Source organism: Staurois parvus, unplaced genomic scaffold (assembly GCF_062004578.1).
Source record: "Staurois parvus isolate SC_StPar_1 unplaced genomic scaffold, SC_StPar_1.0 ptg000005l, whole genome shotgun sequence".
In the NCBI taxonomy this organism is placed as follows: Eukaryota; Metazoa; Chordata; class Amphibia; order Anura; family Ranidae; genus Staurois; species Staurois parvus.
Genome location: NW_028317801.1, coordinates 7,963,962 through 8,094,173, shown reverse-complemented (window position 1 = coordinate 8,094,173; position 130,212 = coordinate 7,963,962). Strand labels below are relative to the sequence as shown.

General features: G+C 41.5%; 1 protein-coding gene and 1 long non-coding RNA gene across 2 annotated transcripts; one reads left to right on the top strand and one right to left on the bottom strand.

Annotated features, from left to right (window-relative positions):
* Positions 1-8,756: 8,756 nt before the first annotated feature.
* On the bottom strand, positions 8,757-121,549 carry DYNC2I1 (dynein 2 intermediate chain 1). Its single transcript, XM_089651807.1, has 22 exons — positions 121,430-121,549; positions 105,504-105,557; positions 100,070-100,526; positions 95,604-95,680; positions 82,874-83,188; positions 78,097-78,168; positions 77,791-77,986; positions 73,004-73,100; positions 63,272-63,401; positions 59,738-59,849; positions 55,989-56,077; positions 48,635-48,764; positions 43,634-43,806; positions 41,591-41,753; positions 38,035-38,145; positions 31,836-31,897; positions 30,637-30,688; positions 29,467-29,527; positions 25,614-25,713; positions 24,036-24,167; positions 22,551-22,774; positions 8,757-17,577 (listed from the first exon to the last, which is right to left on the bottom strand). Exons 1-22 carry the CDS (start codon positions 121,442-121,444, stop codon positions 17,406-17,408), a joined length of 2,994 nt encoding a protein of 997 aa, XP_089507933.1. The 5' UTR covers positions 121,445-121,549; the 3' UTR covers positions 8,757-17,405.
* On the top strand, positions 101,478-105,637 carry LOC149474422 (uncharacterized). Its single transcript, XR_016305806.1, has 3 exons — positions 101,478-101,520; positions 102,033-102,170; positions 105,338-105,637. It is a non-coding gene; the product is annotated as an uncharacterized LOC149474422 (long non-coding RNA).
* Positions 121,550-130,212: the final 8,663 nt, after the last annotated feature.

Here is a 130,212-nt window from a genome sequence, read left to right as displayed (position 1 = left end):
CTCAAGAGTTGGTTCTGGCCAGCTCAGTGGATTGCTTCAAAAAAGGCCTGGATTCTTTCTTAGATACACAGAATATAACTGGATACTAATATTTATAGGTAAAGTTGATCCAGGGAATATCCAATTGCTTCTCAGGGGATCAGGAAGGAAAACTGGATCGTGCTTTGCTGGAGGTTTTTTCCTTCCTCTGGATCAACTGTGGGTATAGGATTATAACATTTTTTTTTTCTATGGTTGAACTGGATGGACTTTTGTCTTTATTCAGCCATACTAAGTATGTAACTATGTAACATCTAGTAACCCCTGCTGTCATTAGCTGCAGGACAAGTTTGTCAGCGGGTCCTGGCCAATGATTTTGCCTGGGACCCTGCTGATTGCCTGCAACCAATGACAGATCATCCCTGTGGTTTGTTTTGTTTGGGGAGAAAGGACGGGCGCTCATCAAGACTTAGGTTCCCAGAAGATCTATGGGAATTCTGTGAAAAACTGGAATTACAAATATCAAATATACCAGGATGTACAGGTATTCTGAAAGAGGACATACCCAAGGAAGAGGGTTATTGGCAAAAGGTTTACAGAAAGAATCAAGTCCCTAGAAGAAACCAAGATGAAGCAAACAAAGGGCATCAGTGATAGGAAGAAAACAAAAAGAGAATGGGAAATGGAGTAGGAATATCCTGGTAGGAAGGAAAGTAAGGGTGAATTTACTATTGTGTTATATAGGTGAACTGAGAGTAATGGACGCTGCATTTGCGTAATAGATACATTGGTAGTATAACCTAAATGGGAAGAAAGTTTTATCACAGAGAAAAAAGAAGTGGGATAGGAAGGTCTTGGTGATATTTGGATAGGTGGGAGGGGTAAAGATAAGAATAGTATATAAGAACCAGATTCAACGGATAATAATAATGAAGTGTTCTGTATTACAGCATGGGGAAGTTTATGAGCTGGTCAGATATCCTTGACCCTCCTTGACTCAATCCCCAAGATAGGTGGGGGGTGGGTTGGGCAGGCGTATGTGGGCAGAGTCACACCCTTTATTAGGAAGAATTGATTTGGGGTAGAGTGCTGGAGACAACAACACCTCATTTGATTCAAAGGCCAGAGGTTGACCTAGGGTTGCAAAAAAAGCAAAAGGCAAGAATTATGGAGGGGGGGTTGTCCCCATAGATTTCTCTCCTTTCCTTTTCTTTGGTGGTTCCCTTTCCCATATGGATATAGAGATAGAAGTAGGAGTTAAACCGTTAGCACCTTTCAAATGACAACATGACAAATATTCTTACTTATAATGTGAGCAGATTAAATACCCGGAAAAAAAAGATATAACCTTCTTAAAGAGATACACCAGTATTTGGAAAGTGTGGTATTTTTACAGGAGATGCATATTTCACAGGACACAAGAATTAAATTGTATTAAAAATATCACCCGACATGGTATTATGGAGATTCGACGACGAAACAAGCAAAAGGGGTGGCCATAGGGATGGCAAAAGATATAAGGTTTAATGTGAAAGAACAGAGGGCTGACCCAGGGGGCTGCTTTTTCCTCTTGAATGAGACATTAAATGAGATAGAATTAACTCAAATATATATTGCTCTAATAAGAATCCACCGATTTTCTTAGAAAATGGCTGGGAGAATTTATGGATTTTAAAATGGGTAAATTAATAGTAGCAGGTGACATCAACCTTTATATGGATACACAAATGGATACTTCATCCCAGGCACAGAGGTCTGCTTCTCATTCGCTAAGGTCAAAAACACCTTACATCAGTGTCAATTGATAGACACGTGGAGAATTCAACATCCTAAAGAAAAGGATTATACATTCTACTCCTCTGTGCACAGGACATATTCAAGAATAGATTACTTGCTGATAGAACACAGATTATTGGATTCTTTAGTTAAAACACCTATCGAGGCTATAACATTATCAGATTATGCCCCAGTGAAAATGAAGATAAATATTACAGGAAAAAAGGAAGGGACAAGTACATGGAGACTTCTTTTTAAGAATGTTCCAAACAGTTGTTTTGGCCACGTCCAATGTTTTTTCTATCTCTCTGATGGGTTTGTTTTATCAGCCTAATGATGGCTTGCTTCACTGATAGTGACAGCTCTTTGGATCTCATCTTGAGAGTTGACAGCAACAGATTCCAAATGCAAATAGCACACTTGAAATGAACTCTGGACCTTTTATCTGCTCATTGTAAATGGGATAATGAGGGAATAACACACACCTGGCCATGGAACAGCTGAGAAGCCAATTGTCCCATTACTTTTGGTCCCTTAAAAGTGTGAGGCACATATGCAAACTGTTGTAATTCCTACACCGTTCACCTGATTTGGATGTAAATACCCTCAAATTAAAGCTTACAGTCTGCAGTTAAAGCACATCTTGTTTGTTTCATTTCAAATCCACTTTGGTGGTGTATAGAGCCAAAAATGTTAGAATTGTGTCGATGTCCCAATATTTATGGACCTGACTGTATATAATCCCCAATCAGTGAGACATAAAATATGTGTAATCAGTGTACAATCATGTGAAAAAAAACAGTGCCACAACACTAAAAATAGGATCGACCTCCAATGTCTGATCTGGGCTCATAAAGTCCAGTATAATGTGGATAATAACACTTTATCCAATTAACGATGACACTCGTGCTGATAATGTGTGATAGCGGGTAACTGCTTGACAGAAGACAATCCGACCACCGGCTAGATAAGCTTCTCACCTTAAAGCTTCGACCCGTACGGGTCAAAGCATTTTGTGGGATCCCTCTCTCGGATCCTTCAAGTTTGCAGCCACTCCACTGATCTGCTCCCACCGCACACAAATCTCCCTCAACAGGTCAGCACTCAGATAATAGCTCCTCTCCAGATAGGGTAAGATACAGCGCCAATATCTCATTTAAAACATAAAACACATCCTTCCATAGTGTAATATGTTTAATAAAATGAATAGGACAATAAACATACAAAAGTGAAGTTGGAGCGGAGACGAGGATCAGAGTGCTGTTTCATCTCGGGATCTGGTTGAGGTTTACCCCTAGAGTGCTGTTGGCTTTTCATTTATTTGAAAGCCAAATCATTCCAGTAAGCATCCTAACTCACTTTCACCTTTACTGGATCTCTGAGGTGTTTCCCTTCAGCCCTATTAGATTAGTGGGTGATTTCTGGAAGCACTTTTTTGCACATTCTGTGGATTTTTGTTTTTTAATACTTGAGCACGATTAATTTGCATATGCTGGACTTTTATTTTTGATGATCACTTTTATTTTATGTATTGTATTAATTTTTTGGTTTAGAATGCGTTGCACTTTGTGAATTTCAAAATGTATAACTATTAAAGAAAATTGAGTGGGACTTTAAAGTGCTACTAAACCCACAAGCCTGCATTCACTATATCTGCTCTCCCACAGTACACAGAACATGGAAATGCAATTGTTATAGTAAATATAAACTGCTAAATACCTTTTCTCATCAGCAGCATATAGCAGTCTTGTGACTTTCATCAGTGTCCAGCTGAACACTAGTTAAAGCTTGTATGAGGAGTATTCTTTCTCCTCTGACTGTCCTAGGAGGCTGCATGACCCCTGTCTCTGGAAAGTGTTAATTGGCCCTGTGCGTATCACATGCACCCTCCTAAAGATAAAAAAAACTATCTAGCCCTACACATTAAACTGAGCATGTGCAAAGTGACTGGGGACAGTAGAAGGGGAGGATCAGAGAAGACAGGATCAAACAGCCTTTTTACACAATGTGGAGGATTAACTCCTTAAGTTCCACAGTGAGTATATCAAGCATGCTCTACTGCATATACAGACTCATTTTACTGTTGAGTGTTCAGTAACACTTTATCCACTTGACTTTTTTCTTACACTTTTGTTTACAAAAACGAAATGTAAAAATCAATATTTAACATATACAATATATTGCACACAAAACCGGAGTGTTAGCAGAATCAAGCCTGATCTCTGCTAGCACTTGCAGGTAAATTTTTTTGTAGTGGTTCAAGCAGTCCCTGGCAGCCAGGTGCTCTTTTTCCTATGAGTCGCACTAGGTACCTATACATTTAGTGGCCAAAATGTCCAACGAAAGGTACTCTAGTGAAGAGGCCTACAGGATTCTGAGCATGTCAGACGAGAACAAAGGGGAAGCCTCACTGATGGAATCTGCCTCAGAATACAAACCTGTAGACAGCAGCGGCACCCTGACAGATAGCTCAGATGATAGAGAAGTCCCTGTTAAGGTCAGGCATACCCGACCCCATTCCCAGGTTGCAGAGATGTTACAATTGTATGATGATTCTTATATGCAACAGAGTGCCAGTATTAGTGCCGCTCTACCTTTTGGTGAACTGGCAAGCACCAGCAGGCTAGTACATCCTGGTCTCTTACATACCAGCACTGCAGTGTCATTTGGTGACATGGCGAGTCCCATAAGTGCAGTACAAGCTGGTGCAGTGGCTAGCACAAGTAGTGTCCCGCAGCCATTAAGAATTTGCACATAGTCCTGTAGAGCCCCTAGTGTCCTTCCTGATGTGCTTGCAAATCCTGATTGGCAGCCCACAAATTCTGCAGCACCTGTACTTCCCCCATTCACTGCCCAACCCGGATTTGAGGTGGAAACAGCAAATTAAACTACTCCCCTTGAATTTTGGAGCTTTTTTTCAAAGAAGATCTGTATGCATTGATTGTGGATCAAAGCAATTTATGTTCACAACAGTATATCGCCGCCAACCCAAATTCAAACCTTGCCAGACTATTAGCATGGAAACCCATTACTGTTTCTGAATTTAAAGTTTTTTTGGGCCTACCCCTTAACATGGGCATTACTAAAAAATATGAATTGCGGTTGTATTGGTCCACAGACCCAATTCATCATATACCCGTGTTCTCTGCTGCCATGGCCAGCCATAGATATGAGAATATAATGCGATTTATGCATTTCAACGACAATACACTCTGTCGTACTTGGGGTGACCCTGAATTTGACCAGGTCCACAAAATTTGGCCACTTGTAAATCATCTTAACCAAAAATTTGCAGATGTCTATACTCCCCAGCAAAACATCTGTGTTGATGAATCCCTCAGTATTTCTGGCCGCCTTGCATTCATACAATTTCTCCCCAGCAAGCGTACCAGATATGGGGTCAAGATGTATAAGACCTGTGAGAGGGCAACAGGCTATACATGTAAGTTTTGGATTTACGAGGGAAAAGATAGTCACGTGTAGCCCCCTGGATGCTCAGTCTACATGGGGAGCAGTGGTAAGATAGTTTGGGACTTGGTGTCATCCTTTTTCCATGTGGGGTACCACTTATACGTGGACAATTTTTATTCAAGCATGCCACTATTTAGACATTTCTACAATCTTGGATTTGGCGCATGTGGCACCGTGCAACCTAATCGCTGGGGCTTCCCCCAATAGCTTGTAAATACCCATCTTAGAAAGGGGCAGAAAGCCTGCTTGAGAAATGATGAATTGTTCCCAATGAAGTGGAAGGACAAATGGGATGTTTTCGTCCTGTCATCCATTCACGCAGACACGACCATCCAAATTGCCACAGCAGCTGGTGTTGAGAAGCCCCTCTATGTCCATGACTAAACCTTAACATGGGAGGGGTGGACTTCAACGACCAGATGATGAAGCCGTACTTCGTTTCCCAAAAAGCCAGATGCTGGTACAAAAAAGTGTCTGTTTATTTCAATTGGCTCTATATAATGCTTTTGTGCAGATATTGTGTCTGTAGCAGACTTGGAATTAGGCGTGACACTCGCTTTTTTTGTTCCTTCTGTCCTGACCAACTTGGTCTCTGCCTCAAGGACTGCTTCCGTCGCTACCATACATTAGTGGACTATTATAGGGTATTATAGTAAAGGGTACAGCACGGCACAGTTCAGGGCACATATTTGCACAGGGTCTCGATAGATGTTAGGTAGTCAGGAAACTGGCTATAGCATTTTGAGAGACCCTGCAATATGGTTAAAGTAAAAGAAAACAAAAAATAAAAAGTTAAAGTTTAAAAATGTTTTTTAAAATTTTACAACTACAACCAAAAATAGTTGTAGTTTTTTTTTGTTGTCGAGTTACTGTTATACTGTTACAGTTTTACTGTTAACCATTGCGGTTTTCTTTGCAGGAATGCAATTCAGCTGCAGCACTGATCTGTTTATTCTGACAGCAACAAGGTCTTGCTCTCAGAATATTTATAAGTGTGTGCAGCGCTGTTGGATGACATCCGCTGTTAAAATAAGAGCATATATGCCCAAGCATGGGGGCCTGGGGTGGACAGTGGGTGGATAGCCCCTATGCTTCGGCATGTATAGTTAGTATTTTCCAATCTGACAGAGCTTGAGCTATTTTGCAAAGAAGAATGGACAAAAATTTCACTCTCTAGATGTGCAAAGCTGGTAGAGACATCCCCAAAAAGACTTGCAGCTGTAATTGCAGCGAAAGGTGGTTCTACAAAGTATTGACTCAGGGGGGCTGAAAACAAATGCACACCACACTTTTAAGATATTTATTTGTACAAAATTTCCAAAGCCATTTATCATTTTCATTCCACTTCAGAATTATGTGCCACTTTGCGTTGGTCTATCACATAAATCCCAATAAAATACATTTACATTTTTGGTTGTAACATGACAAAATGTGGAAAATTTCAAGGGGTATGAATACTTTTTCAAGGCACAGTACATGGCTGAAGGTGTGAAATCATGTCAAAATGCCAAGGTAGACATGGTAAAATAACATTATATGTGGAAGACCACCATCCCTGTTCGATGATGTTTGTTCTAGTTTGTTGTAGATGACATTGCAAACCAGTTGTCCTCTGTGTCCTCGGAAGAATGTTCCTTTTTCTTCAGGTATATGAAGACTGCTGGGTCTTGACCTGTAGAATTTGCCATCCTATGTTGAGTCATTTGCTTAAGAGGTTGTCCCTCTCCCTAATGTAAAGGTGTTTGCATTCCACACTACACATGCCAAGTAACTTTGCTTGTGTTTGGGTGTTGGTTCTTTTAGATTTAGAAATGTCTCTCAGAGATGCAATGTTTATTAATCTTTAACAAATCTTTATGTTCCTGAAGCTCGTTAAAGCTAAAGAAGTGACTTGCATAAGCTGCAAAACATATTCAGCATTACAGAAAAATAAGACCCTTCACAGACATGAAGAAAGTGAGTAATTGGATGGGCAATTCATGATCCTGACCCAATGCACATTTAAAATAAAAATATGTTTTACTACAAAAAGATTTGTGATTTTGGCTGGTTGCTACGATATACACTTCTTTGCTTGTTTAGGATTACAGCCTGCTGGCTCAGTTTTATTACTTATTGGGACAGAACCCTGCTCAACGGACAGATGTGATAATGTAGATTGTCTAATAAGCAAGCTGAAGGACAAGGAAGCTGCATTGCCAAACCAGGCAATTAGTGTCAAAGGCCTGGTTGTGCAGTGTGGTATATGTATCATCAGAATTACATTTCAGAGCTAAAATGGTATCTGTATAAGTATTTGCTTATTATATTCTCTACAGTCCTTTTAAAAGTTCATATATTAAAACAGACTTCCAAATGTGGGTTACAATATTCTTATCAGAAATAAAGCCTTTCCATAAAAGCACACGTGTCTTCTCTTGACTGGCAATACCAATGTGGTCCCAATGTGTTTCTCTCCCATCATGTAAAAAAACATAAATTGCATATAGTGTAGTATGTTCAAAATTTGTAAACCATAAACGTAATAAATTAGCGTGCTCACATGAAAATAATGCAAAACGTTAAACCTCCACCACCTGAAAGACTCTTGCCATCCACCTCATTCAATATCTACCCTTACCCTCTATTAGAGGAATTCTTGCATCAAGACATATAATGGTTATCTGAAATCCTTCATGAGATGACTTCCTCATTTGGTGAAGTCCTCCAAAAAGAAAACCACTAACAGTGTAGTATATCTTTAAATTGTGAACATCATGCAATAGAATAAAACTCACATTCAATAAATATCCAAATGACCAAAAAGTGTATTCCATCCACCATATGTGCACCCCGCCTTGCCCTTTAGATCATGCACCTTACAAAACTTGAGCATAAACATGCATGTATGCATTCTATGTTCCACTCTGTTTTTATATAACAGACATCCTCCCACACTCAGGATGTCACCATATGCTCATGAACCATGTAAGGTAAAAGCAGAAGGACCATAGTGTAGCAGTATATTATATAAAACACTTTATTTGCCTTAGTAATCCATTTATATTTATCACTACCTAAAGGAAGTGACATCAGATGTAAACCAGAAGTGCCACAGTGGCCATTTTGGAAAAGGTTTTTTTATTTACACTTGTTTTCATGTAGCTTGGAATTCCACTTAGGTGACAATGTATTTCTTCATACGGTGCCTGAATTTGTCAATTCTATTTGCTTTGTTCAGCCATATTCATTTTAAATTTTCAGGTCTGAACATCTGCAGCAGCAATTTTGAGAGGGCTCCAGATGGTCCTAGGAAAATTGCTAGTTAAGTCACTGAGAGATCAGTCCACCTATAAATCACATTACTTTTGGCAATCTAACCCTTTAATAAGTAGTAGTGAGTTACTGTCCACTCGTCCAAAAACTGCTGCTACTCGGCTGACTAGGATCAACTCCACAGGACCACTTAACCAGGACCACAGGACAGATAGCCAGCTTTTACATTTAAAAAACGGGGTTAAATTAAAAAAAAAAAAAAAAGAAACATTGCCTAATTTTTTAATCTGTGTTTATTTACACAATCATTTGTGCCAAAAAATACATATACAAATGTACAAAACAACATAAAATATAAAAAAAACCCCAGTACAGTACTGTACAGTAAAACAAAGTACAGTTATTGTGAAAAGTTCAAGAAGCTAAATGATGCTTTCCAGTTGTTACAGAACAACACATGGCCCAGTAGAGATGGGGTGCATTCAAATTTAAAGTGAACCTGTGTTAAAAAAAGCCCTTCATTATAGATAAATAAAACCAGTGTTCTGTAAACATAAATCAACTATAGATATACAAAAATGTGTAGTCCTAGATTCACACGTGTACCTAGTATTTGGTGCAACTACTCGGTGTAGGGGGGAGTGTTATTGCTATCATCAAAGCTATTGCGGTCATCAAATTTTGATAATATGTGTAATAGAACTAGAATGTTATTTTATGCAAGGGGTGACCCAGTCCTAAATATTGGCTGCTCAGGTACAGTTATTGGGGGTGTGGAGTCTATTTTTGCAGTTTTAGGTGGGATGTATGGGCGGAAGTGTGGGCCTTCTCTAAACGGCAGAACGGGTATTTAACTGAGCTCCCAGGAGCTAGGATCATCTCATGAGAAACTGCTTTGTGACAAAACACTTTGAGCTGAAGTGGCGCCAGACACTGGGAACACCTGGTACCGGGATTTTGTACCTGCAGGAACAGGACAGACATTTTATCTTTTGTGGAGCATTTTTTTTTTGTGAGTATAATTTTTAATTAAGCTCTTTATGTCATACAATATTATACAATGAAGTTGTTTTTTGTAATAATGCCTGGTGGTGAGCGGTGGAGTGAGGTGCGCAATACTGGTGTGTCTTTATACTTACATTATGAACATTGAAAAAGTAAGGTGCGCAGTAGAGGACCTAATGGAGGTGGAGAGAAGGCAGAGATATTAGAGGTTCCTACATTTACCTGCATAAAAGTGTTTCATGAGCTACTTAGGAATAAGGGATCATGAAAATATGGTGAGCCTTATATACTTTGGGTACTGGGCACAGCAGTGGAAGATTTATTTGGATTGTGACATTGGCTAAACTTTAATACATAATTTTTTTTATAGCCAATTTATATTTACATAGTGCTGGTTTTATTTATCTATATCTTATATAATCCAGGGGGGTGGTAGAATTTACCAGCCACTGGGGCACAAGGGTTGGTATAGTTTCAGCAATGGTCTGCACATCTTAAAATCCCTTCATGGTATAGCAAGCACCCTACTATGCCTTTAATAACCTTTCATTCTCCCACCACCCTGATCTCAGCTGATATGATTTAGAAAATCCAATGTGGGGAAAAAAGCAATTTTAAGGTGACCCTGTCCGAGAAGCAAAAATCCTGCAAAAAGATGTTCAACAAGAGAAGAGCTATAAGGGCTCAGAGCATAAATGCCGCTGTTACAGGCGTTGAGAATTGTTTTCAGCCTGTAAAAGCACCTCTGTGTAAGCCTATATATCCATGCACACATTATCATTTACAGGCAGAGGAAAAACACACTAAAGGCATTTTTTGGAGAGCAGAAGAAATGCAGAATGTACCACACCGCAAGATGCGTCTAGCATTTGAGTGTTAATGCATTCCAGTGGCCAGAATAAATTAATATACTGAATAGAATGCATTAACGCTCAAACACTAGACACGCTTAAACACACCTAAAAGCGTGTGCAATACGTGGTTTTTACTGTGCTTTTTAAGCAACTATCCAGCCACGAGTTCTAGCGTTAAGAAGAGTGTAACCACTTGCCCTCTAGAGGATTTACTCGTACAACGCTGTACATAAATTAAATTTATGTCCTTTTTTTCCCCACAAATAGAGCTTTCTTTTGGTGGTATTTGATCACCTGTGCGGTTTTTATTTTTTGCGCTATAAACAAAAAAATACAGAAAATTTTGAAGAAAAATAACTTTTTGCTATAAAACATATCCAGTAAAAAATGTTTTAAAAAAAATCAAAATTTCGTCATAAATTTAGGCCAAAATGTATTCTGCAACATGTCTTTGCTAAGAAAAATCCCAATACGTGTAAATTGATTGGTTTACGTGAAAGTTATAGCGTCTACAAATGGAGGTATATATACTGGAATTTTATTTATTTATTTTAATACTAGTAATGGCGACGATCAGGAACTTATAGCGGGACTGCGGCGGGCATTCTGACACTGGGTGGAAACTGACTAACTGCCAATGACATCCCAATGACACTAATACAGGGTGTAACTGTGTGTGGTTTTACATAATGTGCTGTGTGTGTTTTACTAGGGAAACATGCTGCTGTGTATATCTCTGCTGTGCAGAGAAATACACAGCAGCATGTTCTTGCTGGCAGGAGACACCTGTGTTGTTTACACACTGGTCTCTCCCGTCAGTGTTACTGGGCGATCACTGCGTGCTGGTGGGAAATCTCCAGCCGGGACCCAGTGACTGACAGCATCCAATGGTGGCGCGGGTAGGGCGGCGTGCGCGCCCCCTACCCGGAAATACAAATCACACACACACATATATATATATATATATATACACACACACACACGTGATTTTGCGCAGCTCTGTAGCAGTAGTTTTACTATAGGGTGGCGGACAAGCAGTTAAACAGACCCTTTGCATGAATAAGGCCTTATGCTCACCTTTCCAACAGCCTGCGTGTCCTCCCCTCCATCCCAGCACTGCAGACTTTGTCACTTCTCAGCCACTCTACACTTCTGGGAGTGCTGAATTCCTGTGTCCCCACCACGCTTCCATCTTCTAGCCCCTATGTCATATAGCAGTAACGGAGGGGGTTGGAGGAGGGAACTACAGTGCATAGTGAGGAACAGAGGCATGATTGACTGCTAAAAGTAAAACAAAGGAGCACTCCTCTTGAAGGAATGTTTTGCTACCCTGGACTTCTTTTAAAGGGTAACGACATTTTCAAAGTTTCCTTGCCCTTTTGCCACCACATCCTGTGCTGATATAGCACATCCTCTCCCCACAAAGCTATGTACATTCTGAGATCCCTATGCTTTGTTACATGTCTCATGCCAGCTTATTTACCCAATGATCACACATCTGTTGTCTGGCCCAAGAAAGGTAGGGACAGGGAGACAGGTCTGCTCTGATCAGTCTACCTATTCCTAACTAAAGAGGATGAAACCTTTATTGCATGCTGCTCAGTATTTGTCGACTTTGGTATTCCTAAAGGGTATATAATATAATAAATAGTTGCCAAGTAGCCCCTTGTTTGTATCATTTTATCTCAAGCACACCTTCAGTTGCCACAACTTCAAAATGCTTTTCACAGCATTCCAAGCAATTCTATTTGTTCTGTAGGCTATGAAATTATTACTCTTAAACATATACGGTGGGACTGTCACAAAAAAATAAAGCTTTCTGATTAACATTTATCAATGAATATACACAGTACTAGGTAGGGGCATATGCAAAAATCCATATGAGGCTCTCCCTTATATTTAAATGTTGAAGCTATCACAAAATTCCAAATTAAACTGCTCACTTATCTTTACAGGAGCTAAGCAGACACCGACTAAAGTACAGTGGTCTGAATAATCAACCATAGCCCAAGTCAAAAACAAAGTGACTGGGTATCTAACTAACAAAAAAATGATGGCCATACTGAGGGACACTGTTAAAAGCTTCCAAAAAGTTTGGGACCCACTGATAACCAACTATATCCTGACAAGATTTTGACTGCCTTCTACTGACTTGTTTAACAACCACTTGTTAAAATATTTCCTGGATGTTCCAGGGATATAGGGGGGTTTACCCAGCCCCAAGGTCCTCATATCTCCTTCCCTCTTCCTACCCTTTTACCTGCCATTACTCTACTTCCTCTCCTTTACTTCCTTTCTGATCCCAAAGCTCATACTCCTCTGTACCCTTTGGTACTATTCAAGATAACAATGACTTTGCGGTTGGGTTGCTCCAATAATATATTAATGTATCTTATATCTGACCAATGTGGCCATATTTTGACTTTAGGTAGTAAAGTTCCCGGCCTCTAAGGGTGCCTTTGGCCAACACCAGGTCTCTTGCCTTCTTTGTATTCAGCTATTGTTTTGTAACAATAATCATTTTGATAATATTGAAATAAATTAACTATTACTTTTTCACACTGAATCGAACTTGGTAGGCAGGTGTATACACTGCACTTTACAGAAGTATCTTATGTTGAAAAACTGATAAGATTAACTTCAGGCATAAATAAGAGGGTCTTTATTTGAACCTGTAATGTATTTATTAAATAGGATCCCCTGCAAAGTAGGATTAGGGCTGGAGAGAGGGGCAGATCTGTGAGCTAGTGACATGCTACCGCATTGCACAGGATTGTCAATCTAACATAGGAAGCTCACTGACAGTAGGAATGAGCAGACGGGGGGAGGTGACCTTATCCATGTGCACCTTCACTGGCAGAGTGGCAACATAGCCATATTGCATAACTGTAATAAGGAAATTAAGTCAATGATCTGACTAGGCTTTATGGCAAGGGTGTCTGCATCACAAGATGGACTAAGGCAAGCCAAAGATGGTGCAAATTTCTTTCCCACAACCACAGATTGAGTGCACCACTAGCAATGTCACACACATTTGGGACTGGCCAGCCTTAAATCAGAGTTCCACCCAAAAGTGGAAGCTCTTCTTGTTTTCCTCCTCCCCTCCTCCACTGCCATGTTTGGCACTTTTTGGGGGCGTGGGGGATATCTGGTTTTGACAGGTACCCACTCTCACTTCCGGCTCAGTTTGTAGCTGCATAGTGAGCCGGAAGTTCGGCCCCCCTCCTTCCTCCTGCAGTCTTCTGGGACACTTCACAGGTCCCAGAAGACTGGCGGACCAATAGGAATGCGCAGCGCGACTCACGCATGCACAGTGGGCACCCGGCTGTGAATCCGCAAGCTGTCACAGCCTGGTGCCCACAGTTCAGATGTCGAGGAGAGGAGAGGAAGAAAAGGGAAGTCGCAGGTGAGCACAAATCGCTGGACCTTGGGACAGGTGAGTGTGTGTTTAGTAAAAGTCAGCAACTACAGTTTTTGTAGCTGTTGACTTTAATAAACACAAAATGACTGAACTCTGCTTTAAGTAATAGCAGACTGCCATCATTCTAACTACCAGTGATGTGTTGCAGTCAGTTATGGAGGCAGAAATATTCTCCAGATTAAACATCACACAAGATAAACACAAGCAATATACAGAAGCTATCTGCCTTGGTCATATGTGAAGTGATCAACATCTACAATGCCAACATCCCTATGAACTGTATACATATAACCAGAACTAAAAATTTTATGTTTTTTTAGGCATGCTGACACTGCATATAATTAAAAGTGCATAAGTACTAATTTTTATTGTGTATATCTCATACTTAAAAACATCAAATAAAATCTCTGATTGGAAGAGTATTGTTTCCTGTCACAATACATCCCTATTAACCCTTATACATAGAAAAGAGAAATCACAACAATGACTTCTGTACTCTTATGTAGAGAAGGTCTGACAGGCTTCAAAATCAAGCTAGACAAAGGGTCTATATGTGGAGCAAACATATACAATAAGACATCCAGTATGCAGAGTAACATGTCACTCAATATATTTTTTAACTCTCCACATTTATTTAGAGATCTCTATTAACAAGATGCTTTTAAATTTTCTTCTTTTTGGCTGATATGCATTATACATTTTGTAAGTAGAGATCTCTAAATAAATGTGGAGAGTTCAAAGCTATGTTGGTGACATATTATGTTGCATACTGAATGTCCTATTGTATTGTTTTCTCTGCAAGCAGACCCTCTGTCCATCTCTTGATGAAAAAATGATTTTGCAGCGCATTGGGCATTCCCTGCATACAAGTCATTGTTGTGATTCCTCTTTTCTATGTATATGGGAATATGGGTTAATAGAGATGTATTATTACATGAATGGATATCAGCCAGTTTTTTTAATGTGATAATGCTTTTAAGTATAAGATGTAAACAATAAAAATTATTACGGATTTACTTTTAATTATATATGGTTAATTTTAGATCAGCATGTCTACAAAAAATTCCTAACTTTTGGTTCTGAATATACTGTATGTATACAAACAATACATTTGGTATACAATAACATACATACAGATTGTGCCGCTCAAGACCCCTGCTTCTTGCCTGCAGATGGCCCTGTGCACAATAGATTTAACTGTATAAAATGATGGAAAATCATAGGCATGGGCAATATGAACATTTAACCCAGGTGCCTGATACCCATAGAGTGTGAAGACAGTAGAAATAGTCATATCAGAGCTTCATGCAAGCTCTGTATAGGCGTGCAACTACCATACTGACAATTCCATTTCTGAAAAGATAGTCAGGCTGCAAAGTTGACAGCAGCCTACAAAAAGAAGTAGTTTAATAGCAAAAGTAATCTAAATGACCTAAGTGATCTAATAATGACCTTTTATGGTCAGTATTCAGCCCATGTATGGGCATCTTTAGTCTGAAAAGGTTTAACTCAATAACCAATATTGAATTTGCATAAGGCCCTTATAGCCATACTAGTGCACTTATAACAACACAGGTGAGTACTGAATGTCATTTGTTTTAACAGTCGAGTTTGCAGGACAAGCTTTTCTGAAATCCACTCCCCTCTTTTGGTCCAAGCTATAGTGCATAAGCAGGAGAAAGAGAACTGATCTCCCATCAGCTTGTCCTGAAATATCTACCACTGGCACAAATAAAGTGTCATATATAGTACTAAAGTGTAGGTATTTGGCAAGCCAGAACAAAATTTACACCATAGATAGAAATAACGGGATATTCCAGAGGATGCAGGGAGATTGCACAATCTTAATTTATTTGCACAACTTACCAGTCTCTACCGCTGGCTCATTGCAGCCTGAACAGACAGCTGCTGCATAGTAAAATCACTGCAGTTTACAGTGTGACAGCTGTCTCTTTATATGTGAACAAGTCCTTCCACAAGAAGCCTGGTGCACTGAAAATTACAAGCTTAGCTTAGCTCTTCTAAGCTTGTACATCTTTTCTTTTGTTTTACTGAGCCTATAGAGGGCTGTCCTCACTACAGCCCCCAGCACCCTCTGCGGGACATACTATATCCCTTGTCAGGGGAGGGATTTGGTTCTTCTTACTGTAGTGACAGTTGAAAGGATTGTGTCTTCCCTGCTGTGTGCCCCCCACAGACGGGTTTTTGGGAGCACCCACAAAATAGCTACGACTTAGAGCTAGCCAGAAGAAACCAATTTGTTCTGGCCAGAGAGAACACCATATCATGAGTGACCAACAAGTTGTGCCCTAAGACCAAGCTAGGGGAGCAGAGGGACAGCAATCTGGGGGACAACTATCTGCATGTGAAATTCTTAAGGTTGAAGAACATAAGTCTAGTTATTTCCAATAAATGACCTAGGTGAAGTCTCTGGCATTGTGATGCCTTCTGGGATATGTAAGTTGTCGATTTTAACGGCTACAGACAACAACGGCAAATGCAAAGATCAGCAGGATCTACCACTACTACACAAAACCCAGGTTTGGATTGTGGTCATTACAGGTGCTCACAGGTATCAGTAACCACATCTCACATAAATATAAAAACATAAATGGCCGTACGCTGGTGCAACCTACTAAAAGCTAGGTTTCGGTAAAACCCCATGCATAAAAATGTTTACTAGCTTCTGTGTCCTCAAACATAAACTTCCCAGAACTTCCTCATGGCCAGAAAGCTTCAGGTGCCATGCACAGCAGCCAATGCAAGTCCTTTTCATATTTGGGGAAAATATGCCATACACGCATGTGCAGATAAAGACTCATGCAGAAGCGATCAGTGTTTACACAAATAGGGGCATGTACAGACATTCACTTGTAGTAGCAGCTGTACACGGCACCTGAGGCTCCCCGGGTGCAAGAACGCATCAGAGATTTACACCCGTGGACACAGAAGCTATTAAATATTTACATGCATAAGGCCTAAAACTGATTTGGAACTATTCATGGGCTTGGGCTTCTTATAACTCTGGAACTCCTGTAGCAAGACTTACCCACCATTCTTCCAAGCTCTACTCCCCAACAGAGGTATTGTGATGCCAAGCCCAGAAATTCCATGCAGAACAATGAAAACAGTTATGGTAGGTGGCAAGTAATTGAAAACAATAAAAAGTGTGGGAAATTTACCAAAACTTCTATATTTACCTATGTGACCACAGTTGCTTTATCCTTCACTGTGCCCTCAACAAAGAATGCAAGTAGCACTGACTTTGCTTATTTATAATGTACAATGAAGTAAAAAAACAGCAGTGAGAGTGAGATTCATTCTAATGATATTATTAATTGTACAGAGCTGGAAAGTCGGGTGCTGAGATCTCGCTGCTGGAGTCCCCAAGACACCTAAGGAGATAGTGAATGATTGCAATCTTAAATAAGAAGCAGAAATACAGGGCAGAGTGGATGAAAAAAAACTTTGTATCCTAAATCTGTCAAAAGCAGGAGTTACTTCAACAAATCAATGGCCAAGTGCACAAAACTACTACATTAACTGAGTGCCCGTACAAAAAATATCATTCAGTATAAAAATAGATCAACAATTTACATTAAGCAATCTATTACAATGACTATCAATACCGCTATTTTACACATTTACAGAATCTCCTGCAAAATTAACTGAAGTTTCTCTATCTCCTTTGGCTGTGGCTTGGCCCACTTCTTCTTTATATATTGGATTTCCACTGTTCCAGATGCTTTGGCTAAAGCCAGACCCATCAGATTATTGTTTTTTTCTGGTTCACCGAAAACTGACATGCTCAGTACCCTGGGCAGAACAAAAAAGATTTTCCATTAAATGTGGAAGAGATATTGTTGTCACATATCAGATATCAACAGGTTATCATTTACTAAAAAGTTGGAAGTAAAATATAACTAAAGTTTCTATTCATTTTGGATAGAGCAGGAAATGGTGAAAACCATGGTTAGGGTTTTCAATCTGTCCCCTCTTGGAAAATTTTCCTTTCACTTCCTTATCTATAGATGCAACAGGAAGCAAGAGAAACTTCCTCAAAAATTTCTTAGACTTGACTGATGATAGTTGTCACCAGGACAAGCGTTCCGATTGGAAGATTTCTGATCTATTCTTGTTCTGTTGGCAACTTGAGCATTTTGGTTTCTCCTTTACTTTCAGTCCCAGTGGTCACAGTACAAATCGAGAGAGTATATTTCCCTAACAAGGATACACAGCAAGAAATGCATGACAGGGGTTTTAACTACTCAATATAAATAAACCACTAAATTAAAAGTACTAGCTTCAGATACAATTTATCAATCTCAATACAAAAATGGTGGACATATTATTCTTATGTACTATTCTTATGTAAACATATGAGCGGCTTTGTCCGCAAATGGCCATAGGCAATTACTTTTTTCTTCAGAACATAACAGGGAATTGGGGAACTGGTGCTATCTTTTTATTTTCCACAGACTGACTATACATCATTTCCACCGGAGGTATTTGAGCCTAATGATGACTATTTCTGCTATCATGGTTGAACATCTTCATTTTTTTGCCCCCCTGTCTTCCATGACTTATTTTTTACCCCTTTTGAGATAGACCTGCAATACATATATTTAGGGTCCTTTTTCTGTATTGAAGCATAGTGTGTGTTCCGATTTATGCCCTTTACACCTGCTTGTGGGAGATATCTGTTCTCTGCGTTTCTGGATGATCTCCTGGGCTCTCTCCATCCTATCTGATGTTACCATATATGAGAATACTGGATCACTGACATCTTCACACAGATTGTTAAGCAGCTTTAATCCTCCTTAGGAAGAAGGTATAATTTCCTGTGAAACATGTTGAGGAGTTGCTGAGGAAATGTTATCTACTTTTGAGTTGAATTCGTTTAGAATGAAAGCTCCAGGATTATTGTAATGCAGGATCAGACTATTGTATGCTAGCAAGTGCTGCTCTTGTTATGAGCTTTTTATATCTATTTGTACTGTTTTTAATAATAACTTGTGTGTAAATAAAGAATGTCGGGGGAGGGGGTAGTTATTTTCCCGTTATATTTTTATAAGAAGTGTCTTGGCTGTTACACTTTGGGGCACCTTAAAAGTCCAGATGTAGAGTTTTTCTCTTTTATACATATCATTATATTCATGGATGTGGGCCCCTTTTATTTTCCCAGGGCCAGAACCATCAACGGCTTTTTCTAGTCTATGAATTGTCAATGTAAATGTAAACCCAGTCACTGAACTTGTATATACACTTTAACACATTATAGTTGACTTGAACTCAGAAAGTGAAGATTTGCTATGTAATAGGTAACATCTAAAAATACTGCACTTCCTGGTTCTTAAAGCGATACTAAAGCATTCCTTGCATTGAGGAAAAAGTTTTATATTTGTCTGTGAGCCCCCTTCCCTGTGTGAAGGGGAAGAGAGGGGTGAATAGATCCAGTGCTGTGCATGGCTAAGTCCCGCTGTGTAAGTCTATGGATCGCAGCACTCAAGTAATAATCTATTGAAACCCTTTTCAGTCAGAATTCCATGGAACCCTAGGGTCTCTGCAGAGATTGCTAGGAGTTCCTTGAGTATTTGTGCCCCTCAGATAAGTTACCACTGACACCAAAGTTATATATTCTACAACTCAATAGAAAAAATGGATGAGAAATCTCCCCTGGGTGTTGTGGCATTGAGGCTGTTGTTTAAAGAAATAGTTTGACATCTGTGCCAAAGATGAGGTAGCCATCTCTTCCTATTATATTGACCTATAGAGAGGATTAACACACAAAGCTTCCAGAATCTATCTACACTGGAATATCCATCTTTCCTGCCTAAAGTATTGCATTTAGAATCCATATGTATCGGAGTATCCATCTTTATCTGGCCACATTACTTTATATAAGATGGCCACATAAACAAACCTCTTATGAGAATGAATCTGTTGAATACGGATTATGGATTGATGTTTGTAATTCTTTTGTCACCTGCATTTGCTAATTCCATCTTTTGTTGGACAAATTGTCTCATCATCTGTTGTCCAGCTGGTCTCTCTTCTTGCTCCGGTGCCCGCCCCATGGGAACCCCTATGCTATCTAAATACGCCTAAATAAGTGATTGCTGCTGTCTCATTGACTCACGATTCTGTCTTATAACTGCATACTCTGTGAATTATCAAAATTTAGTTGTATTCATACCAATTAGGTGGACAGTGAGTCAGCAGCCAAAATTCGCTAGAGAATTATGTGTATATTGTTTTTAACAAATATTATTGACTTGATCAATAAGCTGTTTTAATATGATTGTAACTAAACATTAGATTTTATGAATTGTGGTTAAGTTTCCTTTCATTGCCAGTGAAGTCCAGTATGTTTCCATTTTTATTTCTGCATACACTGACACCAATGACCATTTCAGCTATATTTAAGGGGGCATTTTTGTGAACACTATTGTAAGGAAGTTCTTTTCTCACTGACCACCAAACTACAGTGCACCTAGAAAGTATTCACAGCGCTTAACTTTTACCACATTTTGTTATGTTACAGCCTTACTCTAAAATGGGTTAAATTAATTTTTTTCCTCAACATTCTACAAACAATACCCCGTAATGACAACATGAAAGAAGTTGGTTTTGAAATCTTTGCAATTTATTAAAAATAAAAAACAAACACATGTACATAAGTATTCACAGCCTTTGCCATGACTTGTGGGAAATTCAGTTGATTGGACATGATTAGGAAAGGCATACACCCATCTATATAAGGTCCCACAGTTAACAGTGCATGTCAGAGCACAAACCAAGCCATGAAGTCCAAGGAATTGTCCGTAGACCTCCGAGACAGGATTGTATCAAGGCACAGATCTGGGGAAGGGTACAGAAAAATTTCTGCAGCATTGAAGGTCCCAATGAGCACAGTGGCCTCCATCATCCGTAACTGGAAGAAGTTTGGAACCACCCTAGAGCAGGCTGCCCAGCCAAAATGAGTGATTGAGGGAGAAGGGCCTCAGCCAGGGAGGTAACCCAGCACACAATGGTCACTCTGAAAGAGCTCCAGCATTTCTCTGTGGAACCTTCCAGAAGAACAACCGTCTCTGCAGCACTCCACCAATCAGGCCTGTATGGTAGAGTGACCAGATGGAAGCCACTCCTCAGTAAAAGGCAAATGGCAGCCCACCTGGAGTTTGCCAAAAGGCACCTGAGGGACTCTCAGACCATGAGAAACAAAACTCTCTGGTCTGATGAAACAAAGATTGAACTCTTTGGCCTGAATGCCAAGCATCATGTCTGGAGGAAACCAGGCAACACTCACCACCTGGCCAATACCATCCCTACAGTGAAGCACAGTGGTGGCAGCATCATGCTGTGGGGATGTTTTTCAGCAGCAGGAATTGGGAGACTAGTCAGGATCAAAGGAAAGATGAATGCAGCAATGTACAGAGCCATCCTAGAGGAAAACCTGTTCCAGAGTGCTGACCGGGAGACCGGGACTTAGACTCCACGCTCCGGGTGATTCCGCCTAGTGGGCTGCCAGAGGTACCACCTGGCGGATCCGTAACATCTGGAGAGATCTGAAAATGGCTGTGCACCGACGCTCCAAGTCCAACCTGGTGGAGCTTGAGAGGTACTGCAATGAACAATGAGAGAAATTGCCCAAAAATAGGTGTGCCAAGCTTGTAGCATCATACTCAAAATTACTTGAGGCTGTAATTGGTGCTAAAGGTGCTTCAACAAACAACAATTGAGCAAAGGCTGTGAATACTTATGTACATGGGGTTTTTTTGTTTTTTATTTTTATTAAATTGCAAAGATTTCAAAACCAACTTATTTCACGTTGTCATTATGGGGTATTGTTTGTAGAATGTTGAAGAAAAAAAGTGAATTTAATCCATTATGGAATAAGGCTGTAACATAACAAAATGTTGCAAAAGTTAAGAGCTGTGAATACTTTCTGGATGCACTGTAAGTTGCCCGTCTCCAAGAACCACCATTCTAATGGACATGTAACTCATCAATGTTATTAGGCACTTCACTGACCACCAATGTAAAAGGGCACTTTTCCACTGACCATCAATATAACATGGCAAATAGACTAAGTATGCTGCTTTTTCTTTTTTCTTTTTTTTTTTATATATAGATTTCTTTATCCATAGCTGCATGTTCACAATACTGTCCTGTGAGCTGAACATATAATTATTAGTAGTGGTTCCCTACGATCTGAAAGTTATTTCAAGGATTCCTCACTTTTAAAAAGTTGAGAAAGTCTGCCCTATTGTATTCCCCTTCAGTCCTCCCTGGGCAGCTACATAATAATGTATGTAAAAAGATGAGGGGTGGGAGCTGGGTCAGCACAGAGATCAATTAGATACTTCCAGAATAGGATAGGTTTGTGATATGCAAGGATGGAGGGTTCTGTGCTCCTTACACATCATTGCCCTCTCCTCTTCTGAGAGTGCCTTATTACCCTCTGTACTGGACCAGCATCCCACTCACCCCCTTCTTTTTTATGAAGCTGCTGGAGGAGGAGCAAAGGGAGTGTCCCCCAAGCAACGGAGCTTTCACAGGTAAATAACATACATAAAATATGTAACATGCAAATATAATCTTATAAAAAGATTTGTGTTGAAATGAACAATCTCACAGCAGGATTTCTGAATTTTGTGGGAAAAATAGGGGGGAAATGAAAATGGAAAATACAAAAAATGTAGAGAGAGAGAGAGAAAGTGAGAGAAAGGGAGAAGAGGAAAAAGGAAAGAGTTTAATGTATAACCAACCATTTAATGTACACTTACTGGTCAGATGTTATGGATTCTTTGGCGATTGGCTGTAAGTCATTTTGTAACAAGTCCCATATGTGGATAGAAGATGCTGCATCCAGGACAAAAAACAAGGTTGGTCTGGTCAATGACCATTGTAGTGCAATAATGGGCTGGCCACCAGTAGTGTCATTCCACTGCATTACTGGATACTCTGCACTCATCGTGTGTAACCGTATACAGCCATCTGTACATCCTGCCTTTAAACAGCACAGCAAAGAAAGATAAATAAACATTTCTGCAGTGGATGAACTGTAACTAAATTTCACAAAAAGCAAATATAAACTGTATAAAAAGATGAAAATTATCGCCTACCCCCCCCCCCCCCCCCCCCATGTACTTTTACTTCACTAACGCTAGCCATACATGGGCAAGTCAAGAAATAACAATATCTTCACAGCTTGCAAGATCTTCTTACTGTTCATGTTAGTTCCCTTTTCATGACCCAATTATTAAAGCAGGACTTCACCAAAAAGGGGAAGATCTGCTGGTCTGCATCCCCCCCCCCACTGCCACATTTGGCACTTTATGGGGGGAGTGGTTTTGACAGGTACACACTCCTACTTCCAGTTAGATGTGGAAATCTGAGCAGGAAGTTCGTGTCCCCCCCCCCCCCTCCTACCATTACAGCCTTCTGGGAAACTTCACAATGTGCAATGCACTTTGCGCATGCATAGTGGGAAACCGGCTGTGAAGCCGCAAGGCTTCTCTGCCAGTTTCTCTTACTTAAGATGCTGGCCCCTGAACCCAAAGCTGATTGAAGAATCAGCTAAGGTGAGAACATCGCTGATCCCTAGACAGGTAAGTGTCCTTACAATTAAAGTCAACTGCTACAGGATTTATATCTGCTGACTTTTAATTTTTTTTTGAGGGAGCCTGGAACGTCGCTTTAACTTTATTCTGCTCATGATCTGTTTATTAACATTCCCTAGCATGATGCTCTGTGCAGACGTTGCATGACTAATTGGCTTCCCCTTTGAGAGCAAAAAGCCAACACTTTGTATGGCTGTTCACTCCCATTGGTCACTGATAGTCTGGATCCCTACTGATGATTGGGAACCAGTAAGAATGGCTCCCAATCATGTGACTGCTTTGTCAGACTATAATAAAAACAGAGTTGTATGGAAATTAGTCAGAGTTAACTGAGACATGCTGCCAGTGCTGAACTTGGTCTGGGCATCTAGGCATCAATGACCTTTGGACACTAAATAGTTAAATCCATTATCGAGACAGGAAGTAAAGAAATATCTCCCTAATGGGTCACAAAGAAAACAAAACAAGAAAAAACAACTTGTTTTCATTATTGGCATTTCTACCTAAAGCTAATTTAAAAACGTTTGGCTTTGGATATACTTTATTATTATAATGTATTTTTTATAATTTAAAAAAATATAAGATTATGCCGGCTGTATATCACTGCTCTACTAACTAGATTTTAGTGCAACAACTATAATTACTTACCAAAAATGCTGGCACTGCAAATGGTGAGAAATCAATTGCAGTGACTTTTGATGGCCTCAGCTTGCTGTGCAGAGATGTGTATTGCACTGGTGGTTCTATCAATCCATACCTTGTTCCGTGGGTTAATATTCCCTGTTGGTAAATAAAATTTTAAATGTATAAGCTCACTTTTGCAGCTGAAAAATACAAAAAAAACACATATGTGCACACCGATGCATGATGCATGACTTTATATGTATAAATGTGCCTACTTTTCTATATGTCTCATTCTTCTATACACTGTACTTTAAATGGCATATACTTTGGCATTCATTTATTTAATGTCAACACATGTGTAGACAGGCTTAAAGAGACCCTGTTCTTCTTACCATTCAGATCAAAATGACAATGTCTGTGTAAAGGTGACCCTGGACCACTTTATATGCAACTCTCCAGCACTCCACCGCAACTCCTTCAGTTTCTGCTGTTGAAAAGTACCTAGTGCATACAGATATGGAAGAGCATGTGGCTTCCTCCCATGAAGCAGTGATTGATAAGGCCCAAACATAGTCATATGATGAAGGGGGTGTCAACTCATCCTGTAAGCTTCTACACTAGCCAGCAACCAGTATTTTGGAGTGGATACCAACTAGGCAGAATTTCCAAAGAAAGAATGTAAAGACAAGTACTTCTGAATCAGTGGGTGGGCTTTAAAGGATGTCCCAACTTTCGCAGCCAGACTGAGATAATACCTACTTTATATTTGTTACATTTTCACATTCCCATTGCCGTATACAAGGGCTGAATGTTGGTCGGTTTCTGTTGAACTGGCTGATACTGCCCGATATTTGGCCTGTGTGCACGGGGCTTTAACAAAAGGTTAAACGATTATGAGGTGGGCATCTCCAATGTATGCTAATGAGAATTGGACTAATGGGCAGATCATGCTGACCTGAGAAGCACCCGTACTCAGTTATGACACCTTCTCTTCAGAAACATCAAAAAGGTGTATTTTAAAAAAAAAACTGTGTGAATAGGAACACATAATAAACATATAGTGGAGATTTTTCATATTTGGCTAAAAAAGCAGAAATACACTTTAAACAAGGACAAGGTGACAGGGACTCTTTCAGGTAAACAAGATGAAAGAAAATCTCCTGCATACCTGAGCTTTAGATAACAATCACTGTGGTAGACTAAGAAAAGTAACCATTGTGCCAAGTTGATGTGCATCTGGCAGCCATTCTGTCAATATATAAGCTCTGTATGTTGAAAGATTTACTATGGTAACCAACAAAATTTCTAAAAGGGTCTGGACCTGACCAGAAAGGCAAAGTTATCAGAAAAAATGTGGGTAAAAGGAAAGGCAGCTAGATATAAAAATACAGAAGACAATAAAAAAGTGAGAGAACACAATACAAAAATATTATGTTATAAATAAAAAGTGAAATATTTAACCTGAAATAAAAAATAAAATGGAAATCCTTCTGTACTCATCTCTATCATATAAATTCAGGTGATCATCATTAGAGGGTTTATTACAACGTAAGGTGAAATGCACGTTTCTGTACCGCAACATAAAAGACATGGTTAACTTACAATGTCTGTTCCAATGACAAAATGGTTGGAGTCTTGCGGAAAGAACTTAATATTCATAGTTTCAGGTAGTCCCAGAGTCAGGACATCTTTTCTAAAAAATCTAGAAAATAAAAACAATCACTGGCAAGAACAGAAAACAGCTAACAGTAAATGAAAAAAGTTTATATGCCTTTTTGTCAATTTTATTTTGGAATTTATTTTTACAGGTTGCAAGTACAGTGGGGATCGAAAGTTTGGGCACCCCAGCTAAAAATTTGTATTAATGTGCATAAAGAAGCCAAGGAAAGATGGAAAAATCTCCAAAAGGCATCAAATTACAGATTAGACATTCTTATAATATGTCAACAAAAGTTAGATTTTATTTCCATCATTTACACTTTCAAAATAACAGAAAACAAAAAAATGGCGTCTGCAAAAGTTTGGGCACCCTGCAGACTTTATAGCATGCACTGCCCCCTTTGCAAAGCTGAGACCTGCCAGTGTCATGGATTGTTCTCAATCATCGTCTGGGAAGACCAGGTGATGTCAATCTCAAAGGTTTTAAATGCCCAGACTCATCTGACCTTGCCCCAACAATCAGCACCATGGGTTCTTCTAAGCAGTTGTCTAGAAAACTGAAAATAGTTGACGCTCACAAAGCTGGAGAAGGCTATAAGAAGATAGCAAAGCGTTTTCAGATGTCAATATCCTCTGTTCGGAATGTAATTAAGAAATGGCAGTTATCAGGAACAGTGGAAGTTAAAGCAAGATCTGGAAGACCAAGAAAAATATCAGACAGAACAGCTCGCAGGATTTTGAGAAAAACAATTCAAAACCCACGTTTGACTGCACGATCCCTCCAGAAAGATCTGGCAGACACTGGAGTTGTGGTACACTATTCCACTATAAAGAGATACTTGTACAAATATGGTCTTCATGGAAGAGTCATCAGAAGAAAACCTCTTCTACGTGCTCACCACAAAAATCATCGTTTGAACTTTGCAAATGAACATATAGACAAGCCTGATGCATTTTGGAAACAAGTTCTGTGGACCGATGAGGTTAAAATTGAACTTTTTGGCCGGAATGAGCAAAGGTACGTTTGGAGAAGAAGGGGCACAGAATTTAATGAAAAGAACCTCTGTCCAACTGTTAAGCATGGGGTTGGATCAATCATGCTTTGGGGTTGTGTTGCAGCCAGTGGCACAGGGAACATCTCATGAGTAGAAGGAAAAATGGATTCAATAAAATTCCAGCAAATTGTGGATGGTAACTTGATGCCATCTGTGAAAAAGCTGAAGTTAAAGAGAGGATGGCTTCTACAAATGGATAATGATCCTAAACACACCTCGAAATCCACGGGGGATTACATCAAGAGGCTTAAACTGAAGGTTTTGCCATGGCCTTCACAATCTCCTGACCTCAACATAATTGAAAATCTATGGATAGACCTTAAAAGAGCAGTGCGTGACAGACAGCCCAGAAATCTCAAAGAACTGGAAGACTTTTGAAAGGAAGAATGGGCAAAGATACCTCAAACAAGAATTGAAAGACTCTTGGCTGGCTACAAAAAGCGTTTACAAGCTGTGATACTTGCCAAAGGGGGCAGTACAAGATATTAACTCTGCAGGGTGCCCAAACTTTTGCAGACGCCATTTTTTTGTTTTCTGTTATTTTGAAAGTGTAAATGATGGAAATAAAATCTAACTTTTGTTGACATATTTTAAGAATGTCTAATCTGTAATTTGATGCCTTTTGGAGATTTTTCCATCTTTCCTTGGCTTCTTTATGCACATTAATACAAATTTTTATCTGGGGTGCCCAAACTTTCGATCCCCACTGTATATTAAGCGATGTGTTATATCATTTATTCATTTACTTGCCTAAAAGGTTTCTTTTTTCTAAGGCCCAGAACCACCTTTCTTTTAAGGGCCCATTCCCAAGTATGCATTGTGGTGACGTGCATTACTGCAAAACAGAGTAAAGCTCCATATGCGTCAGTGCTGTATAGTTACATTACATTAGTAAATGTAATGATGCTGTGGATGAGAGACGTGGGCATACCTATCAGTGGCTGCACTGTACTAACACACAGGTGCTTTTGCACATAGTAGCCCCAGACATTGCCTTACATAGGCTATCAAATACCAAAACTGCAAATTATTTAAAATACATAGCCATGAACTGCACAGGTAAGAATATATTTTATAGTATGGTGGGGTATCAGCATTTTAAACATAACTTTATTGGGTTAGCTGCAGAATATCTTTAAAGCCCAACTCTGTGCCTCACCCCTGAAACCAATAAACCGTTGTCCACTCCCACAAAAAATGAACCCCCCTTGCAACCCCATGCTCACGCTTTCCGCTACGCATGTGTATTTTTTTTGTCTTCAGTGGCACTGAAGAAAACAATACAGCGATTACAGTACAGCGTGAATGACTGTTGTGGTGATGACACTGAGAAAGGTGGGTCCATAAAGTCCTGCACTCACAACATGTTCTCAATCTCCTGTGTTGATTAACCATTTGCCAACCGCGCTATAGCCGAATAATGGCTACAGCACGGTTGTCCAGTTCTAGGAGAGCGTCATATGACGTGCTCCCAGAACACACCCTCCTGTGCGCCCCCAGCGGCGTGCACCCGGCTTTCTCCGTGATCGCATGTCCTATGGACACAGCTGATCATGTGATGTGGTAAAAGGCCAATCCCAGCGGCCTTTTACCACGTGATCAGTTGTGTCCAATGACACAGCAGATCACTGGGTAAATCCACTTGCCGGTTATTGGATGCACTTTCCTTACACTTTCACAGCGTGAGGAAAATACTGCCATTAACCGGCAATTGTCAGAAAACAGATCGGCACTGATCATCAGGGCACTGAAGATCAGTGCCACCCACCTGTACCCAGCGGTGCCACCCACCTGTACCCAGCGGTGCCACCCAGCAGTGCCCATCAGTGGCACCTATCAGTGCCCATCACTGCTGCGTATCCCTGCCAGCTGATCAATGCTGCCTATCAGTGCCACCTATCCATGCCACCTCATCGTTGCCGCCTATCAGTGCCCATCAGTGCTGCCTATCAGTGCAGCCTCATCAATGCACATCAGTAAAGGAGAAAAATTACCTGTTTGCAAAATTTTATAATAGAAACAAAGAAAACGTTTTTTTTATTTTTAAAATTTTTTGCAATTTTTTTTGTTTTAAAAAATAAAAACACCCAGTGGCAATTAAATACCACCAAAATAAAGCTCTATTTGTGTGAAGAAAAATGCTAAAAATTTCATATGGGTACAATGTTGCATAACCGCGCAATTGTCATTCAAAATGCAACAGCGCTGAAAGCTGAAAATTGGCCTGGGCAGGAAGGGAGTATAAGTGCCCGGTAGGCAAGTGGTTAATCCTATGCATCGATAATCCTTGAAGAAAAAGAACATTTTGTAGTGGAGAAGAGGCATTGCCCAAAATACTTCTGGACTAAAGGTGAGTATTGCAGGCTGTGCCTTTTTTTTTCCAGTGTCTGAGAGACTTTTGGTACATGGGACACTATACAAAACAAGCTATCTAAATATACAGGCAACAAGAGGAGTGATTGGTTGTTGTGGGCATAAAGCTGCTATTTTCCATGTGATCAATATAGGATTTAACTCAAAGAGGACTGCACAAATGTCCATTGTCTGCTGTGAAGACAGTCTCACTAGTTCAGTATGTTGGGAGTCCACAATTCTCAGCTGCCTCCATCCTGCATTATTTAATATAAGAATTGGTTTCAATTTGCCCAAGACAAAGATATAAAAGGCTTCATTTTTGGCTTGGACTAAGCAGTCAAAATAATCAATTCTGACCACAGATCCCACATGAAATGTATACTTACTTGTCAATGAGATCTATAGATGAACTGTGTATTAGTTTCACCTTTCCTCCGGGAATCAAACCTAAAAAATAAATAGAGTTTATGAAAATAAGCCTGCAAATCACACTGTTGTTTACTTTACTGTTGCATACTATTATATAATGCTGCTCAAAAGAGTAGCAATACATCTGCATGGACAGCTAGACAAACCAGATTACACCTAAGGAATCACTTCGGATACCTCACTAGTAATATTACATTGCCTGTAAGAATAAAAACATGCAGGATTTGGAATACAAGAGCACTGTAATTCTTTATAAAACATAACTGCTGCATCAAGATGTGTTGTGGCACCAAGCTCACAGCTTTTCTTTAAACAGCAATTCTGGCTTCTAATAATACTACCCATATTCCACAAAGGAAATTAAGTCTTATAACTATAAGGTTATATGCATCCTTAATTTTGTCATTAGTTGCATATCCATATCTTTCCAGTGCCTGTTCTAAAATGCACATTTAGATGTGCCAAGTTATTGTCCTTGACATGATAACTGATAAATGACGGACCTGTGAAAGCTTACTAAAGCCAGCCATGGATGGTGCAATTTTTTTCCTGCAACCATGGACTGCAGGAAAGAAAATCACTCAATTGTCCCATCAACACAGTCAGTGATGATGGGAGAATACCTCCCGTGGAGCTATTGTGTTGTCCCTGCAATGGGAGCCGTGCTAGCCGGGAGAACATACAGTGATTATTGCTAGCAGCTATAGACGCTGACAATAATCGCATTAAAAATTGGACAGGCTGGTTTTACCCAAGTTGATTGATCAATCAACTAGGGTATAATCAGCCTGCGAAAACATTGTTCGAATCTCAGCTGGTCCCTGCTGAACCGCCTGAGATTTGAACTGTCTACGGCTGGCTTAACTTGTAACTAACAAGTGTATGTTTTGTTTTAAGAGTTAGAAGCTGTACTTGTGCTCTGTAGAAACCAACAAACTGGTCTCTGGAAGTGCCATAATCTGGAGTGTGCTGGTTGCTTGCTTACCACTATCAGAAGAAACAGAAAAAGGTGGAGGCCTCAATTTAAATGAGGGATTTCAAAAAATATTTATTATTTATTTCCATAGAAATGCATGGTAAATGTAATAATTTTTAGGTAAGTACTGACTGTCACATTAAAAATTTACCCAAATCACTCTGTGATCCAGCTAGGTCTACTTTTCGCAGTTCCACAACTACCTGTAATTAAAATTTTTTAGTAAATACATTTTAATGACAAAAAAATGAATGGCAATGTTTAATAAATAACAAGTTTGACAATACTTGGAAGGGAAGTGTACACTCTATTAGAACCTCTTTTATTAGAGATGCCTATTCAAAAAATAAAAAGTCACCTAAAGTATCTGGCATTATAAAATAAACTAAAGAAGCCAAGCAGTAAAAAAATAAATCATCGTCAACAGAGGAAAGGAATTGATATATATATCCCAATACAGATATTACAGACCCTTCTCTAGCTTAGAGAACCAGTACTCTGGAAGCTGCACTAAAACATGGTCAAGTAGGGGACAAAGGGCTATTTATAAGTAATGGTTCTAGGTACCCTAAAGCTGATTCTTTGTTCATTGCTGATTTGCTAAGCCTTGTTCACACTGTGTGGAGGCAATGAAGAGGGCACACAGGAGTTGGAGGAAGCACAATGAATAAAGCAGCAGCAGGGATGCTGGTCTTCTGTTCCTCATGCACAAAAGAAGAACACTGTTCGGCATAGGGGTGACATCACCAATTTCCAATTGACTTCTCAAACTAGCATTTAGATGAACAGTGTCTTAGATAATCTGTACCTATCTGCAGTGTGAAGAGTGTCTGGGCACATGAAGTGCACTTGCATTTTCAAGCGGGAATGCAAGGCAAAAGGTACTTTTTTCAGGGTACTGTCTAGGCACAAATAACGTATCTGGATATTGCCTATAAGATAACAAATCTTCACATTTTGAGTTCAGGTCCACTTCAACTGACTCACACCAAAAGGAAAGAGGAATAGTGGTAGAGTGACAGAATATAGTGCTTAGGAAGAGCTAAACCTGGAGAAGAAGGAATTGTATCCTCACAGCTTCCCAAGAAAAACTGTGAACGATATATTTTGCATGCATCAACAGATTACAATTAAAATCAAAACTGACTAAATTACATAGTACATTAGCTGCACTTCAATTTTACAAACCAAGTCATATATTTGACACTCAACCTGCTTCATGAAACATATCTCAGTATACCACACATCTAACACAACTGTGCTTGGAAAATCAGCATAAACTTAAATACTGGAAAGTCTTGATGTATTCTATACACACATTTTCATGTGTTTTATCACTTTAAAACTTACCCAAACAATTAAATGACTATTTTCATCTAAAGATGCTAGTTGAAAAGACAAACCAGACAACTCTAAAAAAATAAAGAGAAAGTATTTAAGAAATAAAGCTACTTAAAGCAGACCTTCACCCCATTCACCCACGTTGCAGAACCTTACTCCTCCCCCTCCTTTACACCACTCGATCCCCAGGCCAATTCTGACATTTCTTACATACATATCTACATTTTTTCCTAGAAAATTACTTTGAAACCCCAAACATTATATATATTTTTAAGCAGAAGCCCTGGAGAATAAAACATAGTTGTTGCTGCATTTTTTATGTCACACAATATTTGCGTAGCAGTTTATCAAATGCAAATTTTCAGGAAAAAAAAAAAACTTTAATGAATTTTAGTAAACACAAACACAATATAACAACTACATTTTCTGGTAAAATAAAAACGATGATGTTATACCAAGTAAATAGATGCCAAACTTGTCACACTTTAAAATTGTGCACGCCCATGGAATGGCAACAAACTATGGTACATTAAATTATACATAGGTGACGATTTAAAAAGCCTTTACAGGTTACCAGTTTAGTGTTACACAGGAAGTCTGGTGCTAGAGCTATTGCTCTGATGTTGGCAGTGATACCACACGTGTGGTGTGATCAACGTTTACATATGCAAGCGGGACCGACTTGTGTGGTTGCATTTGTGCGGAGGGGAGGTGCTGTTAACTTGAAATTCTTTTTATATTTATTTAAATGTATTTTTTTTAAATTGTACCTTTATTTTTTTAAAGAACAAACAGGATCGTAACTAAAAACATCAGTCAATAACAATCGTGTGCAAACGGCACATAGTTAGAATAGAAAACGTTCAAATCAACTTATCAGAAGGTAAAAATAAAGCGTACTTTGTTGTGTTGGTTGGTTAGCCGGTACACGGAAAAGGGAGTCTGGCAGTAACACAACTACCAACACTAGTAAGAGTATAACATTATAGAAATACTAATATATTCCGAACTAAGAGATGTATAGGACGTCTCGCAGGTTGTAGGGCATCCCCGTGGGAGAGCCAAGAAACAGAAATCAAGAGAAGAAAGCAAGAAAGAGGAAAAAATGATAAAGGCAGAGTAAAAGGAATGGACATCTAGAACGTCTGAATTCTCCTTGAAGGGTTGAACGGATTAAAGGGAGGTAAAGCTGTTTGCTAAAATCTCAGGATGGGCATGCTGAATCCAAGGAGTCCAGATTTTGCGGAATCTCTCATGGGTGGAGAGAATACTGGACATTTTCTTGTTTAGTAAGAAAAAATCTAGCCAGCAATGGACTTCCGTAAAGGACACAAACAGCTGTTTCCAGGCTATCGCTATGGTTTGTTTAGCCGCCAGTAGTACATGGGTGGCCAATTTAAATAAGTGTTTAGATATGCCTGGTGGGTTTAAATGTAAGAGATTGTAACAGGGGTCTCTCAGAAAGGGGCAGGTGAGTAGTGACTGGAGCAGTTTAAGAACCTTGGACCAAAATCTGGAGAGCATGGGGCATGTCCACCATATGTGTGGAACATCACCCGATGCATTACAGCCTCTGAAACAAATATTAGGGGCGGATGGATGGAGTAAGGCTAAGTGGGAAGGGACAAGATACCATCTTGTCACCGTTTTGAAAGCTGATTCCATAATGAAGATATTAATGGAGCATGTGGTCAACGTTGACCATATCTGTGCCCAACTTGCACGATCTTTAGTGCTTTTAAGGTCCCTCTCCCATCTGGAAAAGTAAATGTGATTATTAGGATTCTGTAAGTTAGTCAATTGTAAATATAGGATGGAAATAAGTTTGGGGGAAAGATGCATCCAATGGCATATGTGTTCAAACAAAGAGAATTGTGTGGTCGGGTCTTTGTCGGTGAGATTAATCCAGTGTTTAATCCGGAGATATCGGAAAAGTTCTGTAGAGGAGACTTGATGTTTTTCTGTTAATTCTGCCCATGTTTAAACTGATCGGGCCGTGAGAAAGGAATGAATACATCTGAAGTTGAGAGATCCACCAATGGAATGCGGTGGGGGATTTAAGGCCGGGTTGGAACAGGGCATTACCCATGATGGGTAGGAGTGGTAAATGTGGGGAGAACAGGCCGCTAGTGTATTTTGTAGAATCTCATACATGTAATGAGTGGGTCATTAGGGGGCTGGTGGATATGGGTCTAGATTTTGGGGGGAGCATTGGAGAAAAGGGAAACCGGGTGGCAAGAGAGTGCTTCTATGGTTACCCAAATGGGGGCTGTTGTGCTGCGTATATTGAAGTTAGGGGGGCGATTTGAGCCGCCACATAGTATTTGGGGAAATTAGGGGCTCCCAAGCCTGCCTCTGCTTCCTATGTGTGAGCATAGTATATTTGGTGATCCAAGATCTTTTACTTGCCCAAATAAAGCGTAAAATGTGATTTTGGAAAGATTTCAGGGCGTAGGAGGGGATTGGGACATGGAGAGTGCGAAATAAGTACAAACGTTTAGGGAGAATGGTCATTTTAACAGCATTTATTCTGCCCATCCACAAGAGAGGTTGGCGTGACCAGGTTATAAGCAGGGTTTTGAGGAAACGAAAACATTGAGATATAATTAGCCTCATAGAGGGTGTAGTACACTTTCGTAAGGTTATTCCCAAGGTATTCTAAGTGCACGTGGGTCCAAGTGAAGTTGTAATTTAGTTTTAATAAATTGACATCTGCCGTGGGAAGGGAAACATTAAGGGCCAAGGATTTATCTTCATTAACCCGAAATGTTGGAAAATTTGGATAGAATGGAAAAAAGGGCAGGTAAAGAGGTGTGTGGTTGAGTCAGAGTCAAAAGAAGATAGTTGGCAAATGCGCTAACTTTAAAGGTCTTATGAGTGAACTTGACTCCTTTGATGTCTGGAGCATTTCTTAAAAGCTGAAGTAAAGGTTCCAGGGCTAGAACAAAAAGTACTGGGGAGAGAGAGCATTCCTGGCGCATTCCTCTGTGAATAGGGAAGGTGGGGGATTGTCTGGAAAGGTAATGAACCATTGTGGAGGGACCGCGGTAAAGAGCTTTCACCCAGGATGTGAAGATGGGTGGAAACCCCCATTTTTCTAGAGTGTAGTACATGTATTCCCAGGAAAGTGTGTTGAATGCTTTATGTATGTCTAAACTCAGAATCGTGCCAGGAGATTTGTGCTGTTGTAGCAGATGAATTAGATGGATAACCTTACGGATTTTATTTTTTTTTCCAATCAACTTTATTGCTATCAATATGCATGAACAACATGCCTTGTGATAGCATGGGTCTTGATAGGTCCTCTTTATGGCCTGGCTTCCAAAGCATCCGATCGAACTGAACTCAATTTGATCAGCTGATATACAAGCCAGTAAAGGCTTGTAAATAAACAAACTGTAACCAGACGTTACACAGTGGGACACTGTACACTGACATCACACAGTGGGAGGAACAACGTCAGTTCTTCTCACTGTACGCAGGGAAGCCGATGCCACCAGTTGGATTGGTCCCAGGCTCCCCAGTGATCACTTTACAGGTGATGGAAGAGGGTCCCCACCATACAGCTGCTTGGATCACCTTTACATAAAACAGAATCACCAGCTGAAAAGATTGATGCCAGGATCATGGTTGTAGCTGCAAGAACCCGAAAGAGACAGCTGGCTCCCAATGACATTAACAAAGAAGATGGTGGCATAGGACATGGAGCTTGGCAAATCACAACAAAACAACCTTGGATTTGCATGCGAGTATGTTTATTGTGGAAAATGAAGAGGGGATTGAAAACAAAAACAGGAAGTGAAGTTCCTTTTTAGTTTCTTGTCTACCAAGGTATGTTTATAAACATTCTGGTATTCAGGAGGTTAAAACAAGCTCACAGCTGCTGCCATGAGTTTGGTATTGACTTTTATAGCCAACGATCAGCTTTCAAGTAAAAGTGATCTGGGCAGCTCTGGAGATGTCCAATCACATTCTGACAGGGCTCTGAAGAAATAAAGTAATTTCTAGCAAAAAGGTCAGATTTTAAAGTGGAACTAAACTTGCCTTCGCTTCAGTGGTCCTGTCACAGTATCTTCTGCTGCGTGCTGGGCTTCAGCCAACTTCATTGGCCAGCGCAGGATGACATCACTCCTGCGCGTGTGCAGGAGTCAGTCATTCCAGCACACACAGACCGAGCTGACGGTGTAAGCTGAGCTGCGCATTTGCAGCTCAGTTTCCATGCTTGGAAGACAAAGAGAATGCATGTAAATTGCAAGTCTCTTCTACAATAAAGACCCTGCCTGATCACTACTTGTAACAGTGGACCTTTAGTTCCACTTTAACATGTGTGCAAAAAATATTTAGAGATACTCTGGTAGGAAATGGCTAAACAAAAACACTGAAGACTTTGTGTTTGTTTTTCTATAGGTATGTCCCAACAGAAGCATTCTGAAAAATGAAATGGCTGCCTGTAAACAAACACTGTCATCAAGGAAACGTATAAATAGGACTTGTTTGGGGCTTAACAGAACCCCCCCTTAGCATGTCTGCTAAAAGAGTGACAGATTGTACAATATTGACAAAAAAAGATATATAATGTATTAACATCATCATGTGTACACGCACACAGGCACAAAAAAGTATGTGAACACCTTGGAATTAACTGGTTTTCTGCAGTAATTTGCTATAAAACGTGATCTGATCCTCATATAAGTCACAATAGACAAACACAATGCACTTAAGCTGATAACACAGAATTCTAATTTCTAGCATTATTATTGAATACACCCATTACACATTTACAATGCTGAAGGAAAAAGTAAGTGAACCCTTAGAGATAATAACTGGTCGAACCACCTTTGCAGCAATGACTTCAAGCAAGAGCTTTCAGTAGCTCTGGATCAGACCTGCACAACGTTCAAGAGGAATTCCTCTTTACAAAACTGCTTCAGCTTAGTTGTACAATGTGTGGTGTGAAAGGCTTTCTTGATGTCATTCCACAAGTGTTAAAGGTTTATTTTTATCACTTAGCAAAATGGAAAGTAAATGAACAGAAGGGAAATCCAAATCAATTCAGTATTTGGTGTGACAACCCTTTGCCTTCAAAACAGCATCAATTCTTCTAGGAACACTTGCACACAGTTATTGAAGGAACTCGGCAGGTAAGTTGTTCCAAACATCATGGAGAACCACAGGTCTTCTGTGGGTGTAGGCAGCCTCAAATTTTCCTGTCTCTTCATGTAATTCCAGACAGATTCCATGATGTTGAGATCAGGGATCTGTGAGGGCCAAACCATCACTTCCAGGACTCCTTCTTTAGACTAAAGATAGTTCTTAATAACATTGGCAGTGTGTTTGGGGTTGTTGTCCTGCTGCAGAATACATTTGGGGACAATCACACACCTTCCTGATGGTATAGCATGATGGATAAGTATCTGCCTGTATTTCTCAGCATCGAGGACACATTGATCGTGACCAAATCTCCAACTCCATTTGCTGAAATGCAGCCCCAAACTTGCAAACTTGCAAGGAACCTGCAGCATGCTTTAGTGCAGCCTGAAGACACTCATTATTATACTACTCTCCAGCCCTTCGGCAAACAAACTGCTTCCTGCTACAGCCAAATATTTCATATTCTGACTCATCAGTCCAGAGCACCTGCTGCCATTTTCTGCACCACAGTTCCTATGTTTTTGTGGTATAATTGATTAATCATAAACTTAACTCTAATCCATCAAAATCCTTGACTTTGTGCAAGTGTAATAATTTATGCTAATTTGAAGCCAAAGGGTAGTCACACCAAGTATCGATTTGATTTAGATTTTACTTCTGTTCGCTCATTTTGTTAATTGATAAAAAATAAACTATATACACACACACACATATATTTAAAATCTATCTTACCTTCTCTATCTATCTATCTATATATAAATTAGCGTAGGATACATTTAATGGTATGGTTTTCTACATTTGCACTTTGTTCAATCTAAATTCTAAGGAGAATCGCCATAGCTTTTAGAGTCCAGTCACTGTATGCTAATAACCATTAGAGTGTACCAGTGTGTTCCATTGTTGTTTCATGTTATATACTGAGAGTCATTAATTCTACCTTTTCTGCAGCTGGTATGACCAACATTAACCAGAGAAGGCAGAAAACTACTGTTTTGTTATAGAAGCACGCAATACTTTCTATTTTATAAGGTATATGTGTTTAATAGATCCTACATACCTTCTCCTTCAGAGGATAATGCAGATATCCCATGCTCCTTTGCTTCTACAGTAGGAACAGGTTCTATTGATTTTACCGGGTGTGTGTGATTCACATAACTAAAAACACCATCTGTAAGAACACAAACATCTATAGTCATAATCATCGAACGTTAGTGTTGAATGTCAACTTAAGTGTCAAATTACTGATAGTAAGAAAAAATGATATGTTCAATACAAAGTGGTGCTTACACAAGGCAGATAGTGAAGTGAATATTATGCGAAAACCTTTTTATGCTTCGGATACAGAAGGTAAGGGTTAAATCCCCGTTAAGTTATTTTTTGCTTTCTGTGTCCTGTTGGAGAGATCTCCTGTCACTTCCTGTAGCAGAGTTAGCAACAGAAGATGACAGTAAATCTCTCCAAAGGGAACAAAATCTTAGGAGTTATCACAGAAAAAGATGCCCTTAATGGAGGTTTTCCCTCGCATGTTTTTATAATAAAAACTTAAAATTATTGGGTTTCCACTCACTATCAGTCTCTGTAGGAAAGGCCATTGGGACAAAACAGAGGGGTGAATTACCCACCTGGGTCACAGCAAAAAAACCCTACTACAGAGGATGTCCTCTTTCTTGTCCTGCCAAGTAGATGAGAGACAATCCAGAGGGGCAAAAAGGGGTAGATCAGGTTGAACTGATCCCACAGTGTCCACAACGTGCCCACTGCAAAGGCCCAAGGGTCCCCGGACCTGATGACAAACCTGTATAGTTAGTTTGTTGTTGAATCTGGATGCCAGCAGGTCCACACCCAACGTCCCTTACCTGTGGCAAAGAGCTTGAAAGCCCTCTATATAGGCAACCTTTTCCCCCTCATGTCCAGACACTGACAAATGTTAATGTACACCTGCCACTTTCTATGCCTGGTATGTGAATGATGCACAGGTCTGGAATGTGATGTTCTGTCCAAGCGAGGATGTAGTCTGCTCTCTTTAGAGAGACACAACTGCTGGTGCCTCATTCATGACTGATGTAGGCAACAGCCAAGGCATTGGCAGTCTGGATTCTTGTTGGGTGATCTCACAATAAAGGAGTCCAGCATTGAAAAGACAACAGAATCATCAAGAGTTCCAGAATGTTGATTGGATGGCAAGCTTCTTCCATAGACCAAGTCCCCCAAACTACGAGGGGTTCTGCTCCAAAAGTCTGGCATCTGTTGTGAGAACTTTCCACAACTGTGAAGGACAGAGCATCCCCAACTCCAGCACTGATTTGAATGTTGAGTTTCAATGGTCTGCAATGAAACCGGGCATATGGTACAACTTCAAAGGAGACAACCATGTGACTTAAGACCCTCATGCAAGCACAAATTGAGGACTTCCTCTGGTCTTGGAAGACCCTAACAGGAGAATGAAGAGACATAAGTATTTCCTGAGGCAGAAAGATTTTGGACAGGGCCATTTCAGACCCAGTTAGTCCAATCTGTAAGATGGGTTCTGCAAGGACTTCTTCAGGTTTAAGATTCAAATAAAGCCCACAGAGCCTATACTGTCTGTTGAATGTAGGCTGATTGGAACAGTAAGACTGGTCCTTTAAAAGATCATCCAGGTACCCCACAACAATTCCATGAGCATATTGTCAAACATTTGGCAAGCAACTTTGTGAAAACCCAGAGAGCAATGGATATGACAAGGAGCAGGACAATAAATTGGAATTGCTAGCCGCCAACTGTAAAATGTGAATAGCTTTGATGAGGCGGACATGTGGGTATGTGTAGGTAAGCATCAATGATTTCTATTGAGAACAGAAAATCCCCCTAAACTTCCTAACCTCTGAAGTATAAGATCTAGTGGCTGAGACACAAGCCTTCTTCTGAGGAAGGAGGGTACTCTTAGCTTCTGTGATCTTACTGGTTGTACTTCTTTAAGAAGGGACCAAACAGGCATTCACCCTCAAAAGGTAACAGCTCAAGGCATTTCTTTCAGGAGACTTCTGCTGACCAGTATTTAAGCCAGAGAACCCTGTGCATGAGGACGAAGAGAAGGCTAGCAAAGTGCACCTGCCAAGCCATTCATGCAGTAGTGTAAAACTGTGTGCAAAAGATCTAACTGACTATGGACATAGGGGTGTGTAAGGATGGAATTGAGATTCTGGGCCATATGTGGTACAGACAATTGTATGACAGATTGTCATAAGCATAACCATATGATGTACAACAGTCTCCACCAAGGCAGAGACAGCTTTAAGGAAGGCCTTTAACCACTTTTGTACCAGGTCCTTAACATGGAATAATCCTCCATGGGGTCCATGAAGGTCTTTTAAAGAAAATAAAATTCCAGTTCCACCACAGAAATTACGCATTTTCTAAGGCAACTTTCATTAATAGGAAAAAAAAATCCCTCCAGGTGAGGCCAATACAGTACAGGCTCAACAAGCATGTAGACGAGGAAGGTTTTAGCTGATTCTGGGGTTTTAATGGACCCTGTACTGGATACCTTTAGATGATCAAACTCTGGCTGCTCTAATAGTAAACGAGTGTACAGCTTCAATAGCTTAGGAGAAACATCTATAGCAGGAGTGTCATCCTCATCCAGTTGTTCAGAAGGCGAGAGGGTCCTCCTCAGCATACACCGCTTCCTCTTGTACAGTGTTAGGTTCATGGGCAAAAACCGATTGAGGTGGGAAGGTCAAAGGGGCACAGCTGTTAAACCTGCTGTCTATGGCTTCAATAAAACTAGAAATTTTGCCCATGAACTTACTGTGGCAGAAAAATGACACAAACTTAAATTTTTAATCCTGGTCATCCACGATGCTACCACACCACTGAAAGGAAGGACAGTGATTCCAAAACACCCAAGGGGGAAAGCTGGACTGGAGATTTTTCGCTCTGTACTCACATCAGTAACAGGAATTATTATGGAACTAATCTCATTCTGGCTTTGCCCCCTACGATGGGCACAGACAGCAGTGGGCTCTGCACCAAGCAGACCATGGACCTGGACCCGTAAAGCACCCTGCATGTTGTACTATGTGGCAAGGGGAGTATCCACAGCAGGATCCAGCACAAAGCAACATTACAGGTTGTAAAATTTAGAAAATTTTTCACTCATTTCCTCTTTTGTTTAAAGGACAGGAAATAAAGGCTAATATTTCCAACGGGCAAAGACAGCATTCACAAGCTACACTTTAAAGTAGAACTTTAGTTTAAAAAAATTTCTAACACTGTTCACTGACTATGGCACAAGTGCATTGCAAGGTACACCCCAGCTCATCCCCACATTCGTAACATGCTGAGAATGCAGCTGGGTGCCAAGGACAAGCAGGAGAGCCAGAAAATCATAGGAAGCTTCAAAGATGTTGGTGGATGGCACGGCAAGGACAGCTCTCATAGATGACAATGGGGAAAAACAGCAGGTAAATCTGTCATTACAGTTCCTCTTCAGGGTCCTTCTAAATAACAGAACGAAAGAGTACACTTGATGTCACTCTTTAATGTCCACTACTGGTATTTTTTTTTTTAGGTGGAATATTATGATGATATTGTAAACAAGTAACATCAAGCACAAAATAAATACCACTAACCAGTAGAAAATGTTACAGATCTGAACGTCCAGTTAACATCTTCTATCGTTAAACTCTGATGCATATTGAAGTCCTCTCGCAGGTCCCATACTAACACAGAACCATCTACTGTGCCAGCAAATACCAGAGATGCTCTACCGGGACTAAAACAACAGCATTTCACCTAGGTTAGAACAAAAGACAGTAAATTCAATTTTCAACGAAAAAACCTACAGTATTCCTGTATTTTTTTGGTTTTATTTGGGGCTTGGTTCAATTGTAAGCACCGGGTGTTCAAATTTTTTTCTGTTTAGCTTTATTTAATGCTCTTCTATTAATAGTGCTATGCCAGAACAAAGGCAGACTGGAACAGTTCAATGGCAGTTACCGTAAATGCATTCGATTACTAAACCTGGGTATACACAGATCTTTTTTTTTTTTTTCATTCAGCCAGCAAACTTATGTATTCCCCCCATTCATACAAGCAAAGTGAATGGAGGCATCCTTCCTGCTGCGACACTGTGTCAGCAGGGACTCTACTCTGTCAGAAAACACTGATCAGTGGTTACAGCCGATTAAACGTTTTCCAGTGTGGCCGTTTGATAGAAGTTAACCTACCTATCAACTTCTTTTGAACAAGGAGGGCCACAAACAGACTGGAATTTGTACAGTCCCAGTGAACTGGCCGGATTTCAATTTTTCTGTACCCACCTTAAGAACCCATGATTACCTACAGTGCTTAGTGCAAATAGTCAATCCCCTTTTTTCACATTTTGCCATTTTACAACCTAGAATTAAAATTCATTAAAACTAAGATTTTTCAAATCTGAATTCTACAATATAATGAAAACTCTGAAGGTGCAAAATGTTTTTACTGATAATTTTTAAGTCTTTCTATGGATACCAAATTAGACTGAAGTATGGACTTGTCTGAGCCATTCTTTTACACTGCTAGGCCCCTTTCATACGAGGTGGACTCTGTTAAGATCAGCAAGGGATCTGTTTGCTGCTCACAGCAGAGCTGGCGGATGACAGGTTGGTGCCTGCTCCACTCTATGGGCGGCCGGAAGTAAACAGTCTCCGCTGTCTGTTAACACCTACCTGCACTCCTTTCCAATACACCTAGACAGAGGAGGACGAATCCCCTTCTGTTTTTTATTAGCAGACTGGACTGGAGGTAGGAGGGTGTAAACTGACAAATCTGTTTACACCAGCCGATGAAAAGGAGTGAATGGAGGGTCTGGTCAGGTCCACCTGAAAAACTGACAGGCGAACTTGATAGGACCTTTCATGTTAGACTGTTGGACTAGTTCTCAGATTACACTACTGCAGGGTAGCTTTGGCTAGAGTACATTCCTGCTGAAAGGTGAACTTCCGGCCTAGTCTTTGAACTCACACACAAACAATAAAAATGCCATACGGCATAAGACTAGCAGGAAATAAAGAGCATGATAACCTCAAATCACAAAGCCGCAGGAGCTATTTTACTTCTGGTAGTTATTTATCTCATGATCATTTTCACATAAAAAGACATTTAGTTCACAAAAATAAATATGGCACTAGTGTAAAATCATAATTTTCCCATATGAAATTAACATATACCTGCTGAAAGTCTTATTATCCCATGAGTTGCTATTTTCTGTCAGCAAAGGGCCTGTTTACATTTACATGTTATGGGAACATATGGTAAAACACAAGCCCCAAAGTGTTACCTTTTGGCTCTATTTTTCCTGCTTTACTCAATATGCACCCCATTTAAATTCACAATTATCTCCAGCCCGAAGCTAGTGGTATTTTAATGAGTAAAAACCTGCATGATATTCCTTGTAAATAGTTTTTAACAGCAAAATTACTAAATTCATCAGATGTGCATAGTAATGTATTTAGTGATGTGAACAGAAAAAAAATCAGATTGTTAAAATAATAAACTAACACACACAGCAATAAAAAATATTAATGTGTTAAGCTATTGAAAGTGAACGGAGTTAAGTGAGGTGACTATAGGAAAAGCCCTTGAAAAGTCTCCCAAACCGTAACAGAGAGGTGAGTGATGGATTTCCATACCTCGGACTCACACATGAGAATGTTCTGTGGAGAAGACGGCTGCCATATATTCCAAACACAGATAAGATACTTGTCAGTCAAAAATGCAGATATGGATTTGTTGCTCAGACCATGCACAGTAAGTAACAAATGTCTCTGTGTCTCAGAGAACTGCAAGTGATAAATCTTCCGCCCTACAAAGATATACAGAAAATACACCCAAGGTATTAAATACCACAACCACGAACCCTCTCTGAATATTAGTTATTACAAACTAATGAACATATGTCACAATAAATACATATTTAATTTATATATAATTATGACCCACTGAAACTTAATTAAACAAATCCCTATTAAACTTATATAGACTTAGATACAATATACCGTATATACTCGAGTATAAGCCGAGTTTTTCAGCACATTTTTTGTGCTGAAAAACGGCCCCCTCGGCTTATACTCGAGTCAACGTCTGCAGATGACATGCCGTCCCTGTCATCTGGACACACCCCCGGGATCAATCCTCGCCAGTGATTGGCCGCCGGAACTGTAGCTCAGGAGAGGCACACAGGCACCCAATCACCGGCAAGGAGGTGGAGCTTGGAGAGGAGGAGCCGAGCGGCACCGCGAAGATCGAGCGAGTGAAGAGGAGGAGAGCGGCCGGAGAAGGAAGACATCTGACTGGTAAGTGTGTACCATGGGAGAGGGAGGGAGCGAGCGAGCCCAGGCTGGAGCAGGGGTCAGCAAGGTAAGTATCATTGGTGTCAGTGGGAGGAATAGTGCCCAATCATTGGTGTCACTAATACCAACGATGGGGCACTATTCCTCCCCCCACTGACACCAACGATGGAGCACTATTCCTCCCCCCACTGACACCAACAATGGGGCACTATTCCTCCCCCCACTGACACCAACGATGGAGCACTATTCCTCCCCCCACTGACACCAACGATGGGGCACTATTCCTCCCCCCACTGACACCAACGATGGGGCACTATTCCTCCCCCCACTGACACCAACGATGGGGCACTATTCCTCCCCCCACTGACACAAACGATGGGGCACTATTCCTCCCCCCACTGACACCAACGATGGGGCACTATTCCTCCCCCCACTGACACCAACGATGGGGCACTATTCCTCCCCCCTCGGTTTATACTTGAGTCAATAGTTTTTCCCAGTTTTTTGTGGTAAAATTAGGTACCTCGGCTTATATTCGGGTCGGCTTATACTCGAGTATATACGGTAAGCAAGCAAACAAAGGTTTAAAACCTTAGCAGTTAGTAATGCGAGTCCTATATATAATAACAAGTACAAATCTAGACCTCCAAAATAAATATTTGCCCTGTAGACTAAAACACATGGATGCAGGATGAAGAAGAGCATTTGTGCTTGTGTATTGTGCTCTTCTAGGTGGTGTTGATGTGGGGGCAATAGGGGAGCACAAGAAGTGAGCAAAGAATCCAATGGCAGAGTGGACTAATTCTGCAGTCCACATTTATTTTTTTAACATGATAAGGCACTATGTAAAGCACATGCTTTGCTAAGCAGTTGCATTATTGCAGAACTCTGAAATTGAGAGTGGGAAAGGTTAGAACCTCTGTCTTGTATTTGTTGTGGTATATATCCTTAACGGAAACAATTCAGCGACTCATCAGAAAGTAAGAAATTCTACAATTGGAACACAGACAAAAAAACCTGATAGAGGTATTAATTCTTAGCCACTCTACTAATAAAATTGCTATTACTCACATCTTCTATTTGAAAAATCCTCCTTACATTCTTTTACAAGCATTATATTAGGTTTTACAGTAAAATGTACAAAGAATCAGTTAAATCAACTGTACCATACAAATCACTCCAGTCGAAGTACAAAGCAACTGAAAGGTTGAGAGATGCTAATGAACCAGTTAACTATTACCATATTACAAATAGAGCTTCAACCAGTTAATGAGGAAAAAAGGAGCATTTTAAAGAAGGGTGTGCAGTACATGTGGGAACTGGCACAGCCCAAGAGAATGCCAGAAACTAAAGATGGGAGGGAGGACATTAAATATATATATGTAGGCCCACCCAGGGCATAGGTAAATACAAGCATTCTAAATACTTAGAAGATCTAGATTTAGTCCAGTAGACCATAGGTAGTCAAATCCAGGGCAACCAAACCCAAAGAGATATTTCATAAAAAACGGCTAAGATAGCCGTAAGTTTTCATTAGGAATCGTCCTTTCTATGTATGTCTATGTATGTCCATTGTACAACAATCAGTTAAACGAAATCTCCCCAACTGGGACACAAACATTAAAAATTAGCATATAGGGATACTAACTATGCCCTAGTATATGCTCAATAAAAATTTCTTAAAATGTTGGGCCGAATTAAAATTATGTACCTACCTAAATTTAATTATTTTTTCTGACACTGTCCTGTTTGGGTCCCCTCTTCCTTTTTTAATGATCTGGAAAAATGTGTGAGTTCCTTTATTTAGCAAGGTTCCCTCCCTCGGTTGGCGAAGACTACCCTCTGGCGTTTTCCTCATCTGGTCAGCCTAGCTCTGTCCAATTTTCGAGTCTATTTTTGGGCAGCAGTTCTAGTTTTGGTTTACTGGTGGTGTGCAAGCTCTAAATGTAATGCTGCTGTGTGTTTGGAGGCGGCCTTCCTGGGCTCCTTGTCAGACTTACATAATATTATGTACAGAGAGCCGAGGGAGTATGAGGGGGTACCTGTGCCAAGGCGTACCACGTGGAGGGTGTGGGTGGCTGCATGGTGCCGTTTATGATCCCAGGCCAATGGTCCCCAGCTCAAACGTTTTGGGGCAACCCTTCTCTCCCTCAGTTTCTCACCATTCCAAAACCCCCAAGTCTGGGCATGGTATGGTGTTAAAACCCTGTCTGATGTTATGCCCCAGGGGACCCTCTTGCCTTTTCAACAATTCTCCGCCACCTTTGGATTACCGGCTCACATGCTATTCAGATACCTTCAACTACGGCACGCTGCGAGGGTCCAATTCCCCCAGATGCCTATCCTCCAGGATGACCCAATCGAGGAACTATTGGTTCCAGGCGACTTGTTGAAATGCCTCTCGATCCTATATGGAGTGCTCCTCAACATTAACTCCCCGAAACTTGAGCATATGTGAGAACAGTGGAGGGGAGATGTTCCAACATTACATAAGGAGACCTGGGAGGAAAGTCTGGAACGGGGTCCTAAATTGGTCATTTCCTCGAGGGACAAACTGATTCACGTAACATTTTTCCGTAGAATCTATTATACTACTCTGAGACTACATAAAATATACCATGACCGAGACCCTATTTGTCCCTGTTGTCACGTATACCCAGAGACCTTTATTCATATGTTTTGGTCATGCCCAGTGATTACGACCTATTGATCTGAGGTTTTTGCTAAGATTAATGTTCGGTTACAGTTGTCACTACCTTCATCTCCGGAGCTGGCCCTACTGGGTATCCATGAGGATGACCAGCAATCACACCATGCTAAACTACTGATTTCCTATTTATTATTTTATGCTAAAAAAGAGATACTGCTTAAATGGACCTCAGTTCCTCCGGTTAGGTTGGCCTGGGAAGCTCTGGTGGATGCGGCTCTGCCGATGTATAAGCTTACCTATATTAACCAGGGTTGTCCTTTTGTAAGTATGATAAAGTGTGGGTTCCTTGAATGTCTCATCAGTGATTCCCCCCCCCCCCTGTACCCTTTTGTAGGGATTAGTTTACTGATGCATGTGGATGAGGAGCACCAGGTGGACTGTATTATTGTTGTACTGCTTCGGGTGTTTTTTTTTTCCTTCCCATTTCCCCACCCCTTCTCTCTCTCCTCCTTACAGTCTCTATCTCTGTCCCTTTCCTCTCCCACCACTACCTCTTTCCCTCCCTCCTCTTGCTGTACTTCTTTCTCCACTATAACTATGTGGGATTGCATATGGCGGGTTCTACTTTTGTTTATCCAGGCACCATACCACACGAGTGGACGTTTGTTGTTTGCGGTTCTCTTTTTTTATCTGATGATTGCTTTGACATTGTACAATGTTGTTCTCTGTTTTAATGCTGTCATGTGTATTTGGGGTTAATAAAGCACCCCGTTTTGTAAAAAAAAAAACAAAACATGTCAGCTTGATTCAAAAAGTGTTGTATGTCTTCCTTTTGACAAGGCAGGGAGACATGTATGTCTGCTGTACTGAGACCTCCTCTCACATAGCGCTCAGAAGTCTTTAGCTGTGAACTTCTCTCAGGAATAGAAATTTTCTGCTAGAGCTGGGGAATTACTGTCAGTATTCAGAGCATTGTATAAATCCCTGTACACCCATACCACTCGACACTCAAAAACTGCATTTCTCATCCTGTCATAGACTTTAAAGGATAAGTCCACCTTGGGAACATATTATGTTTCACCCGTTGTTAGGGTGGAACATGTACATGTTCCCATAGCCGCAGCTGCCGCCTGCCGCCCCCCTCCCTCTAACAGATAGTACGGGGAAACTCCCTGTATTATCTGTCAGATTTGAAAACAGCGTTCCCATGCGTGGGCTCTGCCATATGGCCGTGTCACTCATTCACAGAGTTCTGTGAATGAGTGCCTACAAGTCCCAGCAGCTTTAGTCGGCTTGTTGTTTTCAATTAACTACCACGGCGCTGTGGGGCGCCATGGTTGTTTATTGAAGCTTCCTGTCAGAATATCTTCTCGACCATACATCCCATATGGCAAGCAGATATTCTGACAGTGCACATTTTTTTACCTTCAAAAAAATGTGCTTTTATTATTTTTGTCCAGCAGGGAACTTATCCTTTAACAATCTGCTGGCAGCATGCTGTACACTACACCCGTAACTCCCCAAAGGCAGAGAATTAAGCCTGAATGTATGCCGTACGGCCCTCTTGTGGATGTGATGTACACTAAAGTATAAACAATAACACAAGCACTTCCTTTTTTACACCAAGATGATTTGAAGAAACTATAATTAGGCTTTAAATAGGAGCAAGAATAAATAGATTCATGTGTTACCTTGAAGAAATGTCAGGCTGGTATTTAAATGGAAGCAGCCCTCACTGATGGACATGCAGGGCTCTTTAGAGTGAACTTTGCTTCGAGACTGGTACTCTGAACGATTCTCTTCAAGCAAGACAGCCATGACCTTTCAAGACACAACAGACACTTCACAAAGATGCAAACACGCTAAATGAATATTCCGTTATTTTGTGCCTCTAGTTATTTCTCTGCACCATTGAATAATATAAGAATTATTGATTTAAAATGTAAAAATAAATCTCAATCACTTTACCAGATTAGTGCAATGGCAGAATCCATTTGTTTTAGATGCAAACTTGACCATGGCCATCTCCTACACCTGATTTGGCACTGCCATAAACTGCAGATACTGGAAACAAGTCAAAGCTACAGTATATTGCAGCAGGTGTCTCAGATTGTCCTTCTCCTGAACCCTATTATATGTATACTGGGTTAGCCAAATGAAATGCAACTATACAAGGACATCAATAACTCGCACAATCTTCAGAATAGACCAATACTGTATTACTACAATGCCTAATCTTTAATGCATCCCCCAGCAAGTACTAGAAGTTACATAACAGCCTTTGTAGGACAATACATACAACAACAAAGAGGCAGCCCCTGTAAGTCTGAAAAATTTGGACCTGTAATTAAAGTGGTTATAAAGGTTTGCTTTTTCTGTAACATAATAAACATATACTTACCTGCTCTGTGCAATGGTTTTTCACAGAGCAGCACAGATCCTTTTCTCAGGTCCCCTGCCAGCACTTCTGGCCCCTCCTCCCTAAAGAGTGCCCCCAAAGCAAGTTGCTTGCTCTTGGAGCACCTGTGTGTGCTCGATCCTGAGCTGTCTGTGTGTTTATGGGACACACAGAGCGTGGCTCACTCCCGCCCTCTCCCTCCTCAATGGCTGCAATTGACAGCAGCAGGAGCCAATGGATCCCGCTAGTGTGTTTCAGAGAGAGAGATCTGGGAGAGCCTTGGATCCCCTGCACATTACTAGATAGGGATCAAGCTCAGGTAATTATAAGGGGGAGGGGGGCTGGGTGGGAAGCTGCACACTGAAGCTTTAAAGTGGTTGTAAAGGCTGAAGGTTTTTTTACCTTCATGCATTCTGGTTTACAACCACTTTAAAGTTAAACTCCAGGCAACTAGAAAACACAAATGAAATACATGTATGAGAGCTTTTAACTGCTAATGGATTTACAATTCTGTCCGTTAGTCCTGAGATTTACACGGCTCAACCTTTTCTGGCAGGGAAGGAACCTGATTTTATCACTCAGTTCAGTAGCACTTAGGACTTTTTTGAACTGCAATCCCCATATTCAGTTTGCGGTTCTGAATGCATGTTTACATTCATTTGCAATTAGTTTGCAGCAATTTGTTTTTTCTTTTCTGGAGTTGTATTTGACTTGCTATGTGATGCGTTCTGGTGAGAAATAAAATGAAGCATGCTGTACTTTTTTTTAAAGCTTGTGAAAGCACTGCAGTGTAAAAGTGCAAACCAGGCTCAGTGAAATATATCACATCGAGAAAGACTGCATATGGTGTAAGCATTTTTTTCGACTACAAATGGTGTAAACAAGCCTTCACAGTTTTTGCTCTACCTCCAGCCTGTGTCCAAGCACTGAAAAGAGAAGCAGAAGAAGACTGATAAGCTTTCCACTCTACTCTCTCCTCCTATCAGCATGGTCCTTGTTAGCACATACAGTACAACTGATGTATTAATAATAACAGAGCTGAGTTGATTTGTGTCTCCATATCTGCATGGAGCTCAACTTTAAATACACAAATGCACCAGGGCAGACCCTACTTGAATTAAAGTGCAACTCGGACCAAAATCAATTTTTTTAGCTCGTTTGGAAAAACCAGGTGGGTTAGAAACCTTGCCAGGTTCTCTTTGATGTTTGTTACCTTATCTGGAACATTTCTACTTGCTTACTAACCCCATAGACACACGCACAAGCTGAAGTTTAAAATGAAGTATTTTTATAGTGCACAAATTGGAACTAAATTAAACAACACATTGCATTGACGACTTTTTTTTTTAAATGAACTTGTGACATTTCATTAAGTTCCACAGTCCACCATGTGGTGTGAGGCAGTGGACGGCTTAGAAATGAATGGAAAAGCCTTCCTGGCTCATGGTCCTATGCCTTATATGATTGGTGCCGGCTTCCGACCTAATAGGGCCATGACCAGGGAATGCCTCCTTTCTATTATGCTGATATGTCTGTGTACCTGTTTACATTTTCTCTATATATTATGGTGTCATAGTATGCATTTCTTACAGTACTGTACTTGGCGTTGTCTTTTTTACCTGTTATGTTCCCCCCCACCCCCCTTTTTTTTTCTTCTTTTTTTCTTCTCCCTTCCCTTCCCCTTTTTCCCTCCTTTTCCTTCCCTCCCCATGAAGGTTCCTTTTTGTATTATGTTGTATATGACGCACCCATGTACCCGGTGGTAGAGCCACCCCCTATGTGTGTCCTTGCGGTTGGGACGCAATTTCCACTGAGTGTGGTTTCGTTACACTATCTTAGAGTGTACATTTTCTTCTTCTGTCTCTTGTTTCTTGTCTGTTTTTTTTTCTTTTTTCTCACGGATCCGGGGCAGCCCAAGGTAAGGTTGCATTTGAGGATTGGACCGTTATTCCTAACCTACTTTGGCTGCTGAATTCCCTTGACTCAGTATGGCTTTAAAAGCTTTGAAGATTTTTTCTCAAAATATCCATGGTTTTAATTCTCCGACCAAGAGTTCTAAAGCGTTCCATCACCTTAAGTCCCAGGACGTGGACGTAATCTGTCTGCAGGAGACAAGGTTTTCTCAATCCCCGCACCATGTTACCGCTATCACCATTATCCGACCTTTTTCTCCACTTCGGCCCTTGAGAAGCATAGGGGCATGGTGATTGCTTTTAGACACAATCTGCTGTTTACTTGTAACCTGGAAATAGCTGAATCCCGGTAGGTATTTGCTCCTCCAGGGTACCCTTTGGGACCAGGAGGTGACCCTGGTGGGTTATTATGCGCCAAATAGATTTCAACACAAATTTTTTTTCTCACTTGTTGAAGATGATTTCGCACCACCAACGTGGTATTCTCTTATTGCTGGGTGATTCGAATGTTGCTCTTAACTCATCTGTCGATCGCCATTACCTGATGGGAGGGACCCCTAGCCCTGACCTCTCAGGAATCTAACTTGCGTGATACGCTGCAAGCTTATGGTTTGGTTGATGTCTGGCGGGAAATGCATCCCACGTTGCATGAATACACTTTTTATTCGGCCCCACACTTGAGCTTTTGTAGAATAGATCACGTTTTCATTTCCTTCCAACATTTATCTTTAATTCAAAAGATTGTAATCTCGACCTCGCCCTGGTCTGATAATGACCCATTGGTCTTTTCACTGTGTCTTTCTGGTATGGCTCGGCCCTCTTATGTGGAGACTCATTGAATCCCTGCTCACCACTCAGGCTTCTTGCGCTCAGGTTTTTTTGCACATTCAATCCTATTTTGCGGACAATGTGGGTTCTATATCCTCAGCCGTCTCTCTGTGGGAGGCTCACAAAGCCACCATTAGGGGTCATTTGATTCAGATCGCCTCGTCCAGGAAACGGGCCAGAGAGAAGAGGATGTTGGAATTGACCTTGAGGTTGGCCGTGGTGGACGCGGCTTGGAAAGCCTGCCCGACTATGGCCAATAGGAAAGCTCAAGATGTGGTGGCTGCTGAACTTGATCTTCTCTCCACTACACAAGCTGAGAAGGCGTTGCGTTTATACATGCGCCAATAAACCGGGGCCAATGTTGGCCAAGAAACTTAATTCGCTTGGTCGCACGCATAAACCTGTTCAACTCCGCATGAGGGGTGGTTGCCTTACCTCGGACCCTGTGAAGATTACTCATAGATTTGAGGATTTTTTTGTCCTCTCTTTACCAAAAACCTAACACCTTTGTCGCTGAACACGCTGATAGTTTTTTTGCTGAGCTGCACCTAACCACTTTGTCTGTTGCAGCCGGAGATGCCCTGAATGCGGATATCTCTGAATCTGAACTCTATCACGCCATCAAATCTTTGAAGGCCTCCAAGGCTCCAGGCCCAGATGGGTTTTCTGGGCTCTATTATAAAAAATTTGCCACAGTTCTGGTTCCTCATTTGATGGCCTTTTTCAGTTCTTTGAAGCAGGGTTCCCGGCTTTCTTTGGAATCTCTTCAGGCGCATATTACTATGATCCCTAAGAAAACTGAAGATGCTTTTGAACCGTAAGCTTTTCGACCGATCTCGCTGCTAAATGTGGACTTGAAAATTTTGGGAAAGATTCTGAGCACCCGAATTATTAAGTACCTACTCTCACTTATTCATCGAGATCAGGTTGGCTTCGTTTCGGGGCGAGAAGCTGCTGATAACATCCGTAAAGTCATCAATCTCATTCATATTTTACATTGCCGTAGGATACCAGGGTTTCTTTTATCCCTGGACATTTATAAAACGTTCCATTCACTTTCTTGGGAGTATTTGACATATACGTTGTCTAGATGGGGGTTTGGTGACGCATTTCTGGCTTGGATCTCAGCTTTATACTCATCTCCCTCGGCCTCTGTTAAATATGCAGGGTTTTTTTCCTCATCCTTCTCTACCTTCAGGGGCACGAGACAGGGATGCCCATTATCACCTGCTCTTTTTGTTCTCACTCTTGAACCTTTAGCTGCAGACATTCGAAATCACCCGGATATTTCTGGTGTCCCCTATGTCGGCACCCAATACAAGGCCACCTTTTATGCGGATGATGCCCTTTTGGTTTTAACCAAACCTCTCATCACTCTCCCCAATCTCCAGGTCATATTGGACAGTTTTTCGACTATATCTGGCCTTAGCATCAATTTGTCTAAAACCACGGCATTGAATATTACGCTCCCTGCCGACCTGGTTGAACGGTTGCAGACACAATTTCCCTACCGTTGGGCATCCCATTCTCTGACTTATCTTGGCGTTACACTTACTTCCTCCTACTCTGCCTTATTTTTGGCTAATTATTACCCATTATTGCGCTCTGTTACTTCCCTGCTTCATTCATGGCAGTTTCCTTCTTTATCATGGATTGGCTGGATACATGCTGTCAAGATGACTATTTTGCCAAAGATCCTGTCCTTTTTCCGCACTCTCTCTATTCAGGTCCCTGCGTCTTTTCTTCGTGTACTGCAAAGCCGGATTCTCAGTTTTATTTGGGCTCATAAACTTCCCAGAGTGCCTAGAGTCGCTCTGTATACTCATAGATTGCAGGGAGGTTTGGGAGTTCCACAGATTTCTAGATACTACTTGGCGGCTCAGATTTCCCAGTTGTCTATGCTTCATGCCACGACAGATATCCCGTTATGGGTACTCTTGGAATTACCCAACTGTGCTCCGCTTTCCTTTACTACATTGTTTTGGCTCCTGCCTAAGTTGCGCCCTCCGGATTTGAGCCCTATCATGCTTCACAGTTTACGAACCTGGGATTCTGTAAAATATTCGGGTAATTTGATTTCATCATTTCTACCTCTTTTGCTGATTACGCATAATCCTTTATTTCTGCCAGGCCTAGAACATCCCCCTTCTTTCTCTTGGTGGACCTCCCATGGCTTTGTTATTGTACATGATTTTCTGAGCGCTCGTACGTTTCCATCATGGGAGTCTCTTCAAGAATCAAGGAGGGTCCTGCCACGGGAATATTATCGGTATTTGCAATTGCGCCACTGGGTCCTATTCCTCCGTCGTACCTCTACATACCCTTACTGCAAAACGCCCTTTGAGCACCTTTGTCAGCATTCTCCAGGGTCCCCTGGTCTCATTTCTGTAATTTATGTCTCCCTTAACAGTAGGTCCTCCTCACCACCCCTGTTTTATGTCTCTCAATAGGAGCGAGATCTGGGTGTCTCAATTGTGGTGGAGGATTGACATAGGGCCTGGGGGATGGTGGCAAAATGTTCATTCAATTCAGTTACTCTTGAGGCAGCCTACAAAGTTCTTCAGCGGTGGTACTGGGTCCCGGCGCGGACTGCTCACTTTAATCCGACTGTTGGAGATAGGTGTTCCCGGAACTGTGGTCTACGTGGGGATGTCTTCCACATTTGGTGGTCATGCCCGTGATTGATAGGCTACTGGTCTAGGGATTTTGATTTGCTACAAATGCTATTTCATATTACAGTCCCTAGGAATGCAAGGGTGGCCCTCCTGCATTGCCCAATTTTGGGTCTGTCTAGGTCTCAGCAGAAATTGGCATCCTACCTATTTATTTCGGCCAAACTTGCTATAGCTCAAGCTTGGCGAACCCCTTCGGTTGTCTTCCAGGGGGTGAAGACCCGGATGAATGCTATGTTGATCAATGAATAGATGTCTAGCATTCTTCATGATTCTCATCCGAGATTCCTTAAGGTTTGGGAACCTTGGATACGTTATTCCTTGCCATCCCTGCCTCCTACTAGTTATGGCCTCTTATAGTTGTTGCCTGTGCTAGCCCTGGATCCGTGATTTTTCTAGTTTGTCTTTCCTCCATGTTTTCTTTCTGATTCCTTTTTTTTTGTTTTATGTTCTTTATCCTTTGTCCTAACCCTTTTTCTTTTCTCTTCTTTTTCCGGTACTATGTTGAATTACTGCTGCTATTATTTGGTCGGCTTTTTGCCGTCCCTCCCTGATGTCATTGGACATTTTGTTATTTGGCTAATACAAGTCAGCAGGATATATCTGTTTATGTGTTATTGTTCTGCTCTGCCCCTGCGTGGGTGTATCTTGAGCTTGTTGTATTCTTAAAACAAAAAACTTTCTTAATAAAAATATTGAAACAGAAATGAATGGAAAAAAGAACACCCCGTCGTACTTCACCACCACAACGTGAACCAGCCAGGTAGGAGACAAGACATTTTGCCTTGTCCTGTAGTGGGACTGCACTGGAATAGCTGCCAAAAGCAGTTCCATTGCACCTGTGGTGTGAACAAGCCCTTAAAATTATAGTAACTGAAAAAGGACACTGCATTTCTGGCAAGATCAATGTGCATATTCTGCATTTGCTGAAAATCTGTATTTCACCGCTCCCCTGACCATCTACCTAAACAATGACGTACACATACCATGGCAAAAATGGAATCCTCTATCACATTTGGCGGGTATTGAGTATTTCTATCGCACTATGGGTGCTTCGAGTCACAATGACTTAAACAATTTGAGCTACTTATATCTGCAAATTAATATAAATTATTTATTTACCTTATAAAATATTAGCTATGATCATAATAAAGAAAAAAAAAAAATGTTATACATTTTCTTTTAAGGTTTTTGCAATTTGCCTGCAGTTTTGTAAGAAGATGAGCAAACTTACCTGAGCAGCAGAGCGAAGAAAACCTGTTAGCCGCTGAGAATCAACATTGGATTTAAAGCCCATGTTTCCCTGTGAATCATTTTTGTGACCTGCAATAAAAGACCAAAATGTGTGACAAAAATTCCACTTTATAAATCTTTGTCTAGGGCAGGGGTCTGCAACCTTTAAGACATAAAGAGCCACTTGGACCCGTTTCCGAGAGGGAAAAAAAGACTGGGAGCCGCAAAACCATTGCAACATTTAAAACAAATCCGACACTGCATATATTGCAAAAAACGCTCTGGTCATGAAGGGGGTTTAAGGGCCCAGTAAGCAAAGGGTTAATCAGGGCCACAGTGTATCGTCATAATCACAATCATAGCCTTAGGTCAGTGGTGGGAAACCTTTTTTTTCGACTGAGCCAAATCTCGCCAAAACCACGATTGAAATTTATTTTGAGAGAAACATTTTTAAAACTGAAAATACATCCCCCATATAGTAATTCATCCCCCATATAGTAATTCATCCCCCATAGTAATTCATCCCCCATATAGTAATTCATCCCCCATAGTAATTCATCCCCCCTATAGTAATTCATCCCCCCTATAGTAATTCATCCCCCATATAGTAATTCATCCCCCGTAGTAATTCATCCCCCGTAGTAATTCATCCCCCCTATAGTAATTCATCCCCCCTATAGTAATTCATTCCCCATATTGTGTGAATTCACTTACCTTTGCTCCGCGCGTTCCTCTCGCTGGGTTCCCGCGCCGTTCTGGTCTTCAGGGCGGACTGTGAGAGGAGAGGAGTTCGTCACGCTGCCCCGCCTACATCCGGGCTGCCCCGCCTACATCCTGACAGCCAATGTTTGCCAGTGGGCGCCCGGCACACAGAAGAGCTGCATTAAAAGAGCCGCGGCTTGCCGACCCTATTGCCTGTCACCTGGTGGGCAGTGTGCTCCGGAGCCGCAGGAAAGGTGAAAAAGAGCCGCATGCGGCTCCGGAGCCGCGGGTTGCCGACACCCGGTCTAGGGTAAAAAATTAGCACATAAAAAAGAGAAAACACTAAATGTTCACACTACATGGATTTTGCAGAGGGTCCCATAAGATGACAGACACTCTGATGGAACTAGTCTTTTTATTTTCAATACCTAAATAGATTTTAATTCTAGCAATTAATAAAATTTATTGCCATTAGACTAGGTCAAAAAATGGAAGGTTTCCTATTTGCTGCAGGAAGAACACATACACTGGTTCTTTATCTAAAGACTTTACACATGGGCCCCAAGCTAATCAGCATTATGTCAAAATCAGTTTTGTCAATGTAGATGGATTTTTCTTTCATAATTTAAAACAATTTGGTACAAAAGATTTAGATACAAAGATCTCGAAGGTTGCCATCCTTACCTTTTTTTTTTTAATTAAGTAATTACGCCAAAACAGACCAGCGATAATCAAGAAAGAATGTGAAACCAAAAACAAAATAACATAACCTATAAAGCTATAGAACATACAGCTAGAAACAACCTCTGCAAAGATCGTACGGAATTACTTCACTCTTTACAAAAGATTCCCTGAGCCAGTACAATCATCCATATTGAACAGCTCTTATCATAACTCCCCATTGTAGTCTAAGCTATGAGACATTACAATATAATCATCACAGTCTCAGCAAAAAAAAAAAAAAACAATAAAAAACAACAAATTTCCCTACCTGTCTGGTATAACAAGTGTCTCCCTCCCTTCAACAGGTCCCAGGGTCAATGGTGAGAATGTGGAGTCTTTCGACTCCAGCCACAGAGACCATATTTTTTAAAATGTTTTACATCCCCTATGTTTATAGGTTAGATCCTCTCTCCTCAAGTTAAGGTTGAGATCCTCACACCATTGACTATGAGTTGGAGATCTAGGCGAGATCCACTTTTGAAGGATAAGTTTACGGGCTAAGTATAGGGATCTCATCTATAGTAAATGTATCTCAGAGGGAAGGGTGTCCTCTGGAATTATACTCAGGATTGCATGTTTAGGATACATCCCTACCTACACGGCGCAAATTGAATTAAGGGTTTTAAAGACAGAAGACCAGTAGCGATGGAGTTTAGGGCAGTGCCACAACATATAAGTGTACCTATGGCTAAATTACATCTAGAACATAGTGGAGATTCTATCTTCCCCCAGGAATACAGTTTTTGCAGGGTGTAGTGCACCCTATGAATGAAAAACAACTGAGTCAGGTGTTGTGAGGGGGACAAAGATACCTGAGTTAGAGATTTCAATGCCTGAGTCCATTCGAGCAGTAATAGATGTTTGCAGAGTGGAATATAAATCCCCAATTAGACCTCTTTTAGGACAAGATGTGGAAATTGTCATAGTCAATGGTATTGAAGGGTTATATTTTAGTAAAACTGTTGCATCTTGGCATTGTAAAGGAAGGCGCAACTGGAGATATTGAAAGAAAAAAATGTATTGGGTATATGGTATTGTTCTACCAGTGCACTAAAGGGTAACAATACATCCTTATCATACAACTGATGGATAAATTTGATGCCAGTCCTTTTCCAAAGATCAAAGCCTTCAAGTTTTGTCACTTCCGGTAACTGGGGGGCATATATTGAGTATACCCTTCGTGCATGGTTAGGGTACGGACACAGTCCCATAATCTATGGGTTAGGTTAAATGTAGGAAAGGAACGTTTAAGGTAGAAATGATGAGACACCAACAATTGTACCGGTGGGGTATTGACAAATTGAGAAAGAATAATACACTGTATTGGGTCACAAAGGTCAAGACTATTCCAGCCATACCAATGCTGCATCTGCGATGTTATAGCCATCCTTACCTTTGATTAACTACCTAGGAAGACAATGACTTTGGAAAAACAAGCAGCAAGCATCAAAATAGTCTGAACTCTCTTCCTGCATACTTGTTTCAGGTCAGTGACGCACTAGGTTGTGAAGAAATTATCAAGATGACAACCATGATGGAGCCATTTTAAATATGTCAGTAATGAAAGCTTCCCCAATCCTACCCATATAACATGAAAGCTTACACAATCCTACCCATAAAACATCCCGTCAAGGCAACCAAACAGCAGCACAAATGGTTTTGCTCCTACTACAAAAAACAAATTTACTGCAAACCAAGCCTTGTGAGAAAATAAATACAACTGTGTTTTGCTGTTCTATAATCCCACTTTCAAATGTTGGGATTTTACAGATACATAGTTAATATAAATACATGCAGGGGAGTAAATTGTATTAGTAACATTAAGTATACAAATCCTACCTCTTATTCAGCCATTCTGACTTACCGTGACCTAGACAGTGTTTACAGGCCTTAGCTTCAGCCTCTTCCAGAGAATATTCTGTTGCTTGTGCTTCTACCTTTGTGCGTTTATTTGGCATTGCCATAGCATGTAATGGCCATCTTTGACACATACCAAGAAAAAACTTTCTGGCAGTTTCAGGTTTTGTATACCCAATAAGTCTAGGTTCATTAAATGCAGCTCCACAGGGAGAATCCCACAGGTAAAGTGAAATTCTCTCATGATGGCTGCATGGTGTGTTGATATGAGATTTCAGGGGCAGAAAGCTTCTTTAGGGCATTAAATACTGTATATTTATTCTCTTCCTCAAGGACTAGCTAAAGTATAGCCCAATGGTATAAATTGCAACACAACAGTATAAATCCCAATATATGTTCACATAAATCTATTCCATCTGTGTAAGTCACAAACAATTTAAAAAGGTATTAATTGTGCAGGTTAGTCACCTCCACATACAACAGCTCCCTCTGCTGGATGTTGAGTCCATTTTTCTTCAATATCTATTTCTTCTGTTTGAATGTCTCTGTCAACAGCATCGTCGTTGCACTGGACGTAAGCCTGATATGTTAAAGAGTAAAGAAATGTAAGCAATACCAGTTGATCATCTATAAACCAGTATGATAAAAAACATGAACAAGAAAAACTTGTGTGTTAATGATGTCACTAGAGAGCAGACTGGAGATTACATTGAACTCAAAAGGTCAACCATAATATAAAATGCAAGAATGACAGACAAAGTGCAAGAAAAAAACCAAAACTATTTATTGAAAACAAAATCCACTTAACCCGGAGGCTTGTACCTTACACATTATATGAACACACAACGTGCTCAACAGTGTTTGCCATATCAAAATAAATTATTCTAGCATGAAATTTAACAGTTAAACCACAGTATAATTTCCAAATAAGTATTACGTATACACCAGTAAAGATTGAATTTTAGTATAAAGTATACTCAAGCCAAGTCCTGTGTATTTTTTAGTGCCAGCATCGCAAAAAACGTGCATTCAGTAAAGGAGCTTACAGTCATTGGGCATTGGGAGAAAAAAAAGCAGTCCCTCTTTTTTCAAATTTAGGATACGTTTTTGTAAGCTAAAGTGCTAGTTTCTCTGATTTTAACGTGTTATTGATTTGCATGATCGAATTGAAATACGTGGATGGGGGGGCAGATTTCTAGTACTGGAGTATCAATTTGTTTGCCATAACGGCTCTAAGTACAGGCAGTCCCTGAGTTACAAATATCCAACTTACACACAACCCATACTTAATAAAGGAGGCAGTATGATGTCATGCTGGTCGCAGAAACCACCAGGAGGTAATCTTTCTGCTCACCTACTGTCTGGCAGACCTGTCAGCAATCCCACATCACTGCATGGCCAGTTAACCCTTACCTATACTATCCAAAACGTAAAATAATTTTTTTGGCAGGAGTTACACTTAAAAAATTTACCTGTTACAACTTACATACAAATTCAACTTAAGAACAAATCTACAGAACCGATCTTGTTCGTAACATGGGGACTGCCTGCATGTGGTTAGATAACTTTCATCCACTGCAAGAGTGGTTTGACATCTAAAATACATAACAATGGATTCAGAGGAATTTTCAATTAAAAAATATCCTCACTGGTGTCTCAGTCACTCTACCCTAATAATGATACAGGTTTGGACATCACCATAACATACAGATAAGATCACTATGATGCATATTTGTCAGAAAACTCACTCATGTGCAGCATCTATTTGTTGCAGCCTTTTAGGGTATAGTACACTCTATATGTAGTAATATATACTAACCCAGCTCTTCTCAAACTTGTTACGCTGGCGATAACCTTGAAATTATTTGGCTTTAATTTAGCAGGGGACCCCTGCTAAAAATAATCACAGTTAGGGGCGAAGCTGGCTTCCGGCGAGTGAGCAGCGGGCGTTCGGAGCTCCGGCTGGGACACATCATCCTGCAGAAATCCTGACAAGCAGAGGGCCACAATTCTGTACCCCACGGAAACTGGAAGGGAGGCTGAGGCGGGTGAGCACCTTACAATGGTGAAAATCGGGCAGGCTGGAGGGAAATCCTCAGGAGAGCACCTTGCTAGATTTGCCTGGGGCTCTCAAGATGGTGGCTGCTGTTGGGACACACGTGGAGGAGAGGAGGAGATGGAAGAGCTGCCACAAACATCCTCCACGGCTGTGAGCAATGTGTCGCAGGGAAGCTCCTTGTCTAAGATGGATCACTCCTCTAAGAAGGGACAGTCTGTGGTCAGTCTGCCAGGATCTGAGGAAGGTGGAGGGGACAGAGGAGAGAGGGAGCAGCAGGAGCCATCGCTGAAACAGATCATGTCAGCCATACACCTCTGTCAGACAACTCTCACAGATCACATTGGTGGGCTTAAAGCTGATCTGTCGTTTCTGAAGCAAGACATGCAAACAGTAAAGGAAAAAGCTGCTGAGGCCGAACAATGGATCAGTGATTTGGAAGACATAATTCATCCTTTAGAGGGATCTGTGCAAAATGCTACCAAGGAGCTGACAGTTCATACTGGCAAGTTGGGAGATATAGAGGACAGGCTGAGAAGCAATACTATCAGACAGGTGGGCTTCCCGGAGGGGGCTGAAGGAAAACAGCCTGAGGATTTTCTGGATAGTTGGCTTAAGGAACATATGGAAGCTTGTACTTTCTCCCGCCTATTTGCCATAGAACAGGTGCATAGGATTCCCATGTGGGCTCCACGTCCAGGAGCTCCTCTTAGGCCTATGATAACACATATACTACACTTTCGGGACCGGGAGAATATTTTGAAAGCGGCTAGAGCACATGGAGAACTTCTCTACAATGGCAGTCATATATCTATATATCCTGATTTCTCCGCAGCTACGCGGAAGCAGTGAGCGAGTTTTGTTCATGTAAAAAAAGATTGCGAGAGTGTCAGTTGATATACAGTATGCTATATTCTGCTAAGCTGAAAGTGGTGGATAGGGGTACAGTACATTTTTTCAGTAGCTCAGTGGAAGCCTCCCATTGGCTGGATGCCAGGGGGCGCCCGAATGTGGCGGATGGCCGCATGGAGGATTTACCTCTTCTATGGATGTCTCTTATCCTACAGGGAACTTGATGCATCTTTTCCAGTTTGACGCTGTGGGTGCTCTGGTTTTTTTGGGGCCCTGTGACAACACAGAGCTGCCTGGGGATTTTCTGGAGAGGTGTGTGCTGCAATGCTGCGCTCTGGAGAAGATTGCTGCATGACTTTATCTTTAACTGTTTCAAGAGACACATTTGCGGGGCTCCAGGTTCATTGCTCTGCGGCATTTTTCTATTGCTCAGGTTTATCATGCAGAGTACTCCACCTATTCCAGAGGGGTTGCTATTCTGCTTGCCAAATCCTTGAATATACATGTCTTAAGGATTAAGACGGATCCTGCTCATATTTCCTTATATTTTTACCTCCACCCTGAGGTCCTCCTTTTACCAACTATGCTATCTCCTTCTCTGGATCCCTTACCCCCGTTTCCCCTCCCCCCTTCACCCCATTTCCCTCCTTAGACCCACCAACTGACTGTCCCAAGGCTTTGCACCCATGCGCCACACACAGATCCCAGCCCATTTTTATAAGAGGGTGCAAACATTGTGATGACATAATGCCTCCTGAGTAATGCTCTAATTTATTCTGTTGAGATCTTGTTCTTGTTTTCCATTGTTGGGCTCACGCCCCTTTTATTCAGTTTCTGGTTGATACTTTGTAACCTCTGACTGTTAATACATATTGGTACCATACTGCAGTTCCTTTGTCATATGCTGCTTTATGTACCAGATGTTTTTTTTCTCAAATATTATGGAAAAAAAAAAAGTGCTGAAGCTCTTGAAGCTGTGCTGGTAAATAGCACAATCATGGTTTCCGAAGTGCAAAGCCTTATATTTAGGATGCCATAAATGTTCTAGCCCAATACACCTATTCATTTTCTCGATGCCATTTTAAGGTACACACCTGCTTTGTGTTGCTCTTTCCAAAGTTGCGAATGTACATCTCATATTCTTTAACAGGGGCCAGATCCAACAAAGAGAAAGTGGATGAAAAATCCAAATCAATGAGACGGAGAATTTCCAAACTTCGCTTCCTAAAAATAGATATACTGCTTATAGAACATAGTACTAGAAGAAAAATACACACTGCACACACATTTTTTGGGAAAGAATATACTCTATACATAACTAGACATGTTTGCACCCATCATAGATCATATTGATTGATTGAGCATATGATTTGTCACTGACCTAATGTGCGCAATATTTTGTTTTGTTTCTCCTGAAAAATATGTGAATAACAGTTCTGGTCCAAACCAATTTCCAAAAGACAAAACTCAGATTTTTATTTTATTAGACATTATCCCTTACTGCAACATTCTGTGTATCAGAGTATGGCTGGGACAAGAAATGACAGGAAATCTAGCCAGTGGACACAGTAAGCAATACATTAACCCATAGCACAAACCTTATCTGACGCCTAATAACATGACTTTAACATCTCTAACTTACCCTAAGCTTTATCGTGAATCTGTGCTTTGCCTAGAAAAGTGAAGGAAAGTATTGTTGGAGGAAGGGTGAGTTAAGTAAACCTGTTCTTTGATCTGTCTGATCAGCACAGGGTCACTTTAAACCCTTAGGACGTAGCCTGATGTACAGTGCCTTAAAAAAGTATTCATATTCCTTGATATTTTCCACATTTTGTCATGTTACAAGCAAAAACGTAAATGTATTTTATTGGGATTTAATGTGGTAGACCAACATAAAGTGGAGATAATTGTGAAGTAGAAGGAAAATGATAAATGGTTTTCAAAATTGTTTTTACAAATAAATATCTGAAAAGTGTAGCATGCATTTGTATTCAGTCCTCCTGAGTCAATACTTTGTAGAACCACCTTTCACTGCAATTAGAGCTGCAAGTCTTTTTGGGCATGCCTCTACCGGCTTTGCACATCTACAAAGTGAAATTTTTGCCTATTCTTCTTTGCAAAATAGCACAAGCTCCGTCAGATTGGATAGAGAGTGTCTGTGAACAGCAATTTTCAAGTCTTGACACAGATTCTCAATTGGATTTAGGTTTGGACTTTGACTGGGCCATTCTAACACATGAATATGCTTTGATTTAAACCATTCCATTGCATCTCTGGCTGTATGTTTAGGGTCATTGTCCTGCTGGAAGGTGAACCTCTCCCCAGTCTCAAGTCTTTTGCAGACTCCAACAGGTTTTCTTCTAAGGTTGCGCTGTATTTGGCTCCATCCATCTTCCCATCAACTCTGACCAGCTTCCCTGTCCCTGCTGAAGAAAAGCATCCCAACATGATGGTGTGTTTAGGGTGATGTGCAGTGTTAGTTTTTTTTTGCCACCCATAGCTTTTTGCTTTTAGGACAAAAAGTTAAATTTTGGTCTCATCGGACCAGAGCACCTTCTTCCAGATGTTTGCTGTTTCCCCCACATGACTTCTCGCAAACTGCAAATGGGACTTCTTATGGCTTTCTTTCAACAATGGCTTTCTTCTTGCCACTCTTCCATAAAGGCCAGATTTGTGGAGTGCACGACTAATAGCTGTCCTATGGACAGATTCTCCCACGTGAGCTGGGGATCTCTGCAGCTACTCCAGAGTTACCATGGGCCTCTTGGCTGCTTCTCTGATTAATGCTCTCCTTGCCCAGCCTGTCAGTTCAGGTGGACGGCCATGTCTTGGTAGGTTTGGAGTTGTGCCATACTCTTTCCATTATCAGATGATGGTTTGAACAGTGCTCCGTGAGATGTTCAAAGCTTGAGATATTTTTTTTCTAACCTAATCCTGCTTTAAACTTCTACAGAACTTTATCTCTGACCTTTTTGGTGTGTTCCTTGGCCTTCATGATGCAGTTTGTTCACTAATGTTTTATAACAAACCTCTGAGGGCTTCACAGAACAGCTGTATTTATACGGAGATTTAATTACACACAGGCGGACTCTTTTTACTAATTAGGTAACTTCTGAAGGCAATTGGTTCCACTAGATTTGTTAGGGGTATCAGAGTAAAGGGGGCAAAATACAAATGCACACCACACTTTTCAGATATTTGTAAAAAAAATTTGAAAACCATTTATCATCTTTCTTTCACTTCAAATTTATGTGCCACTTTGTGTTGGTCTATCACATAAAATCCCAATAAAATACATTTATGTTTTTGGTTGTAACATGACAAAATGTGAAAATTGTCAAGGGATACGGTGTATAAAATTAGGCACCTAGGCATGCAGACTGCTTCTACAAACATTTGTGAAAGAATGGGCTGCTCTCAGGAGCTCAGTGAATTTAAGCGTGGTACCATGACAGGTTGCCACATGTGCAATAAGTCCATCTGTGACATTTCCTTGCTACTAAATATTCCATGGTCAACTGTTGGTGGTATTATGACAAAGTGGAAGCAACTGGGAACAACAGCAACTCAGCCACGAAGAGGTAGGCCACATAAAATGACAGAGCAGTATCAGCGCATACTGAAGCGCACAGTGCGCAGAATTCCCCAACTGTCTGCAGAGTTAATAGCTAAAGACCTCCAAATTTTGTGTGGCCTTCAGATTAGCACAACAGTGCATAGAGAGCTTCATGGAATGGGTTTCCATGGCCGAGCATCTGCATCGAAGCTTTACATCACCAAGTGCAATGCAAAGCATCAGATGCAGTGATGTAAAGCACCCCGCCACTGGACTCTAGAGCAGGAGTGATGAATCATGCTTCTCTGTCTAGCAATTTGATGGATGTGTCTGGGTTTGGCGGTTACCAGGAAAACAGGCCTGCCTGTTTTATAACATGCTTGACATTGTGTCATGTATAAAATTTAATGGAGGGGGATTATAGTGTGGGGTTGTTTTTCAGGGGTTGGGATTGGCCCCTTAGTTCCAGTGAAGGGAACTCTTAAGGCAGGGGTATTGACCTAAAATACAAGAAGGTCCGGTCACTAAAATTTTGACAGGGGTCCGAACCTTATGTTTGTGCTATGACTGAGTGTAACAGAACCGGAACCCAGACCGCACTGAGTTTTTCCGTTATAGCACAACTTCCCCTGTCCGAACACCATCCACGGACCACACCCTTGGAATCCCTCAGGAAAATAGACAACACCCAGCTCTTACTAAAACAGGAAGCCAACAACTCTTTATTTTACACAAAACACAGAATATATACAGAGGGCGGGGAAACACAACCAGGAACAGGAAATACATCATCAGCCCACCCTCTCAGTGGGAAGGGCTACAGTATAGGAAGGAAACACCTCATCACCCCTCCCCATCCAACCAGACACAGAACAATGAGATGCAACCATGTGGCAAAGGACATTGACCAACCCCCACACCAATACAAACAGTACATCCCATAATAGTTCTCTGGACAGGAAGACACAGCACAATGGGGGGTAGCACATGGTAGTAGACAATGGACAGCCATGTGGCCTAGACAAAGGGACACACACTATACACAGGACTCAGACATTCACATACACACCCTGTAACCCTTAACAGGCACAGGGTGGGTTAAACATAATGATTTGGGGAGATGATACAGAGGTCCCCCCACCCCCAAAAGTCGCTCCCGTCACACTGAGTGTAGTCACTGTATGTCTATACAAAAATGAGAAATGTACAATTTCCATAGCAAGGAAGAAAGGAGTGGATGGAAGGAAGGCAGGGGAGGAAGGCAGGAAGGAAGGGGTGGGTGCAAGGAAGGAAGGAAGGGAGGGGTTAAATGCAAGGAAGGAATGAAGGGAGGGGTTAAATGCAAGGAAGGAAGGAAGGGAGGGGTGGGTGCAAGGAAGGAAGGAAGGGAGGGAAGGATGGAAGGAAGGGGTGGGTGGAAGGAAGGGAAGGGTGGCTGGAAGGGAAGGGTGGCTGGAAGGAAGGAAGGGGTGGATGGAAGGAAGGGGTGGGTGGAAGGAAGGAAAGTAGGAAGGAAGGAAAGTAGGAAGGAAGGGAGGCGTGGAAGGAAGGAAAGGAGGATTGGAAGGAAGGGAGGGGTGGGTGGAATGAAGGAAGGGAGGGAGGGGTGGGGTGGGTGGAAGGAGGAAAGGGAGGGGTGGAAGGGAGGGAGGGGTGGGAGGAAGGAAAGAAGGGAGGGGTGGGTGAAAGGAAGGGAGGGAGGGGTGGAAGGAAAGAAGGGAAGGGTGGAAGGAAAAAAGGGAGGGGTAGGTGGAAGGTAGGTTGGACTCACGTGACTCATTCAGATGCATGAGGCTGTTAGCTGCTGTGTTCAGTTTCCCACGCACACATCCTCTGAAGCTGCAAGGACTTGAGTGTGGGCAGGCACAGGGGGAGGCAGAGCAGATTCAGCCTCTCTCCCCTTTTCTCCTATTGGTGCAGAGGATGGAGGGGCTGGGCATTGAGAAGAACACAGCAACGGTGGGAAGGGAGGGAGCAGAAAGAAGACTGAGCTGTCAGGTATGTTGTTTGCAGCGGTGGGGGCGGTGTCAAGCAGCGATCTCCTGTATGACTTTCAATGAAGCGGCTGGAAGCTGCTACTCCACCTCTCCCTCCCGCAGGTTCCAGCTGCTTTACTGAAAGCCATACAGGAGATCGCTGCTTGTCATTGCCTCCACCGCCACCCCTCCCACACACCCCTAGTCCCAACACTGCTCTCCGCCACCACCTTATTTAATTTTTGTCAGGTTTTTTGCCATCCTTGGACAATTGGAGAGATTTCCCTCCGCTTCCTGTCCCTTACATAAAACAGGAAGTAGAAGGTAATCCCTTCAATGTCAGGGTATGGTTGTCACCATAACTAGTGTCCTTATTCGAATATTTCCCCCCTATTAGTGTTATGGTGATAACCTAATATTAGGGATTTTATTTAACTTAGTAAATCTTAGTAATCAAACTAAACAAGAAAAATACACAGAGCGAATCTCCCCAATGAGGGCACAAACAGTAATAAAAGCTTGACAGGTGAAAGGGCATTATCTTGCTGCAATGGAATGGCAGCCTGATTGCTCTGCCAGGAGATCCTAAGCAGCTTTACAACATCCTCACCCGCCGAGCACCACCGATGACAGGGATAGAAGGATATCCACATGGAGCTATGCTCCTCCAGTGCAGACATTCACTCTAGAATACATCATGTGGAGGAACATACTGACCATATTGAGAGATGGAGAATTATACTAAAGCATTTAATGATGTGGTTGATGCTCATGATAGCCACATGGAGGAGCTCCAGCACCAAGTCCAAGCTTGTCGATTTGGAAGACACATTTTTCTGTGTATGCAGACAGAAAGAAACAAGGAGTGATGATAGGCACATCCTGACCCCTTTGTTTGCTACATCATAGATTCAGTTATTTTTGATAACCATCCCCTAGTTATAGTCAATGTCTACACTTCCAATACGTGCCAAAAAAAACTTTTTTAGATTGCTTATGGATAGGCTCTGCCCCTACCCATGGGATCAGCTAATTATATGTAGTGACTTTAATGAGGTATTAGATTATAGGCTAGACTCCAAGATCTATAGAAAAAGGGCTACTGCCCTTACTTCTGGTCTCCTCTCAGGAGACCTTTATGTCCAATTGAGATTCTGACACAACACAGAAAGACACTACACCTTTTTCTCCCGTACCCAAAAGTTGTACTCTACAATTGATCTTTTTCTGGTTAACAAAAATGTGCTACAATCAGTTTTGCTCAGATCGGTTCTATTACGTGGTCAGACCATACTCTGATCTCTTTAGAGCTATACAGTATTTTACCTCGAACAAGAGACTCAATCTCTTTGGAGATCGAACATATCCTTACTCATCCTTCTTACCTCAAAAAGATCAAACCTGAGATCTTTCACCTCTTTCAATCTAATGTTGGTTCTGCTGATGATGCATTACTATGGCATTCCCATTAAGTTTTTTTCAGAGGTCTCCTAATTAAATATGGCACCCAGAGAATAAACTTCACCAACACTCTCTATCAACTCTTAACTAAAATTAGGCTGCTAAATATTCTCATAAAGCTAATCCCAATTCCCAAGATGAGGCAGACTTGCAAAAACTGAGAGCTCTACTACATGCACTGCTTCATAAACATTTTTATTTTTACATGAAGAGTCTGCACACCACCTGGTATACCCACAATAATAAGCCTGGAACTCTTCTAGCGAAACAGCACAAGCACAAATTGGCACAATCTAAAATGGAGAGAGGGCTTCCCTTGCGGCTAAGTTCCGGACTCTCCTGAGAGTGGGACAGCGGGAGTCAGGCCCAAAGTTGCACAAGTCGCCTGTAGGAGTGCTGGTTGGTGGTCCACTCAGAAGCACAGCTGGTGCACGGAAATAGGTCTGCAGACAGGAGGCGCCTGTGCATGGTATGCAAGCCCTTCCGGGATTTAGGTGCTTACTGGGTAGTCGGTTAAAGCCAAGGTCAGGTACCATGTGGGAATCAGGGCAGGCGTAGTCAGATGGGATAGCCGAGGTCCTACACAGAGGAGCGAGATAGAGAGAGTATCCGTAAGCCAGGCCGAAGTCAGATCAGGGGTAAGGCAGAGTAGACAGGTCCAGCAGCAAGCCGAGTCGGTAAAAGGAGATCACGGGTCAAGTCACAAGAAACAGGAAAAGGGCACTGGGAGCTAGAGATCATCCAGCAACTTGAGGAAGTGATGAGCCTCCTTATAAAGGCCGTCTGATGAGGCTGATGTGTCCTTCTGCGGCCATGCAGAGTACTGGCAGAACTGCCAGGTCTTCCAGAACCTCTGCCATGGACAGGACCCTGACACTGTTATATTTGCCTATGTTATGGAACAATTAGCAGCATCCCTTATCTCAGGCATCTCAGTTGGTTCAGAATACAAAATAGTACTTTATGGGATGATGTCCTTTCTCTGTCTAAACTTCCTGAGCCACTACCTGCTATACAAGCTACACTAGAAAACTTTGTTTCGATCTCCCTATACAAGACTCGCTTCTCTAAATCTAACATGCTTAACATAAATCTACATCCAACAGACAAATCTGAAATCTCTAATATGGCACCAAACGCTTCCCTCACCTATTTAGGTGTTCAGTTGGTAGCACCTACCAATGCTCTAAATAATAAATACTTGTGAGCTATTATAAATGAGGTCTTCAGTGAATTATAGATAATTAATAAATAATTATCTACTAGTGTCATGCGCTTGGTGCGCTGGCACTCACACAGACTCACTTACTAGTGTTAATACAGTAACAAAAATATTAATAGTGCCGCGCTCCTATTGCTATATATAATATAAATTCAATCTACTCTCTTTCCAATGAATATATATATTGAAACCTCAACAAAATCCATAAATCACTATACTTAGTGGGTAAAAAATAATATATAATCACTGTGACTGGTGAATCAAAAAATGGTTATAAAAGAACCTTAATAAATTAGGCTGATCTCAATCAATTAATGATAACTAATAAATTGAAATTAGAGTGTGTATAAATACTTGGTGCCACTCATCAATCCATCAATATTGTGCAAAAACATATATTAATATTAATGTGCAAGTGCAAACATAATAATACATGAATAAATAAAAAGTCTTTTGAAGTAAGTGCAATGTGCAGGTGAGTTCCTTATTCCCTTTTGCCTCAGGTGCCTTGTGATCTCCCTATGCGCTCACCTTAATATTTGCCCAAATAAATTCAGGCAAATAAGCTTTTAATCCTTCCAGGATTGATGGGATAATGCTGATGTATAGGATGTTTCCACGAGGTAAGTGTAGATCTATTATGGATACTCCTGTACTCTCCTCTCTCTCCTTAGGCTGCTGCTCATAGGTGAGTATTTATTAAGGTTCTTTTATAACCATTTTTTGATTCACCAGTCACAGTGATTATATATTATTTTTTACCCACTAAGTATAGTGATTTATGGATTTTGTTGAGGTTTCAATATATATATTCATTGGAAAGAGAGTAGATTGAATTTATATTATATATAGCAATAGGAGCGCGGCACTATTAATATTTTTGTTACCAATGCTCTGTTTACTGTTAGTAACTCTTTGATTGCAAAACTACTTAATATACTGTATGTAATGATCTACATCACACTAAAGCTTTCTGGTCTGGCCGCATTGCTTTTACTAAAATTTTTCTCTCACCCCACATTGTTTATCTGTTCCAGATCCTTCTTATTCCTATGGTGCTCACACAAATCAGGAAATTACAATCCATCTTAAACATTTTCATATGGAGCAAAAAAAGTCTACATATTCAGAGCTCACTTTTACATATTCAGAGCTCACTCTAATGCACCCCTACCTCATGGGCAGGTGTAGGCAACCCTAAGCTTTTAATGTGTTACCGAGCAGTTATCCTGCACCGAACCAAATTTGGTGGTTCCCCTCCATGGCACTTTCCCAGACTCAGATTGCACAATCTGCTCTTCAATCATCACTGAAAACACTCTTAACAGCTCTTTTATTCTGTCCCAAAATCACCTCACTCCTATATAAACACAATTGTTGCTATTACACCTGTATGGGCTACTGTAGTGAAGCTCAATAAAGGCATTACTAGACACATCTTTTGTTGGTTGCCACTTGAGGCGCTTGAAATTCTATTCCCCGATTTATCCTTGCAATACTGGATCTCAGCTGAAATTTGACTCATAGGGGACTTGTATAACACTATTGATCTTAACAACTTCTCAAAACTGAAGGTCAAATTTGGCATTGACCAGCCGACCAGCTCTGTTCCCATGATTCCAGCCCAAAACATGACTCCACCACTGCCTTGCTGACGTCGCAGCCTTGTTGGAACAGGGTGGCCGTCCACCAACCATCCACTACTCCAACCATCTGGACCATCCAGGGTTGCACGACACTCATCAGTGAACAGGACTGTTTGAAAATTAGTCTTCATGTATTTTTCTGTCCAATGCAGCCGTTTCTGCTTGTGAGCATTGGTTATTGGTGGCCGAAGAGAAGGTTTATGCACAGTTGCAAGACTCTAGAGGACTCTACACCTTGATGTCCGTGGGACTCCAGAGGCACCAGCAGCTTCAAATATTTGTTTGCTGCTATGTAATGGTATTTTAGCAGCTGCTCTCTTGATCTGATGCATGGATCTAGCAAAAATCTTCCTCAATGTGCTTTTATCTGCACGAACCCGTCTGTGCTCTGAATCAGCCACAAATCTCTTAATAGTGCGATAATCACGCTTAAGTTTTTGTGAAATATCTAATGTTTTCATACCTCGTCCAAGGCATTGAACTATTTCACTCTTTTCAGCAGCAGAGAGATCCTTTTTCTTCCCCATATTGTTTGAAAATGGTGCTCTGCTTAATAATGTGGAACACCCTCCTATAGTAGTTTTTCCTTAAATTGGGCTCACCTGCCAATCTAATTATCACAGGTGTCCGAGATTGTTTTCAGTGATCAAAAGAGCCCTGAGACACAATGCCATCCAGGAGTTAAACTGAAAACCAAAATATTTAATCTTTGTGACACTTAAATAGAATTTGCATAATAATTTGGAACAAGGTGTAGTGTATCTGGCTGCAGATACACAGCTACAACTTATTTAGGAGGATTTGTTTCATCTCTTGTTTCGATCTAACGATCAGCTTCTGTTGAACAGGGAGGGCTACACACAGATTGAAATTTGGCTGATCCCTATTGAACCAAGTGAATTTCGATCCATCTGTACCCACCCTTAGACTTCAGTTAAGTGCTGTGAGTGGCCAGAAACACTTACTTTTGCTTGCAGGCTATTTGGCTGCTAACTTGACGTTGCTTTGCAGATCCAAAATCTATAAATACTCCTCTATGAGCCTTCCTACTGGAACTTAACTCTACAAAAGAGACACAAAAATACAACAAAGTCAAAATGCAAAGTGATGCTGGGCAAAATATCAAATCAAATGAAATACAACAAATGTAAATTTATAAAGCACTTTTAATACAATCTTCAAATGTGAACATGCGCCATGTAGGGAACACAGTGTACCTATTAGGATATTTGGAATATTCACTGGAATTCTGCAATTCAGATATTATGGTATATGTAAAAGTCTAACTAAAAGGCAAAACTTTTTTTTTTTTTTTTTTTTTACTTTTGGATAGAGTAGGGAGGGATTAGAACACCTGTCGGTTTTTAATGTGGACTGTGCCCGTTAGGGAGATTCACTGTATTTGTCCTGTTTACCATTATTATCGAAAGTGAAAATAAAAGAAAATCACACATTTTGGGTTGGCATCAGAACATTAATAGAGGGGAAATCTCACAATGCTATTAGCATAGCAGATGTACTGTATGTTCCACAGCATTTTACAGAACATAATAGTATCAATTCATAAAACTTTAAACAAGGAGAAGGAGAATTTTCAGCCATGTGACTAACTTTTAAATCTCATGTAACTAGTTTAAAAATAAGAATCCTTATCCTTGTGTTTTAGTTTTGTGAATGAAGCCTAATGTATATTAAGATTATTATCAGTCTAAAAAAAATGTATTGTGCCCAAGGAGTATTGATTTCGAAATAATACAAAGGGTACTGAACTCATTACGTGACACTTGCGAGGCAATGTGACATCATGAATCTTAATGACTTAAAAATTATAACAAGCAAATTCAGATAAGCATATACAAGCACACTGTTTAGGGTACTGAAACAAAGACCTGGCAGTTGCAAGGCAAACGTTTTTTTCAATGAGGCTCTATGGCTCTTAATGTGAATACCAAGCAAATTCAGACTGGTATTTCAATGACCCAAAGGGGCATAACACAAAATTTGCATTTTGGTTTACTTTAAAATCTTTTTGTTGGATTATATTGCAGGACACAGGGTACTTCAAATTCATTACTACTTGGGTTATGCTGCCACCTGGCCAAAGAAAGATGCAGGACCCTCCACCTGTGGTAGTTTGATGCTGAATTGCCCAGGAAGCAAGAACACTACTGATGGAATGTGCCTTGGCCGGACCAAGAGGAAGCTTGCCCTTGATCCTCTAGGCCTGAGAAATAAATTGACAAATCCACTGGGAAATACTGGATTGAGAAGAAGTCTGACTGTTATGACGATCCACGAGTAGAACAAATAGAGAGTCAGACTGACAAAACAAAGCTGTAGACTTCAAATAAATTTGAACAGCTCAAACAACATCCAAATGGTGAAGCACCTTCTCCTTAAAATGCTCAGGATTAGGAAAAAAGAAAGTCCCGTTTCAGATGGAATGAGCATACAAACCGAAGTAATGGCAAGCAAAAAAATCAACCTTGCACATAAGGAGCAACAAGGGAATCTTGGAGAAGTCTGAAAAAAAGGCAACACTAAATAAGGGTCCTATAGAGACAAAGGGGGCCGCACAGGTGGAATGAAAAATGAGACACATTGGGTCTCTAAACCATAAATGGCCAAGGCCAGGATCTGGCCCTTGGTGGCACTTAAGGCCAGAGACATCTCCACACTAGTCTGGAAAAATCCAAAATAAGACATTCGACATATTAGAACTTTCGAGTCTCACGTTAGGCGAAATAAGCCTTTCATGTAACATGGTACCCCATCCTGGAGGTCAGCTTTCTTGCCTTGTGAAGGGTAGGAATTAGAGAGAGTCAGAAACACACCTATCCATTAGCACTTGGACTTCAACAGTCATGCCATCAAAGCCAGTGATTGTAAAACAGGATGGAAGATCAAATCCTGCAACATCAAGTCTGGTCGATCTGGAAGAGTCCACGGCTCGTGATTTACAGTCCATTTAGAGATTTACAGTCCATGTACTACATTCTTCTTTGCCAAGCAGGTGTGATCAGAATCACCAGAATGCACAGCAGGCAAGGAAAAAGCTGAAGTCTAGGAAAGTCAGATCAGGGAAAACTGAAGTAGACACCAGGGCATCCACTGCTTGAGGATCCTAATCCGGAACAGAACCCTATCTAATGTTTTGTTGAATCTTGGCCCAACAGATCCACATCTACCCCACTGCAGGCACATCTCTGCAAACATCTCCGGGTGAAGAGCCAATAAACCTGGGTTCAAAGTATGCCTGACAATTTTCCACACTGGGAAGGACTATAGCTGAAAGGACCAGAAGGTAAAGCTCTGCCCTAAACATCTACCTCAAGGACATGACTTTTTGCCCCTCCATGATGGTTGATGTATACCCTCTGTTGTGGAATTGCTCGACTGCATCCTGACTGGGAGATCTCAAAAGGTAGACAGACTAGTGTAGGAGAGCTACCCAAATCACCTTAAGCTCCAGGATGTTGATCAGAAACCTCCGCTCTTTTGACGACCATGTTGCCTGAACAAAGACAGAGACATAATCCAGCCAAAAAATACAGCATCCGCCATCAGCACCTTCCAAAACACCTCTGTACAAGCTGTGACATGAAGAGTGAGAGAGCAAGCGAAAGAAAAAGCGACAGTAACCGATTAAGTGTAGATTTATTAATAAAATCATGCATAAATTGCACTCACTGGAGGTAAAAAAAAAAAAATATAAGCATGTCATGTTCCTCCGATCTGGATTATGGTCGGCCTCTGTAAAGTGGAACTGATGTACTATGCAGAGTGCTGGCAGCAGAGCTTGGAAAGGAAGCGGCCAGCAATCTACAACTGGGAAGCCCCCTGGGGGGGGGGGGGGTAAGCTCATACCCTACAGAGCCATGGTGACAATGCATTTCTGGGTGGGCCAGCCCCTTTCTCAAGACTGCGCACACTACTACATGGAAACCTAAATAGGTGCTGTATCAGGACCATGGGCACAGCAAGTCCTAACAAAACGCTACAAACAATAATTAACACCGCTATCCTATTCTCAATGTTTTACATGCATTCCACCTAAACATAAATACAGAGTATAGGATATATGGAAGCAATGGAGACAAACAATGGTAAAAATGACAATAATCATACTGCAAATTTCTTGTAAATATAAAAGGCATAGAATAAAAAATGTGCATGGACACATAGGATAACATTAGTTGTTTCTACAATAAAAAATGCTAAACTCCATTAGGAGCAGCGTTTTTTTAAGTCAGTGTGTATGGGGCCCTAGAGCATGGTTTCAGCTTATTACTGACTTCACTGGGGGCAATTGACTCTTGATGTTCTGAGCCCTATGATATGCAAAATGTCCTGTCTTCCTAGAGGTGCCGCAGCTGGGGAAAGTGTTTCTCACATTAATAATGTGATGGACTTTTTATGGACTCTATTATTGTATATGCTAAAGATAGCATTACGCTTTTTGTGGCATTTTTTATTTAATTTATCTGTATAAAGTGTGAATGATCCACAAGCTCACTGTTCAGCACACTTGCAGTTCATTGAAAATACAAGTCTGTAGTTGTAGGACTAGTTTATCCATTTAGATTCCTGGGGGGGGGGGGGTTGCTGCATAGCTATGGGTTTAACATGTAACCTGTTACCAAAGGTGAACATATTCTTTAAGCTCAAATGTTTCAGGTATTACATTGTAACCAAAGCCAACTTCTAAATGTTCAGCACCCAACTTACCTTGAGCCCTCAAAAAACCCAGAACCGGAGCCAACACCTTTAGTAAACACTTTGGGAGCTGTGAAAAGACCAGATGGCAACACCAGAAACTAGTATTTTGGCCATCCTCCATTATGAAGCGCAAAAAGTTGTTAACAAGACTGAAAAACTGGGATATGCAGGTAGGTATGCTTGATATTCATGGATGCCAGAAAATCCCCTTTATGAAGTGAAGCATTCACCAACCTGGTTGACTCCATGCTGATTTTCTGTATGCTCAGGAGTCTACTGAGACCCTTGAGGTCCAGAAGGGGCCAGATGTCTCCAATTGGCTTGTGAACTGTGAACAGGTTGGAACAGAAGTCAAGAGAATTCTCCCCTTTCAGTAGGTGACTGATAACCCCATGAGACAGCAGCCTTTCCAGAGCTGCAAAGAAAACTGCTCTTTTGTGTGACTAAAAAACTAAAAACTGAGGCTTAGCTGAGCTGGGAGGAGTTATGCCTGGGGCAAATGCCTAGGATCAGGCAGGTACAAAGCAGCAGTTCTAGTGAGGAACCATGGCTTTGAACACATTTTTTAAGCAAATTCTGTTTTTTAAAAAGTATAGGAACTGTGGTTCTCCAGCATAACCCCTCAAGCCAAGCCTGTAGTTAACAATAGTAGTTTACAGGGCAACTAAGATAAGTAGTCTTGACAAAAAAAAGGCAGGCAGAGATCAAAGGACAAGTTACCAGTTTTGCCAGTAGGTTCTTGCAGCTGCTCTTTTCCCTATTACGGACTTACAATGTCTTGTTCTGTACATGTCTCTGTGTGGAGGCAGCCATCTTGGCAGAGGCAAAGCTTTGTTTTCTGCTGTTTATGAGACTCCAGTTGCAAAGTAATAACATCACCAAATCTAACTCCGGGTTTCCTGAAACAGTCAGAGGCTGGATTGCCTTAAATATCACACTGCAGATCTAACTGCCTATTTCAATAGCTTTGTTCAAGACAACATCAGTGGCCAAATAATAGTTGCAAATAGCATAAAACTCTTGGAAAAGATACCTTTAGGTTCTGAGTCTTGATCACTATGGTCATGTACTTTCTGTTGGTGTACAGCTGGGACAGAAGTTATGTTTTCATTCTCCAGGAGCATGGCCTTCTGAATCTCCTCTAACTCTCTGTTCCGCTCAATCGGTGGCTGCTCTTTCATTGGGGTACTTGCCTTTTCACTGACCTCTTCAAAATCATCCTCATAATCCTACAAATCAGATATTAAAATTTAACAGTGACATAGAATTTTTTTTAGATGTGTTGTTAGGTGCATATACTAATGAATGGACAGCATATTCTGGTCACAAGCTTACTTACTTCAAAATCCTCTTCATAATTAGTGGAATCATCATATGCTGTATCTGTGTTCTTTATAGTCTCTTCAATGTCCTTGAAAAGAAAAAATACCCTTACGGACAGCAATAAAAAGACAAATGTATTCCTATGCATTCTGTATCAAACAGGAAGTACAAATGTTTCCACAGTGTGCCCATTGACCACTATGTTACATACATAATCAGTTTGAAAAAAAAAAAACACAAGTCCATCTAGTTCAACCAACCGAAAAAAACCAATAGAAACCCTCCACATACACAATCCTACACCCACAGCTGATCAAGAGGAAGATGAAATAAACAAAACAAAATACCAATCAAGCATGATCCAATTTGCTCCAGTATGGGGGAAAAAAAATCCTTCCTGATCCCACAGGAGGCCATCATATACTCCCAGGATCAACTATCACTGGTGTTATTACCTATAAGGTCCCTTTCACATGATCAGTCAAATCGGGCCCACCTGTCAATTTTTCAGGAGGACCCGATCAGACCCTCTATTTACATCTATGAATAAAGTTTTGGAAAACGTTATGCTGGAAGTTAGACCATAATAGAAGACATATCCCTGTCATTCAAATATCAAATGAGAGCCTTGGTCCCCAATAGAGCTCTTGATATCATGAGAGGCTTAGTACCCAAAAAAGGATACGGAACCTAAATAATGACTTGGAGAGGCCTTATGTACAGCCAAGGCCTTGGATCCAATGAGCTCCACAAAAGGTATAGATTAAACTGAAAACTAACACTATTTAAGGAAGGACAGGGTCCCTTTAAATACAAGCTTATGTACTAACTTTTTCATTCACTGTCCTCTGTCTGAGCCTACTGCAAGCTTCCTACCCTCATTGGAATTTGCACAGCAAAAATCATAAGAATAGGTCAATCTCAAAGCCATGTGAGCATCTAATGAATCTGATTGCACAGATCAAACACAGATTTAACTGGGGGGGCTTTTTGACTTCATTAGAGAAAACAATGCTTTCTGGATAACATTAGCAGCAGTCTACTAAACTTTACTTGTAGCCTGGGGATGCGGTTTAAAATGCCTGCACGGCTTACAGCTTCCATTTCCTCTAGACGTAAAGTTTTACAGTATGTGGGTGTTAAAAATGGTTTCCAAGCCCAGAAAAAAGCTTTCATCTGTTCTCAGCATAAATGTTTACTATAATGGAATACAAAAACACACAGAGTGAGCAAACACCATGCAAAGTGTAAGAGAAATTGTCAAGACCTGTTTTAAAATCCATTTTGAATAACGATCAAAGAAAACCAAATTGGATAAATTTGGCAGCTAGTCCCTTGTTCAGACATTTACTGTTAGTGGATAATTTAACTTTGCATCATTGGCCTCATATAGTTCTTGGGAAAAAAAAGAAACACGTCTCTACACATTTTGGATACATTTCTGAGAGTTTGCCATGCAGGCTAAAGTCATATTAGAAAACTTATGATGAAAGTACTCATAATTGCACAAGAGTTAGCTCATAATAGAAGCCATGTCCTTGTCATTCAACTATCAAATGAGGGCCCTGGTGCCCAATAGAGCTCTTGATAACTGAAAGACGGGGGAGTATCCAAAAAGGGTACAGGACCTAAATATTGACTTGGAGAGGTCTTATGTAGAGCCTATATCTTAGATCCAATGAGCTCCACAAGGGTAGAGATTAAACCGAAAATTAACATGTTTTAGGGCAGGACAGGGTCACTTTAAATACAAGCCTATGTATTAACAGACATTTACTTTTAGTGGATATTTTAACTTTGCATCATCAGCCTCATACAGTTCTTCAGGGAAAAAAAACACGTCTCTACACATTTTGGATTGGTGACTTTCTGAGGGTTTGCAATGCAGACTAAAGTCATTTTTACACCAGAGAGTGTAGAGTCCAGTCTGTCACCATTACCTTCTCATTATCCCTTTTTTGCTTTGAATGGGATGCCCTGGAGTGTTTGTGATAAACTTGGTTTTCCTAGTGAGACAGCAAAACAAAACAGAACCAAGAAAAAAAAAAAACACTACTTAGTTCACTAACTGAAGACACTGCAAGGAGGAATGATGTTCTGCTACCCATAATGGGCATATTTCTGCTTTAATCAGTGTGGAGAAGAACAATAACTGCCACTTTCTAGTTGAGCACCATACACACTGCTTTTTACCTTATTAGAGTGTGTATCTATCACTAAAAATCATAAGATGTGAATCAATAAGGCATACATTTTCATTACCAAATAAAACAATTATAAAGGAATAAAGAAGCACATGCTCTTAACATCATATCACTAGCAGACAAGACAACATACTTTGGCTAATAAGGGCATCACAGTATCAGACACCATCAGAGACTCGACCCATTTACTTGTGTTACTAGAATTCTCCTAATGAGTATTGGTTAATTCAACCAGCAATCTGTCTGAGTTGGCAGCCAGCAAGTCTGCATCTGCATTTGTATAGCTGGATATGTAGGAACCGCAATTTTTTTTTGCTAAAAAGTGTTTAATTCTCCTGTGATAAGGGTCTTTTTTTAAACTTATTTTATTGGAAAAGAAATGAGATGCATACATGCTATACAAAGGAAAACTATATAAAAAAAACATTTAAAAAGTCAAACTCTTGTCCGATGACAAGATATAGACAGAAAATAGGTACATGAATGGCCAAAAGCATACTCAAATATCCAATATAATAACATGAGACAGAGACTTACACAAACATACATCTTGCATAAGCACATCTATTTATCCAGTTATCTAAACTTTAAACAGACCAGAGTAGAAATATACACTACACCCTGCTTTTCACGCAGGGAGAACAATTCCACCTAAAATGCTCATACTCTAGGAACCGTAGGGCCATCGCTATAGTGGTCGCCCCCAAACTTATACCATAGAACTCCGACCTCATTTTCCAAAAAGAAGATTAAAGGTCAGCCCACAAAACAGGAGCAGGACCATGGGAGGTATGAACTATAAAAGGAAGATCAGAGATCAAATATAGCAAAGAGTCACTTGTATCCTGCTTGTCTAACCAAGGTCCCCAAATTTTATTAAATTTGGCTGGGCACCCACTAGCCTCATAAGTCAACTTAAATTATGAAAGATTTTGATTTATAAGGCGACGCCATAAACCAATATGTAATGGTTCAGACCGTATCCAAAATAATACAATTGTATTATAAAGCAATACAATAAAGTAATAATCGTAGGAACAAATTTAGTCTTGGAGGGAAGCTCAACATCATTATACATACTCAAAAGACACCATTTAAGACTACATATATTAGAAAGCTCAAAGACTTCCGAGATGAATGCAGTGACCGCTAACCAGTACGGTCTGACCTTGTTACAAGGCCATACCATATTAAGTAAGTCTCCGTGTTCTATTTCACACTTATGAGATAAGGGCCTTTTAGGTATAATGTTTAGTTCATCTTTCAGACCATGATTCATATTATACCTATATTTAGCATTTAGGGTGTAACATGAACATTGGTCAAATTCCCTATCCCCACTCTCAAACCATTTGCCCCCTCTACCTAACTAAATTGCAGGATTCTTCTCCTTTCAGGATTCTGTTTTGTTCTGAAGTCAGTTCCGCTTCGTGTGGCTCTGCCTGCAGAGCCACGTCATCCATTCACAGGACTGCTGAAAGAATACACATTACGTATGCCACAGCAGCAGAGAGACTCCTAGACCTCAATGGACCACAAGTGTAGTAGACCATTGCTTATTTCCTGCTATTCCATAACAGTAGGTCCATACCTCTGTAAGGACCTACAGTAGGTCTGCAGTAAGAGTCTGCAGGAGCTTGTGCACTGAACCCAAAATGCACTTCTTTTGGTTGCAGGTTCTAATGCAAAACTTTCATAAACATACTTTTTTTTTTTTTTTAGAAGTATTAAGAAAAGTACCCCTGCACATCCTTTAATAATCACAAGAAAAAGTGGAAAAAATGGAAAAAAAAAAACACTGAATGAAACCTATATAAACAATACTAATATGAAAACACAAGCCTTACAAGATACTAAGAAATATAAACCTGATTCAGTGTTATAATGTCTAGATATAAAATCCACAAATTTTAGGAAAAGAAGGAAAGAAGAATAAGAAAAAAAAAACCAAAAACAAAAAAAACCACGTGTAGTGTCTTTTAATGATTATCCACTGTTTTTTTAACTTTATTTTCCATGAAGTTGGACTTTCTCTAGTTTTTTTTTTTATTCCCATCCTAGACATTTGTGAACTTGAGAATTTGTGAGCATTATAACACATTGATAATTTTAGTGCAGCACTGATCTTTAATCAGGCATATTCTAAAATGAAAGCTTATTTCTGTAATTTCACACTTACTACAAACAGCATATTTTTTTTAAACAAAAGCTCAGACCAATGTAAGTATGCATATGCCACACCTGTGGGACCACTGCTGAAGTGGAGAATTGCTGTAGTAGTTAATATTCTCTGATTGGATGAGGTGGAAAGGTGGGAGCAATGATGCCCCAATCTCCACCTCATCCAATCAAAGAAGGCCTTGCATTCATTAGGAAAAATGTAGTAGGGGTGACTACTACAACACTTCCACAATGGCCCCACTGATATGGCATACTTACAATGGTCCAAGCTGGGCCAATGTAACTATGCAAGAAAAACCATACCCGGAATTCAGATGGTAATTAACACATGTGAATCTTTTGCAGTTTACCTTTACCAAAACTCTATAATATTATAATATTTGTAGTAGATACTCCGGCACTTTGTACCTCATTATCTGTACTCTTTTTTTCATGCACTTTATGCTCTCTCTTTTCTCTGTGTCTCCTTTCTCTGTCTTCCTTCTGTGAATGGCTCTCCTTGAAATGCTTCTCTTTCCCTCTGTCCACATTTTCTGCAAAATCTTCAGCAGACCTCAACTCTGTGTTACGTCCTATCTCCTTTACACGCCTGGTATGAAGCCTTTTATCATGATCAGGCTCTCCGCCGTGTTTCCAATCACTTCTCTTCTCCTTCTCATGATCGTCTCTATTTAAATCTTTCTGGTACTTCCGGTGTCTATCTCGATCCTCGTGTTCTTCATTCTTGAAACAGACATTTCATGTTATAAATATGTGCACATTTAACACAAAACTGTGCTACGCTAATGAAGATTCACTTTAAAACCCCCTAACCTGCAACACCTTTCCTTTGTTTCTCCGCCATCTCCTATGGTTGATGAAAGAAGTAGTAGTCATGTGCAAATTAATTGCTTCCCAACCGCCCTATAGCAGTACTGCTACAGAGCGGCAGGGATGCACAAAATCACGTATATATATATGTGATTTTGTATCTTCAAGTAGGAGGCGTGCACGCGCTCCCATACCTGCGCTGTTATTGGCTCCTCGGCATGTCAATCATCAGGTCCTGAATGCCGATTCTTGGCCGGGACTTGGTGATCGTTGGCGGAGCTGACGGGAGAGGTCTGTATGTAAACAATACAGATCTTTCCAGTCAGCACGAACAGGCTGCTTTGTATGGATATGCACAGCAGAGCCATACAAATCAACTTGTTTTCCTAGTAAAATACACACAGCACACTTAGTAAAACACACACAGCACATAGTTAACCCTTTGATCGTCCCAGATGTTAACCCCTTCCTGCCCAGTGTCATTAGTACAGTGTCAGTGCTTTTTATTAGCACTGATCACTGTATTAGTGTCACTGGGGATAAGAGTGGTAGATAGTCAGTTCTCCCCGAGTGTCAGAATGCCCGCCTCAGTCCCGCAACAAGTCGCTGATCGCTGCCATTACTAGTAAAAAAAAAATAAAAAATAAAAATTCCAGTATATATCCCGCCATTTGTAGACACTATAGCTTTCATATAAACCAATTACTTTACATGTATTGGGGCTTTTTTTTTAAGCAAAGACATGTAGAATGAATCTTTGTTAGCCTATAGATATGTGTTTTATTTTTGACAAGAACCAGTGGCTCTACCATGTTAAAATAAGTGGGGAGGTTAGTCAGATTTTTAGAATTATAGTGGTATGAACCATCAAGGAGGACCCATCATAATGCTTTCAATCATTATATACTTCCTATACGTCAGGTACTGTCACAGGGTATGTGACTTGGTCCTCCAGCTTTGTTGGGATCCCCTCATCGATTGATACAAAATAAATAGCACTTTCTTCCTCTACCACAAACCTAATAAATTGCTTAACATTCCTTCCCCTGAAGTACAAACATAATAATAAAAATAAGCAAACTTATAATGAGTGACTACCCAAAAAATATCCCAAAAATATATCAAAATATATATAAAGTCCCATACACCTAAAGTCCAAATAAAGTTCACGTATCCAAAATCTTTACAAGTGATCTCTCAATTTGTCTTTATCCCCGGATCAGATTGGTGATATATTCCAGAGAATCTTCAAGTGCCTCAAAAAACAAAAAACTAAACATAGTGTGTTATCCTAAAAATTATATATTATGTGCCACACGTGTAACATGCAAAATACACAATAAAAGTGTCACAGCAATCGTGAAATCTCCAGGGTATAAATTGAGTTATTAACTTCACTGCACACAATAAACGAAGTGCATAATTACCCCCATCAAAGATATAATCAGCATAGAGTCCATATTAAAGATGAAAATGTCTCCACACATGGATCAAATATCGTCTCCTGCCTTTGCCCACAGACCTCATAAACAGACCAGGGATCAGTATATATATTAAAATATCATCAATTTTATTGTAGCAACTTACATTCAAGTTGGATGAGTACAGCTTCCATACACTGGGAACGTCCCATAAAAAGAGCCCACTCCTTCGTGGTGACTGATTTACAGCCCCTTATTCATAAAGCCGAGAGAGCCAGGTAACCATGGGAGTCTCAGGGGTTGGAACCACCGCGTGTTCCCGAATCCAAGATGGCCGCCCCGGCACTTCCGGAAAACGTCAGTACGTCACGTGCCCCGGACGCGTTTCGTCACATCCGGACTTTATCAACAGGGATCAGATCCCTGTTGATCAGATCAGGGATCAGATCCCTGTTGATAAAGTCCGGATGTGACGAAACGCGTCCGGGGCACGTGACGTTGTGACGTACTGACGTTTCCCGGAAGTGCCGGGGCGGCCATCTTGGATTCGGGAACACACGGTGGTTCCAACCCCTGAGACTCCCATGGTTACCTGGCTCTCTCGGCTTTATGAATAAGGGGCTGTAAATCAGTCACCACGAAGGAGTGGGCTCTTTTTATGGGACGTTCCCAGTGTATGGAAGCTGTACTCATCCAACTTGAATGTAAGTTGCTACAATAAAATTGATGATATTTTAATATATATACTGATCCCTGGTCTGTTTATGAGGTCTGTGGGCAAAGGCAGGAGACGATATTTGATCCATGTGTGGAGACATTTTCATCTTTAATATGGACTCTATGCTGATTATATCTTTGATGGGGGTAATTATGCACTTCGTTTATTGTGTGCAGTGAAGTTAATAACTCAATTTATACCCCTCATCGATTGGCCCCTCGTGGGGTGGATAGACACTCCCTTCCATTGCCTTCGTACAGATGCATGTACTTTAAGGTATTATAATTGTTCTATTACCAATTGGTCTGATATGTATACATTTATTAGTGTATATATTATTTGCTTATCAATATAATTTATATTCTTTAATATTGAAGTCTCCTTACAGCTCCTGAAGAAGCGATACTATCGTGAAACATGTTGAGCTATTGCATTTACTACTATCAGAGTACCCTTTCAACTTTTGCTGAGTTATGGCATATTTTCTCTTGTGGGACCCATTTGCAGTACATGAAATGAATCTGCACTGATTATACATTGTTGTATGTTACAGGGGTAACCCATACTCAGTAACAATTTTATAATTGTATGTACTATTTTACGTTTATGTATGCTTAATAAAGCAATTTTGTTTTTATGAACCATTGTTGTAGTGCCTATAAAGTCCATAAGGGTCCTTTTTTTCCAATACTATGTAGCAGAATACATTTTGGTCTAAATTTATGAAGAGTGCTTCACTCAACAGAGGGAGGAGCATGTGCACGGCACTGTCAGGGTGCACGCTGTAGGAGGCCCTGGAGCTCGCCAGCTTTTTGAAATGAACCGGTATTAAATGTGGATTTACCACCCTACCTTGTGTTGTGTGTGTGCCCCGCTGGGTGTGTGTCCCTCGGGTTGGCCTTGAGCTCTGGGTCGGTTTAGGAGGAAGAGGAGGTTCGGATCCTTGGCCGAAGTGGAGGCGGGTGCCGATGAGAGAGGGAGTGGTGAACTCTGGGAGAAACCAGGTGACCTTCCGTGGAGGAGTCCTGGGACTTCTGGGAGACACTGAACGAGGAGAGGAGAGAAAGAGTCGACTCGGTGTGGAGTGGATCGGAGCTGATAGGGGGGTCATCCACTGTGGGATCTATCTGATCACATCGGATAACCAGAGAGAGGGACTGAAAGTGGATGTGGTGCTTGCATATTGTTCACTAGTGGTGGCAGAGCAGAGAGACCATGTAGTGGTAACGTTGGAAGCGGTGAGTCCCAAAGGCCTAAATAAGTAGTGAACTATAGCGAGGAGTTGGAATAGATGCCTCAGGTGGTTAGTCACAAATAATAAAGTAAAAGAAGGGGCACCTAGTGGGACCAGAAGAGGCAAGTAGAAGTAGAAGAAGGAAAAAGAAAGAAAGTTTGGAGAGAGGAAAAGCATTATACCTATATATAAGAAGACAAGAGCACCTGTAGTGGAATATAGGTGTAGCTTTTTGAAGCTGTGGATACAACATCCTTCTCTGACCTATAAAGTTAAAAATACAAAGCCAATAAATATAAAGAGTAGATCTGTTAAAGGAAGTGGGTCAAAAACACCCCAAACAAATTCAAGTACAATAAAGAAATATATTCCCCCACAAGAAAAAAGTCCTGAGAGGCAACAGGGAGAAAGTGGGAGACAAGAGATAGTATTGGAGATCAAACGAGACTATCACTGGGAGTACCTAATTTGAGTCAAACCAAAGAAGTTTTAATCATGGAAAATGAATTTGATCTAAAAAAAAAAATCAGAGGAACAAGGAATAAACTCCCAAATGCCTATAAAAATGGAAATAGCGGCTGTATTACATAAAGACCTAGGACAGATATTGTCAAGAGTGGAAGATACAGAGGAGAAATTGGATAAGCATGCTCAAATAATAACTAAACTGGAAAGACAAATGGAAGAAATGAGAAAAGAGCAAAGCAAACTATCATATAAGTTGGAGGATCAAGAGAACACAGATAGAAGGAAGAATCTGAGGATTCGGGGTCTACCAGAAATATCACAAGAAGAAGATTTAATTGATATAATGAAGAGAGTGCTTAACCCAATATTAGATAGATCTGTAACTGACCAATTGAAAATTGACAGAATGCATAGAACTGGCTGCACCCAAGGAGTGGCAAGGGAAACCCCCAGAGATGTGATTGTGCAATTTCATCATTATGAAGACAAAAGCAAATATATGGAAAAAGATGAGAGGGGTCTCAGTAATAAAACATGGAGAAACGAATATACAAATCTTCGCAGATATAGCACCTGAAACATGGGCTAGAAGAGCCGTGAAACCGTTACTGGAGCAGATGCGTAAAGAAAACGTGCGATACAACTGGGGGTTCCCAGCATGTTTGATCGGTTGGAAAGAAGGACGTTCCTGTAGACTGAGGTTCCCAGAAGACTTACGGGACTTTTGTGAAAGATTAGACCTACAGTTAATGGACATTCCAGGATTAATAGAAGAGGCTAAGGAGAGTGTGGGGATGGAAAAAGAGAAGTGGTAATTAGTTCCTAACAAGATATTGCAGCAGAGATGAGAAGGGAAGAGTAGAGGGAAAACTACCTCCAATAGAGGAGGGAGAGGTCAGAGGAATGGTGAGAGGTGTGCAGGTGATATCTGGAAGGTATGATAGGCAGAAAGAGGGGCGAGGGTAGAGAAAGGAAAATGAGAAATGAGAGGGGGGTGAGGGCGGGCTGGAAAGAAGAAATTTTTAAGGTAGACAGGCAGAGAATATATTATAGGTGGGGCACTAGGAGGTCCAACGTGCACCTGAACGGGAGGCCCAAGGACTGGGGCATGGGAGTCAGTTAGGCGTACATGGTCAGAGTGCCACCCCAAACGTGGAATTGACAGCGAGATAGAACCACAATAGATTCAAGGACAGGATGGGCCAGAGGGTTTTAGGATTTGATGGCAGTAGGGGGTGGGGGGAGGGATGGGGTGGTTGGGAGGGAGGGGAAGTAATGGACTCCTCAGGAGATACTTGCTTGTTCCAGAATATATATATATATATATATATATATATATATATTTACATACCTCTCTCAGTTTGAGTATAGATTTGTAAAAGATAAAGTCTAAGGAATGAATGTGATTAATTTTATGACTTATAATGTGAAAGGACTGAATACCCCGGTCAAGAGACATAAGATACTAAGAGAATTACATCAATGCTCTATTGAAGTAGTATTTTTACAGGAGACACATATATATGTCAAGATACAAATATTAAGCTATATTCCAAGTATTATCCAACCTGGTACTATGCTGATTCACCAACAAAGCGTGCTAAAGGGGTAGCAATTGGCTTGGCTAAGAATGTAAGATTTAATATTGAGGATAGGTTGGTTGACCCAGAGGGTCGGTTTTTGTTTCTGAGAAGGAAATTACAGGAGTTGGAAAATACATCAGCAAATATCTATTGTCCTAATAATAATTCAATGGTTTTTCTGGATAATATACTGAGAAAACTTTTAAGATTTCAAGAAAGGTAAACTCATTGTGGCAGGAGATTTTAATTTTTGCATGGATCCATGCCTGAATACAGCATTACGGGTGCAGAGAGATGGAGCTAAATGTCTAAAGTCTATCAAGAGGGTGCTGTATCAGTGCCATTTGATGGACGCCTGGAGAATTAAACATCCAAGAGGAAGAGACTACACGTTCTATTCTCCTGCACAGGGGATGTACTCTAGACTGGATTATATAATGATAGAACATAGACTTCTGGAGTCTCCGGTTAAAGTAAATATAGAAGTTATATCAATATCAGACCATGCACTTGTCACAATGAAGTTACAATCGGGAATAGAGCAGAAAAAGATAAATATGTGGAAATTAAATGAGACGCTCCTACAGGATCTGGAGACGGAAAAAAGAATAAAAAATGAAATACAGCAGTTTTCATTAAATGAGACGGAAGGGGTTTCGGTAGCTACGATATGGGAAGCACAGAAGGCATATGTAAGAGGTCTCTTGATTGCTATAGGGGCGGAAAAAAAAAAGAACGGATGAAAAAAATTAGGGTGTTAACAAGGGATTTTTATGAATTAGAACAACTACACGCAAAAAAAAAACTGAAATAGATATACATCAGAAGATAATTGTAAAAAGAGATGAGTTAACAGAGCTAATGGAACAGGAAACAAGGAGAACATTTAACATGGTGGCAAAAGAAAGTTATCAGTGGGGGAATACCAGGAAAATAACTAATAAGAAGGTTTTAGGAATAAGAAATCAATGAACTATATAGAGAACATTAAAGATGAGAATGGGGAGATGGTGTATTCAACCACTGATATCGCGAATGTATTTTATAAGTATTACAGTAGGTTATATGAGGTAGAACCGAAGGCTTTGAAGGAAACAGAGGTAGAAAAAATTAGAAAAAGGAAGATATACTTAAAAGGAAGCTGGACTACTGAGATTGGGAGAAGAAAGATGAGCAGCTTCAGAAAACCCAATAACACAGGAAGAAATCCAAGTAGCATTGAAAAGTACAGCATCAGGGAAAAGTCCTGGACCAGACGGCTATACAGTGAGATATAAGAAATTTAAAGAACAACTAGTCCCTAAAATGTGTGTATATATGAATGCATTAGGTGAAGGAATTGAAAAAAGGGAGGAGTCACTGCAAGCATATCTTACAATTATGACAAGAGAGGGGAAAGATCGGTCCCGATCTGCTAGCTATGAACCTATATCATTATAAAATATTGATACGACATTACATGCAAAGGTCTTAGCAAATAGGATGGAAGATCTAAAGCCGGAGTGGATTCACCTACACCAAGTGGGGTTTATCCCAGGAAGGGAAGGAAGGGATAATGGGTTAAGATCACTGCTCCTTCTGCAAAAAAGGAAGAGAGAGAAGTCTCCTGTATTAGTTATGTCGATAGATGCTGAAAAAGCTTTTGACAGAATAGATTGGGGATTTATGATGGATACACTAGAGGCACTGGGAATAGGACCTAATATGAGTAAATGGATAAAAATGTTATACAGATATCCTTCAGCAGCTGTGAAGGTTAATGGTTCACAGTTTTTTAAAATGCATAATGGAATAAGGCAGGGATGTCCGCTTTCTCCTTTGTTATTTGTTATATCTCTAGAGCGGTTATTAGTGACTGTACGAAACAGCGTAGACAAGGAATTCAGACAGGAGATGTGGAACATACAGTCCCGGGATATGCTGACGACATGTTGTTCTACGTTGTAAATCCTAGGCTAACATTGCCTAATCTAATGAGAATATTAAAACACTATGGTGAATTATCAAATTTAAAAATTAATCTTTCAGGGGGTGTGGCTTGGGCAGCAATGTGAGTGGATGTGCAGGCTAGAGCTCGCCTTTCCCATCCTGAATTTCTCATCCTCCATCGGTACCCATCCTGACTTACCGAGCTAGATTGTACACCCTTGTTCTCCTGACTCACCCGGATCTCTTGGTGCTTGTCATCCTTGCTCCGGGACTCATGACAAAGAAGAACAGGGAAGAGGGGTTGGTGGCTGACCGCTCTACTCAAGATGGTGTCGAACCCCAGCCACAGTGCTCAGTTAAAGAGAAGCTGCGTGACACAACCGCCCACCTGGAGTGCTTTGCCCGGACACCGGCTCAAGGATGCTGGTGACCCCAGTACATCTGCACCTCCACCAGGGATAGCCATTTCCTCGGCCTCTACCTCCCCGGCCCGGGAGGAGGATGCAGCCACGTGGCCTATTCCTGAGGGCACAGTAAGTAACCCTGCTACAGACCCCGACTCCATCCCTGATGGTGATACTGAACCGACTTTAAAAGATATATGAGCAACTCAAAAGGTTAGCCAGTCATGACTTCCGTTTGGAGGACTTGGAAAATCGTGTATGCCAGAATAATGTTAGAAATGTGGGTCTTCCTGAAGGAACGAAGGGTAAGAATCCGGTGGATTTTGTTGAAACCAAGTTTAAAACTACATTTGGAGCGTAAAGGTTTACTCTATTCGCTGTAGAGAGGGAGCAGAGTTCCGGATAAGCTGCCACCGGCAGGAGTCCCTCCTAGAACCTTTCTTATATGGATGCTTAATTATCAAGATCATGACATCATTCTACAGAAGGCAAGACAGAAAGTGTCTAACACCGAGGACGGTTTGCAAATTTTGCTTTCTGATTTTTCAGAGGAAGTACAGCGCCAACGTGCGAAGTATTCTGATGTGAAGAGAAGGATGAGCCAATTGGATCTCAGTTATTCCACACTATATCCGGCTAGGCTGTGGGTAGCTGCTCATAATACAACCTAAACAAATGGATAGTTCCATTGCAAATTGTGTTCCTGTTCTGGGCTTTATATACAGCGCCCAGTACAGGCACGTTCAGCACAAGTTCTTTTCCTGTTCACATGGCCTCCCAGGTAGTGGCTCCTGCGAAGAGAAAGTTATTTTATAGGCTGTTTATATTTTTTCTTCTTTTTATATTTTTCAGTTATTTTCTCTTGTTTGATGACTTTTGGTTTGCTTCCTTTTCTGATCGTGCAAAATATTTGATTGTATGGGCTGGAAATCAGTGCTATTCTAGGAGGCTTATGAGCCAGATGCTCTCCAACACAGTAAGAATTAGTCCTCTCAAGGTGATGATCGTATATGTTCTGAACTCCTTCATTCTGTTACATGACGTGGGGCCCCCAATGCACTTTTTCTGGCTCCACTTGCTGGAGTGGGACATTTTATTATACTTTGATTTTGGCTGATCTGTTATGGGTACATTGACTGACACTACTGTATAATTTCCTGGAATGTGAGAGGACTTGGTGATCTCACCAAGTGACAAGCTATGTTTGCTACTCTGAAATGTCGTTCTCCTTCTGTGATCTGTTTGTAGGAGACCCAGCTTTGCTTGGTTATTCTAAATTATTTGAAACGCATTACTTTTAGTACTCAATATCATTCTAATTACAGCTCTTATTCTAGAGGGGTATCTTAATAGCCACTGGGGTGGACTTCTCCTGTGGCCAGATCCAGTGGGATATAAAAGGAAGGTATATATTGCTGTATTGTACATTGTTTAGGAAACCGTATTTAGTGGCTAATATCCATATCACTCCTCCCTATTCACCTGACATCCTTAGGGAACTCCTAAAGTTTACCTCAGATAAGTCAGATGTCCCTTGGTTGTTCGTAGGGGACTTCAATAATTATGGTGACCCATCTCTGGATAAGCATAGCTCTGCCGAGGGACCAGTGCCGTCGCAATCCACAGCCTCTGCTAAATATATTCAGGAGCTTGGACTGGTAGATATTTGGAGACTACGACACCCTACTGAGAAGCACTTTTCGTGCTTCTCACGTACCCATAAAACCATGTCAAGAAAAGACTTAGCTTTGGGAACAACTAGACTACTGCCCTTAATCTCTGATATTGCCTATGCAGCTAGAGGTCTTTCAGACCATTCCACTTTAGTCCTAAAACTGTTTTTGAGGTCAAATCCCAATCGGACCTTTTGGAAAGTTATTCCTTATTGGTTAACTCTTAACCTCCCAAATTATTATCCCAAATAAAAAACCGAGAGTAAAATATGAAGTCCTGTCCAAAGATAAAGTAAATGGGGGATTAAATGCACCAGATTTTAGAAGATATTATTCTGTATTAATATCATAAATAGTAGATTGGAAATATAATGCAGAAGGGAAAATTTGGGTTTGAAATGGAAATGACACTAAGTGAAACACCATATAGGATTATTTGGTTACCACAACAGTTTCGTACATTTGCTGAACACACAAGCACTTTGACACGGAATGTTTTTAGAATATGGGATGTAATTTATGAGAAAATGGGATGGAAATATAAGTCGCCATTAATACCACTGGTGGGAACAAATAATTTCCCCTCAGGGAAAGATAATGTTTTTAGAAAGTGGATTAAAGACAGTAATGCACAATTAACTAATAGCTGCCCGGCCAATAGCCGTTTGGAGGCCGGCAAAATGCTGTAGATTTCCGGGTGGACGCCATATGGCGTCCTCCCGGGTATGCGCCGTTCCCGTGCTTGCAGAGCTGCGCAGCGGCACGATCTGTCACCGGCCGTGTACCTCAGACACGGCCGATGACAGATCTGAGTACTGGCCCCTGTTGCCGGTACCATGTGACCTGCTGTGACCAATCACAGCAGGTCACATGACAGTTGTATACAATGGATGGCTTCATTCATGCCATCCATTGTATACTAGTGTCTAGCTGTCATGTGATTAGCTGTGGCCAAATCACAGCTAAGCACATTAAAAAAAAACCCTAAATGAATCGATGTCATTCAGGTAAATGCTTGCTTATAGCAAAGTAATTCTTTGCTATAAGCAAATTGTGTAAAAAAAAAAATACTGATCACTTCCCCAAAGTAGTACAATGTTACTATGGTAACATTGTACTACTTTGGACATAGTGAAATATGAAAAAAAATCTTAAAAAAAAGAAAAAAAATGTAATAAAAAAAAAGAAAAAAATAAATATATATATATATTTTTTTTTTCATACTGTCACCAGTCAGTGTCCCTGATCACCGTCATGCCAGTTATATGATGACGTTGTATTGCACTGGTGACAGTATGTAAAAAAAAAATAGTGAAAATAATTTCATTTTTCGAAAAATTATGACAAAAAAAATACAACTTCAAAAAACTCGCCATGCCTCTTATGAAGTACGTCGGACTGTCTACTTTGCAAAAAGGGGTCATTTGGGGGATATCTGTACTGTTTCGACATTCTTGGACCTCAAGAAATTAGATTGGCTGTCAGTACTTCAGGATTGATCAATATTCAGATCTATACCATAGTTTGTGAACTCTATAACTTTCCTACAAACTAAAAAATACATCCTGATTTGAGTTATTTTCACCAAAGACATGTAGTAGAATACATATTGGCCTAAATTTATGAAGAACAATTATTTATTTGCAAATTTTTATAACAGAAACAAAGAAAAATGTGTTTTTTTTGTAAATGTTCGGTCTTTTCTTGTTAATTTATCAAAAAATAAAAACCCTGGCGGTGATTAAATACCACCAAAAGAAAAAACTAAAAAATACATCCTAATTTGAGTTATTTTCACCAAAGACATGTAGTAGAATACATATTGGCCTAAATTTATGAAGAACAATTATTTATTTGAAAATTTTTATAACAGAAACAAAGAAAAATGCGTTTTTTTTTCAAAATGTTCGGTCTTTTTTTGTTAATTTATCAAAAAATAAAAACCCTGGCGGTGATTAAATACCACCAAAAAAAAGCTCTAGTTGTGTGAAGAAAATTATAAAATTTTAGTCTGGGTACAATGTTGTATGACCGTGCAATTGTCATTCAAAGTGTGAGAGCGCTGAAACATGAAAAATGGCCTGGGAGGGAAGGGGGTAAAAGTGCCCGGTATGGAAATGGTTAAAAGATATTATGGAAAAGGGAAATAAATGTTCTTTTCAAGAAAAAAAAAATAAAAAGGGCTTGTATTTTATATTAGATGAATGGCGTTATTTCCAATTAAGACATTTTGCTACAGCATTTCCACAGCCATTAAGATCTGTGGAAGATCTATATCCATTTGAACAAAAGTTTAGCTCAGGTATAAGAAAACATGATATTTCCCGTATTTATAAAATTCTTACTGCAATAGCGGGACCCACTTCTCCACCATTTTAGAAGAAGCGGGAAAAGGAGTTTGGAACACAACTGAATGAACAACAAAAAAAAGAAAACATTTAAATTAGCACACGGTGCCGTAGATATGATTGCAATAGAAATGAACTAAAAATGTTTAGCAAAATGGTATAGCACGTCTAATGTAGCACATAGGCAACAAGTAGAGAAATCACATTCATGTTGTAGGGGGGGTGGGACAAAGGGAACAATGACTCATATGTGGTGGGAATGCCCCAGAATACAGGAGTTTTCGCAGGAAATAATTCAGATAATACAAGAGATCTCGGGGACGAATGAAAGATCCTTGGGTATGTTTATTCCATAATACCGAGTTAACAGTGAGACAATATAAGAATATGATAGTATTTCATTTAATAAACGCGGCAAAAGGACCGATTCCTAAATTTTGGCAGAACCAGGAGATACCAAAAGTAAAAATGATTGGTTGCATAGGGTTGAGTATATAGATACTGTATATATACACACAAGCTTTAAAATAAAAGTAAATCAAATGTTTACCTCTTGCTTTCTCTTTTCTTTTTCTCGTTTTTCTTGATGTCGCCTTTCCCGATCATCACTTGTGTGTTTGCTTTTTCCTGGGAATAATAAACATTATGCACTGACCCCGCTTTGTTTTTTTACGTGGCCTACCAATTCGCAGCTGAGTTGCTGTTGTTCCCAGTTGCTTCCACTTTGTTATAATACCACTAACAGTTGACCGTGGAATATTTAGTAGCAAGGAAATGTCACGGATGGATTTATTGCACAGGTGGCAACCTATCACAGTACCACGCATGATTTCACTGAGCTCCTGAGAACGACCCATTCTTTCACAAATGTTTCTAGAAGCTGTCAGCATGGCTAGGTGCTTGATTTTATACACCGGTGGCCATGGAGGTGCAGGGATGTTGGATTCCTATCGCCAGGGGCCCGGGACATTTAGTTCCAGGCGCCGGGCAGCTAGGCTCTTTCTACTTTTAGCCCAGCTGCGGGCAAGCAGCAGGGCTCACCTGTCAGGTGACGCAATTGGCGGCAGAGCTGCCGCCGATTGCTTCATACAGTGCCAGCCTCTCCGCGCCCCCGTTGTGAGGTCTCCCGGGCTCCGCTTGCCCATCTGTGGACCTGGCTCGATGTCGCCCTCCCCTTCTTGTGCTGACCCAGAAGTGACATTACGATGTCACTTCTGGGTCCCCGCTGAGAGATTGTAATGCAATCTACGGGAAAGAATGTAACATTACATTAATGTTTTTTATACATTTTTTAATTGTAAAAAATTAAAGCTACACCCAAGCACATACCATCCCCCCCCTCAAAACAATATTGAGGCCCCCACTCCCACATATACGTATCAGACCTCCTCCGTAACACTAAACTGGTGACCTATAAGGATCTTTAAAAGTGTCGACCTACAGAAAATATAGGGTACTGAAGTTCGTCGCCATTTCACGAGCGCGCACAAATTTAAGGTTTGACAAGTTGGATATCTATTTACTCGCTGCAACCTCGTCTTTTATATTTTACAAAAAAATAAGGCAATTTATTGCTTTTTTGTGCCCTAAAATTAACTGACTTGTATTTTTTACTGAAATTTTGCGGTAATATCATGCAACATAAAAAATTGGATCTACCACTATTTTATTCTCTAGCGTCTCTGCTTTCAGAAAATATATCATGTTAGGGGGTTTTATGTAATCTTCAGGCCTAAAATTATTTTTTAAACGTGTGCAAAAAAACACAAAAACGGCTCTGGCAGCAAAACGCAAAAACTGGCAGCGAAAGGGATAAAGTATAAGCCCTGACCAACCCTTTCCTGATGAGCAGCCAATCGATGCTGATTACACTGCAAGGTCTCTCTCCTTCCTGCTAGTCCCCAGGTACGGTGCAGGAGAGAGGCAGGGAGGGGAGAAGGAGATAAACAGTTAAAAATATTACACATTTAAGTCGCCATAAAGCCTCTTTTTTTTTTTTAAAAGCCCCAGACATTCCTAAAATAACCTCCAATTTAAATACGGTTTTGGCTAAATTTTTTTTTTTTTTATCTGGACAAGCAGATTGTCATGAGGGACAAGTAGATTGGGGCCCCGATTTAGTCCCTGGACAAGTAGTTTTTTCAAAAATTTCCACACCCCTGAGGTGATTGGAATACATGAATCCAATGATTTGGAGGGGTGTCCCAATACTTTTGGCAATATAGTGTATCTTGGAGAACTAACCACAGATCTTCTGTGGATGTAGGCTGTTTCAAACCCTTCTATCTCTCCAAGTAATCTGAGACAGACTCTATGATGTTGAAATCAGGGCTCTGTGGGGGCCAAACCATCACTTTCATTGATAAAAATAAACTGTTAACACTTCTATCTCTGAAAGCATTCTTAATTTACAGCATTATTTCACAACTGCCTATAACTTTTACATAGTACTGTACATACTGTATAGTCTGAGAAAAGTAGCTTGCCTAAAGTCTGGGTACACACGGATTGAAATTCGTCGGCTTCAGCAGGGACCTGCTGCATTTTGATCAGTGTGCAGCCCTCCTTGTTTTTCTTGCAGGCTTGTATGTCTCCACAGGACTTACAAGCTGGTGAGAGGAACCAAAGCATGCAGCTAGGGGAGCGAGTCTGAAGTCAATGGAGGCATCTCTAAACTTTGCAAGAATACAATGGTCAACCCTAGTTCAGTTAATGATTTATTTCATGGAGTTGCTTAATTTATAATTCTATGCATAAACTGGTATTATAAATTAAAGTTGTCTGTCAGAGTTCCCTTGAAATCTCATAGCTCATCTCCAAACTATGGCCCAGGGACCACATCCTGCCCACATCTAGTGTCCATGGTATATCCTCAATGTCCACAGAATGAGAATTCAGGTCAGAAAAGGCTACCTACGATCTTTACGCCCCCTGATGTGTGTGGGGACTCTGATGGGGACCCGGATGTAAGGGGGAGTGGTACTGTAATGGGGACCCTGATGTGAGGGGGAACTCTGATGGGTACCACAATGTAAGGGGGAACTCTGATGGGGACCACGATGTAAGGGGGAACTCTGATGGGGACCACGATGTAAGGGGGAACTCTGATGGGGACCACGATGTAAGGGGGAACTCTGATGGGGACCACGATGTAAGGGGGAACTCTGATGGGGACCACGATGTAAGGGGGAACTCCTGATAGGGACCACGATGTAAGGGGGAACTCCTGATAGGGATCCTGATGTAAGGGGGAACTCCTGATAGGGACCCTGATGTAAGGGGGAACGCCTGATAGGGACCCTGATGTAAGGGGGAACGCCTGATAGGGACCCTGATGTAAGGGGGAACGCCTGATAGGGACCCTGATGTAAGGGGGAACTCCTGATAGGGACCCTGATGTAAGGGGGAACTCCTGATAGGGACCCTGATGTAAGGGGGAACTCCTGATAGGGACCCTGATGTAAGGGGGAACTCCTGATAGGGACCCTGATGTAAGGGGGAACTCCTGATAGGGACCCTGATGTAAGGGGGAACTCCTGATAGGGACCCTGATGTAAGGGGGAACTCCTGATAGGGACCCTGATGTAAGGGGGAACTCCTGATAGGGACCCTGATGTAAGGGGGAACTCCTGATAGGGACCCTGATGTAAGGGGGAACTCCTGATAGGGACCCTGATGTAAGGGGGAACTCCTGATAGGGACCCTGATGTAAGGGGGAACTCCTGATAGGGACCCTGATGTAAGGGGGAACTCCTGATAGGGACACTGATGTAAGGGGGAACTCCTGATAGGGACCCTGATGTAAGGGGGAACTCCTGATAGGGACACTGATGTAAGGGGGAACTCCTGATAGGGACCCTGATGTAAGGGGGAACTCCTGATAGGGACCCTGATGTAAGGGGGAACTCCTGATAGGGACCCTGATGTAAGGGGGAACTCCTGATAGGGACCCTGATGTAAGGGGGAACTCCTGATAGGGACCCTGATGTAAGGGGGAACTCCTGATAGGGACCCTGATGTAAGGGGGAACTCCTGATAGGGACCCTGATGTAAGGGGGAACTCCTGATAGGGACCCTGATGTAAGGGGGAACTCCTGATAGGGACCCTGATGTAAGGGGGAACTCCTGATAGGGACCCTGATGTAAGGGGGAACTCCTGATAGGGACCCTGATGTAAGGGGGAACTCCTGATAGGGACCCTGATGTAAGGGGGAACTCCTGATAGGGACCCTGATGTAAGGGGGAACTCCTGATAGGGACCCTGATGTAAGGGGGAACTCCTGATAGGGACCCTGATGTAAGGGGGAACTCCTGATAGGGACCCTGATGTAAGGGGGAACTCCTGATAGGGACCCTGATGTAAGGGGGAACTCCTGATAGGGACCCTGATGTAAGGGGAAACTCCTGATAAGGACCCTGATGTAAGGGGGAACTCCTGATGGGGACCCTGATTTAAGAGGGAACTCTGATGGGGACCCTGATGTAAGGGGGAACTCTGATGGGGACCCTGATGTAAGGGGGAACTCTGATGGGGACCCTGATGTAAGGGGGAACTCTGATGGGGACCCTGATGTAAGGGGGAACTCTGATGGGGACCCTGATGTAAGGGGGAACTCTGATGGGGACCCTGATGTAAGGGGGAACTCTGATGGAGACCCTGATATATTTATAAAACAGATTTTTTTGGGGCCCATGAATAATTGTATTATATATGATATGGCCTTCAAGCTAAAGTTTGGAGACTCCTGCCCTAGACTAAACAAGCAGTAAATACTTGCAGTGAAGGGGAAGGCAACTATATAGTAAATCTGTACTGGTTGCACATTGTCTGTATAAGCCCCAAAGATAAGATTACCAAAACGATGTAACATGGGGGTTTACCTAAAAATTTATTCAATTTGCATCTAATCAGGCACCTTCTTTCACTAAATTATTATTAGCAGATCTAATAAATACTGTAAAACCAGAATGTAGTGTGCATGATCAGCTTTGGCATGCACAGGCACATAAGCTTACCCAGACTCTCTCTCACCATCCTCTCCTCCTTGGTCAGTTCAGATGTCCCATGGGCTTTAGCAGAATTTTCCCCTCTGTACGTTTTTTCTTTCCTTTCTTTCTCCCCAGTTCTATGCTTTTCAGATATGTGGTGTCTTTCTGTGTCTCTCAGTTTTTCCTTTTCCCTGCGATGCTCTCGAACTCTGTCCTTCTCTCTCTCAGCATGTCTGTCACTCTCAGGATAATTGTCGATCTCTCTTCTCTCACTGTCAGGATAGTTATGTCTCTCTCTTCTCTCTCTGTCAGGATAGCCATGTCTCTCTCTTCTTTCTGTATGCTTGTCACTCTCGTTGTGCCTGTCTCTTTTTTCTGTCCGTTCAGACTTGTGTCTGCGGTCTGGATGCTCATTTCGATCTTCCTCTCTGTGATGTCTCCTTTCTTTATGTCGCTTTTCATTAGAAGATTCAGATTGCATAGCCTAAACAAAACAGCATTTGTCAGAGTTAACAACCACAGTAAAAGTATTGGACATATACAGGAAAAGAAATGGAATAATAGAAGTTAATTGTCTGTAATGAGATGGGCAAAAAGAAAACCAGTAGTCTGACTCCATTATTTGGATATTTGATAGCCTTGGTCGTTACCAGTACAGTCTCCTGGAAATATACTGTAAAAAACAGCATATCATGTAACTTATTTGCAACAACCCAGACATAAAATATTAGTTAATATTTTGCAATATTCTATTATTATTACAGGTACTTATATAGCACCCTCAATTTACACAGAGCTTTACATATATTATACATTCACACCAGTCCCTAACCCTCAAAGGGAGTACAATCTAAGGTCCATAACTTACATTCACACATACACATACTAGGGCCAGTTTAGACAGGATCCAATTAACCTACCAGCATGTTTTTGAAGTGTGGGAGGAAACCAGAGTACCTGGAGGAGACCCACGCAGGCACAGGGAGAACATGCAAACTCCAGGTAGATGGAGCTGTGGTTGAGATTCGAACCAACGACCCTAGTACTGCCAGGCAGAAGTGCTAACCATTTAGCCACTGTGTTGCCCTATAGTTATAAATATAATCATAGATGTCTGGCAGCACAAATACATTGAAGTTTGTTTTACATTTCAGCTCAAAATGCCCCAAAATTATAAGCTGTCTATACAGCAAGCCACTGAAGAAATACAATATAATCAGATCCAGTGCAGTCTTCCCACATGCTATTGATTAGAGTTTGACACACAACAGCTTGGACTTGATATTTAACCTACAGTACAGGGGTTTCTGTAACTATGAAAAAAGCAAACACATTGCTATGTGCCCTTGAGAACATCATTTATGAAGAAACATGTCAGGTGGAGCCGAAGGCTGTAACATCAATGCGCATGTGTGTGCTTGTGCTGAGGAATTCTGGGATGTGTAGTCTCACGCGACGCTTGAATACACGGCATTTATGTGAGTGTTTTTAACCACTTTTTATATAAAATTTATATCGGATTTACACTATTGGAGTGCTTTTTTCTTGTATGCCATACATCAGTCTTGTATATACAAATGGGAGATGAGCCAATAGGACGGTGTCAAGCCTGATGGTGATCGTTTGTAGATTGATATACAAATGCTATCTGAGTTCTCTTATGAGGGTCGCAGTCTCTCTGGTAGGCCTAGGAGTGGTTAGTGAAACACTTGGACTGGTCTGGATATAGTCAGTCTCTCTGGTAGACCTAGCAGTGGTTAGTGAAACACTTGGACTGGTCTGGATATAGTCAGTCTCTCTGGTAGACCTAGCAGTGGTTAGTGAAACACTTGCACTGGTCTGGATATAGTCCATATTTCATTTATGAAGAAGATTGCTTACCTACTTGTCACCTTTATGCACTTGGTGGAAGTCACTTATAATGAAATTTGGACTTTAATTTCATTTTTGTATATTATTTATGTATTTTGTGTTATTCATTCACTTTTAGTGCTGAACAAGTTGATGTATCGTATGCACCTTCCTGTTGACTGGTGGCAGGCTTCCCAGCGCCACCAAACAGCTGCCATAATGACTGCCACAGAGCTCCAAGGCTACGAATATTTGGAGCTCTGCATACAACTTCACGGTAAGGCCCATGTCTTACCTGTGATCCTGTCACTGATGAAGGATCGGTATACAGGGCAGAGAAACAAATTAACTGTTTCAACAGCATTGTTCACTCATTGTTCTTCAGTGTCCTGTGGCGCTCCTGTCTGTACCTCGCTTAGGTTCATTAAAAAAATATTTATGCAGCACGCTCCAGCGCTTGCGCTTTCCATGTCTTGAGACAGGAATATGTTGTGCAGTGAACGTGCACCCTTATCTTCAGCTGTCAAGAATGGCCCCACTTGGAGTGGTAACTCACTGCCTGAAACAGCAAATCGTTGTTACCATGCTAAAGAAAAAACTTCCTCGCCAGCAAGTTAATGATGCTGTAGAAACAAGTGAGTGCTTCCCTGCCCTCACTGGACTTAAGCAGCCGGACCCAGAAATGCTAATTCTTTCACATGCTTTCTGAGACAGAAAAAAACAGAATAGCTCCTCCAATGGTGGTGGCCTCAGTGATGGCTGGAAGCACTACTAAACAAGTCCAGATGAAGCAGACTACCACCTATCACCAACAGGTAGACATATGAGTAGGTTTTCCACTTCCTGCAAGAATACGAAAAACTTCTTTTCTTACCATTTTGGATAGAGTAAGGGAGGGATATAACTCCTGTCAGTGGTATTTTTTTTTTGTTGTTTGTTTTTTTTTTGCCATCTGTATCCCATTGGGGAGAATTTCCTCCACTTCCTATTTGATTGCCAAAACAGAAAGTGAGAGAAAATTCTCGAAAATTAAGGGAATCCCTAGGGGACCCCCAGGTCACCAGAGCTAGTGTCCCCATTGGAAGAAGATTTCCTCTCTATTACTTTTCTGTGGACAACCCGAAATTTGGAATTTTCTTTTACTTTCAATTTCAATGATGATGGTAAACAGGACAAAGAGAAGGTGAATTTCCCTAATAAAGGCAAAGACAGCAATAACAATTGACAGGGGTTCAAATCCCTCTCCACCCTGCCCAAAACTAAAAAAAAAAAAAAGTTTTGCCTTTAGTTGTTCTATATTATTAAAGAAAAAAAACCACAACTAATCACTAGTTTATATACAATGGTCCTAAGTTTGTTTTTTGTTCTTATACTTTTACAGTGTTTTTACAGCATGATGTACAAGATGCCAGGGATGAGTCCTGAATGACAGGAATATTTTCTAACTAGTTAGGTTGTGGTCCTCTTAAGGTGGATGGAAGGCAGTCATTGTTGAATACTCAGGGGTATTCACCCATACAGGGTGAGAGGTTCTGGGGTAGTCTGGTTGAGAAAGAGAAGACGGATTTGCAATACTCTCTGGATTGCTAAATCCATATTATTGACCTGGAATTTCTGAAGTTTGAGAAGTTTAGGGTGGGAAGAACCTCCAAACCCTGATTACAGGGACTTTGGTCCTAAAGGGGTTAACCCAGATGTCTCAGAGTCCAGAAAAGGAAGAGAAAACTGTGAAACAAACAGTCAACACCTGGCTGTGAGAGTGAGCTAGACACACCTGAGCCAGCAGGGTGAACTGAGCATAGGATTAAGCCACCCTTGCTGAGCTGTGAAAACTTCCTCTTTGAAACCCCTAAAGCCAATGGGAAACTCGAAAACCCTCAGTGTGGGACTGGTATGGTGGCGATGCACCATTAACAAGTTTTTGCAATTTGAACCAGAGTATGGACAATTTGCATTTTTCTTCTCATTCTTGCTCTTACCAACATGGTTGGCTGATGAATTCAGGCCCTCTGTATGACAGTGGTAATAATTGCCACTCGCACATCTAGTTACCAAAGAATTTAAAGCGGAACTCCACCCAAAAGGGGATGTTCCGCTTTAAGGCCTCGTCTCCCTGTTAAGCATTGGCACCTTTGGGGAGCAGGTACCCAATTTTGAAAGGTACCTGCTCCCACTTCCACAATTGTTTTTTTAAAAGTCAGCAGCTACAGCTTTTGTAGCTGCCGACATTTTTTTCACCAGAGACTGGAGCTCCGCTTTAAGCTCCCATGATGCAACATAATATTTCCCTATTCTGCCCTAAATAAGCTGTGTTGTCCATTAAAGGAGAGATACAGCCAAAGTTCTTGGCTGTACTTCTTCTGTGGGTCACAGGAGTGCAGCTCTTTTTCAGCTTTCGGCTGGCGTCGCAGAGTCGGTCCAGGCTGGAGAAGGATTGCCACCATATAGTTGGGTTCCACCCCAGAATCTGGAGCAGCACCTGGCTCAGCCTCTGAACAAACTGCTGAGAGACTGAGCCAGCCGCTCCCTCCCCCTCCACAGGCCAGTGCTCCAGTGAGCGAGGGGGAAGGCGAGTGGAGGGGGCAGAGCAGAGTGCGGTGACTATCATTCACCGCTCTCTGTTCACAGCAGTGGTGAGAACTCAATGCTCAGCAGTAATGTGTTCACTGAGTTCTCACCCTTAGAGTCGGCAGGAGACATATGCAGATGCTGCATCTACCAAAGTATGATTAAGTAAAGAAAATAAAAAAAAATTCCCATACTTACCTTTTAGCACAATGCACAATTTGTCGGTGACTGGTACTGGGCTGGCTGGGCAGCTTTCTCATTGTGAGGCCAACAACTCAATAATACAGTGTATTCCAGCTAGGCCAGGAACTATTTTTATTTCAAGTGGAACTATTCTCACCTTCCCTCCAGCACTGTAATGTCCCGGAGCTCCCCGTCGGACGCTGACATCTTCAGTCTGGCAGCTTCCAAGTATTTAATGCCCAGCCGTTTCCATTGGCTTGGCTGAGAGGACTTCACTCCTGCACATGCACAAGAGTTCGATCATCTCGGCAATTACCAAAACTTTACTAAGCTGCTTGCGCAACTTAGTGTACAGTGTGGACAGGCAGGTTCTGCATTAAAATCCTGGCTATTCTCAATTTTCTGATTTTAGGTTTATAAGTTATACTTTAAGTTATCAAACAATTGGACCTCCTCCCTTTCTGAAAATTTTCATCATTATAAAAGGCATCTATCAGATCATACTGATTTAGAACAAACAGATGAAGTTTGCAGATAAAGTAGCTGTCTGAATTACACTTGTCTTAGAGCTACAAGCTGTCAAACCACAGACTAATAAATTGGAAGTCTACTTATTTCAGGCATGAAATCACTGCAATGTCACAGATTTATGACATTTTTATAAATAATATTCAATCCTTTGCTGTCTCCTAGATTACAGCTTTCCACACCGTCAGGTTCTGCTGAGAATGTCATGCCTAACAGATGGAAAACTTCCAGAACAGTGAGGAGTAAATCCAAATCAATGGCAGTCTGAAGTCCAGAGCTATGATAAAACAAATGCAGCAAATACAGAATGGATAAGACAAGTCTACATAACCTTTAAGTGCCTCTTCAGCTCCTCTGGATTCCAGGTGTCCTCTTTGGATTTATGCTAAATGAAAGAAAAATAAACAGCAATTAGCATACAATTAAAGACCATTTATAGAACAAATAAAATGAACTACCAACTAATACTGGTCAAAGCCAACTGTACCTTTATAGTTTGTGTGTTTTAATAACTTGTTTTTAAATTTTGTATTTCTTCTTTTGAAACCTTTGGGAAGATTCAAAATATGAACTAATGGGCGCCAAACACCACAAAGTCTAACAGGATTTTAATAATGCACAATTTGACCATATAAATAACCAGCGTGTTTTGGGGGTAACAAAACTCCTTCATCAAGACTTGGCATAACAGAATGAAGACTCGAAAGTACTCATAATTGAACTCCAGAGATATGCTAAAAAAGGATTATCAGGGTGAATATATTTTCTTAAAAAGATCTCTCTGGTCTTAAAAATGATTCTAAAGAGAAAAAAAATAAATATAAAAAAATAACAAACATGCTATACTTACCCGATCTCTGTGATGGTTTTACAACTGCAATCTTCTACTTTTTGTGTCCCCCGCTGGCGCTCCTGCTTGCTTGCAATGGGGGCACTTGTACAGACTTGCTACCGAGCCACGATTTGTGTGTCCATTCACACACACAACGCGTGACAATGCCCCACCCCTACCCTCTCCTTATTTGCTCACTGGCTGTGATTGATAGCAGTGGGATCAAATGGTCCCACTACCGTATCTAAGCCAATGAGAAAAGAGTCCCGGGAGAGTCGCTGCTCTCGTGTACATCACTGGATCGAGAAGGGGCTCAGGTAAGTATTAGGAGGGCTGGGGGAGCTGGTTGCTGAATACCATTACACAGAGAAGGTAAGTATACAATGTATTATTTTAAGGAAAAACAAGCTGAGCCTTTACAACTGATTGAAGCTACTTTCACAGGGGTCACTAAAGATGATAAAGCAAACCACACTAATCTATGAGTTTAAACTGAAATGATGCATATCATCTCTGCTTTCTACATGCTATATTGCCAAATACACTCATGTGTGTTGCTAGTGACCTGACTGGTCAAAGATCTGGCTGGCTAGGCAGGAAGACAAGGCAAGTTCTTGTGCGTCCACTTGGTGGTATGCAGTGTTTGTTTATAATTCTGCTCTGGTCATATATGCATACATTCAAAATATTCAGGGTTTTCTAATATGAGGACATTCAAGTCAAACCGGGACATCTGAATTTATATAAAAGAACAAAATTTCAAGGATTGGAAACTGAATTTTGTTTCAACATACTCCTCTGCTACATTTATACACTTAGCCCAGCATTTACCTAATGCCTGGAAAGCTTAGCATAGAAAGATTTGTCTGTACGCCTGAACCATCCTAGGACAGCCTACTTCAATTCATCATCAGTGCTGAAATGCTGACCTCTGAGAAACTCTTTTAGGGGTCCAAACAGGTGCAAATCACTTAGAGTGAGGTCCAGGTTGTAAGAGGGATGTGGTGATATCTCCCAGCCAAGCTGCTGTAATGTGCACATAGTGCGGTGAGCAGTATGTGCTTGTGCGTTGTCCTGGAGAAACAGGATGCCCTTAGTGATTAAACCAGGCCGTTTTTTTCTGCAGACGCTTATGCACACTACTTGCAACACAACAGTAATATTCACTGGTGATAGTAATACTATGGGGTAAAAATCCTGGAAACCACCATGGCCAGGATCATCACTGATGGACGTAAGGCCATTTTTGAACCATTTACACCATTCAAATGTCTTACTGCAGCTGAGCGTCTCATCACCGTACTGTGCTTGACGTCTTCTGTAGAGATCCTCAGGTTTTACGCCTTCGTTCACAAGAAACGACATCACCACATGCTGTTCCATGCACACACTAACACTGTTGTCTGCCATCTTGATTAACGGTCTCTACATGTGCGCCACCTATCAGTAATAGGACACAGACAGACTTGCCTTACTACTGTGTGTAGTACCACCATGCTAGTTTCCCTTTTTAAACCTGTAAAATTAAAAGTCCTGGCTTGACTTGAACGCCCCTTGTAAGATAGGCCCAATAGAAGCTACTCTGTTTTGGACTATTTTTCTCTAACTGATGCTTCTTAAAGAGCTACAAGTGTGAGGGGTCTGTCTAACAATGTCTTATCCCTGGATATTTTTATTCTACATAAGAAAAAGGAACAGAATATTATACACAGGGGCAGACTGACAACTCATGGGGCCCCCGGACAATAGGGGATCATGGGGCCCCTGAGTCCTTGCCCAAACTCAAAAAAGCCTATGAAAAAAGCTACCAGGGGCATCTCATGGGACCCCCTACTGACCCAGGGCCCTCGGGCAATGCCCGAGTTTCCAAATGGTCAGTCCGCCCCTGCTTATACATTTTCTTCTCCTTGTGTTTAAGCTTTATGAACTGAGCCTGAGGTGTTGTAAATATTCCATCACTACACATCATACAGAACACCTGTTGAAGAACACGTGTTGGTTTTTGTATATTACTCAGCAAACAGTTTCATTCATTAAAAGCAGCTGCTCTGATAACAGTGACAGAGTTATGTGAACAGGACACACAACAGTCTGCCATTTAGTAGATTATGCTTACAGTAAGTGATTCTCAGCTTTCGGGAAAGAACAGACATGAGCAGCTTAACCTCCTGGCACTGGCAGATGGGAATCCATTGGCCATGTGCAGTATCTACATCCATACACAAATGTATTTTTCCTGTTTTGCAATATCATAATAACGGGTGTCATCAACTATTGAAGCCATTGCCCATCTACACTATCTACATCCATGCACAAAAGAATATTCCCTGATTTGCAATATCGTAACTAGTGTCACCAACTATTAAACTAAAAATTGTAAGCAAGAATGCATTCCATCTAAACAAAAATAGCTGATCAAGTTAAACTCTTTAAATCCTTATTTGACAAAGTGGCAAGGCCTCAAAACATGTCATCTTGGAGACCTAAGATGCTGACTGGTACAGTTACTGAGGAATTCAGGTCCATCGCAGATCAGAGAAAGCCTGCCTTGTTACCTGGCTGGGTATCCAGCAACACAGGGTGGATAAAAATCAATGATTTTTTAAAAAAAATCAAAACAAAATCGGATTTTTTTAATTTCAAACAGATTTTTTTTTATTTAAATCAGATTTTTTAAAATAAAATGCTTTTTGAGGAAAATATATTACCATCCAAAGGTTATTCCATCATGAAATAAAGATTAGTTATTTAATTATGTAGAATAAGGCTGTATATGTTTAATTTTTTTGGTAAATAAATTCCATGAATCCATTCACAATGTCATGCTCTTCCAGAGGTTTCTGTAAGATTATTGGGCAGTTTCTCTGCCTACAAGATATTATCACAGATGTTTGGTTTACTTTTGCAGTTCTCAAAACTGAATTTGACTCAGCGGAGATCACATGCCTCTTCTTCACAGCAAAAATGTTATAACATGAACAGAGTTAAGAAAAAGACCTTAATCCTAACTTCTACAAACCTATGAATGCAGAATCAACCCCTTCAGTGCTAAGTTTCAAGAAGTTCAGTGAATAGAATAGAAACAATATTTTTCTGATTGTTTGGAGTGGAATAGATCTGCACAAGAAGAAAGTGAAACTAAGTGTGAGGAGGAAGGGGCTGACAGTCTAAGTTTCTTAAAATATATATATTCTGTTTAGCCGAATTAGTTAACAAACATGGATGTTTGTTTAAGCAAATAACATTCTGTAATGTTATTGTTTCAGTTGAATAAATCTATTTAAATTGTTATTAAGGTAATGATTATTTTTCTCCTTCCTAAGTACAACAGAAAAGTTGTCCAAATATGAATGATTAACCTATTAAACTGGGGATAAAAAAACTAATATGAAAAGTTGTTATTCTAAAAATCTTCATCTACTTGCATATTAAAGTTATACCAGCAAGAATTAGTCTTTATGTAGAAAACTAGGATTTAAATCAAGCCTTACTGACTAGTGATTTAAATCGTGATTTAAATCGTGATTTAAATCAGTTTGATTTAAATCAAATCCACCCTGCAGCAACATCTAGTCCTTTTCTCCCCAGCCTGCCTGTCTCTAGCTCTTCCCTTTTATTCACTAATTTCAGCTCTTTCAATCATGGAGGCTCAGATTCACATGTCAGCTTTACCTAGGGTGGTGTGCATTAAAAGTAGTCTGCCTAGGAACGTCCACACCTCCAGACTGACATCCACCCATCAATTCAATTTGATATTTGCATAACTCCTCTCAAGAGCCAGCCTACTGCTTGCGTCAGGGCCGCTCTCTCCCTGTACACGTATAGTATAACCACTCTGATGTTCAGTTGTATAGGTTGCTGGCCATGGCTATATACCTGTGACTCCCTGACATGGAAATACATAGAATTCTAGAAGCCATACAGCCCAAAGCGTCCATGTACATGAGCCCCAATGGTCTCAATAGCAACTAAAGAATTCTTTATAGGCAAACTAGAGCAATATTTATCAACCGTAACAAAAATGCCTCTACAAATTTTATTGTGGCCAGTATATGATAAGATTGAGCATGAACAGACAGCAAATGAAGGCCTGAGTTGACCAAGCAGCTGTTTGATTGTCACAATATTCAGTTACAATGGTAACCATAAAGGCACTTGTCCCATTTGGAATTATTTTATTATAGTTTTACAGGATTTTTATAAAACAGTTTGTGAAGTGCTTTACAATATAAATGGAGACAGGACAGCTACAATATAATTTAACTGTTAGTGAGAATCTTCAGGTAGAAGCTGCTACTCTCGGACTCCTGGGCTGCATAACAGTATTAATACAGCTCAGAAATGAGTCCGTTTTTCCGTTCAATAAGTGAACTGAACAAAAAAAGACTGACTTGATTCCTCCATGAACACATCTCGCTGAGCTTCTGTATTCTGACAGCAGGGAGATTTCCCCACCGTCAGAATACAATGATCAGTGCAGCCGACAGTGCTGATCGAATAGGGGAAATCTGACAGGGCGGTTGTACAAGAAATAAGACAGAAGTTAAGAAAATACTTCATTGTCATAAATACAATGGAATTTATCAAGGTAGTATTTAATTAAAAAAAAATAAATAAATTTCTCAGCCACATCTTTCAGCACATCAATAATTCCAAGTCTCAAATATTAATGTCTCTTTGCCCCCAACTCAAATGGCACTATTACAAAACAGCCTTACCCTACTGTTGGGGGTCTAAATGGTTCTTATATTGGGGAACTCATCTCACACCCTACCAATCCCTATATGCAGTTAATTACCTGCCATTTCTCCGAAAGCTTGAAACTTTGTTACAGACCTGGAATGATTACCCTCTCTCCTGGCTAGGCCATATTGCAGCGAATAAGGTGACCTACCTGCCCAAACTTTAATATTTGTTTCGCCTGTTAAGATCCCTTCCCCAATACCACAAGATCTCCAACAAAAACTAAAATTTATCTGGCATGTGGGATTTATAAATCCAGAGTGCCCAGGCAAACCTTATACTAGAACCGTCTCAACGGTGGGTTAGAGGTTTCACACCTACAGGAACACAACCAGTCAGAACAACTGGCCACCCTCACTAAGTATCAATCTACAAATGAAATACTCATATGGGTGTCTCTTGAAGCAGCTGACTGTGCACCAATATTGATCAGGAATCTATTATGGCTTTTTCCGAGAGATAGGTCTTGTTTACAGAACACTGTCACCCTTCATTCCCTCTCAGTTTGGAACAATCTTAAATACTCAGGTAAACGACAATCTCCCCATTTGCCTCTAATGTCTTTCCTTGGCAATTTGCCCTCCACCCAGAAGGGAAAACCCAGGTACGTTTCGCATTGGATAGACCTGAAACGTACTGACATGCACTCCCTCTGGCACCAAATGGCCCCATTTTGTTTCCTATCCTGAGCTCATTTTGTTCAGACACCAATCACCTTGCCTTTAACAGGGACATCTATGACGCCCTTTGCAAAACGCTGCCATGAAGACCCACATTCCCCGGGCTTGGTCTCCTTGATATAGCCCTAGCCTCTGTAGAGTTCCTCGCCCCCCTGCCACACCTACATGAGGAAATAAGAATCAGATCTTGGCACCTATCTTGATATTCAGCAATGGCAACAAATATAGAATACCACCAAATCCTGTTCTCAAAACACACTAGCGCTAAAAACATGTTACAAACGGTTATATTGCTGCAATTTAGTACGGACCAGTTACCCATTACACTCTGGAACATGCTGGGACCTGCTTTCAGAGTTCCTCAGAACCAGTCACTTACATTCACATGCCCGACTTCTAAGCTGGCCAAATATTATACGATTTTTGTGTAGATTAACATTCAGCCATATAGTGCAAGGGCCTGCTTGACTGCATACAAATTGAAAGAGTTTAGGTTTGACCTCATATTATATGGTTTATCTAAAGGAAAATTAAAAAACAAAATTGTAAAATGTATGACCAGCCTTAGTGACTTTCGGAGCCACATATATGACATGCTCAATTTACTTTTGAACTTATTACAGGTTACAGCTAGAGCATGGCTGAGAAATACACACACCATTGAAGCAGTAAAATCAAAAGTACAGCAGATGCTCATGAATAACAAGCTGACGGCCAAGCTCACCGACTCCGTGTGCAATCTTCATAATACCTGGGATCCATGGGTCATCAAATTCTTTCCTTAAGATTTCAGCCACCACTTATTAGACCTGTCATTGGCCTGTATACTTCCCTAATGAGGAAGGCACATGTTCAGTCTTTCCTCGATGCTCCTTCCACTCCTCGAGTCCCCCTTTACACTCTCCTCCTTTTCCTCAATTTTTATCTCCTTTATATGTCCCCTCTCTCCATACCTATTATTTGCACATTTTCTGGCTTTCCATACAGGCTCTTAGGTCATGCACTGTTAACCTCTCATTGTATGGGTCTTGTTTATTTATTGTGTCAAATGACCATTCTTGCTCAGCAGGCCTGTGTGCCTGGCTTATGTCAACTATGCCTTGAGTTGGCTCTGTATTTGTTATCTCAAATACTAAAAAAAATATATATATATATATATATATATATATATATATATATATATATATATATATATATATATTCTCAACACAACCACACATGCATACTTCCTAATACATGTCCACATATCTGTTCCTAAATATTGCAACAATAAAAATATTAAAAGTAAAAATTTCACATAAAATTCCTAAAACTCTGTACCTGGTGGGTTTATAGACAATACAGCCGTAGGGAAAAAAATATTATTGTGAGTTTTAAGTGTCTTATATCTTTTTCCTGATGACAATGGGGTAAACATACTGTAACCCAGATGGGTTGGATCCATGCTAATAAAACATTTTATAAAAAAACTTTTTTTGTGCTCAGGAACATCACAAAGAGGTAAGCCGTTAGACATTACAAATAAAGCCTGTGATACAAAGATCGAAACAATATGTATCATATAGTGCAGCACTAAATTTTAACAGTAATGTGACAAATGCTGAAAAAAATAAGATAAGCCTAAAGTAATATGTGCAAAAAAAAAGTCCTCAAAGCAATCCAAAACGTAATAATAAGTAAATTCCAGTGCAAGTGCAAAAGAAAAAAGTCCTGCTCCAATAAGATAAAGTCTTCCAAACAATCCCACCAAAGGCACAGAACCCAGTGCGTAAATAAACTTCAATCCACCCATGGAAAATCCAGAGAAATCAGCCGCTTACCAGAAAGGACATGACCATTACCTATCCAGAAAATGGTCAGTAAGCACTTGTGGGGTTATTAAAGGCCACCCTCTGGCAAATGTTTCACCTCTGCTCCAAACCCTTGGGCTGCAATATCACTCAAAAGACAAAACGAAGTGCTTCCATGTTGTAAAAACCCAGTAAACATTATTAAAACAGCTTAAACACGTACAATGTAGCAAAGCCGAGATTGGCCATATAGCTCATTTACAGAGTGAACTCTTCCCATGGGCTTACTACATTCAGTCTCATTCCTCTAATCGGTTTCTGTGCATCATGATGTTACTTCAGGCCCCACCCAACACATTTCGTCACATGATATCATCAGGGTGATGGATCCCTACTAATACCTTTTGTCCTCTTTTTGTAATTGACTGGCATATGCTGTGTCCAAATTCGGAAGCTGTAAAATTTCTGTTTCATAGTCCCATATAGAAAATGTACTAAGAAGAGGAATACAGTATGTGGGTTATGATTGCAGACCTCCTGAAATGCTAACCACCTGGTTGGCTTCAACACTGGATCAAGGACAAAACGAGGTCTGAACAACAAAAAGGTCAAAATGTCTGATCTGCTTTTTCCTTTCAGATTAGTTATTTAAAAGTTATGAAGCCACTGGACTGGCACAAGTTAAGCAATTAGCATTTCCAAGAAAATTAGAAAGAACAGCTATGTATTTCTCTTCAAAAAGATTTATTTGAAAAGAAAATGGAGGCTGTCATTGTTGACATTTGTTCTTCTGAAAATGCTAGTTGTTTGGCTGTCATGCTTACTCTCCTGTTTCAGTATTTTGAGGTACTACGCTAGGAAAATACTGACTTTTTTTTTCCTGACAGGTACTCAACTTCCAGGTCAGTGACTTACTTGGACTGTACCGAAGACAGTGGTTAAGCAAAGCAGCCAAGAAACTGGCAATTTCAGAAGCAGAGCAGCAATGGCAGTCCCAAATTCTGTTCATGAAAGGCTTACTTTAATTATTATGTGGTGGGTGCCTGGGATAAGGTTAACCATCTCAGTCAACCTGACGGTGTAGGTCACTCACCTGCTTCCCCACTATGGTTCATTCCCTGCTTGCCACATCTGAACACTAATCCTGACCCAGCAGTCTGGGCTACTAAAGGGATTAAGGAACTGAAAAGATATAATGAGGGCAGACAGGCTACTTACCTTTGATGAACTTAAACTCAAGTTTCACCTTTTTAACTGTTTTTTTTTTTTTTATACCTACAGCTCCGGCATGCTTTTATAGCGCAGTTTGGTGGTACTAACCTAGCTGTCAGGTCTTCAGAGCTGGAGCAGTTGTTCAGTTCTGATACTCTTAACAAAACTCTCTCTGAGGTATATAAAGAGCTCTTTGTCACCAGATCTAAGTCTTCAGAGAAATGCCAGACGCAAGAGATTTCTGTGGTTCCTGCTTTGCAGAGGGATAACTGGGATGATATGTGGGACTAACCCTTTTGCAGCTTGGAATCGGACAAAGACTGTCTCATCCAATATAAACTTGCAAAGAATATACTACAAGCCTGCTAGGCTAGCATGTATATATGCCTCAGATTCGGCAGACTGCTGACGTTGTACATCTTCTTCAGCGGATTTCGAACATATTTTTTGGTACTGTCCGATAATTCAAGACTTTTGGCATGAGGTGATCCGGTCTCTGGTTGATCTCACCATGTTGCAAATCCCATAGACTGTATCAGTATGCCTTCTTGGGCTGGTGGAGGAGTTGGTACCTCTGCGCAGTGTACCCTCCTTTCAGTGACCCTATTCTATGCCTGTTAGGCTATCCCGCTCCACTGGAAGAAACCTGCAGCTCCTACTGTCTCCTATTGGAAGTCCCTGATTAACAAGATGTTACTATTGTATAAGGCAACCTACCTGAGAAGAGGTTCTCCCCAAAAATGTGATAAGCATTGTTGGGTTTCTGCTTCCTCTACTCTAACATGAAATCTATGGGGGGATTGAAGATGTTTGCCTGTTACCCTGTTTGGTCCTCGGTACACGTTAAGGAGTGGATCATGTACCTTAACTGTCTTATATTCCCTTGCTTGTTGTTCTCTGGGTATGTCTCCTGCCATGTCATTACTTTGTAATGTTGGGGCACTTAGACTTTGACTATGTATTACTGGAGGTATTGCGCTACTGTTAGGGAAGGGGGGTGGTGATAGTTTTTTGTTTCTGTTTTTACTGGCCTGGTCAGTTGAATGTACTCATTGTGTTTTGTGTATTTAAGTACCACTGTAATTGTTAAACTTAGTTTATTAAAAAGAATTTTCACAAAAAAAATAAAAAATTATGTGGCAGCAAAGTCAGAAAACAGCAATTTCCATTTGAAGGCTTCTCAAATACTTGTGCTAAAAGACAAAGCACTTTTCAGAATGCAATTGATGGCCGGTTTACAGGAGTTCAGAAAACTATACTGCTATAAACTGCTGCCTCTTGCACACCCATTTTTTGATCCCCAGGGGCACTTTTTTCTTAATCCAATGTGGATTTTACACTTAACTACTGCGTTTCAACTGCTATAGCTGCGTTGGGAACATGGTTATGGCACAGTTCAACTGAGTTCAACGGGCAAGTTTGACATATGGTGCGGCCTGTCAGACAGAGTTAAAAATGTTACACTGCATGCTCTTTTCCGGGAGTTCATTTGTTTCCATAGGAAGCCTCGTCTACAACTTCAGCTCCTTCACCTTCCCACTGAACAGCTCCATCTATGGGATTTTTTGGGACCTGATGGTAATCTTTCCCTCTCTGTCGCTGCTGCAAACCCACCACTAGACTTCTGGAATAATCTTCAACTTAGACATTTCCTTCATGGCTGCTCTCGCTCTCCAGCTGTTTGTAGCCACCTCACGGAGCTGGAAAGCATCTGCCACAAGAGGGAGCCGATCCATCATTGTGTCTCCATTTTTTATGCTGCCCTGATCCGTCCGAAAGAGAATTTCACTCCTACCTTTCTCACTAAGTGGGCAGCTGACCATTTCTCTGATACGCAAAAGGAGAAAATTCTTCACTTTGCGCAGAAATCCTCTACTGCTTCCAAGGTCCAGGAGACAAACTACAAAATTTTGACCAGGTGGTCAAGGGTACCATACATCGTATTTTTTCCCAGGTCCGAGACCTATGTTGGAGATGCAGCTCTGATCAGGGCACGATCTTGCATATCTTTTGGGCTTGTCCTAAAATCAAACCTTTCTGGCAAATAGTAGCCAGCACTATCAAGCATCTGACGAGTGCCAAAGTGGCGGACAAACCGGCGACATGTCTGCTGCTCCTTACCGACCGTCCCATCAAGAAGTACAAGGCATCCTTGATGATTCTACTGCTGAAAGCAGCGAAAGCATGTATACCCTTGTGCTGGAGATCTGTGAACCTACCCACGAGATCCCTCTGGTACTCCAAAATTAATGAGCTGAGGGACATAGAGGTCCTCACGGCCACTCTAAACGACCGGGGGAAGGCTTTCCGGGACACTTGGAGACCATGGTAGTACTTTGTCTATATTGAAGCCTATGTACAGGGGACTTCTGAACCTGGTTGAGGAGTATTGCTTTGACCATCTTCTGACCTTGGGAGCGAAAGACATTACTTCCTGCATTACTTCGCTGTTTTTGTTTCCTTTTGTGTGCTTTTTCTTTCCTCTCTTACTTGCAGGTCTCTGGCTTTGTCTTTTTCCTTCTTACCCTCAACCCGCTCTCTCCCCTCCTTTTTTTTTTTCTTTCTCCTTTTCATTCTTTCCCCTTCCTGCCCCCTGTTCCTTCCTTTCCTCATCCTCCTAGCCCTGCCATCTATCTCATACAGTTACATACTGTTTTTTCCCCAACATGCATTGCCTATATAGTGCTATGTCTGCTACTTAGGGAATTTGTTCTGGATGCTTGGGATCCATTTCGTGATCCTAATACTTTTATTCATCTATGTTATACCAAGATGCAACTTACAGTTTATGTCTTCATCAGCTATTTGTATACCATTTGTTACCATATTTCTACATATAACGTATCATGCAACATTTGGTTAAATAAAAGAATTACAAAAACAATGTCGCACCGCAAATTGCAGCGTCATGGCTGCAGCAATGTGAACTCACCCTTCCGGCCACCATGTAAATTTGGAGGTGGGTGGATCGGGAGGGAAAAAAATGCAAATCAACCACCTGTTTTTATCACCCCTTCACCCCTAGTGTGAAATAAGCCTTAGTCAACCATCATGCTAGAACATTCAAAGTAATTAAAAATAATGATAGTCTAATCAGGAGCAAACCTCTAAAGATCCAGCTGATTGCAGGAAGTGGGGACCTTTGCAGGTGTCAAGCTATTTGAACATAGGTGAGTATTCCTTGCCTTTGTTCCACTTTAACAGGTTACAGGAGGAATCAGCTGGCTACCATTGCTCACATCGTTTGAAAATGATCCAGGTAAAGAGCCGCTACATTACTTTTACAGACACGGAGTCCCTCCTCCCTCCCACCGCCACCTTTACGGGGCTCTCCCGTGGGATCGGGAAGCCTGGTAAAGATATATCTGGCGGCATCCTTTTTCTGAGACACTGGAAGAAACAAATAGAATGCTTTACTATGCTATATTTTCAAATGTTGCAACTCTGGCATAACATAAGAATAATGTCAGAGTGATAATGAAGCGGCAGGACCGCTAAGAGGCTGCCTGTTTGTCCATCTGTAGCTTAGGAAGTGGGATTTCACTCCCATCACTAGTGATTGCGTTTCAGCAACACTATCAGCAACAGAGCAATATCTGGTTGTATCTAACTATAGAAGGAATGCTTCCATACGGGCAGACAAGTGGCCTCTTTACCAATCCTGACACTGGCTATTGGTCTCTAGTGGTAGAACTATCCATCTGATCTCAGCCTATGAATAATTCTACTAATGTTATACGATTGTGTATCACTATACATTTTTATAATACTCTTCCATTTTACTAATGTCTCCTGTGAGACCAAGAGGAAAAGGAGCATGGGGCTGCAGCCAGGACATCGCTGGAGAAGTAAGAATTGTCAATTAAGTGTTTAGGATTGCAAGGGAGAACAGTTGGTAGGGTGTTTTTTATTGCAATGAAGGGAATGCATTAAGGTACAAAATGTTTAGCTTTCAGAACCGCTTTAGAAACTGTTATCCAGGAACACATCACTGACATACATACCTAAATAAACAATCACACTTATGGCGTGATCTTGTGCCACTGTCCTTGACACACTACTGCGCAATTGAGATTAGCTCGAGCATCCTCCAAACTCAAGTCTTCTCGTCTGACATCAGTGCCTGACCTCACAAATGCTCTTCTGGAAGATTGGTCAAACCTTCCCATAGACGCACTCCTAAACCTTGTGGACAGCCTTCCCAGGAGAGTTGAAGCTGTTATAGCTGCAAAGGGTGTCCCAACTCAACATTGAACCCTACGCACTAGACTGGGATTCCATTAAGGTTCATGTGCGTATAAAGGCAAGCATCCCAATACTTTTGCCAATATAGTGTATACTGGAATTTTATTTTTTTTCTTATACTAGCAGATGCAGTGATCAGCAACTGTGATACTGTGGTGGTCAATCTGACACGAACTGACACTTTGTGGGAACTGACTAACTGCCACTGACACTAATACAGTGAACAGTGCCAATAATATACACTGTCACTGTACTAATGACACTGGCTTGGTTAACTGTGTGCCTAACACTGTTTACTGTGTGTATTATATGCTAATTAAATTTTTACTCTTTTGCTTTGCAGGGAGAAGAAAAACGGCATAACGCTGTTATCTGTAGAGAACCCTGTCTTATTTACCAACAAAGGGCTTTCTTCTGTCATTCACTCAGCCGATCAGCAGGACCCAGCAATAAGTTATTGGCCAGGACCTGCTGAGCAGCTTGCGCTGTCCAGAAATAGTGGATCATGTACATGATCCAGCATGGTAAGCCAGCACTGTCGCAGTATATGTACAGTGCGTGGTCTGCGAGCGGTTAAAATATCAGGAACATAGATGAGCTCAGATGCCCTCCAAACTCATCTTTATCTGTACATCTAAATCACATTTTTTTTATGTTTTTTCTTTTTTACTCCATTTGGTTGTGGTCTGGGTCATTTCCCATCTGAAAACAAATCAGTGGCATGCCGGTGACATCAGCGTCTTTATACCAATGACATTGACTAAATATGGCCACTATGAAGGCACTGACGGCACCAGTATCCCACCCCCTTTGTTTACGTGTCCTGCAAGGTGACGGATGAGCTAGACCATAGCTGAATGGAGTAAATAAGTTCAGAGGTCACTTAAACCCATCTCTAAGGTCTTGTTCACACAGGCAATTATTTCCATGCCCTAAGCAGAGCCATGTTTTGCCAACAAGGCATTCACAGGTGTTGATGTGACATCAATGCGGGTGCGTATCCCCAAACTCACCCTGAGCACATTCAGGGCTGTGCACCCACACAGACGTCACATTGGGACATGGAGGCTGTGTCTGTGCAGCCACGTGTCCCAATTGACATCTATGGGACTGCCAGCACAGGGATGCACAGAACACCTGTGCAACCCCACATCAACAAAACACGGCCCTGAACGGGACACAGAAGTAATTGGCCATGAACAAGGCCTAATCAGGACTGTTCTGCAAAAAACAAGCCACCTTGCAACTATGCCGGGAAAAGGGACAATCAGGATTGTGGTGAAGAAGACTAATAGTGATGAGCTCAGGAGTGTTCACATTCCAAACCGAACCCACCTGAGGGAGCGCGCCAGGTAGATATCACTGTGCTAGGCCAATCCACGCCCTACTGTCACACCCCTTGTATACATCCAGCTGGGGAGGTGTTATAATCGGCCCAGTACAGTAATAGCTTCCTGATGGGCTCACTCAGGTGGGTTTGGAAAAGGATGTGAACACACCTGAGATCATCCCTAGAGAGGAACAAAGGAACATCGGCTGGGTTGTGTTAAAAACAGGGCAACGTCTAGATTTTGGGCAGAGCCAACATGTAAGGCCTTGGTTTCACAGGGCGTTTTTATACATGCAGGGCCATGTTGGACCGGCACGGGGATGCACAAGTGCTGTGTGCATCCTTTTGCAGGCAGTCCCTTTGCTGTGTATTGGGATGCAGCAGCTGCACGGACACGGCCACTGCTCCCAATATGACATCTGTACCAGGCTGCAATCGAGGCCATGCACCTGTATGGATGTGGGGGATGCACACAACGCCTGCACAGTGCCAGTAGCTGTTATGTCATTGTTTAAACTATGTGCTTACGGCGAACGTATGACATCATTATGACATCAGGAGGTGGTGCTGGGCTGATGCTCTGCTCAATGATTGGAGGATGGTTTGTTAAATAAGGTGTTCTATGTATTTCACATTGTCACATTGCCTGATGAAGGGGTCCTGTGAGGCTCCGAAACATTGCTTCTGTCACAATGATGTGATCGCTGAATAAAGCTTTGGACCTGTTCTGGAGATCCATAGTGTGTTGGTGACATTCTCTCACTCGGATTACATCCGGTTCCAGATGGTGGTCGCTGCAGCACCCATCAACACCTACAGCCACCTGGGCAGGAATGTGGGCGTTGGGAAAAGTTTGTTGGAATCCCATTGGTGGTAAACGTGGCCCTGCATGAGGCATGGATTAGGGCCCATTCCCAAACAAGGTGTGGCTCCCACTCCGCAGGCAAACATGCTGCCCATGCTAGTTGCACATGGTTCCCGCTACTTGTCAATGCCACCCCAAGCGCATCTAGTGAATGCAGTCTGGTTTGCGGCCACAAACACGCAGGGTTCCGCAGTATCATAGTTTGTAAATGTGACCCCGGAACTCCGTTCTGTGCTTTCCGCGGGCCATTGGAATGAATGGACCATCAGAACTGGAACGCGTGGGGCAGCAGTAAAGCCTGCATGTTGTAGTGTGACGCGGCCCCTAGACCGCCCTGGGTGAACAAGGCCTCATCTGTGGATGTTGTGAGGCTTTCCCCAATATTCTGGAGGAAGGGAAGACATATGTGGGCAGCTGGGGTGAGGGAATAAAGAGGGGACCATGTCCAGCAAACAGGGTGAAGAATGAACAGAACAGGTAGAAGGATGCGGCCACAGACTGGAGGTCATGGGACTAAATATCCCAGCATACCCAGGCGGAGTGTGCGGACTCTACTATACCTTCTCCTGCTGCATGGCCCCGCACTGTCCCCACTGTAGCCTCAGTCACCGCGATCCGTTACCATGGCAGAAACCGGTGTAGTCTTCTGCGCAGGCGCCGATCCCGGCCCTACCAATCAAGAGATTGTTATGCAGCAAGGGGGGAGGGGCCGAGTGGGAGCCGGAGGAGCGGAGCTAAGCTGTTAACCCCACAACTGCTCGGCCTTATACCATACAGGGAAGCGAGCGGCGCAAACATCAACCAACCCCACAGCTTTACTGTGTCATCGTATCACAAGAGGAGGGGTGCTGCATCCGGTCCGCCCCCTCTGGCAGCCTGCACTCTCCATACTGCGCGATTGTGTATGGGAGTTCAGTGTGCGGCCAGGCTCTGTCAGTCTGGGGGATGTGTGATGGGCTATGGAGGGTGTCTGGCTGTCGTGTCAGTTGGGGGAGGTCTGGCTGTGGTGTCAGTGGTTGGGCATAGGCGAGTGTTAGTGGTTGGGGGTTGTCAGGGTGGGATGTCAGTTGTTGGGAGTGGGCCTGTCTGGGGTGTCAGTGGTTGGGGATAGGCGGGTGTCAATGGTTGGGGGAGGGTGGAGATTGTCAGGCAGGGATGTCAGTTGTTGGGAGTGCGTCTGTCTGGGGTGTCAGTTGGGGGAGGTCTGCCTGGGGTGTCAGTGGTTGGGGGGGTGGCGGAGGTCTGCCTGGGGTGTCAGTGGTTGGGGGGGTGGTGGAGGGTGTCTGTCTGGGGTGTCAGTAGTTGGGTGCGGAGGTCTGTCAGTCTTTCATGTCAGTGTTGGGGAAGGCGGTCTGGCTGGGATGCCAGTAGTTGGGGGTGGAGGTCTGTCAGTCTTTCATGTCAGTTGGGGGGTCAGTGTTAGGGAAGGTGGTCTGGCTGGGATGTCAGTAGTTGGGAGTGGGTCAGTTTGGTGTGTCAGTTGGGAGGGGCAGCTGGAGGGTGTCTGGCTGGGAAGTCAGTGATTGGGGGGGAGGTCTGTCTAGGGTATCAGTAGTGGGTTTTAGGCTGGGACGTCAAGAGGGGGGAGGTCTGTCTGGGGTGTCGGTAGTGGGGGCTGGGAGGTGTTAGGCTGGGATGTCAGTATGGGGAAGGTCTGTCTGGCATCATCCAGGGAGATTAGCTACAGTGCCATGGGCTGTAAACCTCTTGACAATGTTGCGCACAGTGGACACAGGAACATTAAGATCTCTGGAGATGGACTTGTAACCTTGAGGTTGTCCAAGCTTTTCCACAATTTATGTTCTAAAATCCTGAGACAATTTGTAATTTCTATATTGTCGGCACCTGTTAATTGAAAAAGGTGAACTTACAGTGTTACTAAACCCAGGACCCTGCGTTCACTATATCTGATCTTCCACAGTACACAGAGCATGGAAGTGCAATTATTTTAGAAAATATAAACAGCTAAATACCTTTTCTCATCAACTGTTAGAGCAGTCTTGTGACTTCTATCGGTGTTCAGCAGAGCACTGGTTAAAGCTTGTAGGAGGAGTTTTTTTCTGCTCTAGGAAGATGTAAAACCCCTGACCTTTGTCTGGACAGTGCTGATCACATGCACTCTCCCAAGAACAAAAAAAAACTAGCAATACACACCAAACTGAGCATGTGCACGGTTCCATCATTGTAATCCATTGTCAGTTTTAGTGCCCAGCGTTGTCACGCCACCTCGCCAAAATTTTTAAAAGAACGACGTCCACTGACCCGTCTGCACACCCGCAAAGCACTCGCCGCTATCTGACATTTGTGAGTCAGATGTAAACAATGGCGTGGAGCTAGTATTGATGTCACTCTTAGTGAAGTATATGTGAAGTGAAGATATTTTTCCAGTATCTGATATCTAATTTTTCCCTGTATGACTTGGACTGTTTATTGACAATGCCTCTGCTTGCCAAATTAACTGACCCTGGACTGTTTAATGATGATGCCTCTGCCTGCCGCTTGAACTATCAACTACGTTTCTGACTTCCATGTGAATTGACCATGGCCTGTTAATCGACTATGCTTTTTGCCTGCCTCATGAACTGATTTTTTTGCCCTACCACTTTATTAGTGGGATTCAACACAGGAGTCTCACGTATGCGAGGCGCTCCAGAATAGTTTTAACGAGTGGAGAAAACTGTCAGGAATTAGTTCACCTGCTGGTGGCACTGTGGCTTCCAGACATATGGGCTGCAGTTCTGGTGTCTACCAGCGGGTGTCTCTCAGCCAGAAGCTCATGGTAGTCAGGCAGCACCTGATAATCTTTGCAGGAATTTATTTGTATTTATTTGTATTTAAACCATGCCTGTGCTTCTCCTCTTTGCCTTGGTGTTTGTCCATGTGCCCCTGACCTGTGTTGCTGCATCCTGATCCCTCACCTGCCTGTTTCTTCTCTTGTCTACCTTCTGCCTGTCCTGTCTTATTTCCTGCTCCCTCTACCTGATCTCCCGTGTATGAACCTTGCTCTGACATTGACTACACTTGCATATCATGCTATTTGTACATTCTAGGTGTAGGGAGTTGTTCACTCATTTATTAGATATTCTGGTTTGACTTATGCCGTTCTGATATATTGGAGGTGTATTTACAGTTGCAAGAAAAAGTATGTGAACCCCTTGGGATTACATGGAATTTTGCATGAATTGGGCATAAAATGTGCTCTGAACGTCATCTAAGTCACAACAATAGAAGAACACAGTCTGCTGAACATAATACTACACAAACATTAGATGTTGCCATGGTTTAATTGCACATAACATGTAAACATTCACAGTGCAGGGAGGAAAAAGTATGTGAGGCCCTAGCTTAATGACTTCTCCCAGAGCTAATTGGAGCCAGGAGTGAGCCAACCTTGACTCCAATCAGTGTGATGATATTGGATATGTTGCTGACAGCTGTCCTGCCCTTAAAAACACACACCTGTTATGGGTTTACTGGTTTCAAGAAGCACTGTCTGATGTGAACCATGCCTCGCAGAAAAGAGCTCTCAGAAGACCTACGATCAAGAATTGTTGACTTGCATGAAGCTGGAAAGGGTTACAAAAGTATCTCCAAAAGCCTTGATCTTCATGTGTCCACGGTAAGACAGACTATCTACAAATGGAGAAAGTTTAGCACTGTTGCTACTCTCCCTAGGCGTGGTCCTCCTGTAAAAATGACTGCAAGAGCACAGCGCAGAATGCTGCATGAGGTAAAGAAGAATCCCAGAGTGTCAGCTAAAGACCTACAGAAATCTCTGGCACATGCTAACATTTTTGTTGACACATCTACAATAAGGAAAACATTAAACAAGAATGGAGTACATGGGAGGACACCACGGAGGAAGCCATTGCTGTCCAAAAAGAATATTGCAGCACGTTTGAAGTTTGCAAAAGAGCACCTGGATGTTCCACAGCACTACTGGCAAAATATACTGTGGACAGATGAAACCAAGATTGAGTTGTTTGGGAAGAACACACAACACTATGTGTGGAGAAAAAAAGTCACAGCACACCAACATCAAAACCTCATCCCCACTGTAAAACATGGCGGAGGGAGCATCATGGTTTGGGGCTGCTTTGCTGCCTCAGGGCCTGGACGGATTGTTGTCATTGATGGGAAAATGAATTCCAGAGTTTATCAAGACATTTTGCAGAAAAACTTACGACCATCTGTCCGCCAACTGAAGCTCCGCAGAGGATGGGTGATGCAACAGGACAATGACCCAAAGCATACAAGTAATTCAACAAAACAATGGCTGCAACAGCACAGAATACGCCTTCTGGAGTGACCCAGTCAGAGTCCTGACCTCAACCCGATTGAAATGCTGTGGCATGACCTTAAGAGAGCCATTCACACCAGACATCTCAAGAATATTGCTATATTGAAACAGTTTTGTGGAGTGGTCCAAAATTACTCCAGATCGTTGTGCAGGTCTAATCTGCAACTCTTGGTATCCATGACAAAAACAAAAATTTTTGCTTTCCTTGTTTTTTGTAATTCTCAGATTAGGGTCTGCAGACCGGAGGCTTCGAAGAGATTTGGGTAGGAAGAAGACTCTACCTCTATGTCCAGGTTTTCCCTGACTGAGTCCCTAAGCCTGATGTTTGTGCCTGCTGCCATCTGATTCTGGCCTGATAATCAACCATGCCTCTGCCTGCCACCTGAACTGACCACGCCTCTGCCTACTACCCTGTACTGCCTGCTTATGGACCATATTCCCCCCTACTGCCAGGACCAATACTTTGGCTGTGGTGACCATGTCTTGGCCTGCTGCCTGGACAATTCCTTTGGCTGTTGCTGACCATATCTCTGCCTGCTGCCTAGACCAATGCTTTGGCTGTGCTGACAATATATCTGCCTGCTGCACACAAAAATAACCCCCTTTGGGACTTTAGTACAGCTGACATACCATTACACATACACTATATTGCCAAAAGTATTGGGATGCCTGACTTTACACGCTGTAATCTGGGGTAGCTCTCGAATGACCAACAGCCAGTTTGGTGAAAGCAAAATCGTTCATTTATTTGGATAACGGACAAACAGAAAAACAGCTAACTTAAGCCAAAGTCTATAAACAGTCCAAAACTGGCATCAGAAGTGAAACCACAAGCTCGCCGTTAATCTTTGGTCCCATACAGGGGTTAGGCTCCTCCATAGGGTGCCAGGCAGGCCACATTGGGGGGGATAAGTAGCCCATGTCTCAGCTTGTCAGAAAGCTCCCACTTGCCACACAGCTTGTGAGTCTCTCCCATTCACTTCCTTGACACACCTGCTGATTTCCTTCTGTTGCCATTTAAGCCTTCCTCACCTGGGATATACCCCTTTGGGACCAAAGTCCTGGTAGCCAGGACCCTAATACAAATTTAACCATCTAGAGAGTACTGCAATGTCTCTGCAATTGTCCCCCTTAACGAAACCACACCCCAAATATTATTTGTGTATTTATTCTGTCTCATCCAGGTCAATGGGGCATGGTCTGACACCAGGCAAAACTTCTTACCCAGAAGAAAATAGCGTAGAGCGTCCATCGCCCACTTAATGGTCAGGCACTTCTGCTCCACCTCAGCATCATTTCTCTCAGCGGCTGTCAATTTTGTACTAAGAAAAACTATGGGTTGTTCCTCCCCATGGTTCTCTTGGGACAGAATGGCTCCTAAGCCTTCACTGGAGGCATCGGTTTGAAAAACAAATTCGAGAAGTCTGGAGCGACCAGCACTGGATACTGACACAAGGCTGTTTTAAGATCCCGGAAAGCCTTCTCAGCCTTGTCATTCCATTTCACCATAACCGACTTTTTCCCTTTGTCAGATCCGTGAGAGGGGCAGCAACAGTGACGAAATTGGGGACAAACCTGCGGGAGTACCCCACGATGCCCAAGAAGGCCAACACCTGTTTCTTTGTGACTAGGTGGTGCCAAGCCTAGATAGCCTCTACTTTGTTCATCTGTGGTTTCACCAACCCTCTAACTACAATGTACCCCAGGTACTTGGTCTCTTCCATAGCAATGGCACATTTTTCTGGGTTCACAGTAAATCCCTCTAGAGAGTCTGATACCGCCTGTACTCAGGGAAGATGGGATTCCCAGTCAGTACTAAAAGATGACAATGTCATCTGAATACACTAAAGTGTATTTCTGATGTGGGCGTAAGGTTCTGTCCATAGCTCTCTGAAAAGTAGCTGGGGCGAAATGTAAGCTGAACAGCATTCTTTTATACTGGAAATGGCCATCTGGGGTAGAAAAGGCAGTCTTTTCCCTGGCTTCTTTAGTTAAAGGTATTTGCCAGTATCCTTTGGTGAGGTCTAAGGTGGTAATGTATCGTGCTAGTCCCACCCTCTCTGTCAGTTCTGCTCAGGGCATCGGGTATGGATCGAACTTCAATACCTCATTGAGTTTGCAGAAATCATTACAAAACCGCAGAGTCCTGTTAGGCTTTGGTAACAGCACAATGGGGCTCAACTACTCTCCCTGTGATTCCTCAATGATATCGAGTTCAAGCATTTTCTGGATTTCCTGTGCCACTGCTTTCCTATGTGCCTTGGGAATGCCATAGGGTTTCACTCAAACTTTCACATGAGGTTTCGTGACAATAAGAATAACAAGAACTCCTTTACCTGCTGTGTTCGCAGCTTTGATAGGAAGTTGGAAACTAGGACTGAGTTCTCCCCTAACGGGGACTTAAAACTAACTTTAGCCAGGGCAACTTCCTGCTCACGGTCCTTCCAGGGCTTTAGGAGATTTATATGGTATATCTGATAGGGCATCCTCTTCCCAGGTTGGTGTATCTTATAGTTAACCTACCCAATCTTTTCTACCACCTCAAAGGGCCACTGCCACCTGGCCAGGAACTTCCTTTCTACTATAGGTATGAGCACAGCCACCTAATCCCCAACCTGGATCTGTCTAAGTTTTGCAGACCAGTTGTACACCTTTCTTTGTGCCTCCTGCGCTTTTTGCATGTGCTGTATGATGAACGGCATCACCTTAGCAATCCTCTCTCTCATTTTAGGTATATGTTCTACAACTGTCTTATGAGGAGAGGACTCTTTCCCACATTTCCTTCATTATGTCAAGAAAACCCTGTGGTCTTCACCCGTACACCAATTCAAACGGGGAAGATCCTGTGGACGCCTGAGGCAGTTCTATATTAGTAAAGATCAATGCTGGGAGTAGACAGTCCCAGTCTTTACCATGTTGTTGCACAACCCTTTTAAGAGTTTTATCGAACTGCTCTACCAGTCCATATGTCTGTGGATGATAGACAGATGTGCGCAGCTGTTTGAGTTGGAACAACTTGCACAGATCTGCCATCACCCGAGACATAAATGGGGTGCCCTAGTCTATCAAGATCTGCTTTGGAAATCCTGTCATTGAGAACATATTAAACAATTCCCTGGCAATTGCTTTTGAAGTAGTCTGCCTTAGGGGGAACGGCCTCTGGATACCTGGTTGCATAATCGAGTACCACGAGGATGTAGTGGTGGCCCCTGTAGCAAACTTGCTCATCAGAGTTGGATGCAGAGTTCCCCTTTTTTCTATTAGAAGTATTCCTCAATCCTTTATTCTTCTTCCCCCCTCCCTTCCTGAGAGGCACAGTGACAGATGGTGTGTGCTGGTTATGGGTCAACCACAGGTTAAGGCATCCTTAGTTCGGTGCTGAGCAGTCTGCGAAAGTGTAGCCTTCCTCACCTAAGTCATGATAAGGCCAGTGTTCCTCAGAGAATTGGGAAGCACTGACCCAAGAAACTGTGTAGGCTCAAACATCATAAAACAGATAAGGCAGCTTCTCCCAGGAATTGAAAGAGATTGTAACCTCATAAAACCTAACAGTTAAAGGTGACAGAATGAAATGAACATTCCTCAAGTCAGGTTTTTCCCCTATGTTTCATGTCATGGATTATGACAGATTTTGGTTCTAATTCAGAGTTCGCCCGACTGACCCCTCCCAAAACAGTGTATTGGCCAGTATTCAGAGCCCCCCTCTGCAGGGGGACTTTAAAAGACAGGCTGGCAAGCCTAAAAAATTAAGCTAAAGAGATCTCCTAATTTTAACATCGTAACAGCAGGAGATCAAAGACCCTTTCCGCTCTGCAACTTGGATCTGCTTACCTTAAGGCTTAACATGGCAAGTAAGTTAACCTTTTAATTTCTTCCTGTTATCTCTTGGCTGTGATATGCTGTTTTTATATATAAATATATATCTAGTTATATTTTCTTTGTAAATATTTTATTGCACCTGTTTGACTCTTTTAGTAAGTGTTAAACTGTTTCTAAGCGCTTACTTGCAATTCACGAATTCCTGCCTTTTGAAGAGATGCTACTGTGTTTGTTTAATCCTCTGCCCAATCTGCCTGCAGTGACCATATTGGACAGGCGACTTTTCAACCATTACAGTGTATATTTGATAAAGAGAGTTTCCCCTTTCTCTGTACAAAAAGGGGTGGTGGCAGTGAAGGGTTAGTTGCGTAATTAACCCGACCCAGTAACAAGAGCATTCAGGCTGCCGATGCATCGATTGCGTTCCATTAGCTGGACAATCATGCAGGGCGCAGCTGAGTGTGTCATTGTTACGCACGTCACATCGCGGTTTTAGATCGGCCGGTCCTTTGGTCACGAGTTTGGTGAAAAGGTCTGGGGTCTGACGCCGCGGGCGTGAAGTATTGTTGTTGGTCGCAGTCGTGCGATTGTCGCATGTTGAGGGTGGCGATCGGGCGACTGTGACAGCCCCAAGCTGATTTCACCAAAGGGCCCCGCTAAATCCATCGCAATATGCTCAAATGGTACTTCGATAATGGGCAACGGCACCAATGGGTTCCTCAAGTGGGGTATTGGTGCAGTCAGCTGGCAGGTGGTACATGACCTGCAATAATGTCTCACCTCTGCTGTCACCCCTGGAGTAGAACTGGTCTTTTATTCGTGCCTCGGTCTTATCAGCCCCCAGGTGACCCCCTAATGCGTCATTGTGAGCTAGGTCAAGTACCGTGCGCTGGAAAGGCTGGGGAACCAATAACTGGTTGACCACTTCTCCCTTACCCTCAGCAACCCGGTATAGCAGCTCACCAATGACCACAAAACGGGGAAAACGTTTTTCAGTTTCAGGTACTTGTGACACTCCATGAACTATGGTAACCTGTTCCCAGGCATTTTTCAATGTGGGATCCCTCCTTTGGGCAGAATAAAATGCAGCCCATGACACCTCAAGATCGGGATGGGCAAGACTAGAGGAGCTCTCTCCCTTGTTCTCCTCAGACATAACTTGCAGAGGAGAGGCTTCCTCTATGTTTTCCCTAGCTTTGACCTACATAAGAGTGGGTTGCCCCC

Excerpts from the sequence above, each read along its gene's own strand:
- DYNC2I1 (XM_089651807.1), bottom strand. Across the intron at positions 56,078-59,737 it reads GGGAGCTGTTGTATGTGGAG|GTCACAAAAATGATTCACAG; the intron begins GTGACTAACCTG and ends CTTTTATTGCAG. Across the intron at positions 48,765-55,988 it reads TTCTTCGCTCTGCTGCTCAG|GTCATGGCTGTCTTGCTTGA; the intron begins GTAAGTTTGCTC and ends GTGTCTTGAAAG.